The sequence below is a fragment of the Hakea prostrata genome, chromosome 5, assembly GCF_041222555.1.
Source record: "Hakea prostrata isolate BN-2017 chromosome 5, UWA_Hpros_2, whole genome shotgun sequence".
Classification (NCBI taxonomy): Eukaryota; Viridiplantae; Streptophyta; class Magnoliopsida; order Proteales; family Proteaceae; genus Hakea; species Hakea prostrata.
In genome coordinates, this window is record NC_142604.1 from 5,795,169 (window position 1) to 5,926,520 (window position 131,352).

General features: G+C 37.6%; 12 protein-coding genes and 1 pseudogene across 19 annotated transcripts; 3 read left to right on the top strand and 10 right to left on the bottom strand.

The window, feature by feature from the left end:
- Positions 1–15,608: 15,608 nt before the first annotated feature.
- LOC149014647 (uncharacterized) lies at positions 15,609–19,136 on the bottom strand. Its single transcript, XM_089157270.1, has 5 exons — positions 18,977–19,136; positions 18,639–18,708; positions 18,477–18,521; positions 16,173–16,205; positions 15,609–16,056 (listed from the first exon to the last, which is right to left on the bottom strand). The coding sequence occupies exons 2-5, from the start codon at positions 18,676–18,678 to the stop codon at positions 15,914–15,916; spliced, it is 261 nt and encodes an 86-aa protein (XP_089013396.1). The 5' UTR covers positions 18,679–18,708; positions 18,977–19,136; the 3' UTR covers positions 15,609–15,913.
- A 3,391-nt stretch (positions 19,137–22,527) lies between these two features.
- Positions 22,528–24,182, bottom strand: LOC149014648 ((S)-8-oxocitronellyl enol synthase ISY1-like; annotated as a pseudogene). Its single transcript, XR_016173441.1, has 2 exons — positions 24,019–24,182; positions 22,528–23,866 (listed from the first exon to the last, which is right to left on the bottom strand). The product of XR_016173441.1 is annotated as a (S)-8-oxocitronellyl enol synthase ISY1-like (transcript).
- A 5,227-nt stretch (positions 24,183–29,409) lies between these two features.
- LOC149014649 ((S)-8-oxocitronellyl enol synthase ISY1-like) lies at positions 29,410–31,280 on the bottom strand. The gene is made up of 2 exons (XM_089156884.1): positions 31,107–31,280; positions 29,410–30,945 (listed from the first exon to the last, which is right to left on the bottom strand). The coding sequence occupies exons 1-2, from the start codon at positions 31,143–31,145 to the stop codon at positions 29,800–29,802; spliced, it is 1,185 nt and encodes a 394-aa protein (XP_089013010.1). The 5' UTR covers positions 31,146–31,280; the 3' UTR covers positions 29,410–29,799.
- A 3,994-nt stretch (positions 31,281–35,274) lies between these two features.
- On the bottom strand, positions 35,275–37,668 carry LOC149014650 ((S)-8-oxocitronellyl enol synthase ISY1-like). 2 transcript variants are annotated; one of them, XM_089156951.1, is made up of 3 exons: positions 36,975–37,668; positions 35,704–36,837; positions 35,275–35,594 (listed from the first exon to the last, which is right to left on the bottom strand). In XM_089156951.1, exons 1-3 carry the CDS (start codon positions 37,011–37,013, stop codon positions 35,565–35,567), a joined length of 1,203 nt encoding a protein of 400 aa, XP_089013077.1. In that variant the 5' UTR covers positions 37,014–37,668; the 3' UTR covers positions 35,275–35,564. The 2 variants fall into 2 exon arrangements, with proteins under 2 accessions (XP_089013077.1, XP_089013076.1); XM_089156950.1 differs by having other exon boundaries at positions 35,277–35,594; positions 35,704–36,840; positions 36,975–37,666.
- A 7,900-nt stretch (positions 37,669–45,568) lies between these two features.
- LOC149014651 (uncharacterized) lies at positions 45,569–48,009 on the bottom strand. The gene is made up of 3 exons (XM_089155300.1): positions 47,950–48,009; positions 46,544–46,881; positions 45,569–46,112 (listed from the first exon to the last, which is right to left on the bottom strand). The coding sequence occupies exons 1-3, from the start codon at positions 48,007–48,009 to the stop codon at positions 45,569–45,571; spliced, it is 942 nt and encodes a 313-aa protein (XP_089011426.1).
- A 3,773-nt stretch (positions 48,010–51,782) lies between these two features.
- Positions 51,783–53,623, top strand: LOC149014652 ((S)-8-oxocitronellyl enol synthase ISY1-like). The gene is made up of 2 exons (XM_089155497.1): positions 51,783–52,000; positions 52,128–53,623. The coding sequence occupies exons 1-2, from the start codon at positions 51,962–51,964 to the stop codon at positions 53,271–53,273; spliced, it is 1,185 nt and encodes a 394-aa protein (XP_089011623.1). The 5' UTR covers positions 51,783–51,961; the 3' UTR covers positions 53,274–53,623.
- A 5,033-nt stretch (positions 53,624–58,656) lies between these two features.
- Positions 58,657–60,323, top strand: LOC149014653 ((S)-8-oxocitronellyl enol synthase ISY1-like). The gene is made up of 2 exons (XM_089155703.1): positions 58,657–58,791; positions 58,935–60,323. The coding sequence occupies exons 1-2, from the start codon at positions 58,753–58,755 to the stop codon at positions 60,081–60,083; spliced, it is 1,188 nt and encodes a 395-aa protein (XP_089011829.1). The 5' UTR covers positions 58,657–58,752; the 3' UTR covers positions 60,084–60,323.
- A 2,878-nt stretch (positions 60,324–63,201) lies between these two features.
- Positions 63,202–67,148, bottom strand: LOC149014654 (uncharacterized). Its single transcript, XM_089157080.1, has 2 exons — positions 66,664–67,148; positions 63,202–63,915 (listed from the first exon to the last, which is right to left on the bottom strand). Exons 1-2 carry the CDS (start codon positions 66,964–66,966, stop codon positions 63,796–63,798), a joined length of 423 nt encoding a protein of 140 aa, XP_089013206.1. The 5' UTR covers positions 66,967–67,148; the 3' UTR covers positions 63,202–63,795.
- A 4,749-nt stretch (positions 67,149–71,897) lies between these two features.
- AGP9 (arabinogalactan protein 9) lies at positions 71,898–73,906 on the top strand. The gene is made up of 2 exons (XM_089157070.1): positions 71,898–72,591; positions 73,144–73,906. Exons 1-2 carry the CDS (start codon positions 72,007–72,009, stop codon positions 73,219–73,221), a joined length of 663 nt encoding a protein of 220 aa, XP_089013196.1. The 5' UTR covers positions 71,898–72,006; the 3' UTR covers positions 73,222–73,906.
- A 2,671-nt stretch (positions 73,907–76,577) lies between these two features.
- Positions 76,578–79,748, bottom strand: LOC149014656 (uncharacterized). The gene is made up of 3 exons (XM_089157086.1): positions 78,979–79,748; positions 78,187–78,534; positions 76,578–78,079 (listed from the first exon to the last, which is right to left on the bottom strand). The coding sequence occupies exons 1-3, from the start codon at positions 79,417–79,419 to the stop codon at positions 77,456–77,458; spliced, it is 1,413 nt and encodes a 470-aa protein (XP_089013212.1). The 5' UTR covers positions 79,420–79,748; the 3' UTR covers positions 76,578–77,455.
- A 6,782-nt stretch (positions 79,749–86,530) lies between these two features.
- On the bottom strand, positions 86,531–91,823 carry LOC149014657 (thioredoxin domain-containing protein 9 homolog). The gene is made up of 4 exons (XM_089156402.1): positions 91,661–91,823; positions 91,265–91,540; positions 87,723–87,881; positions 86,531–87,647 (listed from the first exon to the last, which is right to left on the bottom strand). The coding sequence occupies exons 1-4, from the start codon at positions 91,682–91,684 to the stop codon at positions 87,474–87,476; spliced, it is 633 nt and encodes a 210-aa protein (XP_089012528.1). The 5' UTR covers positions 91,685–91,823; the 3' UTR covers positions 86,531–87,473.
- A 7,612-nt stretch (positions 91,824–99,435) lies between these two features.
- LOC149014658 (transducin family protein / WD-40 repeat family protein) lies at positions 99,436–113,981 on the bottom strand. 4 transcript variants are annotated; one of them, XM_089155698.1, is made up of 10 exons: positions 113,670–113,981; positions 111,051–111,117; positions 107,772–108,025; positions 105,020–105,620; positions 104,248–104,925; positions 103,483–103,923; positions 102,977–103,171; positions 101,806–101,862; positions 100,341–100,400; positions 99,436–100,268 (listed from the first exon to the last, which is right to left on the bottom strand). In XM_089155698.1, exons 1-10 carry the CDS (start codon positions 113,699–113,701, stop codon positions 100,185–100,187), a joined length of 2,469 nt encoding a protein of 822 aa, XP_089011824.1. In that variant the 5' UTR covers positions 113,702–113,981; the 3' UTR covers positions 99,436–100,184. The 4 variants fall into 4 exon arrangements, with proteins under 4 accessions (XP_089011824.1, XP_089011827.1, XP_089011828.1 ...); XM_089155701.1 differs by having other exon boundaries at positions 111,876–113,981; XM_089155699.1 differs by having other exon boundaries at positions 99,437–100,268; positions 104,248–104,922.
- A 1,618-nt stretch (positions 113,982–115,599) lies between these two features.
- Positions 115,600–130,838, bottom strand: LOC149014659 (aspartic proteinase 36-like). 3 transcript variants are annotated; one of them, XM_089155056.1, is made up of 13 exons: positions 130,661–130,835; positions 130,265–130,556; positions 130,017–130,137; positions 128,916–129,343; positions 128,653–128,809; positions 125,102–125,184; positions 124,887–124,983; positions 124,667–124,739; positions 124,226–124,456; positions 120,750–120,874; positions 120,475–120,576; positions 120,247–120,341; positions 115,602–116,474 (listed from the first exon to the last, which is right to left on the bottom strand). In XM_089155056.1, the coding sequence occupies exons 2-13, from the start codon at positions 130,510–130,512 to the stop codon at positions 116,288–116,290; spliced, it is 1,947 nt and encodes a 648-aa protein (XP_089011182.1). In that variant the 5' UTR covers positions 130,513–130,556; positions 130,661–130,835; the 3' UTR covers positions 115,602–116,287. The 3 variants fall into 3 exon arrangements, with proteins under 3 accessions (XP_089011183.1, XP_089011182.1, XP_089011181.1); XM_089155057.1 differs by having other exon boundaries at positions 115,600–116,474; positions 124,298–124,456; positions 130,265–130,838; XM_089155055.1 differs by having other exon boundaries at positions 115,603–116,474; positions 130,265–130,835.
- Positions 130,839–131,352: the final 514 nt, after the last annotated feature.

A 131,352-nucleotide genomic window follows, 5' to 3' on the forward strand; every position in this document is an offset into this window, starting at 1 on the left:
ATGAGAGTTTTTTATTATTTTAAATTATTTAACATCTAATATTATTTTTATTTAAAATAATAAAAAAATCCTCCAAAATTCAGAATAGATTTTTTTGTCTATTACGGATTATGATGAGAATTTTATTCTCTTCATTTATGTAGTTTACTTAAAATTTTATAGTTAAGATGATGGTAAAATAGGGATTCACATCCTCTATAATTCCTTTCCCTAGAACTCCCTCTCAAAATTGTATCATGTGGCATTTAAATAATCCAACCGTTATTCAATTTATGGGTGAGCATAAATAAAATTTAAATTTAGTTTAAATTGTGTAACCATTGAATTAATTAAATGCCACATGGCACAATCCTGTGAGAGAATTGTAAGGAAATGAATTACAGAAGATGTGAATCCCTAAAATAGAACCCAATGACAAAATACAGCTTCAAGTAATAACTTAAAATGGAAAACATAGAAAGCAATGCTCTTCAACGTCTTCACAGAATAACAGATACAGAATTTACAAGATGCTTGTAATTTTTTGGAGTTTATTTATTTACTTGATTTTGTATTTGGATGACAATGTTTCCTATGTTAGTTTAAATGCAAAATTATTCTTTAGCACCCTAAGTATGTGCATGTTACACATTTTTTGAGCTATTTGAAAAAGGAGGCTTATCCTTCGGTTGGCAGATGGAGTGCTTAGTGACAGTCATGTAACATTTTAGTTATTAGGTAATTGTCGAGTGTGAATTATCTCTTCTGATGGATGTGCTCTCTTGATGGCATTACAACCACAGACTATGTGAGACATACAAGTACAAAATAATAAATATATTAAATAAATTAATTTAAAAATAAAAATTAAAAAAAAATTTAAAAAAAAAAAAAAAAAAAAAAACTCATCATCACCCTAATCCCGTAGGCCCTTGTAATTCGTGGTCAACACCTATCGGGGGACACAATTCGAACTTGTAGTTTGCGAACAAGATTAAATCGTTATTGATTAGTTGTTTTAAACTCCTTTGTTTTTATGCTAAAGTCCTGTAATTTAATGCATTCTTCTTGTTGACCTGGGGGACACATTCCGAACTTGTAGTTTGCGAACAAGATTAAATCGTTATTGATTAGTTGCTTTAAACTCCTTTGTTTTTATGCTAAAGTCCTGTAATTTAATGCATTCTTCTTGTTGACCTGGGGGACACATTCCGGACTTGTAGTTTGCCAACAAGATTAAATCATTATTGATTAGTTGCTTTAAACTCCTTTGTTTTTATGCTAAAGTTCTGTAATTTAATGCATACTTCTTGTTGACCTGGAGGACACATTCCGGACTTGTAGTTTGCCAACAAGATTAAATCATTATTGATTAGTTGCTTTAAACTCCTTTGTTTTTATGCTAAAGTTCTGTAATTTAATGCATTCTTCTTGTTGACTTGGGGGACACATTCTGGACTTGTAGTTTGCCAACAAGATTAAATCATTATTAAATCTTCTGTAAGAAATTTTGCGTATTTTGACCAATTTAAGGTGAAAAATGGGGTTGCTCTCTCAGAAAATCTAGGATAAAGTTGAGCCAAAAGATCTCGATTCAAGATAAAGTCATGAGGAAGTGGGATTTCTTTAGAATCTACTCCTACGTCTAAAAATTGTTGGTTGATCGGTAAACATGGGCAGAATCAGGATTCAATAGTCGGGGGACCGAATAATAAAAGTTCAGATTGGAGAAGCACCAATGTTTTTTCGCCACACATATTGTGTGGGCCCTTATAAGACCCATTAGGGTCCCACCTATGAATTATTTTATTATATTAAGAAATAAGCCTACATATATTTTGTAGGGCCCACATATATTTGACAAAAATAGATAAATTATTAATAATGATATTTTTTTTCAACAAAATAAATTAAAGCATCAGTTAAAAAAATACACGTGATTTTAACCCTAAAAAATTTGCAAACAAAAATTTTTTTTTTAAGTAAGAAATGCAAACCAATGATAGTTATTTACCTTACAATACATTTTATTTACAATATAAAATCAAATAATAAAAATTGCAAAAGAAATATAAAAACAAAGAACATAAAATCAAATAAAGAATAACATAAAAAATAAGTAAAAAAGAAAAAATAAATAAATTGAAAAAGAGAAAGAGAACCTAATTGTGCAAAAGAATTTTTCCCAAATTTTCCTTAATCCGCACTTATAGAATAAATAAAAAGAAAGAAACCGAAGAGAATAAATATGAAGAAAAGAGGAGAGAGAAAAGAAGAGATATGAGAGAATAAATAGGGATTGAGGAGTTAATTTCCATTAGAAATGACATTTTAAATATTTAATAATATATTGTTTTCAAAATTTTCCCTTAACCCATGTTTATAGAAGGAAAATATATAGGAATAAAAGATGTGAGAGAGAAGAGAGATGAGAATTAATAGGAATTGAGGAGTTAGTTTCCATTAAAAATGGTTTTTTCAAAAATTTCTCTTAAACGAGAATAAATAGGACGAAAAGATGTGAGAGAGAAGAGAGGCGAGAATAAATATGGATTGAGGATTTATTTTTTAAATAGAGATGACATTTATATCCATTATTTTACCTTTAAAATTTGTTTTCAAATTTAGGGGAAATAGTGATATTTCACATGTGATAAGAGAAAAAAGGTGAAAAAATTATGAAAATTAATATAAAAAATAAAAAAGCTAAGAAAATGATAAAATATTTAAAAATATGGGGGACTATGGCCTCGGAAAAAAATCGTCTACTGCACAAGGTTCTGGTAGTGCACAGTAGTACATAAGCCATATTGTGCCACGTAGCATTTTAAAATCCAATGGTTATTTGGGTGTTTTTTGTTACATTCGTTTTCGGGTTGAGATCTCTCACCCGCCCTGTTTCCTGTCAGAGATCCTTTTAGATGAAGTGGAAAGCATCGTTTCCATCCATGGGTTACCTCCTGTTTACCATCTATATCCCAAAGCTAAAACCAAGCCTTAATCTTTTGCTCTTCTTTATCTTTCTGCCACCCAAATATTGGAAAATCTGAATCCTCAAGGGCCACAGTGGTGGCGATCAGGTCCAGGTGAGTAATTTATTGAAGTTGCAGAGAAGGGTTTTTTTTTGCTGTTTGAGAAGATAAATCTGTTGAGATCAGATGGTGGAGAAGGTGACTAGAAATTGAATCAATTATGATTAAGAAAGAAGGGGATTTTGTTAAGAGAGATGCGTGCTTAGTAAAAATAAAGATGGAAAATCCGGATGATTAAAAACTCTAAAATCCCATCTCTAAAGTCGTCTTCTTACTTTTTCCATCCTTGGCTTTTACAACTCCCTTTTTCCATCCTTGGCTTTTACAACTCCCTGATTTCTTTTTCTTTTTCTCTCATCATTTTCTCTGCAAAATATAGTGTAGAAACCTTGAAATGTGAGATGAATGGGTAAAAGGATGAGTGAAAGAGAAGAAGTTATCACGATTTTTCCCCCTCAATTTCTGGTTTGGGTTTTCCGTTAATGGATCATACTGTCCACTGGTACTGTAGGCTCTCTCAATTTCAGTTTCAGCCTCACCTCATCCTCTCTCTGTCAGAGTCTCCCATCTTCTTTTATTCTTCATTGTTGTCTCTTGAGATCACGAAGTAAGAAAGAAGTCAGGAACAGAACAACTGGGAGTTTTGAGATTTGAGAGTAAGCAGCATTGAAGAGGAAGAAGACGATCACTAAGAAACGAAGGGGAAGTTGGGGTTTTCAGAGTTGTTAATCAATCGGCTTTTTTCATATGCAGCGTGTGTAGGTTAAATGGATATTTTTTTAAGGGTTTTACATTTAAAAATTACCATTTTGATCTCAACCATTAAACTGACATTTTACATGTGTCACAATTTAGTGGTGCACTGCTGCGCACAGTAGAGAGACGTGCACAGAAGACAATTTTTTCCCCATGGCCCCCGGCCCCTTAGTGACCGCCCTTGTCGATAAAGATACATGGACTCTTGATCGGCCAGTCAATGAATAAACCTTCTTTTTCGAACAACTCAAAATAATATATGGAATGCCCATATTCAAGACGCTCAAAAATAGTTATGCATTAAATTAACATGAGAAACATCATCATCCAAATATAACAAGAAAAATTTAGTGGATGACTTATTACTGGTAAGATGTTTTTTCATGGGAGCAGTGCCTGCAAGCAACGAATGGCTAGATTAAAAGATTCTCTAAATAGTTGAATCTGATCATTAAATACCCACATGCAAAATTCATCTATTTAAGTGAATCTAACCCAAACATATGAAATGAAATTCATCCTCTTCATTCCAATCCATTTTGTCTCCTGTAACGATCGCCGCTGTCGTGATTTATTTGAATCTTACACTACCTAGGTAACACCAGTTGCCATTTGCAGTTGATCATCGAAGATTCACATCCTCTGTAATTTCTTTCCCTCCTGCAATTCCCTATAATTCCCTCCTAAGATTGTGCCATGTGGCATTTAGGTCACCCAACAAACTAGAGTTTAAATAAAATTCCAATTTATGGATGGGTTTAAATAAAATTCAAATTTAATTTGAATTGAGTAACTGATGGATTACTTAAATGCCACATGGTACAATCCTAGGAGGGAATTGTAAGGAAATGAATTACAGAGAATTACAGAGGATGTAGAGAATTACAGAGGATGTAGATCCATTGATCGATCATATTTCTCACCATCACCCCCACAATGCATAAGCTTCTTCTCCGTGGACGGCGTCGTCTCTGATCAATAGTTGTTCGTCCGTCATCCAAAAATGGGATAAATATCTTGATCACTATGCATATGATAGATGTAACCACCACATTCCAACCTATGATGAACAGAGCTCCAACAATCTGTTTGCCCACTTGAATTCCTCTTGTTTTCCATCATAGACTAAACCTTTGCTGTTGGTGACTGGTAAGAACATGGAACAGTGCACTGGCTCGGCGAAGATGCCGGTGAGAATTCCTCACAGACTTCCGGCAACTACGTGCTTGTGGAAGACACCCAGAGTGTCATCTACCTTCTGCAGCAAGTTTGATCTCTTGTGGATCACCATCATGGTGAACTATGGAACACTCCAAATTGCAAAGGCTTGTAAGGGAAAAAAACCCAAACAGTTGGTTAGCATTGGTGTGTGTGTCGATGCAACCTATGAGGGAATGGTGAAGAGAAATCTAGCACTAATAGGAAATTTCCTTACTAAAATAAACGAAGTTTACTTTACAAAGGAACTAAAGCTTATCCATTCATGAACCCAATAACAAACTGCGAAGACCCAGATGAAGAGTTTAAGAAAACAAATAACACACAAATGATGCCTTAAGACGTCTTCAATCCTTGCTCAAGAATTCTCTTTCGATTACGTAGTGGAAGCAACAACGACAGCTTCAGAAGATTCATCCGCAGGGACGAAATTCTTATCGGGAGGAAGAGAAGGGAGAGGTGGGTAAACAGAGGGCTTACGGTTAATTGACATCCCAAGGCTGAGTTTTCTTGGGTCTCGTCTTCTGGTAGTGCGCCGTCGCCTTCTTCTATGGCCTAGTCGAGCATTCTATCACCAAACCTGATCTTCTTCTTGTGCTAGTTGGAGTCGTCTCATTGTCAGACCTGTGGAGGATGCCAAGGAATCACGCAAGCGACGATTGTGGTTACTGAAGACAAAAGGGATTGGAATGAAAAGGAAAACCGATTTGGTTCGGTTCATATGTTAAGATAAGATTCACTTAAGTAGATAAATTTTGCATGTGGAGTATTTAACAATCAAGATTCAACTATTAAAATAATTTTTTAATCTAGTCATTAGCTGCTTGAAGCAGTGCCACGTAAGCACTGCTCCCAAGCAAAATCCCAAAAAAAAATTATGTACACGCACTGCACTGTTTTTTATAACCCAGGATTAACTGCTTCAGGGGAAACCCGTTGCTTCAAAGCTTACAACTAGTTAACCAAAGGTGGCCTTCAACCTCCACTGAACTCGACCAAAAATGCCAGGACCACACCGGGAGTAATCGATGTATAACTTAAAATTATCCATATATGATATCATCTATTGTTCACCTAATTCATGTGGCCCATCAAATCAAATCCAGACATTGATCAAGAAACCTTGTTACTGTTCTCTAGTCAGTCAAGAAGAGTTCTCACCAGATCTGTCTTTTTGAAAGTTCTGCTATTAAGCCTGGGCATTTAATGAAATATTGAAATAATCGCAGATAAAAGTGATACCAACCGATTAACCAAAACAAAAACTCAATACTCTTAACTCCACCACTTTCTGTCGTTGTCATGGCATAATGAGCACCGCTAGCTTAAAAACTGTAGCTAAATTCAACCGTATGGTTTCAAAAAGATCATTAAAATTCAACCTCTGTGTTAAGCATCACCTCAGGAGAATGATGAACTAAAACTTCAGTCAACAGATACAATGAGATGCAGCATCCAAAGATCATTTACTATTTTCTGCAAGAAGATCAAGGAAGGAAAGTCCAACTTGGAGCAGCTAGAAGAGTACGTAGTTTTGAAACTCAAACCTCCAGGATGTTCTTCACTAATCCTTCCATTGCTTTCCAACACTTGGACTCTAATCAGTTCTTCTTCTCAGTTATAGACATAGCACACATGGCAGAGTTGTGTTGGGTCTGGGAAGGCTCTATGGTACTCTTTTTATGTGTGATGTATTAGTACTTCCCCCAAACTTTTTTAAATTTCTTTTTTTTTTTTTTTGTGAAAAACTTTTTTAAAATTCTTACGACCTCTCTACTGAGAAGTGTTGATTTTACCAACCGGCCAACCTTACAATATTGATACTTTTGTAAAACAAGAACTGCATCAGATCAACCTTATTAACAATTGCCTCTGCATCTTTTGTAATGGGGCAATTGTTAGTTTATGATCTGCATGTAAAAGATAGAATTTCATTATTTTTTTGGTACAAATGAAAACTTCATTATTGTTTATTTTTTATTTTTGGATAAATCAAACTTCATTCATAGAGGATAGAATAATTAAAATTTATAACTTAAAAATTCAAGTAGTGGAAATACGCCAATCAGTCCTATTTAGAAAGGAGACTACATTTCTAGCCAGTGAGTCAACATAGCTACTAATCTCCCTTGGTTAATTAAAAAAACTTACCATCAATAAACGAGATGTTCAATGTTTAATATCCCATGAAAACTTCATTCTTAATTCTATAAAAATTGGAATGACAGCCATTCGTTCAAATTTTGTATTATTTTAAATTAAAGTATCATTTTCTCCTTACTTATTCTAACAATTTTATTTCAGTATCATTAGACAATCTCAAGAAGAAAAAAATTAATTAAACATATACAATTTCAAGTGCACATGATTCCCTCACAAGTCACCGACATATTGTTTACCAAAAAAAAAAAAGTCACCGACACATTGATATTTATCTACTCTTTTCAACATACCATTAATAGTTTTTGACTAAACAACTAACTGATTTATTTCTGAGAGATTTTTACTAGTGCTTGTCATTAGGTCTCTTATTATATATATATGTTTTTTTTTTTTTTACAATTATCTTATTATATTGATTAAGTCACATGTCACTAAAGCTTAGATTAAAAATTAATAATTTTATATTAAGGAATAGGGACTATTACACATATCACATAAAGCATCAAATTCGTAAAAGTTTCGCTAATAAATGTCAATTGTCGCTAAAGCTCAAGCTCAAGCTCAAACTTTGACTGATGTAACTTGAAAAAACAATTACATCAACCATTAAATTTGGATTATATTTGAGCAAACCCAAAGGAAAAAAAATTTGGATTATTAGATCCGTTTTTCTTATGATTTCCATCTTTATTTGACCTCTCATAATTAAATCGATGAGTTTTCATTATTAAATATGTTTTTCACACGTTAGTATTAAATTGGCATGTAAACTGCAAACATACAAGCCAATGGAAGAAAAAAAACTATTTGTCACGGTAAAAACCTACCGTAGCGTATACCCTATGAGATATTCTAAACCTTGTTACTTGGAACTGAGTACATGCCATGGTAAAAAACTACCATAGCATACTACATATTCACTATCATAGAAAACTGTTTGCTACGGTGATGTATTGTAGGATATAGTATTATAGAAAACTATATGCTACGGTAAATTAGTGTAGTATATATTCTATTTATATGCTAAGATAAATTTTGCACAACACTATATGCGACAGTAATTAACCGGTAGCATATAGTCTAATTAACTATATCATCAGAATACTATATGCTACGATAACTTACCGTAGCATGTGGAATTGATTATTTGCCACGGTAATTTACTACCTTGGCATATAGTCTTAATGTTATGGTGGAAATTGTAACTAAGTATTTGCCATGATAATTGCTACCGTGGCATATAGTCTTATATGTTATTAGTAATCTTCGTGTTTTCTGTTTGTTTTTCTTTTAACATCTTCACTCCTCATAGAGCTTCTTCTCTCGTTCCACCCACTAAGATTCTTAAAATTAAGCAAAAAAAATCTCAATTTACAATGTAACCACTGTATGAAATAAATAAACAAAAATTCAAAAAGCTTGAACTCCCATTCGATCAAATCTTCTTTATTTTTTTTTCACCCATCCATCATCTTCAAAAAAAAAATTCTTTCTTCACCGATCAAAGCATAAGAAAAAAAAAATTTATTATTGTACATTTGATCAAAGAAGTCTTCTCAGTTCTCTTACCACCAATCTTCTCATTTCTATATTTAAATATTAACAAGAAATATCCCAATCAATTTATTTCTGGGGTATTTCATTATCTAGAATAAAATAAAAGTTTCACAATAAATTAAATTCAAATAAACTTTATTATAAAAAAAGAATTTTACAAAAATTTAAATTCTAATATGAATCCGACCTAAAACTCTTATTCGTACACAAACCATCAGCACATTTGTAGATCGGTGTACACAAAACATCATCACATTTGTCGGATTGTGAAAATTTGTAACAAAACGGGAAGCCATTTCTGGAGGGTAACCCTCTGATCACAAAGAAAACCAAGAAAATACAGAGAACGGGGAAGAAGAAGAAGCCAACTATCGTAAAGGCCACCCAGAGAGCAACGGAGGAAGCTAACACTGCGATGGTGCCTGAAATGAATGCTACTACCATTCCAACAAGGCCCACAGAAGTAAGAAATAGAGCAAACAAAAGTAAAACTGCACGGTTTCTATCACGATGCTCGATTATCATTAAGAAGTGGGTTGCAATTGAGGCGGCTGAAAAACAGAAAGCAAGAGAATTTGAGACCAGGAATGCTTGGAAAGCTGTCTTCTTTGTCAAGGTCACCATTCCTTGATGTGGGGCATCAGATCTGTATCCACCAGGCATGTTCAAACCAGCTGCAAAGCTTACTGTGGCAATAAGTGTCGCCACAATCAAATGGATATTTGCTTTGTCCCTTATGCGCCGTGATACATCATTATTCTTACTTGTTTCTCCAGCCTCAGTATCTTCGAATGGTAATTGCACAACCTGAGTTGCTACTTCTTCTACTATGGCTTTTCTCGAATCTTTAATTTTCGGTGGAGTCCCCCATGAAGTAGACATCTGCAATGCAAAACATAAGCTCGATTGTTTGTATGGAGTACTCACCGTTTTTACATTTCAGCAAATCCTTCAAATACGCCAGCAGGGGAACCATTTAAGTAGCTAGGGAGTGTACGTAGAATGCATACCTCATCACTGTGCTCCGACTCGGATTCAGTCGGAAGCTTGTCAGTCACCTCTTGAAGGAGAGTTATGTTCCCATCAACTGCAGCACCATCTACTCTGGGATCATCCATGATTGTGCTACTCGATGCGTTTTCTCTGCTTTGGAGGAATTCACCAGCCCGTGGCGATGCATCGGAAAATCCCAATGTGGTCTTAGGAGAGAACGACATCGTGTGATCGACTCTAACCCCACTCCACAACCTGGAACACAGTTGAGTCTGCTGAGACTCGTGCACTTAGAGAGAAGGTGGAGAAGTTAGAGAGCGCCCTCAAGAATTGCTCGACAGGAGGGAAAGATGAACCAATAAGAAAAGCACCTCAAATGCAGGAGATAGATATAGAGGTTGTACGTTGGAATCAAGTCAACGACGACAATAAGGTAGCATGTGTAATAGCTGGTTCACAGCTCATTCTTTCCCATACCCCACTGTGAGAGGAGGCCGGATCAGCTACCCGTGGGTAGCAATCTGTGCTCCCCGGTTTGGATTTTGGTTAGCAGCAGTGCCAAGTAGCAAAAGTCAGATTTAAATTTGGGATTTTTCATTAAATCATCACCGTAGAATTACCCATGATGTGCAACAAAAATGCTTTTTAAGTGTTATTCACTCGGTTTACTTGCTTTAACCCGGGGGATCAGGAAGGTTCAACCAAACTAAACTAAATGTTAACATCTTCTTCTTTTCTGTGCAAAATCCAGATAGAACGTTCCTGTGTTCTGGGCTGTAAGTCAAGGAGATTTTGTTTCCCTCTTTCCAAAACGTTGAATAGAGAATTCTGGTTTTGGATTATTAGTATTGAAAATCAGTATTTTGGATTACATTAATCACCAGATCCACCCATCATTTTTCTATAATTTCCAGACAGCAAGGAATTATAGAAAAAATGGCAACTTGAAACTTCGAAAATCATGAAACTGCCAGAACGTTTGTTTATTGATATATTGATTAATGTGACTAGTCAAACTCAGTCTTTCTTTAAATTGGTTGGATTCAGATGAACTCAAAACCCATCTGTAATTCTTTCTTCTAACCCATTTGATCGGATCCGGCTAACTAAACTCGTTCGGGAGCACTACAAACTGGATTTTGCTTGGTAACCGTGCCTAGTGGCACTACTCCAAACAGCCAACAGTTATGATGAAAAATTGGCTCTTAGATTATATCATCATCGTAGATTTTTTCCATATGTTAAAAAACGAAATTTAAGTGGGAACAAGATCCGTTCACACGGTTCAAAACGAACAATTACAAAACCAAAATCTTAATTGTAAAAGAAGGGGGAAAAAAAAACACCGTCTTCTTCTTTCTTTCATGCTTCAGATCTTGTTCTTGATAACCAAACGCTAATACATTTTTATGAGAAAAATAAGATTCTAGAATCTCATCACTTATTATTTACTATTAAATCATCAAGTAAAGTACCATCCTTAATATTATTATTTTTTTTGGCACGATGTACCATCCTTAATATTGGACCATTGTAGATTAATAATCACTTTGTAATGTGACTTTTGTTAGTTCTTTTTTTTATATTTTTTAGAGTTTTTAGTTTTGGATATTTTTACTAGGTCATAAATTAATGTTAGGTCCATTAATACATATATTATGTATGGGTCCCAACTATACTTAATATTGTTAGTCTGTCCTTCAATATATTCAAATTTTAAACCTACATTGACCAAAATACCTTTAGGTTATTAAATACATTTGTTATGACTAAAATACCCTTAATATATTATATTTATTAACTCTTTTGTTTGATAACAAAAATATACTTTTTTTAATCATATAATTCACGATTTAATGATCAATTATTTATTGTTAAAAAATATATTTTTAATTGGCTTAATCCTAAACGTTCTTCTCTAACGTTATTTTAATTCCACCACCCACTCTTGCACCAATACCCATTCACCTTCGCACCTGCATATTTTATTAGTTCATTAATTAATTAAACAACTAAGCTGGTGAGGACTTATGAGTGAGGACCATACCCTACTTATTCGCACGGTATCGTGTGTCGGCGATATTTTGAGGTGTCGCTAGGGGTGACATGAAACCCTCCAGTGACACGATAAAATGGTTTTATCGTCGGAAAATCGTCGATTCTCCAACGAAACGAGCGAAAGTCGCCGAAACTTCACGATATCTCCCTCTCAGTAAAGAAGATGAAGTGCAGACCTCCCGGCGACTTGATTCTGCTTCACTTTGCTTGTTTTTTAGAGTTATTCAAACTTTTCTTCAGACCTCCCGGCGACAACCGTGATTTGGAGATGAAGCACAAGGGAAGGGAAGAAGATGAAGTGCAGAGGTGTTCTAATTTCTAAAATAACTGACTTGGGCTGCGTGTGCGTGGGCGGTGGGCGGATTTTTATTTGCAGCAGCTGCAGCTGGCAGCAGCCAACGATCGAGATTCAACCACATCATCAAATTTATATTTAATGGTCCAGATTAAAAGTTCAAAAGTATAAAATGAAAATATAATTATTTTTATTACATTTTAAGGTTTTAGAGTTTATAAATTTACAAACTTAATCCTTGTTAACTAACCGAATCTAAGCCCTCGTGGTTGAATCTCTGCCCCGCAGCTGATATCCGACAACATTCTCCGGCGAGGATTTCTCCGGTTTTGCATCTGGTCGTTTTCCTTTTCTCACAAATTCGGTTTCATGATGGTTAACAACAAAAGCAAACAGAACCGAAGATGCCCAAGTTCCGCATGAATCCTTCACAGATCTATTTGGTTTTGCCATGGTTTCTCATGCTCTTCTATCTCTCCATCAAAGGCATCAAAAGTTCCACCAAACTCAATCTATCTACAATTCTTTTATAACCTCAACCGTCGTTCACAGATTTCTCTCAGCATGCAATGAAACAGAGCTCCATTACAGATCATTAAGGTCTAAGGAAACAAACCCAAAACCAGTAGCCATTTAAAATGTGGAGTTAGATTATGATTGCTTCCATTACAGATCATTAAGGCCTAAGGAAACAAACCCAAAACTAGTACCCATTCAAAATGTGGAGTTAGATTAGGAAACAAACCCAAAACCAGTATCCATTCAAACTGTGGAGTTTGATTAAGATTGCTTCCATTTGAAACCAGAGAGTAAAGTAAATCTAAGATTGTGAGATCGAATGAGATTGAGAGAGATAAAGAGACAAACCTTGGGTGGAGTACCATTGTTGGAATCTCTGGGGCTGTTTTGAACGGCTGCAACTCGTCTGGCCCTTTTTACTCTGCGCCAATCCTCATCTCGCTCCAGCTCTCTCTCTTCTCTCTTGACGCAAAACGACGAAGGAGGAGAGGATGCAAGACCGGAGAAGTCCTCACCGGAGAACATTGTCAGGTATTAGCTGCCGGCAGAGATTCCGACTGCGAGAATCAGTCTTTCGTTGGGTTTAGATTCGGCTATCTACCAGGGACTGAATTTGTAAATTTATAAACTTTAAAACCCTTAAAATGCAAGAAAAAAAAATTATATTTTCATATCATACCCTTGAGCTTTTAATCTAAACCGTTAAGCATGAAACTGATGACGTGGTCAGATCTCAGCCGTTGGCTGCTGGCAGCAGCAGCTGCTGCAAATAAAAATCCGCGGTGGGCATGGGTTTTAAATTTTTAATGTTTTATGAAAAATTAAATTTTGTAAATCCGTGAAAGTTAAAGTCACCTTCCTTTCTTTTCTTGTCTTTATATTGCATTAATTAAAGGTAAAATCGTAAAAATAAAATACCTATTCAATTACACATTAATTACCTGCTGTCTCCTACTCTCCCTCGTGTTTTACATTTGTAAAAGGTCGGGCATGTCGGACACGAGACACCAGGCGACATGTGGGACAATGCTAGTTATTCGGTACTTCCGCTTCCTTATTAAGGGTTATGGGTCCGGCCTCACCTTGTTGGGGACCATCTGTGTAGAAAATGAAACAAAGAAAATCGCAAACACAATAATAAAATACTACTATACATAGAAAACCACATTTCATTTCAACATGGTTTTCTTGCCTAATTAAACACGTGTAATAATTTGTTGCAGCTGCTAGCCTGTTACCTGGTATGTGTACCGTGTATTCTAATTCAAGGGAAAAATAAAGTGAATTACGACAATTATGGCATTGCCAAATCTATCTATCAAAGCCTTTTTATTTAGAAAAAGGAAAAATCTGTCTACCAAACATGTAGGAGACTTAGGTAAAAAGCAGAGTGGAGCCGGATTCACGTCCACTGTAATTCCTTTCCTTATAATTCCTTGCAATTCTCTCATAGGATTGTGCCATGTGGTATTTAAGTAATCCAAAAGTTATCAAACAAACTAAAGTTTAAACAAATTCAAATTTATAGGTAGATTTAAATAAAATTTAAATTTAGTTTAAATTGGATAACCATTGGATTACTTAAATGCCACATGGCACAATCCTATGAAGGAATTATAGGGAAATGAATTACAGAGGATGTTAATCCAGTAGAGCCACCTCACATCCTCTGTAATTCCTTTTCCTACAATTCCCTCCTAGTTTTGTTTTCACTTTTTGGTTGATCAGAATCATTTCTTTTTCATTTTAAAAGAAAACAAGTTGTCAAGGGCTAATCTCTAACTAGGATATGCGAATTGAGGGTGTAGAATCAAGTAGAACAAGACACTATTTCAAAATTTTACCAAATACTAAAAATATTTGAATGTAAAAATAAAATACTCATATTATTAACCCCAAACCATTTTAATTTGAGAAAATTGCATAATTAGCTACTTATAGGTTTTTTTTTTACAAAAGTAGTTACTCAATGTTTCAATTAATAAAACTAAATACAACTACAGTTAAATTTACAAAACTAACCAAAACAATGATTTTTCATACCTTCAAACATTTTTTACCCCTAAAGGCTAAAACTATCTACATTGGAGGAAAAAATCACTATTTTTTCATACCCTTTGGACATTTTCACCCTTATATCAGTATAGTCCATTTTAGAGATAAAAATGTCCAAAAAGACAAAAAAAATCACTACTTTAATTAGTTTTGTCAATGCTAAGTCAATTTTAGTTAGTTTTGTTAAATAAAATATTGAGTGACTATTTTTGTAAAAGAAAACCTAAAGCATACTAATCACGTAATCATTCTTTTTAAGTTTAACAGTTGAATATAATATCGATGTCTTGGTGCAAATCTAAATACGTGTAGTGGAATCTCACCGTTGGATTTTGGCCATGCCAACAAAGATGGGTCACTATGAAATCGTATGCCATGAATTTCATGTTGATTGATCTTACAGCAATGTGAAGATCATTACACAGTACATCAGGGATCCATAATCACCCTCCCGGTGCAAGGTGGACCTTGTATCAAGTCCCACTCTTGGGGGTTAAGAAGCTAGAGAATTCCTTGTAGTACCAACCCAAAAAAGGGAACTGTTTTCATTGTCCTCTTTTATGCAAGGTCTGATGCATCAATACTGTACATCCAACACCCAAAAAAAATGTACCTGCTATGCAACTGTTTTTTGTAACTCAGGATTGAGCTGCTTCAGAGGAAACCCATTGCTTCAAACCTTACGACTAGTTAACCAAAGGGTGAACTTCAACACCCACTGAACTCGACCAAAAATCCCAGGACCTCACCGGTAGTAATCAATGTATAACATAAAATTATCCACATATGATATCATCTATTGTTCACCTAATTCATTTGGCCCATCAAATCAAATCCAGACATTGATCCAGAACCTTGTGACTGTTCATGGTCAGTCAAGAAGAGTTCTCACCAGATCTGTCTTTTAGAAAGTTCTGCTATTAAGCCTGGGCATTTGATGAAATATTGAAATAATCGCAGATTAAAAGTGACACCAACCAATTAACCAAAACAAAAACTCAATACTCTGAACTCCACCACTTTCAGTCATTGTCATGGCATAATGAGCACCGCATAAAAACTGTAGCTAAACTCAACCGTATGGTTTCAGCAAGATCATTAAAATTCAACCTCTGTGTTAGGCATCACCTCAGGAGAATGATGAACTAAAACTTCAGTCAACAGATACAATGAGATGCAGCATCCAAAGATCATTTACTATTTTCTGCAAGAAAATCAAGGAAGGAAAGTCCAACTTGGAGCAGCTAGAAGAGTAGTTTTGAAACTCAAACCTCCAGGATGTTCTTCACTAATCCTTCCATTGCTTTCCATCACTTGGACCCTTATCAGTGAAATCAATACCCTGGAATTTGATCTTGTTTGTGCGATATTGACTACCAAAAGCAGTTCCAAAGCCCCATCCTAGGCCAAGTCCTACCCCACAACCTCCACCTTCAGACAAACATAAGGAATAAAATGAGATATCCAATACACAATCCTACAGCAAGTTAAAAAAAACATTTAACCTATCCCACCAAAAAAAAAAAAAAAACATTTTCAGCATTTACCTATGCCAAGACCCAATATTTGCAATGGAATGCCTGAAGGAGATGAAATCTACAGTTAGTAATGCGCATTTTGGCACAGGAAAGTTTTCAAGATACCAGGAAAAGTAATATGCATTAGCAAGAAAAGTAATTGTTCTCTTCTAAAACCCATTCCACATATCCAGGTTCAACAAAAGGTTACTAAGACTGAATTTAACAATTCACCGCAAATTCAAAGACCTGAGACATCAAGAAGAAGATTGTAAGCAAACCCTTCCACAGAATCTCATTAGTGTAACAGAAACAACTTTGAAATTGAAATATGAAACATCACAAGATGAATGCAATACAATATACTTGGACTAAAAAACTAAATTTGATTTTAACTGGATATAACAATTATACCTATATTTGACATTGGTGTGGTGAGCAATTTGTCCTAGGCCTTGTCACTGCCAGGTTGGTTCTGATCAAATTCAACATTGTCTTACCAGATGCCTTTATCAGCCCTCCCCAGTCATCCCAGTTAAGGGTGTCAATTGGTTAAGGTATGCAGCACATCAACCTCATAGTGATACTGTACCAATCAGTACAGGTATCTCATACTGAATCTATTCAGTATTGTTTGGTACAGTGTGGCACATTTCCACCACTTTGTCCATATTGGTACCATTCCGTAAATCAACTCAGTACAGGTATCTCATACTGAATCTATTCAATATTGTTTGGTACAGTGTGGTACATTTTCGCCACTTCGTCCATACCGGTACCATTCCGTAAATCAACTCAGTACAGGTATCTCATATGAATACAATACCAAATTTAATCAGTATGATATGGTATTGGCACCCTATGCAGTATAGGTTGGCACCCTTGATCCTAGTGCATGCAAGTTTCACCAAACGTTCCAAACCCCCCCCCCCCCCCCAAGGCCAACAACTCCAACAGGGGGAAAAAGAAAGCCAAAAGAATTGCAATTTCTTGGTTGCATGGTTGGGCCCTGAAAGAACTCCAGCAATGCCTGTTTGTAAGAGTTCTGCAAAGACTGTTAACCAAGATAGTAGCCAATGCCCCCTGGCTCCACAACCTAGGCACCTATCAAGTTTGTACGAAGCAGCGCTCTTTATTTTTGGTTCATGGTGATCAGGTGCATAGAACCAATTATAAGTTTGATCTCTGCTAGTTTCTCTTCAAATGATGGACAATCATGAAATTTGTTGAGTGAAAAAGAGACCAGCACTTTTTTATCTGTACCTGCAGCAACTATTGCTGGAGATCATTCAACCAGATGATCTACCATAGGTTAAGCCATGAAACTACAAATCTACAATCAAGGTTTTTGCCTAGCCAGATATTCACCTATTTTTTCATGCATAAACTTGACAAGATAATCCCCTGTGGCAAAAATTACCACACTGGTTAAACTAATAAACTATCACAGATATCACATTTAAGAGAATGGACAATCACAGGTGGTGCAACCATAACAGCTCAACATTCTGTGCCCAACCTAGAAATCGCTTCTTTCATCATACTGAAAACAAATAACAGATCACTTCTGGAAGACATACAGCACTCCATTCAGGCATCCCATGCAATCAGCTAAGTCAGTGTTACTTTTGGGAGGAGGCAGGGAGAAGGGCAGTCTGAATATGATAAGTAGTCATTTTTTTGAACCATGGAATGAGAATCTACTGATCACCATCCATGAAGCAGGCTCGGGAGCCCCAAATCATAATTTCCATGTTAAGAAACCCTAAACTTGTCCTGAAGAATAAACTGTGATCTCATGAAAGTAAGCCAATTACCACCCCCATGATGGGATTTTCTCAGTTTGATTTGCAGCAAGTTGCACATAATTTATTATTAATTACTCAACAAACTTAATTATCACAAGAACAGAAGTTCTTTTTTCTTGTCAACCTATTAGCCAATCAAGAGGCCACCAGCAACGTATGAATTTTCTTGTCTAGCTGCATCTGATAGGGTATTCTGAACTACAACCATGAAAAGGATCTTAGATGAATGCAAATGTCTTAACACCCCCCCCCCCCCAAAAAAAAAAAAAAAAAAAAACAAACAAAAAAGAGCCTCCCCAAAAGGTTCAGAAGAATATCTATATCCCATAAAGTGTTGATCCTTCAAAACACAAATTACGTTTCTTAACAATATTCCCATTCACCTAACTTAATATCTTGAACAATGAGAAATAAGAAAGCCAAGGAAATGATATATACAGCAAATCAGAAGGGATACATTTTCTAATGTAGAAGCAAATAAGTATAAACACTATAAATCATGGGCAGATATAAAAAATAAACAGACCTCCAAAACCCCATCCAACACCAAAACCACAACCAGCGCCGAAACCTGTATAGATAACACAAAGAAGACAGCAGCCTAGGTTAGCCAAAGCTAATTTGAAGCCCAAAGGCCAAAGCTTACAAAGAAATGTCACAAGGCAAAGTTGCCAGCAGCAATACTAACCAAATCCCACACCAGTGCCAGTAAAGTTTGTAAGCACCATTCCTTTTGATCGTAGACAAAGATTATTTAACTGGCATGGATATAAAAGAAATTTTAGGGCATCAAATTAAAATTAAATAACATGAGAAACTTCAAATCCAACTGAAGATTAAGCTCTGGTAGGTTTTCATCTCCCACTCCAGGGACCAAATCCCGCCTTCAATCTGCACCTGACCCAGATTCAATCGGTTTATATCTGAAATTCAGAATTTCCTCCAAAAGAATTTTCCAGTGAACTCACCCATAAAGGATCCATCGAAAGAGACAGGTAAAAACATTGAGGAAGTGAAGATACTTACATATATCAAGAATTTGAACTGCAGCTCAGCTTTGAAGTTTCGATAAAGGGAAGGAAACGACTAAGAGTGATTCCACTAGTAATCGATTAGCTTTCGCTATTTAGAACAACCATCCATGAAAGGAAGAGTGTGATTCAACCTTTAAAATGAAACCCGAGAGAGAGAGAGAGAGAGAGAGAGAGAGAGAGAGAGAGGAACCAAAAAAAAAGGGTAAAAAAATAACAATTGTTCTGTTCCATCTGTGCCCCCAAGATATTCCATTTCTGCCCTCGCCAAACCGGTCAGGAGCTATTAGGCTATTATTGGTAATGAAATAAACTTTTATTCTTTGGTATATAAATACAAATAGACGTGTTTGGCGATTTTTATTAGGTCCATTTTTCAGAAATAGATTATTTATTTTTTTCACATCAATCCCATTCAAGAATTGATGTAAGATTTAGAAGATAAAAATTCTTTTCCTTAAAGTTAATTATTTGCCAGTATTGAACGTGATAAATTTTCGCTTGTTCATCATTTAAAAAAAAAAATTTGTCGAAATTTATTATAAATTGATATAAGCATTAATTCATAAGTAGTTAAAAGTTAGTTTTTATGTTTGATTTCAATTAAATCAGGGTAATTATTATTTAAGCAAGGAATAATGGGTAAGATTAAAAAATTTTGGAACAATTTAACTTTAATTTATTTCTTTTGTCATGTTTTTTTGTTTTTAGATCATAGGTTAATTCGAGCAAATTTAGTCATCCAGCAAATACATTCTCAATGGAATGTTTAATTAATATAAGATGGCCCTGGCCACAAAGGGATTCGAACTCTTGCCTTTTATATAGAAACATTGAGTTTTTTTTTAGGCAACTCAATGCATAAAGCAAAATCCGTGGTTATGGTGATGTTGTTCGGAACGAGGGTGGTGATGTGATGTTTGCATTATCGAGCTTTCATCGTGAGTAGAACATTACTTGCATGGATGGCCATTCATAGGGTTTTAATTGTGGCTTTGGAGAACTGGGGCATTCCATGTTGATGGACCAAGTCAAATCAAATTCGTTGGAAACTATTGATAGAATCATGGGTTGAAATAGTTTACCTTCATATTTGACAGATCTTGTTTGCAACATCAGAGATTTGGCAAGACAGTTTTGCCAATGCAATTTTCATCATATGGTGAGAGAACTCAATGAGTGTGTTGACTTCCTAGTAGGATTACAATGCCGGGAAGGGGGGTTTTTCTCCCCCCCCCCCGGAAGACCGCCCCCAAATTGGTGGGGGGGGGGTGGATGGGAGAAAATTTTTTCCCTTTTTTTTTTTATAAAATATTTTTTTTAACAAAAAAAAAAAACACATTCCATCAAATTTTTTTTTTTGTTGTGCTTTTAAAATATATATATATATATATATTTACAAGATAAACTAAAACCAACTAGAAGCGTAATATATAATATATTTTTAATTCCAATAAAAGGGACCCCCCCCCCCCCCCCCCCCCCCCCCACAGTCCCTTAGAGGCTTCATAGTCCATCTTATGAGGGTTTTTTACTAACCTCACCCAAATTGTTGGGGAGATGCTAATGGAAGGACTTATTTCTTAATGTAATTCTTCTTTTCCATTGTAATACGTCAAATGCCTTTATTTTTAAAACTTTTTTAATTTACAATCAACCACCCTTTATTAAAATCAATTCATGAAAAGTCCATTTTGGGAAAACATATTTTTTTATTTGTGAAACTACACATTTCGATGAAATCTATACTCAAAAAAGGTTGCAGAATCCTTTTATATATATATATATACCCAATAAATATAAACATAGAAACCATCCAGATATCTAGCTCTACCTAAATATGTGTTTCTTCACTGTGAAACAACTGGAAACCAAGATTGATGCAATGGGATGAAAAAAGAGGAGGACGTTTGTTAGTCAAGCTTAGGAATCCAAACACAAATTTGAGAAACGGAGGAAAAGATGAGACAATATATATAGGTTTACAAGATAAACTCAAACCAACTAGAAGAGTAATATATAATATATTATTTATTCAATTATACTAAATCTTGTTACTAAATTTTAATCTATTATGTCATGTAACTAAATTAAAATATTTATAAATTTACTATATGAAAGTAACTTTTATATAAAATTAAAATATACCATTAAGGAGAGTTCAACTTCACCAAAATGCATTGTTTATTGTCAACGACAACCTTTGATGGTAATTATAATTAAAGTTTAACCTAAATAATTATTTTGTCACTCACTCTTGACTCCAAACAAACAAAATCTTCTCCCACCCTTCTAGAACTTGTGGGTCGGCAACATTTGTTTTGAATGAGAAATTGATTCCTTCTCATGTAAAGCATATCTTTGGACTCCTCCATGGCATCGGATGGCTCAATTGTTTCTAGCACATACAAGTTTTTATCCGGACACGATTTAAGAAATCTTGAACTCTTATTCTCATATTTTGAGATGTTCATAGTTGATCTTTACCAATTTAACAATTCCATGAAACTCGGGTTCAAATCTTCCTGCAGCGCCTACGAGAGCGGTACTAGTGGACGCAATATATCCCTAATTTCTAACTCTTGAATTATGATATTTTCAAACAGGTCTACCTTATCAATCAGGCGGGGAGAGGTTATCAACGAGACTAATGTACATGGAGAAGTTAGGTGGAAAGCGCCACCTCAATTGTGGGTTAAGATCAATGTGGATGCTTCTTTGGACTTGAATGGCAATTCAGGCATTGGATTTCTAATTAGAAACTCCGATGGTTCTCTCTTAGGTGTTGCAGAGGTGGCGGTGGGAGACGCGTTCTTGCAATCCGTGTAGATGTAATGGAGGGGATCAAAAGAGGTCTACAGTTTCCCATCATCTAATCTGATTGTAAACCTGTTGTAAGTCACTTAAATAATAGGTCCCCTAGTGCTAGAGGATGTTAGGATGTTATCCCCCTTGATATGTTGGTTGTTTTTGAGTTTATTTCTAAAGAAACTAACTCTGTGGCAAACTCTCTAACTCAAGAGGCCCGGTCTATTGAGGGTGAGACTGTTTGACCGTTATCCACTACTTGGCTCCAGGAAGCCTATTCCTGTGAGGCCTTGTGTCCTTCCCTTCAAGAAATGGCTTTCTATCAAAAAAAAAAAATCAAATGATTTGAAAGGCACAAGAAACCCATGGCGGAAGAAATACTCTTCTTTGAAGTTCTTATTGACGGATCTTAGAATAACTTATAATACCTAAATCAAGAAATACTCATCTTGATTTGTCTTACATGCTATCCACAAGAAGTAAATATTCTTCCTTTCTCTAGGAAAGACTTCCAAGAACTGCAAAAATAGCAACAACAATCTATTACAGAGCCAATGAGGGGTTAGTCTTAGCGGTAAAAGACCCGCACTCCCACAAGGAGGTCGTGGGTTCGCACCCACTTTGGCGGCATATATAAGTAAACATTTAATTTCCGCATTAATATAAAAAGCTAACTGAAGATGTAATTGTGGTGCTCAAGCTAGCACAATGAACCTCAGATAATACAACCCCAAAAAAAAAAAAAAAAAAAACTATAACAGATAATACTAATAAAATTACAACAACATCCAAGCTTCACTACTCTATCTCTCGCATTTTTATTCTTATTGCCTTTCCCCCAAACCCAATCAAGCAACACTGTGAATAATAGTTGAAGCTTTGAAAAACCCAACCAGAAAAGAAAGATCTTACATCATGTCAAGTTCAGACTCAAGGAACAAGCTTGAAGGCCTTCATCTTGTCTATCCAAGAAACAAAAGATTTGGTCGAGTTCCTGAAACCCACAAAGCCATGTTCTTTGCTCTTGTTCATGGAGCTCAAAAGCGATTCTTGAGCCCCAAGAATAAAATCTGCGAACCACCATAGTCCTACATCTTCCAACCTTAGTGGGTACTAGATCGTTCTCCTTCACGATGTTATCCCATAGAGTTCCTTTATCCTTCATCAACTCCTTAAAGGAGGGAACCCCCTCTTCGTATTCGGAAGGGCAATCCATCTCGAATTGCTCTGCAAGAACTTTCCAGAGATGCTTCCACTTGAAGACATCGCCGTTGACGCAATTGAAAGCTTCATTCTTCGCATAAGGATCTACTGATGCCCAAATGTGATGCTCCGCGATCAGATCCGCATCGGAAGCCTCAGAGTAATCGTTCCAAGCAGCTCGAGTGCCTGGGAATCTGAGGGGCTTACCCTCGTATTTGCAGATAGTGGCGTAAACGCAGAGAGTTCCGATGATGTTCATCAAACTGAAAGGTGAGAAGCCAAAGATGGTACCAGGGCGAAGAACAGACCAAGTCAAGCTGTCCTTCTTCTCGACTTCCTGCAAGAGAATATCTTCTAATGTATAGTAAAAATTGGGGGGAGGAAGGCGAGGAAGATCGTCATCAAAGGGTGGATCGTGAGGACGAGCCCTGCCTGAGATGAGATCATCGAAGGAACCCAGATAGTGTCTGGTCCCTGTTTGCAAGCAAACGTGTTGGAGATGGGGCGCGTTGGGAATCACAGCTCTGAGAACGTTGTGAAACATGGCGCCATTGATCTCACAGTTTGCAGATTCGCTTCCTTTATCAGCCCAGGTGACATAGAAGATGTGGGTAACATCGGTGAGAGGAGAAAGCTTAGCTAGGGTTTCTTGGGCGTCGGAGATATCGCATTGGATGTATTCGACTGGGTGATCGGCGTTCCAGGAGGGACGAGGACGACGAGCGACACCATAGACCTTCCAAGGACCGCCGGGGGTGTCGGGAAGAGGAAGAATCTCGGCTAAACTGTTGCCCACGATTCCGGTGACTCCGATTACTAGCCCTACGCTCTCTTGCTTCTCCTTTGAATGACCTTCATCTCCATCTAATTTCTTCTGCTCAAACACAAACCCATTTGAAATTCAATCCAATAATCAGTAAAAAGAAGAAGAAGAAGATGATGATGATGATAGTAAATAAAATCAGTCAATCAATAGAACAAATGATCAAAGAAAGCGAAGGAAAAGGTAAGAGGAAATATTATTGCCTTAGCAGCTCCGATTGCTCCTGCCCACCACCAACTCATTTCCGATTTCTTGTGCAGACGAAACTGGAAGAAGACGAAGAGACAAGCAAATACAGAAGCTTACTGTTGCAAAGCTGATCTTCTGGTTTTGGTTTGTTCTCATCAATCAAGCTCTCCATCTCTATTTTATAGAAAGCTTATGGATGTGGATGTAGCCAGGGATGTCTTGGGCTGACGCAAGGTGAGAAGACACCGACGAAAAAATAAAAAAACGTGCGTTATTTTCTTCGTAGTTGGTAAATTTTGAGCGTCACTCATGAGGCTACCTCTCAAATTAATCTGAACCTTATTCAATTTATCAATTAAATCTCGGGAAAAATATATCAATGAAACCTCATATTGTTTTTTTTTTTTAATCCAAACTCCATTCAGAAACAGAGTAGGAACAAAAACACAATGTCTCAGAATTACATAGATCTGAAAATTATGGAGTGGAATTTGTCCAGTCAATCCTCCCGGCTTAGGTGACTAATCTCCTGATAAGGAATGAGCTATGAAGTTACATTCCCTAGAACTAAAAGTAAAACAATAAAAAACAAAAACAGAGGAAGAGATGGATAATATCTTCAATTATATTTTGAAACTCAAAATATAAATAAATGTTAAAATTAATAAATTAAATTTTTCAAAAAAACAAAAATATTTTTGGGTAATTTTCATCTAGACCCCTAGGATTTGGTTGAGGTCACTTTTAGTCCAAAAAAGTTCTTCTTTTCATAATTTTGATAACCAAAATACCCTTATGGTGCAATGGTCAAGATTGTACATGTATGCTAGTTGGATCTAACAGTTTATATAAAAAGACAAATTTTAATTTTAATCTTTTTATTTTATATTCAAGAGTCTTAAGATTTCAAATTTACAAAATTATATCATTGATTGAAACTCAATGAAATCCAATTTCCATTACCCAAGAAAATCCTACAAGAATAACCGTCCAGCCAAAGGAAGATCTATGCAAAATTGTGAAGAAAAACCCATCTGGACGTTGGCTTCATTACGGCCTGCAATCGAAAATTTCACTGGGGGCTCTAATTTTACATCACCTTCTGTAATATGCACATCTACACAACCAATTGTCGTTCAAAAATCAAATTCAAATAATACTCTAAAAAAATGATATTTCGGGCTCAATTGCGAATGCCCTCACAATCATTGTCGTCAAAGATCAAATTCAAATAATACTCTAAAAAAATGAATATCACGGATAGGAAGAAAAAATTGAACCTGTCATTATTATTACTTTCAGTCTGGATACGGTGAAGGAGAGCAGTAGTTTTACCAACAAACATTGGGCCAACAATGACATGTATCTCGCCATAACAAAGCTGAGGCTCCTCAATTTGCAAGCTTGGGCCTTCTACGGAGGTTGGAATCAACAAATTGAAAGAAGAGAAGGGTTTCAGGTGCGAAAAGGTAGGGTTTTGAACAGATGAGGACCTGGCAGAGAGGGTTTAAAGCATCTAAACAGAGAGTGACGATCGTTTTAGTGTTGTGACAAGGGATCGTTGAAAGAGTTGGAGTAAGAAAGAAGAGAGATTTCATTATGCAAAAATATAATTAGCAATTAATGAAAATGGTTGATGTGATTCTTGTAGGTCAAATTTCTCATCATTGCTATAGCAATTGGAGCTGGAAAAGAGATAGAGCTAGATCTTCCACTGGATGATTATTTTTGGAAGTAGGGTTTTCTTGGGTAATGGAAATAGGATTTCATTGACTTTCAGTCAGGACATAATTTTGTAAATTTGAAATCTTAAAATCCTTGAATATAAAATAAAAAAATAAAAATTAAAATTTGTCTTTTTGACATAAAAACGTTAGATCCAAATAACATACATGGTACAATCTTGACCATTGCACCATAAGGGTATTTTGGTCATCAAAATTATAATTTGTCCTTAATTAGTTATTTTTAAAAACCCCTAGAAGCCATATGCAAAAAGGAACTTTTTTCGGACTAAAATGACCTGGACCAAACCTTAGGGGTCCAGATGAAAATTACCCAAAATAATAAAAGTTCCATCTAATATGACTCCCTTTCTTTGTTAATTAGTCTAGTGATATTGATATCGACGGATAACCCAAAGTTTTGTTCCAAAACAAGCAACCATTTTGCTCTTTCTTTCTGATCACAAAGAAAACCAAGAAAATACAGAGAACGGGGGAAGAAGAAGAAGCCAACTATAGTAAAGGCCACCCAGAGAGCAACGGAGGAAGCTAACACTGCGATCGAGCCTGAAATGAATGCTACAACCATTCCAACAAGACCCACAGAAGTGAAATAGAGCAAACGAAAGTAAAACTAACACGACGCTCGATTATTATTATGAAGTGGGTTGCAATTGAGGTGGCAGAGAAACAGAAAGCAAGAGAATTTGACACTACGAATGCTTGGAAAGCTCTCTTCTTTGTCAAGGTCGCTATTCCTTCATGTGGGTCATCAACTCTGAATCCACCAGCCATGTTCAAACCAGCTGCAAAGCTTTGTGACTTTGTCCCTTATGTGCCGTGTGATACATCATTCTTACTTGTTTCTCCAGCCTCAGGAGGATGTTCGTATGTTAATCGCAGAAGCTGAGTTGCTACTTCTTCTACCATGGGATCTTTTGAATCTTCAATTTTTGGTGGTTCTTGGATCTCTGATGGAATAGGCATCTGCAATGCAAAACATAAGGTATATGTGAGAGTGGGTGCAGCTTGATTGTTTGTATGGAGTACTCACCGTTTTTACATTTCAGCAAATCCTTCAAATAAGCCAGCAGGGGAACCATTTAAGTAGGGAGTGTAGAATGCATACCTCATCACTGTGCTCCGGCTAGGATTCAGTCGGAAGCTTGCGAGTCACCTCTTAAGGGAGAGCTATGTTCCCATCAGCTGCAGCACTATTTAGTCTGGGATCCATGATTGAGCTAGCCGATTCGTTTTCTCTGCTTTGGAGGAATTCACTGAGGAGGGAAAGATGAACCAATTAAGAAGAAAAAAGACTTAAAATGCAGGATATATAGAAGTTGCTGGAGTCAAGTCAACGAAGACACAGTAGGCCAGGGTAAGAAAGTTCAGCAGGATTTGCCGGTTCGCCAAGGGATGAAATCTAGCGAATCGGCTATAAAGGATAAGTCTCTGAATTCAAATTTGTTGGGATTTACTAATAATTACTATAATTATATGTCCAAAGGCAAAAATTATAAATTCATTTTTAGGTACAAAATATAAGATTATATATTTTGATAACCACCACATCATTGGAGTAATACATAATTGATACGTGAGATTTCTTGAAAGATGGTTCTCTCTCTCCCTCTCTCCAAGAAACGTAGAAAAGAGAATTGTTCTAGGATCTTTTTCTCATTGATTTGGATCTCAAATCTTATACCATCCATCCACACGGCATTTGGATCTTTTTCTCCTTGCTTTGGATCTCAATCTTATACCATCCATCCACACGGCATTTGGGTTGTGGAATCAAACCGGGAAGCTTTCGTGGAGGAACGAGGACGTGGAATCCAAATTAATTTCCGCTACGTTAATTCTATATTGGGAAAGCGAATCCAGGTAAGGGTATTTCCCCTTCTATTATCGAATTGAGATATATAGAGTTTTACCAACAAAATTCAAATTCAAATCCACCATAACTAACTCTATCATTGATTGATCTCATCTCCAACCAATAAAGAAAAAAAAAAAAAAAAAGAAGAAGCAAAATGGTGATGTTGCTCGGAACGAGGGTGGTGATGTGATGTTTGCATTATCGAGCTTTCATCGTGAGTTGAACATTACTTGGATAGATGGCCATTCATAGGGGCTTAACTATGGCTTTGGAGAACTGGAGCATTCCATGTTGATGGTCCAAGTCAAATCAAATTCGATGGGAGCTATTGATAGACTCCTGGGTCGATGTAGTTTACCTTCATATTTCATAGATCATTGTGTACAACATTAGAGATTTGGCAAGACAGTATTGCCAGTCCAGCTTTCATCATGTGGCAAGAGAATTTGTGCATGTTGACTTCCTAGCAAGATTACAACTCTCTAAAAATTATGTTTTTTTACTTCCAAGTTCCTTAGAAGACCTCACCCAAATTGTCGAGGAGTATGCCAATGGAAGGACCTATTTCAGAATGTTATTCTTCTTCTTGTTAAAATACAAGTTACTTTTTTCTCCCCTAAAAAAAATTAAATCAATGTGAAATTCATTAAACAGATTTTTTTATTTGTGCTTTTAAATATATATATTTACAAGCTAAACTCAAATTGCCAATGAAGGGGTAGTAGGATGGTTAGGAACTTGTGGAAAGGTCTTTGGTTCAGAATGTGTAAGTGTAACATCCCTGTTCTTTATATATAAAAGCACTTTGTACCGAAAAAAAAAAACTCAAACCGACTAGACTAATAATATATAATATATTATTTACCCAATTACACGAAATAAGCAACTCTTTGATGGTACTTATAACTAAAGTTTAACCTAAATAATTCTTTAGTTACTCTTTAACTCCGCGTTTCTGGAACTTTTGTGGGGCAGTAGGATTTGTTTTGAATGAGAAATTTATTAAGTCTCATGTAAAGCATATCTTTGGACTCCTCCATGACATCAGATGAGAATTCATTCTTAAGCTTAAGAAAATTGAACTTTTGGTCTCACATATTTTGAGACGTTGATCGTAGATCTTTACCAATTTAGCAATCCCTTGAAATTCGAGTTCAAATCTTCTTACCGCGCCCACGAGAAAGGTACCAATTTAGCAATTCCTTGAAATTCGGGTTCAAATCTTCTTGCGAGTCAATATGTGACACACGAGAATTAGAACCGATACATTAAGTTATTAAATTTACGCCAATATGTCCGTATAAATTTCTAACTCTTGAATTATGATATCTTCAAACAGGTCTACCTTATCCAATAGTTTGAAATGCATAATGAAATGATTTTCACCTTGGGAGGACACAGAACACTAAAACACCTCTTACTTTAATTGATATTGTATTAAATGGACAATGTGAATTATGGGTTGAAAACGGAAATAGAGAGTCGGTAAATGAAATTCCATATTTCTCTTTTGGTAGAAGGCGAAGAAATATCCAGTTGAATGTTTTCTGGGTAATCATCAATGAACTGAAACACAAGCTCTCCTACTGTCTCCATCTCTAGCTCTAGCTCTTAGCTCTTGAACTCTATCTTTGATTCCCTGCATTATCAATTCATCACTATCAATCTGTTGATCAGTAAAGATGTCATCCAAAATCTAGAGTGCATACAACCTAAGATGATACTCGGGAGATTGAGAGATTAAGCAGCTGACCCGGGACCGTGATTAGACACCCAAAAAAAAACTCTAAAATAACATATAAAACCTAAAAGAATAAATACTCTCTTTGATTTGTCTGCGGTGTGATCCACAAGAAGAAAATATTCTTCCTTTCTTCAGGAAATACTTCCAAGAATCACAACAGTAGCAACAACAATCTATTACAGATAATATTAATAAAATTACAACAACATCCAAGCTACACATTGCACAACTCTCTCAATAAAATTACAAGAACATCCAAGCTACACAACCTCTCTCTCTCCATTACCTAAAATAACAAACTCTCTCTCTCTCTCTCTCTCTCTCTCTCTCATTTTTAGTTCTTATTGCCTTTCCCCCAAACCCAATCAAGCAACACTGTTGAAGGTAGCTGAAGCTTCGAAAAAACCCAACCAGAAAAGAAAGATCTTACATCATGTCAAGTTCGAACTCAAGGAACAAGCTTGAATGCCTTCATCTTGTCTATCCAAGAAACAAAAGATTTGGTGGAGTTCCTGAAACCCACAAAGCCATGTTCTTTGCTCTTGTTCATGGAGCTCAAAAACGATTCTTCAGCCCCAAGGGTAAAATCTGCGAACCACCATAGTCCTACATCTTCCAACTTTGTGGGCACTAGATCGTTCTCCTTCACGATGTTATCCCACACAGGTCCTTTATCCTTCATCAACTCCTTAAAGCAAGGAATCCCCTCTTCGTATTCGGTAGGGCAATCCATCTCGAATTGCTCTGCAAGAACTTTCCAGAGATGCTTCCACTTGAAGACATCGCCGTTGACGCAATTGAAAGCTTCATTCTTCGCATAAGGATCTACTGATGCCCAAATGTGATGCTCGGCGATCAGATCCGCATCAGAAGCCTCAGCGTAATTGTTCCAAGCAGCTCGAGAACCTGGGAATCTAAGGGGCTTACCCTCGTATTTGCAGATAGTGGCGTAGACGCAGAGAGTGCCGATGATGTTCATCAAACTGAAAGGTGAGAAGCCAAAGATGGAACCAGGGCGAAGAACAGACCAAGTCAAGCTGTCCTTCTTCTCGATTTCCTGCAAGAGAATATCTTCTAATGTGTAGTAAAAATTGGGGGTAGGAAGGCGAGGAAGATCGTCATCAAAGGGCGGATCGTGAGGACAAGCCCTGCCTGAGATGAGATCTTCGAAGGAACCCAGATAGTGTTTCGTCCCTGTTTGCAAGCAAACGTGTTGGAGATTGGGCGCGTTGGGAATCACAGCTCTGAGGACGTTGTGAAACATGGCGCCATTGATCTCACAGTTTGCAGATTCGCTTCCTTTATCAGTCCAGGAGACATAGAAGAGGTGGGTAACATCGGTGAGAGGAGAAAGCTTAGCTAGGGTTTCTTGGGCATCGGAGATATCGCATTGGATGTATTCGACTGGGTGATCGGCGTTCCAGGAGGGACGAGGACGACGAGCTACACCATAGACCTTCCAAGGACCGCCGGGGGTGTCGGGAAGAGGAAGAATCTCGGCTAAACTGTTGCCCACGATTCCGGTGACTCCGATTACAAGCCCTACGCTCTCGTGCTTCTCCTTTGAATTACCTTCATCTCCGTCTATTTTCTTCTGCTCAAACACAAACCCATTTGAAATTCAATCCAATAATCAGGAAAAAGTATAAGAAGAAGATGAAGATGATGATGATGATGATAGAAAATAAAATCAGTCAATCAATAGAACAAATGATCAAAGAAAGCTAAGGAAAAGGAAAGGGGAAATATTATTGCCTTAGCAGCTCCGATTGCTCCTGCCCACCACCAACTCATTTCCGATTTCTTGTGCAGACGAAACTGGAAGAAGACGAAGAGACAAGCAAATATAGAAGGAATTGAAGAAGCTTATTATTGCAAAGCCGATCTTCTGGTGTTGGTTTGTTCTCATTAATCAAACTCTCCATTTTTGTGTGATCTTTATTTTATATATATCTTGTGGATGTGGATGTGGCCAGGGATGCCTTGGGCTGACGGAAGGTGAGAAGACACCCAGGAAAAAATCAGAAAAAAAAAAAATCAAAAAACGTGCATTCTTCTTCTGGTAGTTGGGAAATTTTGAACAGTACCTAGAGGTATTTTTAAAATTGGAGCAAATTGCAGTGTTACTTCAAAATGCGACTTTAAAATACTGATATATCATATTTTATGTTTAAAAAATATATTTATTGTTAGAATGATTAGTTATATTATTACAAAGATTATTGTATCCTTTTAAGAAATCTTATTCTCAGATTATTAATTGAATTTTTTTTCTTCTCTATATTGGTAAATGCATTTTTAGAATTAAAAAAATATATATAATAAGTTAATTGTTTCACTAATAAAATTAGAATGCACTAATGTGTGTAGGGCCTATTTGGTTATATGAATAAAGAGATTTGAAGTATCCGAATTCATGAATGCGAGATTTATACCCATTTGGTTGTGAAAATCTCTAAATTCATGAAATCTATAGATTCATCTTTTTACACTAAAAACGTAAATTTGTAGATTTATGGGTATGGGGTGAGATCCGGAGATGAACAATTTCATCCCTACTACAAAATGCTAAACATTTGCATATTCACAAAAATCACATATGAATCCGCATGATTTCATTCCACATATTCGGTTAACCAAACAGTTAATTTTTATAAATTATGACTCTATAGATTTGAAATCTTTAGATATTTGAAATCTTCAGACTCATGTAACCAAATTGACCCTTAATGAATTGAGATGTCTATGTTTTTTAAATATAAAGTGGGGTGTCAGTGCTTTAAAAAGCCTCTATTTTGGAGTGTCAATGCAATTTGCTCTTAAAATTAATTAAACCTAAGTATATCAGTGAAATTTAGTATTGCTAAGAAATCAAAATTAAGTATTAATGTAAGCAAGTTAAATTTATCAAAAAGACAAGAATATTCTTTAACGAAAAACCCTATGCTCAACTCTTTTTCGTTTTCCTCTACCATCTACAACCACTACTCTTATTCCATTCTTGTATCTTCATAATTTTTATTCTCACACGAATATTTTATGTTTTTCTCTCCTTTGTCATCTTCTTTCCTTCGAATGTAGGAGTAACATTCAAAGTAGATAAATAAAATCCTACTTAAATTAGCAGGATTTCAAATGATGAATCCCGTTTGAATGCTTTACATGTAAAAGTTGGATTGAAGTTTTTCTTTTGACCTCTTAAAATGTATCAATTCAAACTTTGATAAATTGTTGTTTTTCGAATTTGAGGTTTATCCAAATCAATTTACATGTACTCTAATTACATTTTTAGAATAACAACTTTTTAGTCGGAGACATTAAGTCATTATCAACTGAGCAATCTTGAATAAATTAAATCATTTAACCTTTAAATTTTAAAAAAAATGTCTTTTACTCAAAAAAACCAAAAATGTTCTGACAATCTATGAGTCTGAATCTATGTCAGGGTTACTCAATTGGTAATACCAACACCTCTTGTTGAAGAGATTATAGATTTGACCATTATTAATGGCCTATGTAATATCCACATCCCCCATATGTAAGAGACACCCTTATACTAAAAATCTATGATTTTGAATCACCCCATGAAGGAGTTTGACCACAAAAATTTACTGAATAAATATTAAAAAAGAATGAAAATGATTTAACCCATAAACTCTATTCCTATAATCAAAATTTGCCGGGGAAAACTCTCAATGTGCTACCAATTTTACTAGGAATAGTGTTGGACCACTTGGATTAATTTTTAGCCTACTGGCCTTGTGTTAGAATAATGATGAATTAATGACTGTTAGACCCAGAGAATTAAGGCTTTCTAGCCAAAAAATAATAATAATAATAAATAAATAAAGAGAAATTAGGGCCAAACCCTAATTCGATGACGCAGCAGCACGTATTTGGAAAACGAACAAGTCATGAGACAACCCAGCAAGGAATGTAATAAAGGCGTGAATATTTTGATCACAAGGTCCCTTCCTTGCCCTTTAATGTTTTGACTATCCATTACCAAATCATAATATATAATTCATGATCTATCCTTTTCATTGAAGATTTTAAAATAATTCGGCAGCAATTGATTGACAAATAGAAGAGAAAGGATTTGCACAACACCGGATCAAAGGAGAAAAAGGCCTTCTAAGTTCTGAGGCATTCTAATATTTTATCTTTTCTTTAGTTTTCTGATAAATGATCATAGAAGATGAGTCTGGATGTTTTATACGTCAACTCATCAAATAGGGGTTTGTAATCTTTCTTGACTTCAGCGTCTTGTATCGAGTATTGTATCGCTCTAACTAATGTATTTTAATATAATTCAATGGAGAGACGTATCGAGATGTATCGTATCGGTTGGGTCAAATATAGATACATATCGGCTAGTATCGTATGGTATCGTGGGATACTTTAAACATTGCCTAAAGGTATGATATTCCACCAAGAATAAGAGAGAAAATAACATGACCTCATAGCAAGAAAATTAACAAAAACATTACTAGTCTTAGGAACAAAATTAAACAAAACCACGTTAAAGTCTATAACAAGGTTAAAAATTTTAGAAACTAAACTAAGACTAGATCAATCAAAAGAAGAGCTAAAACCATAGAGAGTTAAAACGATTGGAGAGTTCATTTGTATGTGAGATACTCCTAAAGAAAGTGCAAGAAGTAGGCCATCTCTCACATCAAGAAGTTCCAAAACCATGGTTGCATTGTGCACACCCCCCCCGGATTTTTTGAAATGAAATATCCTGTTTTCCTTATTCTCTATTTTTAAATGTGAAATACCACTATGCCCCTCCAAAATTTAAGATAAAGATGATGGGTACAAATGTCATTCATAATCTCATCAATGGTTATCATTCAATCCCAGTTTTAAGGAATAAAAGTTAAATTCTAATTAAAACTAACTCACGATCCAGAATTTCTCCTATATATTCTCTCCTATTTTCATTTCTATTTATTCTCTCATGATTTCCTCTTATTCCTATTTTTCTCTTTTTTTCATCACACGCTCACAAATATGAAGTAGTAGCAAACTTGATTTTCCTAAATCTCTCCACATCGGATTCACTTTCTCTTCTCAAATTATTTTTCTCTCTCTCACTCACGAATTTTTTATTAATTTACCTAATTTTTAATGTTGACTCTACATTAAAATATAATAATATATTCTAAGATGGGACCTCCAGTGGGTCCCACATTGGCCCACATACATTCGGCCCCCTTCCATGTTCAATCCTGGCTCCGCCCCTGATTGTGCAGCAATAGAAGTTCTATTAGTGTCTCAGAGAATACAACTCCTTCCTCCCTTTCTAGTGTTGCTCTCGCATGAACTATCTACAAAAAGTTGAAAACATATAACATCTTTCAAGTGATTTGCAACAATGAACTGCTAATGAAGATTTGGGACCTGAGGAATGTTCAAGAAGTTTTGGATATCTGCTAATAAAGAGGAAAAGTGATTCATAGTAATATAGTATAGTGTATGAAAGCATCAATACCACGAAAAATAATTGTATTGTTAGTATTCCAAATGCACCAAATTAATGCATTATAGATTTGGTTAATTCTATCCATATCCCCACAACCCTTAAATTTTGATTGGATAAATTCCTTCCATTCATGAAAATGTTTGCCTTTGAAATCATTCATATTAATGCGAGAGTGGAAAAAATTTCCAACAAAGTCTTATATGGAAACAAAAGAAAAGAGTATGACCAACATTCTCAAGACAATGACCATTCTCATAAAATTAAATTCTAACAAGTTAAAGACTCACCAATCTATAAGAAAAGTGAAAACCAAAAGAAAGGAATCTAATTGGAACACAATAATCCTCCAAACAAGCGGTGCACAATATTCTAATATAAGACAATTTTAAGAGAGTTAGATACTCTTATCATCTTTTTATTTTTTTTTTTATTTTTTACGAAGCTAAAAAAACTTCATTCATAAACTTGAAAGGAAATACAGACACATCAAAAGAAACACAAAAATACGAAAGCTAAATGCATGAAAACACAAGGTTCAATCTGAACTAAGGAATGAAAATTGACAAAATGTCATCACAAGGCTCGACCCATTCCTTAGCTAGGATGACCTTGTGAGCTTGGCTAAGGAATGGGTCGACGCATCCAATCTTCATCATCTTGCAAACCAAGGGCTCTGAATCATTAAATCTCAATAAACTTTGTTTAGCCCTCCAATGGCAAAAAGTTCACTTTCCAGTGAGATTCTTTCTATCCTCCTGAAAAACGAAGAAGCAATACCATTAGGATCAAACACAAAAGGTAAAAAAAAAATTAATAATAATAATAAATAAATAAAATACAGAGCCAAGGGTGGGTTCAAGTTACAGGAATGAGCTTCAGAGCCTTCATCTTGTCGATCCATGAAATGAAGGATTTGGTGGTATTCCTGAAACCCAAGAAACCATGCTCTTTGCTCTTGTTCATGCTCGTCAACAGAGATTGAGACCCACCAAGAACCTTATCTGCAAACCACCAAGCCCCTACTTGATCCAATTTCGTAGGCAAAAGCCCTTTCTCCCTGACGATTTCATCCCACACAGGTCCCTTATCCTTCATCATCTCCTTGAAGCTAGGAACACCCTCTTCATACTCTTCAGGGCATTCCATCCCAAACTGCTCTGCCAAAACTTTCCACAGATGCTTCCACTTAAACACATCTCCATTAACACAATTGAAAGCTTCGTTCTCCGCTTGAGGATCCACAGAAGCCCATATGTGCTGATCAGCTATCAGATCTGCGTCGGAAGCATCTGTGTAACCGTACCAAACTGCTCTGCTTCCTGGAAACCTCAGAGGCATGCCATCATGCTTACATATAGCAGCGTAGACGCAGATAGCCCCAATTATGTTCATCAAAGCAGAAGGTGAGAAACCGAAGATTGTAGTAGGACGAAGCACAGTCCAGGTCAAGTCGTTCTTCTGTTTAACCTCCTCTGCAAGGATGTCTTCAAGGGTATAGTAGAAATTACGGGTCTGCAAGCGTGGGAGACCCTCGTGAAATGGAGGATCATGAGGTCGAGCAACGCCTGTAACGAAATCCTCGAAGGAACCCATGTAATGCTTTGTTCCTGTTTGAAGGCAGATGTGACGGAGATTTGAGGAATTGGGTATCACAGCACGGAGAACGTTTCTGAGCATAGCGCCATTGGCTTCGCAGTTTGCAGATTCAGAGCCTCGATCTGCCCAGGTAACATAAAAGATGTGGGTTATGTCGGTGAGAGGGGAAAGCTTGGTTTTGGCGTCAGCTTCGTCGGAGATATCGCACTGGATGTGGTGAACTGGGTTGTCGGCGTTCCAGGAGGGGCGGTTCCGGCGAGCGACGCCGTAGACCTTCCAAGGACCACCTGGGGTGTCGGAGAGAGGGAGGACCTCGGCGAGGCTGTTGCCGACGATTCCGGTGACGCCGATGACCAAACCTACGCTTTCGTACTCGTCTTTTGGGGTATGATTCTCATCTGTCTTCTGTTCGAATAACGAAATTGATCCAGATTAGCAAGCACACACACAAACAAACATGTTTGCTCAACGAATGAAATCAAAGAGGAACAGAACTTAAAAATAATTACCAAGACGACAAGAAGAGAAAACTAACTTACCGTGGCAGACCCAATTGATCTTGTCCACCACCAACTCATGTCTCACTATCAGAGATTAAAAAAGTTTAGATACGAAAAAAGATGGAGTTCGATCTGCAGCTCTTCTTCTTCTCCTGTTCTTTGAATTGTTCACTTCTCCTTGCTTCTACTCTGGGTATTCCCCTTATACGTTTATTGGGGTTTTGTAGAGCATTTATAGTTGCAAGTAGAGCATTTATGGAAAAAGAGAAGTGGATATGGTTCTCTGGTATTCTAGAGTGGCAAAATCAGACAGACACACAAGCAGATTCAAAGAGGATGAGAAAGATGGTCTACGACGGCAACTTCAACAAAAACAGAAACTCTAAGAAACAAGAATTGTGTGGAAGGCAACGTCAGAGTTCAGACTCGGCCCTCTCTCTCTCTAGTCAATGGGATAAAATACTGATAGAGGGCATCACACTGTGCTCAAATCTTCTTCAATTATAGGATTGTTACAGGTGACAATAAATCTAACAGTGACAATTAAAACTTATATTAGGAAAAAAGGGAAATAATCTATCCTTATCTACAATTTCTTCCTATTCTCTCCTCATTTGTCAAACCTTGAGGGAAAATTTTCCGACATTGCTCTCTTTCCTTTAAATGAGTTCTGCATTACCAAAAGAAAAAAAGAATAGACTTAATGTGTTAGGTAGAGAATGAAGGAACTGAACTACCAAGAGAAGCAGTGATTGTTTTATTTTCCTTTTCTGGTTAAAACTTAAAACAGGACGGTCTTGCTAGAAATCATTTGGACCATACAGAAAAGTGTTGTTAGGAATAACGAAAGCTGCCCCTCATTGCCCTGTTACGAATACTTCTGGGGATGGCTCCTTTAGTGCGGTCGGTACAGGAGAATACAGGAACCCAGGAGTTCCCAGTTGATGCCATTGCTTGCATCCCCACTGTCTTTTGTCGCCGTGCTCATAAAGAGGATGAGCTAGAGAGAGAAGATGTGAACTGACAAGACATCAAATAATTGAAAAAGAGGATGAGCTAGAGAGAGAAGATGTGAACTGACAAGACATCAAATACTTCGATTATATTGCCCTCCATCGACCTCTATTTGGCTGAGACAAATGAGTGTGCTGTCGAAGTTTGAAATGAAAACTTGCGATTGAGACAAAATCTCCATTACAAATTCGGTAATTAAATTTCATCTAAAAATATCACTTGTACGAGAGACAAGGTGAATTGAATGGTCAAGATTTTGTCTTGATTACAAGTTTTGATCTGAATCGTAAGCTGCATTGTATTGTGCCGAAGCTATTTTACTATCTTTACAGGTACACTGCATGTTGTCTTTCTTTTCCCCATCCCATACTCCTATGACTACCTTTTCTCTCGATTACAAACCATTGTCTGTTTTTTTATGTGTGTAATCAAATCATTTATTCAAATGACATAGTCGAAAAAATGAAGCTACAAAGTTAAATGATGAGTTGTAGGGGTATCAATAAAGATTTCAGTAAATCCTTGATCTAAAGACCAAGAGACTGGTACATGTCTTTGATCCCTTCAAGAGATTTCAAACAAGTAGAAACATATAATGACAGTATGGCACGATAAAGGTTAAAAAAAAATGCATAATAAGTAATTGATGTAAGTGATGAACAAAATGTAAAAGAAGAAGAGGAAAGAGAGAAGATCAAAGATGTAGAAGTAAAAGGAGAGAGAGAAACAGTGAAAAAAACTATGAGTCTTGTGGGATAATGTGAGATAAAAGAGAAGAAAAAGTAGGGGAGAAGAAATGGGGGAACCCAACAAGCACTCACTACCACTGAATCCCACAAAAAAAATGATCCATTATTCTTCTCCTGTAAATCCCAACACTTAGTGTTTGGCTTCAGTGTTGTGAATGGTGATGATCAATTATGGGGGTAGAAATTGACCCGTTGTGGTCTTCTTCTTCTTTTTTCCACTTTTTGAATTACACCGACTAACCCAAAAAAAAAAAAGAGAAAAAACAAAACCGACACACTAGAATTGATCCTCACCCTTTGCAGTTCAGTGTTGCACATTAATTGCACAGCAGTGAAGCACAACTCCAACACTGCACATTACCAACCCTACAGGAAGTAGAAATGAAATTAACCATTGCTTCTCTAGCTACGACCCTACAGGAAGTAGAAATGAAATTAACCATTGCTTCTCTAGCTACGTCTTCCTCCACGGCCACCTTTTCCCAATCCTTCCCTACTCGAAGCTCCACCTCAGCCCAACCCTCCCAACATCGGGTTCCTGAACTTTATCTACTTAGCATTTCCTTAACTTTGCCCTTTATAGGATTCCACCAATTATTTGAAAGACTATATGACCATATTTAGTAGTCAAATCTTCCAGAGCAAAATACATTATCTGTTCAATTACAATATATATCCACAAAAACTCATCTTCAACTCAATCAGCTCAGCAGAACACTACATTATTAAGCACAACTCGAAGATTACCTACTGCCATTGCAAAAAGACAGATAGATGATTTCCTCCTCCCAGATCAACATTTTTAGCAAAAGCATGTTCAGTAATAACAAAGCGAATGTTGCATTTCACAAGTTTGTTTCCTAAATGAGGAAATCAATCCTTGCGTAGATTAACAATGCTCAATTTTTTTAACTTAACGAAGACCCAGGAAGTTGCATGAAGAAACTCAGCAAATGTGCTTGATGTATTCCACACAAACTTCCCTTCCATAGTATGTCAACACAAGAGGACTAGGGAAGGAGATATCACTGAAGCACTTTTGTTTGGTTTACACACGAAAATAGATCAAGCCCGACTTTCGAATATCCAACTCTCTGAGATATATATGGTGCAATGAGGAAGACGTGTTTGCTCTACTTTTGCCTCCGAAACACAAAATCTGTCCATTAGTATATGTCTCCCTTTTGGTACAATTAACTGCTTGTATTAAAGATATTAAGGTCAACATGTTTAGATCACCCACACTCCAACAATAGTTCACCTATCTAGCATCTAACTCCACCATAGAATATAAGAAGGAACTGAATGTATTGGACACTATTTTTTTTTTTTTTTTGGGGGTAAAATGCGACTACTAAGCTATGTATCTGCTACTATTAAGTAATATAGATATTCTCTTTGTCATCACAAACGAAAAAAAGAATACCCTTGATAGCTATAAAACACCCTTTAAACCAATAATAATTATAATAATTACTTGATAATTTTTGTTTTAAGTGTTTTTCATGCCTCCCATTTAAGTTGAGCCTAAGTTTTCGACTTCCCACTTAAGTGAGAAATATATCAAATTGAATTTTTGCAAAATATTAAGTTAACCACACCACAGTTACATTTCAGTTAACTTTGAAACTAAAATGATCACTAACCCAAAAATAAAAATAAAAAACTAAAATAAGTTTATGGGGTAAAGGAAAATATAAGTTTGTAATTTTATCAAATCAAACTTTACTTAATTTATAAAAATTTATAAGAAAACTCTCTAGTTCACTCCATTCACCTGGAGCTGGTGAGATTGATGTATGCTAATCCAAATTCCAAATCAGAGAGAAAGGGAAGAGATTTGAATTTATTGCCTGCGGTAAAGTTGTTTTGGATGAGAATGAGAATGCTTTTCAGTCGTTCTTCTTCTTTTGCTCCTACACTTTTGCAGAAGCTTGAGCGACTAACAACGTGGAGATTTTTGTGAAAACCCTAACTAGGAAAACTATCACTTTCGTAGTTTAGAGTAGCGATGCAATTGATAATGTTAGGGCGAAATTCAGGTCTATTTCTTTACGATGTTGCCATAGGGCTTCGCTGAGTTCCTTCTGTCCGTGGTGTTTTTAGCTGTAGATCTGAAAGCTAGTTTTAGTTATGTAATGCTTGTTTCGCTTTTAGATAACAATTTATTTTCTTTTTTTTGCCATTCTCTAGTATGGTTTAAAGTATTCCACGATACCATACGATATTAGCCGATATGTATCTATATTTGACACAACCGACATGATACATCTCGATACGTCTCTCTATTAAATTATACTAAAATACATTTTTCAAAATGATACAATACTTGATATGAAACGATATGTCTCTTAAAATCACATGACCGATACGATACTCGATACCAATACTTTAAACCTTGTTCTCTAGTTTCTTGGTTCAGAATGAAAAGATCAAACTTTAGGGATTACGATGGGATGATTCAGCCATTAATAAGAAATTTAAACACCCTTCCTCATTAGGACATCAACCCCAAAACCACAAATAAGATGCAAGCACTTCAAGAAATCCATATCATACTGATCATAAAAAACTGCAAATCTTCCATCGGGTCTTCTGTCCCATTCAGCCTTTTACCGTCTCAAACCCAATTGCGTTCCCTCTATAGATCCCTGACATTACAACGTTGAAAATCGTCACCTTCTCTAGAAGGTGGTGGATGCTTTGTTTTTTTTTTTTTTGGGGGGAGGGCTTAGCTTTTTCGAGGACACACAGAGAGCGGAGTTTTTGGCATGGATGGTAAGGGTGTCAATTGCGTGTTGAAACCGTTTAACCATACCGAATCGCGCCGTCTAAAACTGCACCGTACCGTACCGTTCAAAATTCGGTACGGTATGTACCGAAACCGAATTTCTTCTGTACGGTTCTGGTTTTAAGTACTCATACCGTTGGTAAATACCGAAACCGTACCAAATTGGTACCATACCAAATTAATATATATATAAATTATAATTTTACAATTAAAACGCTTAACCTTTTCCCTATCCCTAATTCCCTATTTCATTTTTCATTTCATCATTCACTTTTCTTCTTAGATTTACTTGTTTTGTCTCTAATAATTAGTTTTATTTGCTTTATCTATATTAATTTCAAATTATATCGATTGGTTGATCACAATTTCATTAGGATCTTAATGAACTAATAACAAAAGTGGCATAAGTTCATTCGTACAAAAATTGTACTGCACTAGATACCGTGTTTAAACCGTTTTCCCGTACCGATTTAATACAAAAACCCGTGCGGAACTTTTTTTTTAAATCTTGAACGTGGGTTGGATAAGGTTTGATGGGGGGGGGGTGGTTTTAAAATAATAGGGGGGGGGGCGGCGCCGGGGCGGAGGGGGGGGGGCGGGGGGGGGGGGGGGGGGGGGGAAAAATAAAAGAAAAGAAGGGAAAAGGGAAAAAAAAAAAATATTTTTTTTTCTTTTGTAAAATGGTTATTTTAAATTGAAAAAAAAAGAGGGGGAAAGAAAAAGAAAAAAAAAAAAAGGGGGGGGGTGGGTGGGGGGGGTGGGGTTGTGGTGTTGGTGGTGTTGTGGCGGGGGGGTGGGGGGGGGGGGGGGGGGGGGACATCACGTACATTCCACTAGGGCACGTGACAGCTCCTCTTCATTAACACCTCTTTATAATCATTAAAACAAAATGCTAGACAAAACATTCTCAAAAACAAACAACCTGGTTGACAATTTGCCTCATAAACATATATATGTACACAGTCTAAAGTCCGGTTATATTTACATTTGACCTTTCAACAGTGTCTAGATCAATACATGCAGTCTCAAAGAAATATATACATTCACTGTCCAGTTATACAAACATCAAACGTAACGAAATGAATGAGATTACATCTACAACTTTAAAGGCATTGACAGATGGCAACACCTTGCCTTTATCATGAATCTGAGTACCTGTCAACATTTACAATAATGAGCTTTGCGGCCCAGTAAGCAATAAAGACAACCATGTAAGTAAGTCAGGCAATTTATCATGTATCAATCATCACATCACTGTCATCAAAATCATATAACATCATACATTCCAAACTTTCCTTTTCTTTTTCCTTTTCCTGTTCATTTTTCTTTTTCTTTTCTTTTTCCTTTTTCCTTTTTCCTTTTCCCTTTTCTTTTACTTGCATTTCAGTTATCTGACATTATAGTCTTGAGCCTAGGCAAATCCAGAGGATGCACATATCTCTTCACCACCGAAGTGGCTTCTATCTCTTCACCACCGAAGTGGCTTCGTCTCTTCACCACCGAAGTGGCTTCAGTCTCTTCACCACCGAAGTGGCTTCGTCTCTTCACCACCGAAGTGGCTTCGTCTCTTCACCACCGAAGTGGCTTCAGTCTCTTCACCACCGAAGTGGCTTCTGTCTCTTCACCACCGAAGTGGCTTCTAGGCACAAGGCCTTGTACACCTCGTGGATTGCCATCAGCATAGACTCAATCTTTTCACTTTTCAGTCTTGCTTCATGCCTTCCCATTTGGGTACATAAGTACCAGGACTTACAGAAGCCATTACATTTTATTCCTTTTTCTTTTACTCTTTTCATCTTCAATTCCAGTATTGCATTACCATGCTCTGCCCATTTCAATATACATTTTTCATTTCAATCATCATTTAGCATCATATGAGTAAAGCTGGACACAACTCCATACAATTCAATCATTTAAACATTAGAGCATGATATCATTCAATCTCATCTGAACATCATTCAATCTCATGACATTTCCATCATTTACATATGAAAACATGATAATTTACATTTAACATGCATAAACATCCTTGCAAATTCATGATTAAAAGTTCAAGACACACTATCCACATTCCATTTCAACCAATTCAATCTAATCATTGAATCTGTCATCCAATTCCATGCATTTTGTTCAATACACAAATTGCATCATCCATGAATTGCATCAATGAATACATAAATAGCTTTTATGTTATCATGTGCATGCTACATATCTATTAAAGGAAAACACCCACTTATCATACATAGGTTGGTCAATATTACTTACCTGTTCCGTGCGTGTCCTGACCTTGGTTCCATCATAATTCGCTCTCCTTGCATCTCGATCGATCAACGAAAATTACGAAAACGCAGGGGCCAACAGGGAATTTTCCCCCTTTTTATATTATTTTCTTTCTCTCTCTCTCCTCCTTTCTCTCTCCTCCCCACGGTTTTCTTCTCTCTCCTTTCTTGTCTTCCTCTTCTGTCTCCACTCCCTCTCTCTCTCCTCTTCTCCCCACTCCTCTCTCCTCTTCCTTTAATGGCTTCCCTCCACTTTCTCTATTTCTCTCATTTCTCTCCTCTCTCCTCTGCTTCCACTCCTTCTCTCTCCTCTTCTCCACGTTCTCCTCTAAGGCCTTTAATGGCTGCCCTTTATCTCTATTTCCCTCTATGCTTCACTTCACTTCCACTTCTTCTCTCTCCTCTAGCTCACTTTTCTTTCTCTCCTCTTGCACGTTCTGTCTCTTCTCTTCTCTTCTTAATATTCTTTAATGGCTTCTTTCTTCTTCAATTTCTTAAACACTCCACTTATTTTCTCTCTCCTTAACTCTTCTTCTCTGTTCTCTCAACTCAACTCACCCCACGGACAAGTAACAACTCCCATTAATCTTCCAACTCTACCCTCTTTCTCATTTAATGGCCTTATTATTCATTCTTCATTCTTTCTCTCTCCTTCCTGTATACATTCTGCAACTGCAACTGCAAGTACTTCCCTTTCTCTTTCCTTGCTCTTTCCTCCTCTACTTCCTCTCTCTTCTCTACGTTATTCCCTCTGATTTTCTTGCCTTCACTTCCCTTCCACGTACAGGTAAAATTCTTTCTCCTCTTCTGTAACTTCTTTATTCTTCACTCCACTCTTCTCTCTCAACTAACCTTCCTCTGTTTCCACGCATACTGCCTCTCCTTTTCTGCATCTGATTTCTCAATCTTATCCTAAATGCCACCTCCTCCTCTAATCTCTCTTAAGTCGGTCCTCTTAAGTCGGTTAATATATATGATATATAATATATATAATATATATATATATATATATATATAATTATACATATAATATATATTTAATTATAGGACTAATGGGCTTTGTTATGGGCTTGTGGGCCCGCTGTAATATCTTATGCAGGGCCCACTCTGAGGTGCTAATATCAGTAGCTCTAAGTTCCGAAAATCATGCCGATCATTTCCTCGTTTTCAGTTAAGTCTAATTCCATTGTTGTGGGACCCACAAACGATGTCTGACCTCGATCACAATGACACGTTCGCCCACAATAATAAAATAATACTAGAAAAAGATGCGGGGCATTACATCCTCCCCTCCTTACAATAAATTTCGTCCTCGAAATTTGCATACATGATCCATCGAATAACTGGGGACATCGAGTATTTATATCAGATTCAATCTCCCATGAGGCTTTTTGACCTGAGTGACTGATCCACCGTACTTTCATTAATGGTATCGCCCTGTTTCTCAATTCCTTTTCCTTCCGTTTGAGTATCTCAACTGGTTCCTCTTCATAGGGAAGATCTTCTTTCCGTTCCAACGGTTCGTATCGTAGCACATGAGCAGGAACTGCTACATACTTCTTCAGCATAGAAACATGAAACACATCATATATGTTGGACCCATCTGTCTGAGGATGAAGAGCTGTGTAGAAGTTTAATCATGATCTGGAATTACGATCCAACACAATAGACTTGGGTACTCCATGTAACCTCACAATCTCCTTCACATATAGTTTAGTCAGCTTGTCTAGGGAAAAATCAATCTGGATGGGTAGAAAAGGGGATGACTTTGTTAGTCTATTCACAATTACCCAAATTGCATTATAACATTATGGAGTCCTTGGTAATATGTTCCCACTTCCACTCAGGTATGTCTAGGGGCTGTAACAAACCCGAGGGGCGCTGGTGTTCTGCCTTTACCAATTGACAAGTCATGCACTTCTGTACATACTCCGCTATCTCCCTCTTCATATTATTCCACCAGAAATTCTCTTTCAAGTCTTGATACATCTTTGTCCCACCAGGGTGCACTGAATATGGGCTGTTATGTACTTCCCTCATCAGTTCATGCTTCAACTCTTCATCTTGAGGCACACCCAACCTTGATTTATATCTAATGATTCTAGCTGAATCAACATTAAAATCTATCAACTTTTCCTCGTTCATTCTTCCCTTAACCTTCTGTAGAAAAGTATCATCTTTTTGTTTTTCTTTAATCTGATCAAGAATGGAAGGTTTCACAATCAAGTTTGCAACCAACGCTGTAACTTTACCTCCAAGTATAACCTCAATTTCCATCTTCCTTGCATCTTCTATAAGATGAGGCTGATTCGTTATTAGAGCTGCAGAGTATCCTTGTGACTTCCTACTTAAAACATCAGCCACCACATTTGCCTTACCAGGATGGTAGTTAATATTGCAATCATAATCTTTCAATCATTCTAACCATCTTCTCTATCTCAAGTTCAATTCTTTTTGGGTGAAGATGTATTTGAGACTCTTGTGGTCAGTGTATATCTCTCATTTTTCTCCATACAAGTAGTGTCTCCATATCCTCAATGCAAAGATGTCTACTGCCAACTCCGAATCATGAGTTGGGTAGTTTTGTTCATGGGATTTCAATTGTCTTGATGCATATGCGATGATGACCTTTCCATGTTGCATAAGCACACAAGTCAATTCATTTCTTGATGCACCGCTATATATAACAAATCCTCAAGTTCCATATGGCAACTTAAGACAGGTATCGTTACTCATCTTCGCCTCAGCTCTTGCAAATTGCTCACGTTCATCTACCCAACAAAGCTGACTCCTTTTCTAGTGAGTCGAATCAATGGCATTGCAATTTTACAGAATCCTTCAATAAATCTCCTATAATAACCAGTTAGTCCCAGAAAACTCCTTATTTCAGTCATTTCAGTCACATTAGTTGGTCTGGCCCAATCCATGGCGGGGGACCTCGGGTCTTGTCCTGCCACTGTCAAGCCAATTTTAGCATAAAGCTTTTCATTTCTTAGAGTTTGTTGAACTTCTCTCAAATGCTTCTCATGTTCTTCATTAAAAGGCATGACAAGAAATTCATACTGTCCATATCTAGTCTTGAAAGCAATCTTTGACACATCTTCCTCCCTCACCTTCAATTGGTAATAACATAACCTCAAGTCAATCTTAGAGAATACTTTTGTTCCTTGTAGTTGATCAAATGGATCATCAATTCTAGGCAAGGGGTACTTGTTCTTGATAGTAACCTTGTTCAATTCTCTATAATCAATACACAACCTCAACGTCCCATCATTTCTTCTTCTTCTTCTTCTTTTTCACAAATAGGTTTGGGGCTCCCTAAGGAGATACACTAGATCGTAGGAACCCCTTATCCAACAATTCTTGCAGATGTTCTTTCAATTCTTTTAGTTACTTTGGAGCCATTCTATATGAGCTTTAGATTTTGGGGCTATACCAGGGATAAGTTCAATAGCAAATTCCACTTCTCTTTCTGGTGGTAACCCTGACAAGTCTTATGGAAAGACATCAGGAAATTCTTTCCACTGGTACTTTAGGTAAAGCCACCCCAATTATCTCTAAATCTTGCATAGAAGCTAAATACCCTTAGCATCCTGGCTTGAGCAATTTCTTAACTTGGATCGCTGAGATCATTCTTGTTGGGGAAGACTTTATTTTCAATCCTGAGAATTGGATTTCAGGTTCCCCTACAAGTCTTAGTATCATCATCCCCTCATAACATAAAACACTGGCATGATCTACAAGTAGCCAGTCCATTCCAAGAATCACATCAAAATCTTTCACATTTAAAAGACTTCTAATCATCACCTTTCTTTTCCTCTTTCTTTGATCCCTCTGCCTTCTCAATACTTTCATATATTTGAGATCGATGCACCACATCGATATAGGTTCTTAATTGATGAACACCCCTAGCTCTCTGTATATTAACCTAAGCCCTTGCTCAATCTGTTGAGCCTTCATTTCTTTAGTGCTTCTCATATGAGGTGCATATTTAGAGAGCTCCCCAAATTTCTTTTCATAATCGATAACTGACATAAATTCAGATATCTTTCGTAAATACATCATTCATTCATCTTGAGAATGTACACTATCAAAGATACTCATTTTCAAATCCTTTCAATGTCATTTTAGTTTTCGTCATAAGCCTAAGCGAATCATAGAGAATGTACATCTGTCTATACCACCGAAGTGGTTTCAGTCATACCACAGAAGTGGTTTTCAGTCTCAAGGCACAAAGCCATGTACATCTCATTGATTGCTGTTATTGGCTCAAACCCTGTCTTTCCACTTTATAGTCTAACCACAAGGGTTGTGCTTGTCAGCACGATGCCTTTTCATCCATGTTAGTCCAACATTTACACAGTTCTTCATATGAGAAATCATTTGTCATTATGTTTGCAACAAATATACATTTCAAACCAAAATGTAATCATGCATAGACAAAGTAATGTAAACTATTACTCAGCATGCAGTCATAAGCTTAAATACAGAGTTCTTAAACTCATTCAGTTCAATCATACAATCATTCATATCATCATCTCAGTCATTGAAGAACCATTCATCCATAAGATATAATATCTTAGTACATTACTATCATCCATGCAAGTCACACTCCTTACATCATACACTACAGTCATATATATCTATTAGTGAAGATACAAACCTCATATCATACACTACACTCGTATATATGCACGAGTTCAGTCATAATATTCACAATTCGCCTCGGTGTTTCCAGAAATGTCATCACATCACAATTTAATATGACAAACATTCATCCTTCCTAATCACCATACCTTAACTCAACATTTACAAACATCCATTCTTTCCAATTTAGCCATCACAATCTATGACATTATATAGTCAATCCTTTCACTGGCTTTTTCATCTTTCTTTCACTAGTCAAATCCTCAATATTATCAGTCAAACAATTGGTCCTCCGATCAGTCCATTCACTTAATCAAAATTAACTTTCCCCAACTATAAGCCTTCTTCTCTTCATTTCTTATATCATCGGTCTTTCTAGTCTACAGAATCTATTGCTCTGATACCACCTCTGTCACGACCCCAGTTTTCACAGGCTTGGTGGGGCCCACATCACGTACATTCCACTAGGGCACGTGACAGCTCCTCTTCATTAACACCTCTTTATAATCATTAAAACAAAATGCTAGACAAAACATTCTCAAAAACAAACAACCTGGTTGACAATTTGCCTCATAAACATATATATGTACACAGTCTAAAGTCCGGTTATATTTACATTTGACCTTTCAACAGTGTCTAGATCAATACATGCAGTCTCAAAGAAATATATACATTCACTGTCCAGTTATACAAACATCAAACGTAACGAAATGAATGAGATTACATCTACAACTTTAAAGGCATTGACAGATGGCAACACCTTGCCTTTATCATGAATCTGAGTACCTGTCAACATTTACAATAATGAGCTTTGCGCCCGGTAAGCAATAAAGACAACCATGTAAGTAAGTCAGGCAATTTATCATGTATCAATCATCACATCACTGTCATCAAAATCATATAACATCATACATTCCAAACTTTCCTTTCTTTTTCCTTTTCCTGTTCATTTTTCTTTTTCTTTTCTTTTTCCTTTTTCCTTTTTCCTTTTCCCTTTTCTTTTACTTGCATTTCAGTTATCTGACATTATAGTCTTGAGCCTAGGCAAATCCAGAGGATGCACATATCTCTTCACCACCGAAGTGGCTTCTATCTCTTCACCACCGAAGTGGCTTCGTCTCTTCACCACCGAAGTGGCTTCAGTCTCTTCACCACCGAAGTGGCTTCGTCTCTTTCCACCACCAAGTGGCTTCGTCTCTTCACCACCGAAGTGGCTTCAGTCTCTTCACCACCGAAGTGGCTTCTGTCTCTTCACCACCGAAGTGGCTTCTAGGCACAAGGCCTTGTACACCTCGTGGATTGCCATCAGCATAGACTCAATCTTTTCACTTTTCAGTCTTGCTTCATGCCTTCTCATTTGGGTACATAAGTACCAGGACTCTACGAAGCCATTACATTTTATTCCTTTTTCTTTTACTCTTTTCATCTTCAATTCCAGTATTGCATTACCATGCTCGCCCATTTCAATATACATTTTTCATTTCAATCATCATTTAGCATCATATGAGTAAAGTGGACACAACTCCATACAATTCAATCATTTAAACATGAGAGCATGATATCATTCAATCTCATCGAACATCATCAATCTCATGAACAGCCATTCCATCATTTAAATATGAAAACATGATAATTTACATTTAACATGCATAAACATCCTTGCAAATGCATAATTAAAAGTTCAAAACACACTATCAACATTCCATTTCAACCAATTCAATCTAATCATTGAATTGTCATCCAATTCCATGCATTTTGTTCAATACACAACATATATCATGCACTTTCCATGAATTGCATCAATGAATACATAAATAGCTTTTATGTTGCCATGTGCATGTGCTACATATCTATTAAAGGAAAACACCAACTTATCATACATAGGTTGGTCAATATTACTTACCTGTTCCGTGCGTGTCCCGACCTTGGTTCCATCATAATCCGCTCTCCTTGCATCTCGATCGATCAACGAAAATTACAAAACGTAGGGGGCCAACAGGGAATTTTCCCCCTTTTTATATTATTTTCTTTCTCTCTCTCTCCTCCTTTCTCTCTCCTCCCCACGGTTTTCTTCTCTCTCCTTTCTTGTCTTCCTCTTCTGTCTCCACTCCCTCTCTCTCTCCTCTTCTCCCCACTCCTCTCTCCTCTTCCTTTAATGGCTTCCCTCCACTTTCTCCCCTTCCTCCCTCTCCTCTCTCTCCTTCCCTCTCTCTCCTCTTCTCCACGTTCTCCTCTAAGGCCTTTAATGGCTGCCCTTTATCTCTATTTCCCTCTATGCTTCACTTCACTTCCACTTCTTCTCTCTCCTCTAGCTCACTTTTCTTTCTCTCCTCTTGCACGTTCTGTCTCTTCTCTTCTCTTCTTAATATTCTTTAATGGCTTCTTTCTTCTTCAATTTCTTAAACACTCCACTTATTTTCTCTCTCCTTAACTCTTCTTCTCTGTTCTCTCAACTCAACTCACCTCACGGACAAGTAACAACTCCCATTAATCTTCCAACTCTACCATCTTTCTCATTTAATGGCCTTATTATTCATTCTTCATTCTTTCTCTCTCCTTCCTGTATACATTCTGCAACTGCAACTGCAAGTACTTCCCTTTCTCTTTCCTTGCTCTTTCCTCCTCTACTTCCTCTCTCTTCTCTACGTTATTCCCTCTGATTTTCTTGCCTTCACTTCCCTTCCACGTACAGGTAAAATTCTTTCTCCTCTTCTGTAACTTCTTTATTCTTCACTCCACTCTTCTCTCTCAACTAACCTTCCTCTGTTTCCACGCATACTGCCTCTCCTTTTCTGCATCTGATTTCTCAATCTTATCCTAAATGCCACCTCCTCCTCTAATCTCTCTTAAGTCGGTCCTCTTAAGTCGGTTAATATATATGATATATAATATATATAATAATTATAATATATAATATATATATATAATATATATATATATATACATATATAATTATACATATAATATATATTTAATTATAGGACTAATGGGCTTTGTTATGGGCTTGTGGGCCCGCTGTAATATCTTATGCAGGGCCCACTCTGAGGTGCTAATATCAGTAGCTCTAAGTTCCGAAAATCATGCCGACCATTTCCTCGTTTTCAGTTAAGTCTAATTCCACTGTTGTGGACCCACAAACGATGTCTGATCTCGATCACAATGACACGTTCGCCCACAATAATAAAATAATACTAGAAAAAAAAAAAAACCTCAATAGTGTTATATTTACATTATTTAAGAAAAAATTTGGACCGTTTGCCGTAGGTACATCTCATTAATTTCACGTGAAGCAGCCTCGAAGTTTGACATGGACGGTAAAGAATTTATCCTCAAAGTTTGGCATGGACGTATTTTGAATGATCGTTCTGCCCAAAAGTCCCTTGTTTCACATATAAACCTACGACATGGAGCGTTTTGGTTGGTGACGACTGACAACAGTCATAACCAGAGCCTTACAGCTTTGCGATAAGAGTAACCTTCTTCAGTTTATGATTATTTGCGTCTCGCTTCGTCTTCTTCCAGTTTCGTCTGCACAAGAAATTGGAAATGAGTTGGTGGTGGGCAGGAGCAATCGGAGCTGCTAAGGCAATGACGATTTCTCTTACCTTTTGCTTTCTTTAACTCTCTTTGATCTATTGATTTTATTATCTTCTTCTTCTACTACTTTTCATGATAATCGGACTGAATTTGAAATGGGTATGTGTTTGAGCAGAAGAAATTAGCTGGAGATGAAGATCATTCAAAGGAGAAGCACGACAGTGTGGGGCTAGTAATCGGAGTCACCGGAATCGTGGGCAACAGTTTAGCCGAGATTCTTCCTCTACCCGACACCCCTGGCGGTCCTTGGAAGGTCTATGGTGTCGCTCGTCGTCCTCGTCCCTCCTGGAACGCCGATCACCCGATCGAATACATCCAGTGTGATATCTCCGACGCCCAAGAAACCCTAGCTAAGCTTTCTCCTCTCACCGATGTTACCCACATCTTCTATGTCTCCTGGGCTCCTAAAGAAAGCGAATCTGCAAACTGTGAGATCAATGGCGCCATGTTCCACAACGTTCTCAGAGCTGTCATTCCCAACGCGCCCAATCTCCAACACATATGCTTGCAAACAGGGACCAAACACTATCTGGGTTCCTTCGAAGATTTCATCTCAGGCAGGGCTCGTCCTCATGATCCACCCCTTGATGATGATCTTCCTCGCCTTCCTACCCCCAATTTTTACTACACATTAGAAGATATTCTGTTGCAGGAAATCGAGAAGAAGGACAGCTTGACTTGGTCTGTCCTTCGCCCTGGTTGTATCTTTGGCTTCTCACCTTTCAGTTTGATGAACATCATCGGAACTCTCTGCGTTTACGCCACTATCTGCAAATACGAGGGTAAGCCCCTCAGATTCCCAGGCACTCGAGCTGCTTGGAACAATTACGCTGAGGCTTCTGATGCGGATCTGATTGCCGAGCATCACATTTGGGCATCAGTAGATCCTTATGCGAAGAATGAAGCTTTCAATTGCGTCAACGGTGATGTCTTCAAGTGGAAGCATCTCTGGAAAGTTCTTGCAGAGCAATTCGAGATAGATTGCCCTTCCGAATACGAAGAGGGGGTTCCTTCCTTGAAGGAGTTGATGAAGGATAAAGGACCTCTGTGGGATAAGATCGTGAAGGAGAACGATCTAGTACCCACTAAGTTGGAAGATGTAGGATTATGGTGGTTCGCAGATTTTATTCTTGGGGCTCAAGAATCGTTTTTGAGCTCTATGAACAAGAGCAAAGAACATGGCTTTGTGGGTTTCAGGAACTCCACCAAATCTTTTGTTTCTTGGATAGACAAGATGAAGACCTTCAAGCTTGTTCCTTGAGTCTGAACTTGACATGATGTAAGATCTTTCTTTTCTGGTTGGGTTTTTCAAAGCTTCAGCTATGACTCAACAATATCGATTAGTGGAGGAAAGGCGACTTGATTTGGGGTAAGCACTAAGCAATAAGAACTAAAACACAGAGAAGGGAAGGATTGTGTTAGCTTTGATGTTGTTGTAAATTGTAATATGATTAGTATCGTTGTGAATTGTAATGTAATTAGGGTTGTGTTAGCTTTATTCCTTCTTGTGGATTACGCAGCAGACAAATATACAAGCATTTGTAATGCACCAACTTGAGGCATTTTTGGATTTTTGTTCACGGCTGCGAAGATCGTCAAAATCCGACGGAATATTATTCTTCATTTTTTAAAGTTTAAAAGTTTCCAAATTACAATTTTACTTCCCTAGAAGTATTAATTTTACAAAATAACGGCAAGAAACAAATAAAAAAAAAGTCGAGACTTTGTTCTAAACATAACCCAGCCATTGTTCTTACCGCCTTTGTCTCCGGCTACTCAATCGAGAGTTGATGTTGATTGAGTTGATGCTGTGTTTGATCTCTTTCGTGATGGTGTCTCTGTAGAAACAGTGATGGTGGGTCATGACTCATGACCTATTGTTCTTTAGACAAGCATCGCTTTTCAATACTTTGGGTTGTTTGCCTACCTCTGCGTCTCTGTTTTTGCACTCCATTTTTATTAGTTTTTCAAGTAATTTCTATTAGTTTTTGACTAATTTGTTAATAACCATCATCCATTACCTCATGCCCGTATAGCCATTTCTTCGCTCATTTTCCACAGAACCTATCTTCAACTCTGGTTTCATTTTTGACTAGTTGTCAATCAACACCTACAGCTCCAACTCTAATTTTATTACAATAATGGTGTTAATTGTATAATCAATATAAAATCAATGAAGAAGATGTAAGATCTAAAAGAAACAAGAGGAGATTACGTGGTTCGGCCAGAGACCTACGTCCACAAGAGAAATGAGGCTATTGTCTTCAAGTTTTAGGGTTTTACAATGATCCACAATTTATAGGCTTATTTCCACCGCCTTACCCTCTCTATCTGGATACGGGTTATAACCCGACCCAATACAATTTAACAAATGGCGACCCCATCCTCCAATCTGCTAGGGATTTTTTTGTTTTTTTTTTTCTTTTTTTTTGTGGAAAATTGAATAAAAATCGCCTCTGTTCTAGAGAATATATATTAAAATACTTTGAAGAGTTCTTTTCACTCTCCTAAACCCTGAAACAGTTCATAGTGATCTTCCAAGGACCACCTGGGGTATCAGAGAGGGGAAGTACCTCGGCAAGGGTGTGTTGCCCACGATTCCAGTAATGCCGATGATAAAACCCACATTTTCGTACTTGTCTTTTGGAGTATGAATCTCGTATGTCTTTCTGTTCGAATAATGAATTTGATTCAGGTTAGTAAGCAACCAAAGAAACAGACAGGTTTGCTTAGACAATAATTACACAGGGGACGACAAGAAAAGAAAACCAAGTAAGAAAAGAATAAGAAAAAACAAAGGAATTACTGTGTCAGACCCAATTGATCTTGTCCACCACTAGCTAACTCATCTCTCACTATCAGAGATGAACAGTTTAGATACTATAAAAGATGGAGTTTGATCTATAGCTCTTCTTCTTCTCCTGCTCTTGAAGTTGTTAACTCCTCTTCCTTCTACTATGGGTCTTTCCTTTACATTCTTTTCAGTTAGTGGAGCATTCACGGTCCCCTTTCCATTTAGCTAGGTTGGGTGCCAAGTAGAGCATTTATGGAAAAAGAGAAGTGGAGATTGTTCCCTGGTATTCTAGAGTGACAGACAAACACAGGCAAATTCAAAGAATAAGAGAAGTGTTAAAGATTACAGTGATCAATTACACACAATCAAATAGAAAACGAGAAAGACGGAGACACGAATTTTAACTGCTACAACATTAGGTTTTTCACTATATTCTTCTGAAAAACAACAACAACGTTTAATATTTTGTTACAAGAGAATATATATATATATATATATATATATATATATATATATATATATATATATATATATATATATATATAGAAATCCTACGCCACAGTTATTCATGGGCACAAGTCCAACCTGTAAAGAAACTCTAAGGCCCACAGAAACATGGACCTCCTACACGCTATGGGGTGTTGCCCGCATACCCTCGCTCGCTCAGTGAGGAGCAGGACCCACGTATTCCTCGGTAACACAATGAAAAACATGAGCCATACTCAACAAGAAGGATGGTTGACGGAATGAAAAACATGAGCCATACTCAACAAGAAGGATGGTTGACGGTGGCAACTTCAACACAAATAGAAATGAGAAAAGCAAATGCATTAAAAACTATCCCACTGTGCTGACATGGTATTCTTGCAATTTCCTACAATTCACTAAGTAAGAATGTGACAAATGACAATAAGTTATCCAATGAACACAATTATATAAGGGAGAATTTTTTTTTCTTCCTAAAAAATAATCTTTTATTAGCAGTTATGAAAACAGGGGAGAAGGATTTGAAATTTGAGAGTAATTTTGGGGATTTATTAGAGGTAGTTTTTATATGAATTTAATTTTGATTGTTGAATAATTTATTACATCGATATCATCCTATAATTCTTTGATTGGATCCAAGTCGGTTCAATTTGGGTTTTCATTGGATTGATTGTTGTAAATATGTTTAAAACTTTAGGTTTATTATTTTATATAAATATATGTTTTAATACTATTTTTATCCTATGGTTTTTATAATAGAAACTTTAGTCCCACATAGAGCTAATTATCTAGTTTATGTATGGTAAGAACCTATATAATATTACTTTGGGGTTAGTGATCAAACCCTGTGCAACTAATCTGGAAAGCCCATTACTGGGTGAAAATGTAGAGATGCCATTAGAGAGGCATTTTCCTTTAAGAAAGTTAGTTGAATAGGTACCCTCACAAAGAGAAGTGACCTTACCCTTTCACACCCACTCCCTTTGGGGCTCTATATAAACCTATTTTTGAGTTCATTTTTTATATTGAATTTTCTCCTCCTCTTTCTCTCTCTCCCCCGGTTGTTATTCTGTTAAGCATTGAACATACTCTGATTACACCTTAAGGTTTGGGCTGATTGATCTTGGGGTGAAGACACAATTGGTATCCATATTGCACAAATTGGGGTATCTAAATACGTTAAAGAAAATACCTATAGTATGCTCCAGCTCTGACAAAGTGTTGTGACTACAATAACCTTTCAAAGGTTCATATAGATTCCTCCTCAACAAATTTCAACATTGGTCTCCATCAGTTAAATATTGGAGAGAACTGAACTACCAGCAGAAGAAGTGTATGTTACTACAAACTTCTTTTGGTGATGGCACTAGAACCGTATATAAAGGAAACGGAACTGTGTTGTTAGAAATCACTTGTACCACACAGAAAAAGTCTTGCTAGGAATAATGAAAGATGTACTTCATTGCCTTGTTAGGAATAATTGTGGGCATGGCAACTCGGACCAATATCAATTCATTTCATTTCCTTGTAGATGTGTGACATGTGTTTTAACATCACATCAAATGGTGGCAATAAATGTCACACATCTACAAGAAAATGGATATGGATGATCCATTTCTGAAAATGAAATGAACCTGATAAATTTCCATGGCAACCCCCCAAACCGATCTTTTGTCACAGTGATCACGTACAAAGAAGAAAAGTAGAGAGAGATGATGTGAAATTCACACTTTTAAAAAACAAATCCCAAAATTCTTTCTTATTCTTCCACCCAACTACTAGTAGGCCTCAACCTTTTCATTCTTCTCCTGCTATCTGCAACACCTCACGTTGGGTGGCTTAGGCCATACCCAACCTTAGCCTGGAGAGCTAAATACCCCAAACCAAACCCCATTGATTTACTCTAATACGGTAGAGTTAGCCATGTTTTACTCTTATCTTGAGATTTTAACCCTCAAAAAACGAATTGCATAAGATAGTGGCACCAAGAAGATTTGAATTCTTGACCTCTTATTATTAGTTGTGAAAACTTAGTTGGAGAAATTTTAACGTTGCCAACTAGGTTAACCCTCTGAGAAACTTACTTGAATGCTCGATTGAATAATTATCAAGGCCTAATATATGAACAATTCTAATTTGGCTAAACCAACACAGGATTAGATAGGGCCAAATTGGATTGGCCCAAGGGTAAATCCGAACCCTACTAGACCCCGCAAGGACCAATTACTTTGTAATCCAAATCCCAAACCCACCCTTCGGATTAAAAAAGAACTTAGGTTGGGTTCAAGGCAGGTTTGGACTGATTCAAACCAATAGGGTTTTATTGACCCCCTGTAACAAACACTACATCTTCCTCCACGACCAGCATTTCCCAACCCATGCAAAGCCGAACCCACCGAATAGTGGGTTCCTGAACTTTTCTACTTAAGTTGGTGGAAAAATAATTTGATATTTTTTGGTTTGAGTTATTTTCATGCCTCCCACTTAAGTTGAGCCTAAGTTCCGACCGCCCACTTAAGTGGGAAATATATCAAATTGCCCACTTTTTGCAAAATATCGAATTATCCACAATTACTTTTCTGCTAACTTTGAAACTGAAATGATCATTTTGTTTATGGGGGTGAAGGAAAATATAAATTTGTATTTTTATCAAATCAAATTTCACTTAATTTTTGAAAATTTATAAGAAAACTGTCTGGTTCACTCGATTCACTTGAACATGGTGAGATCGATTTATGTCAAAACTAATCAATAATAATCCATGAATTGATAGTGCCGCTGTAATTGTGGATGATCATCATTCAGTTAAAAGCTAACTGATCAAGATACCATTGAAAATCTGGGCAAGGATTGTTTATATTCATTCATATGAACCATCAATTACCTCTACAGCGAGTAGGCTTTCCTTCGCCTTTGGGCTGCTGTTCCTTCTCCATGTTCGTGCTCATCTCTCTCTCTCTCGGTGTGTCTCAGAGTGCTTAAAGAAAGAACTGAGAAACCAGCATTTTATTTGAAATTCGCACCAACTGGGTGACGAAACCTGTTCGTGGGGTTTGTTAATTTTAGTCAATCCGTAGTCCAGTGATGGCCTGATGGGTTTACTCAAGATTTTCAAACCATTAATTTGTTAATGGTCAACATCGAAATCCATTAATTTGTTAATGGTCAACATCAAAATCTCGACCGTCTGGTTTACAAAAGTGAAAAACTTTTACATTTTTCAAAAATGAACACTTATTAGACAATAATTTAGGCCCAATGGCGCCATGAATAATTCGTTCGGCACAAAGATCCCATGTTCACATATAAATCAACAACATGGAGGGTTTTGATTGGTGACAACTGACAACAATCAAAACCAGAACCTTACAGCTTTGCTATAAGAATAACCTTCTTCAGTTCCTTTATTATTTGCGTCTCTCTTCGTGTTCTTTCAGTTTCGTAGACACAAGAAATTGAAATGAGTTGGTGGCGGGCAGGAGCAATCGGAGCTGCTAAGGCAATGATAGTTCCTCCTACCTTTTGCTTTCTTTTGCTCTCTTTGATCTATTGATTTTATTATCTTCTTCTTCTTCTTCTTCTTCTTCTACTACTTTTTCCTGATAATCTGATTGAATTTGAAATGGGTTTGTGTTTGAGCAGAAAAAATTAGCTGGAGATGAAGATCATTCAAAGGAGAAGCAGCACGACAGTGTAGGGCTAGTAATCGGAGTCACCGGAATCGTGGGCAACAGTTTAGCCGAGATTCTTCCTCTGCCCGACACCCCCGGCGGTCCTTGGAAGGTCTATGGTGTCGCTCGTCGTCCTCGTCCCTCCTGGAACGCCGATCACCCGATCGAATACATCCAGTGTGATATCTCCGACGCCCAAGAAACCCTAGCTAAGCTTTCTCCTCTCACCGATGTTACCCACATCTTCTATGTCTCCTGGGCTGATAAAGGAAGCGAGTCTGCAAACTGTGAGATCAATGGCGCCATGTTCCACAACGTTCTCAGAGCTGTGATTCCCAACGCGCCCCATCTCCAACACATATGCCTGCAAACAGGGACCAAACACTATGTGGGTTCCACCGAAGAAATCATGTCAGGCAGGGCTCGTCCTCACGATCCACCCTTTGACGATGATCTCCCTCGCCTTCCTACACCTAATTTTTACTACACATTGGAAGATATTCTGTTGCAGGAGGTCGAGAAGAAGGAGAGCTTGACTTGGTCTGTCATTCGCCCTGATTTTATCTTTGGCTTCTCACCTTTCAGTTTGATGAACATCATAGGCACTCTCTGCGTCTACGCCACTATCTGCAAACACGAGGGTAAGCCCCTCAGATACCCAGGCTCTCGAATTGCTTGGAACAATTACGCTGAGGCTTCTGATGCGGATCTTATCGCCGAGCATCACATTTGGGCATCAGTAGATCCTTATGCGAAGAATGAAGCTTTCAATTGCGTCAACGGCGATGTCTTCAAGTGGAAGCATCTCTGGAAAGTTCTTGCAGAGCAATTCGATATGGATTGCCCTTCCGAGTACGAAGAGGGTGTTCCTTCCTTTCAGGAGTTGATGAAGGATAAGGGACCTGTGTGGGACAAGATCGTGAAGGAGAACGATCTAGTTCCCACAAAGTTGGAAGATGTTGGAATGTGGTGGTTTGCAGATGCTTGTTTTGGGCTTCCAGAAATGTTTATGAGCTCCATGAACAAGAGCAAAGAACATGGCTTTGTGGGTTTCAGGAATTCTACCAAATCCCTTGTTTCTTGGATAGACAAGATGAAGGCCTTCAAGCTCGTTCCTTGAGTCTGAACTTGACAGGATGTAAGATCTTTCTTTTCTGGTTAGGTTTTTCAAAGCAGGTTCAGCTATTATTCAACAGTGTCGATCAGTGGAGGAAAGGTGATTGGATTTGAGGGAGATAGAGAGTTGTTGTTGAAAATTGTAATGTGATTAGCATCGTCCGTAATGGATTGTTGTCGCTACTGTTGTGGTGCTTGAAGTTTTTTCTGAAAAACAATAAGACTTTATTTCTTCTTGTGGATTACGTTGTATAAGCATCAGTTGTAATGCACCAAGTGGAGGCACGAGTGGGATTTTTACTTGCAGCAGCCATTGCTGAGTGCTGGCTGTTGGTAACGGTGGTGATTGCACCAAGTTATCAAAATTTAATTCGAATGGTTGAAAATCAAATTACATGAATTTATATATAAATATTATTTTTTATTGCCAATGGAGGAGTAGTAGGATGATTAGGAACCTGCTTGCTCCTGTGGAGAGATTTGTGTTCAATCCTTATGGCGGATATGTAATATCCTCATCCTCAATTTCCCTAACTTTGTTACAGAAAAAAAATAAAAAATTGTACTTTAAAGTTTAAAGTTTTCTAATTTACAAAATCAGATCCTTCTGTTTCCCTGGTCTCACGGCTTCTTTGCCTGTGTAGTTATGAAGATTCTGCATTCCAAATCCAAACCTACAAATCAAAATCTGAGATTAGAAAAATGGATTCTATCAGTTTTAAAGAGAACAAAAGATATAACTCAACTCAACTCACCTGCTTTATTGGCGGCAGCAACAAAATTGGTTTAGCCAGAATCCATCGGTGGTTAGGGCGGAGATAGTTGAATTGCTTTTAAGGCATGCTTTGATTGGATGAAAACCGAACAAATAGCAGCTTTGAACAAATAAATGCTTTGATATTTTAAAGCTTCGTAGGCGCTTGTAGAGATAAATTCTTGAATAGGATTCGAACGCCTGTGTCATAGTTTGCGAATACCTGGTTCGAATTTTAATGGAATCCTAAATCAGACGGAGAGGGATTTAGGGTTTGCTGCGAGAGATAACATCTGATCGTGGTGAAGCCCCACCGATGCATTCCGGCGAAACCAATTTTGTTGAATCCATTTTTCTAATCTCAGATTTTGATTTGCAAGTTTGGATTTAGAATGCTAAATCTTCATGACTACACACGCACGGAGGAAGCCCTGAGAACAGGGAAACAGAAGAACCTGATTTGTATTTAAATTAGAACACTTTAAAAGTTAAAATATAAAAATATAAACCCATATTATTTGATTTTGAATCGTTGGATCTTATTTTGATGACGTGGTGCAATCCCCACCGTTAGCAGCAGCCAGCAGCGGCTGCTGCAAATAAAAATCCGCACGTCTGGCTTGCGGTCTTGTTTGGATTGGATTTTTGTTTGAACGGTGTGTGGTCCGCATGGTTTGAATACAATGGCGTATTATTCTTCATTTTTAAAAATTTAAAAGTTTCTGAAATTACAATTTTACATCCCTAGGAAATATTTAATTTACAAAATAAAGGCAAGACTTGTACCTTTGTCTCCGGAGTCTGGACTCCTGAGATGGTTACTTGAATCCTCGATTAAATAAATCAACACAGGATCAAGTAGGGCTCGCCCTGACTGGATTAGCCAAGGGACAAAACCAAACCCTACCAGACCCGCCAAGACCAATTATTTTGTAATACATACACACCCTTTGATTAACAAAGTAGGATTGAACTTAAGTGGGGTTCACGGCAGCTTTGGACCGATTCGAGCCAATAGGGTTTTATTGACACCCCTACTGTAACCAATGCTACTTCTTCCTCAAATGGGTGAAATCCAATCCATTTATACGTCACATCAAGTATAAATAGATTTCATCCATTTGATGTGGTGTTGGGACACATGTCACACATCTATTAGGAAATGAATAATCCGTTTCTGACAAGGAAATGGACTAGATAAATTTCCCAGGTATTTAGTAATCAAACCTTCCTGAGCAAAAATACATTATCTGTTCAATTACAATATATATCCACAAAAAAAACTCATCTTCAACTCAATCAGCTCAACAGAAGACTAGATTATCAAGCACAATTCGAAGATTAGGTTATCAAGCACAACTCGAAGATTACCCACTGCCATTGCAATAACACAGATAGATGATTTCCTTCCAGATAAATATTTTTAGCAAAAAGCATGTCCAGTGATGAAAGTTTGTTCCCTAAAGAGCATTGAGGAACAATATTCAACATACTATCAATCCTCGCGTAGATTAACAATGCTCAATTTTTTTTTCACTTATAGAAGACCCAAGAAGTTGCATGAAGAAACCCAGCAGATGTGCTTGACGCATTGAACACAAATTTCCCCTGTACAAAACAGTTCAGTGGATGGCTTTCGTGTTCTTGAATCCATCTGTTCCCCCCTTGAAGATGATTCTCCCATTTTCTTCCCAGAGAAAATAGTCTCACTTGATGAAGTGAAGATTAATCAACCCAAAAACCTCAAGAAACCCAACACGCTCCCTTTTGTCACAGTGTTCTTGAGAGAGTTGATGATGCAATATGAGTCAATATGTATCCAACGTATCCATATTGGATACAACCAATTCTATACATATCCATCTATCTCTCTAATAAATTGCACTAAAACGCATTAAATATGCTCCACTCGTGGAGCGTATGTATATATATTCCATATTTTCCCTAACAAATACCTCATTTCCTTTCTTAATCCTCCACCCGAGACTCTACCAATGGATCCTACATTTCCACCTTTCCCACCCCTTCAGAGTACTCTAAATTAAGCTAATTTCATACAAGATTGAATAGAGGACTTGACTCAATTCATTCCATCAGCGTTGTTAATTCACTAATCAAGTACCTAACACTTTCCCAACTCGAAACTCCATTGCAAACCAACCTGGAATTTTATCAACTCCATTTTTGACAAAGAAATGGATCATTCATTTTATCTCTAAATGAAAAACACATCCATCAATTACATCCAAAAATTGAGGTAAGATTTATAAGATAAAAATATCTTTTATTTTAATTTAATCTCAACTTCTGATGTACATTCATCAGGTTCAACTGAGCATTCCTTTGCCTTTCTACAAATTTTCTTACCCTTTTCTTTTCTCTTTTCCCTAGAAGCAAGTCTTCTTCACCATCGCCCAGCAAGTCCCACAAGTCACAGCCCGGGACTTATACAGAATTCCACCAATTATATAGCAGACCATATGACCATATTTTATAATAAAATCTTCCTCAGCAAAATGCAGCTCTGTTTGTTACAATATATCCACAAAAAATCATTTTGAACTCAATAAGCTCAGCAACAGTAAATTATTAAGCATGAGTTGAAGATTATCTACTGGCTACTGCCATTGGAAATTAAAGACAGATACTTGATTTTTAACAAAAAAACGTAATTAGTAATAAAAAAGCAAATGTTGCATTTCACAAGTTTGTTCCCTAAAGAGCATCGACAAACAACATTCGACATACTATCAATCCTTACGAAGATTAAAAATGCTCAATCTTTCTACTTACTGAAGACCTAAGAAGTTGCATAAAGAAACCCTGCACGTATGTCTGATGCATTAAACACAAATTTCCCATGTACAAAACAGTTCAGTGGATGGCTTTCCTGCTCCTGAATCCATCTGTTCCCCTCGTGAATTTGAGTCTCCCGTTTGCTTTCCAGACAAACAAATAAGACTTACTTGATGAAGTGCGGATTGATCAACCCAGAGACCTCAAGAAACCCAACGCGCTCCCTTCCTCCAAATATGTTCTTCAGCTTCTCATCACACACTATAATCTTCTTGTTCTCTGGATCCTAGATATACAGAAAGAGCAAGAGGGGAGAGAACGAAAGGTTGATCAGTGAATTATACCACAAACTCATCGACAGGGTCAACTGTGATATAGTTCAGTTTCATTATATAAAAATAAAATTTCAGATCATCCATTGCAGCAATAACTAGAATCTGTACATCACATCAAAATCTGTAAGAAATGAAAAATAAAAATATAGATTCATCTGCAATTACACTACATGGTTCAAAAGGTCCTTATTGGGAGGGAAAAAGATTAAAGAGAAACTAACATTCCCACCTCCTGAGTTAGCCCCTAATGTTAATACCACCCCAAAACAAATAAAAAATCAGCAAGACCCCTACAAATAAGATAGTTTTTTAAAAGACAGAAATACCCATCTGATGTAAAGTATCTAGCATACTCATTTAACCAAAAGAACAAATTACTTGAACCAAGAAAAGAATAAAAATGTAAATAGCATTATCCCTAAAACAAAAGTAAAATTATGGCAATGATTCCCCGACAAATCTCTCTACAAAATGATTTCATCTTTGTCTGATTGGTTCTTTTAATTAAAAGGGTATAATAGATACTCAACATCCTTGAAGGGGTATTTTTGTCCTTTCAACAAATAACATGTTGGTTGGGGTCTGTCGGGCGGCATTAATATCAGGGGTAACTCAAGGAGTGGCACCTATAATTTCCCAAAAACTCAAGAGGTTAAAAGCAATTTTGTCCAAGCTTTCAAAGGCCCAATTGTGAGGCCAAGTGACTAAAGTAAACCAATATCTGAGGATGATGAGTTAGAAGTGCATTAAACAAACTACTGACATACCAAGGAATGATAAAATGCCTTGCTATGTTACTGTGAATTCTACTTCCCTAAAAACTGAGTTCAAACACTGAATAGGAAGAGATTTTATCAAAATTTTCAGGTATGATATTGCAGCTAACATCCAAAGGAGAAGAACTGGGAGATTCACTGTTGCAACTAAAATCAGAGCCCAGATCAACTCATGAATGGTCAAGTGCATTATACCCAATCTTCTGCTCTTCCATTCCAATCCAAATATGGGTGCAAATGTCTCAGCCAGGTCCACTCAGGATTGGCAGACTCCAATCCTGCCACTGATCCCACGTTTTAAATCCTCAGGTGGGAATGCATTGTTTGTTTTGGTTATAAACCAAATCAACTTGAGAAGTTCAACTCCTTGAAAGAATATCTGCAACCCTGAAGGCAGGGCTACCTTCACTTCATCCTTCACTCTTCTTCTTCTTCTTCTCCTCCTCCCTTAGCACCTGCAAATCAATTCTTCTTTCCTGCAGCATTACTTTTTTAGTTTTGCACCCTAAAAACCTAAGATAAGTACAGAATCTTCAAATCCTACATCCACTGGTTTAAAAATCCAAACATATTGCAGAACACAGAGTTGCAGCTGCTGTGAACTCACACCATAAACCATCATTAAACTCTGTGAACTGCAGCATAAACTAAGAGAAAGGTTGACAGAATACAAAGGTAGCAACACAGCCGCTTTCCAAGAGAATAAAAAAGACAGACTGAGTTTTTCTTCTTCCTTTTCGCATGAACCAGGTTCCATGAAATTTACATCACACTGCTAGTTAATCTTTTCTTTCAATTAATAAATATAGAGAGTACAGCACAAAGCTATGATGATGTGGACTATAAAACAGTTCAGATGTCTAGAATTAAAGCAACACTTTCATTGTTTCTTGGATCATTGAAACGTGATATGCACCAACACTCTTACTCAAGGTGGTTTAGGGCAACAAAATTGAAGAAAAGAAGGGCATGAAAGATGATTGCCTGCATTCACAATTAGGGATTACTAAATGACTCGAGCACATCTTATACTTCAATAACTACAAGAAGTAATTCCTCACCTCTTCTTGATCTACCAGATCACAAACCTCTACCCAGAAAGATGCGCTCAAGTTACTGCACATTCTTGTGGTGGGGTTGATAACAAAAGTTGAAACAGGTTACTCCAGTCCTTGTCCAAGTAAAATCTTCCCGGCTTTAACCTAGGTTGTATTGGAAAGTTTAGTAGCTCTAGGGAGGCACGACTTACTCCCTTCATTGCCAAGTTTATTTGGGAATGAAGATTCATAATTGCAGGCTAGTCTGTCGGTCACTCATATATTATCTGGCACAACACAAGGATTTGAGACTAATGGAAAGAACTAGTTTGTGTACAGAAACTAACAATATTGAAGTTGACTAAGCACCAATCCTGGACAGATAAACAGCACATAATATCATGAAAAATCTCACCAAAATATTCAAATATCACATCCATTAAATGTATTCGAGAGAGTAAAGTTTATATCCCCCTACCCAAAAAGCAGTGTTGGCGCAAAAAAGCATATTATGGTAAATAAGAGGTAACATAAGAGAGCAAATGACAAAAACGAGAAAATAGAGTTTCAACAAGAAACTAAGTCCCAGCACTTCAAATGTAGTTTTGCAGAAGAAAACCAGAGAATACACTGATATTGTTAAGCAGATAATCGGACAAAAATGAACCTTATCCAGTCATACCAAGACTCATAGCATAAAACACACAAAGCAAATCAAGCCAATGAGTTGAATACACACCAAATAACAGATATGCAATGACAGTCTTATACAAGCAGATAATAACGCACAGATTCACCGGTATTTCCAATGGAAGCTTTGGGGTTTCATTCAGTACTATCACTTTAGAAACATTTATCTAATAGAGAGGAGAGAAATGGATTGAACCTGAAGATTGTGCTGCTTGATGTAAGCCCAAATCTGCTTAAGGGCTTGGGTGCGAGGGATTTCAGAAACACCGAGAAACTCTTGCATCATAGGAGAAACTGGTTTGGGCTTAGTGATGCCCCTGGGCGGTCGGTTCCCTGTTGTGGAAGAAGCAGGCTTATCAGAGCAGGTGACAAGACGGAGCATAGGCAGCTTAGCCGCAGGAGAGGAAGCGGCGGCGAAGCGGAGAGTCGATGCAGAGGTGGCTGCAAACGCCTCGCCTGCAACAAAACCCGAGCAACTACATCCTAACGACATTGCCATTCTTCCTCTGAAGAGTGTTTCTCCGTCTAAAATCGATTTGCAGAGTACCCCCAGTTTAGGGTTTAACGATATCGTTTGAAAGAGTGGGAGTGGATAGAATCCTCAGAGACCCTCAGATCATTTTCTCTACTCTTGACGACGCTGGTGTGGCACAGTATGGTTGGACATGTTCGTGATAGAATCTGAGCTTTCGATTTTCGAAAACCTGGCCAACCTCGCTTTTCGAGCGCCTTTGGCCGCTTTGGCAAATAATCAAATGAAACGGTCAGTGACTCAGTGACTTGACTCAGTGCCAGTGGTGGGGTCGCGGATACGAGTTGGGACTTGCAGACTTTCGTCGAACCTCAGCGCCTTTTACAACACCAAGCCCAGCCCAGCCCAGCCCAGCCCATGCAAGTCCAAATCTTATTGGAGTCCAATTTCCCAGCCCAATCCATTCATCCTCAGGATCCAGAGAACAATCTATTTAAATATTTCTTTTGAAGACAATGCTGGTATTTCCACTTCCAACTTGTAAATCAATATTCCTTTCAACCCAAAAAAAAATGATTAAATATATTTTTATCCCTATTCTTATCACATGTGTTGTCTTAAGTTGAATATTTTTTTCTCTGGGATGCATAAATAAGGCCAGAGATCCAAGAGAAGCTGACAGAAACTTGGGGTAATTGTCTGCACAATCACCTCGACACCCAGAGGTAGATCCAAAAAAATATCAAAGACTCCCTCAAAAATTAAGGGTATTTTCGACAGCAACAACATTGACATCTCAAGAGATCTTACAGAAAGAATTTTAAGATATATTTATGTCACCTAATGATCTAGCAAACAAACCACCCAAATCCTTACTAGTGGAGAGGCAAGTAATCACCTCTAGGGAATTAGATTCAACGAATAAGGATTGGAAACCCCTCGTGATAAACATCATCAAGCCTTCGTTGAGCATTGAAAAGTCTACTTCAAGTATTTTGTTGAATATTTAAAATGCATTACATGATATTAAAACAAAGTTATTGAATATAAGCTCATGCTTCACATTGTGTTGCCCACAGACACAAAAGTCGAAGTTCCACATTTCCTTGTGACCTCAAAGTTTTCTTACAATTTGGGTTTTTGCCGATGAATAACTGTGGCTTAGGATTTCTAAGCACATATATATATTCTCTTATAACAAAACATCTGATGTAGTTGTTTTGAGAAGATTATAATAAAAAACCTAATGTTAGACGTAATTTTATATTAAAGTAAATCAAGGTAAAATTCATCTCTTTTTTTCTTGTTTTCTGTTTGATTGTGTGTGATCGATCCTTCTAATCCTAACAAACGTATGGTCTAGTATTATCTATACGTACACATCCGTATCTGTTCCCATTCTTCATATAATCTAAACTAATTGTGATCTCAAATCTTAATACCTATAAACAAGTTAAGATCGACTTCTCAACACCTTACTTGCATAAGCAGAAGAAGAAAGGGGAGGATACCATCACCTTCACTTTTAAGTAGGACACTCTACTTACCGGCAGTTGGTTTGTTTTTAGTTTTCTTTGGTTGTCTTAGGAAGTCATGTATACACTCAACTCGGATTTGAGAAGTTGAGTTGAGAAGACGACCAAGTAAAGGAAAAAGGAGAAGCAATGGGCCAACGGTCGGATGTTAGAATGTTAAGATCACACCATTAAAACCGTTAGTACAAATTTGACCCGACCATCAAGCATCAGATCTTCTCTCACTTTCTGGGCCCCACGCGAAAAGCAAAAATACACTATTATATCTATCTATCTCCATCTAGAATCCCAGATCCAGCAAAAATTGATGGACGAATTCCAAAAAACCTAAGAAAAGAAAACTGAAGCTGAGTTGACCCACCACCACCCTCTCCGAGCTGTAAAATATAATCTTTTCCTTTCCATTGCCATCAATTCTCAATTTAAAAGAATTCTCAATTTCCCAAGTCACCTCATCATTAACATTCTACTTCGTAATGATGCTATATAAATAAAATGGAATTCAATGTTCAACCCACGACTACAACGGCAAAAAGTGATGTATGTGTCTCAGCAACTGTAACACCTTGCTCTTTTTTTTTTTTTCTTTGTTTTTCAAAAAATCGTTCTATGTCACCGTGTCGGTAGTGTTGGTCACTGTCACAATGACATATCTCAATATGTCGGGCAACATTTGAAGGGGTGTCGATATCGATGAAAAATCAACATATAGTTTCGAGGGGTATTTGTGGTCATTTTAATTTGAATTTTGTTGTGTAGCCTAACTTAAAACGAATAAACACATTACGGGGTTATTTTGACCTCAAACATCACTTAAACTAATTTTCATAATCGACACATGCCCAGCTGTATGTAGACAAAATCAAAAGTCTGAAAAACTCGTGAATTTGTATAAAATCTTGCTTGAACGACACAAATAATGTAGTAACAGTGATAACGAAGCAAGATGTACTCGTAAATGTTGAAAATCATAGCAAAATAAAGTTAAAATGTAAAAAATATGAGAATGAAGTAACATTGATGACATATCGACGATGTATTGTCGACCTCCATATCGGAGGAGGGTGTCGTATCGCCCCACTCTGACATGGCGATATGTCACCGACACTGCGAACTATGGTTATAACTTAATAGTAAAAATTAACATAATATTATTTCATATCTTTTTCACTCGTGTGATTGGGCTAGTTTGTAATGTTCTTACCAGGTAAATAAACTATGAAGGCATGAATGAAAGTGACTTGGAATTTGAACGACCATGAGAAACTTAATGGTGATGCTTCCTTGGTCATGACTCGCCTGGAAAAGTAAAAGCAAATTTTGTCTATGGGTACGATGATTGGAAGTTAAGAATGACTCCATGAGAATCATCGATGCTTTGAAGCAAAGAAATTCAAACGCCATCAAACCTATTACTTTCTTATAGAAAATTTCAATATCTAACTAGTTTACTTCATATTCACCAAAAAAAAAAAACTAGTTTACTTCAACATCTTTTTCCTTTTGGTGATGGAGCAGCAAACTTTATTGTTTTGTCTACTTCTTCAACGAAATGTGAGCCCTACACTCCTAACTGGTTGGTAGAAATTTTGAAATTTGATCAAACTTGAATGGAGATTCTTGTTTATCTAAGTGTACTCATGAGTACCAATTCATATATTATGTTGTTTATGGAGATTGAAATGATAGGTTTTATACCATATCATATCCTACCAAATGAAAATGGTATAGAATTGTTATGATGTAGATGTACCACAATATGATATAATATAGAATAAAATAATACAAATGAATCATACTACATTGATATTATATCCAACATCATGATTTTGTTTGTACCAAATAAATATGATAATATGACATGCAAATACCATTTAGTATTTAATATGATATGATACTTTTCTTCTTCTTTTTTTTGTAAGAGAAAAAAACTCATTCATTAAACTTGAAAGAAATACAAAAAATATATATACAATAGACAGGGTTGTCCAAGCCAAGGTATGAGCCAATCCTAATAAAACCTTAGAAATAAAGCTGTAAATACAACAGCAACCAATAAGCTCAAAAGATGTGAAATGTGCATCATCTATCATAAATGCCTAAAAAGGCGAAAACACTTAACAAAGGCTGAGGTTAATACGCCAAGTAGGCAAAGAGAGAACATGCCACAACGGTACTCGGTTTAGTGGGAAGTCGGACGTGTAGGGAAGTTCTGCCGTTTGACTTGTGATCCGGTAGCGGTCACTTTTCCTTCGCCAAATTTGTGACCGGATGATGTTGAGGTAAGGGCTTTGACTAAGGAAGTTGCACAGGTTGCAATGGTAGCTGCTAGCAATGTACAAAGGCTACAACATGGATACGCATCATCAGAACTTCTAGATCCAAGGGAGTATCTTCGAAACCTAGCATCTACAATAAATGAGGGAAAATAAAAGAAAAATGGTGGAGAAAGAAAATAAAAAAATTTATAAGAAGTGAAGAAGAGATAAGAGTAATGAGGAAGATGAAGAAGAAAAGGTGAAGAGAGGAGGAAGAAGAAAAAGAAGCAGAGAGACAGAGGCTCTTCGCTTCAGAAAGTTGCTTGGACCTTAGAGTTTCTCTAAGCGGTTAAAGTTTCTCGTACACAATTTCCTCAATTTCTGTAGGCGATACGATACTTTATCTATACCATATCAAATGTCGGTTTCGTACCATTGATACCCTAGTTGTTCCTTTTCCATTTTGGGTATAAGGGTTAATTATTTCCCTTTAATTTTGAGTTAAAACGATGGAAAGAAAAGAACTTGAAGTGGGGGTAAGGTAGCGATGTAAAAACTTGAAAAGAAAAGAAATAAATCTCATGAAAAGCGACCAATTTGGAAATAAATTGAGAGAATGCCCTTCCCGTGCTTCATAAATATACTTCAAATTCCTAAAAAAAAAAAAAAAAAAAAAAAAAGTAAAATATATATTTTAGATTCCGATTTCTGATTTCCGACAAAAATAAAGTACTTTTAAAAGAAAATAGTTTCAAGATTCCAAATCATTGTCGAGTATTGGATGAGCAGCAACACACGTAGGGCCAGATTTTGTCCTCTCATCTTATCATAGCGTGATTGGAAAGATAGGAATGGAATGCTAATCCTACGCACGAGTAGATAATAAAACACATCAACACACCATATAAAGTAAAACTTTGTTCGGAGTTTGCTTGCGTTGAGGTTCACATGGATCACTGGGTCCCACCCTCCCTCCCCCGTAAACACCTTGACAGTCTGGCGTAACGACGGCGTTAAGTGTTAACGGCGCCTTACAGCTCCAAATGCTCGCTCATCTCATGGTCATCTTCTGGTTGTTAACCCGTGTGGGACCCATAGTCCTCACCTTCCTCAGAGACTCACTGCTCTTCTCTCTCTCTCTATGAGTGACGTTCTCTATTAAAGCTCACTCTCGCTGCTTCCATCTTCGTTCTCACTCTCAGTCTCTCTCTAGATTCTTGCATTTGCTAACTTGTCTCTTTCTGCCCGGAGATCAGAGCTTCAGTTTGAGAAAGATGGATCGGAGCAGGGTTTGCACTCTGATCTTCGTATGCATTGCCGTGGTCGGCGTCGGCGGTCAATCTCCGGCAGCAGCGCCCACTACCACGCCAGCACCACCCACCACCCCTACCGCACCAGTTTCCTCACCCGCTGCTGCCACCGCGCCTACCACCCCCACTACACCTGCTCCAGTGGCAACAACACCCACAGCAGCACCACCAACAGTAGTTTCAGCTCCTCCAGTACAAGCTCCCAAGGTTGCTCCAGCTACGCCACCACCGGTGGCGACCCCACCTCCAACCCCAGTTCCGGTTAGCTCTCCTCCACCTGCATTACCTCCTCCAGTGGTAGCTCCAACCACCCCTCCCGCCGCTCCACCACCTGCAGTTCCCCCACCTGCAGTTCCTCCACCAGCACCCTTGGCATCACCACCTGCATCTGTACCTGCACCAGCACCAAGCAAGAAGAAGAAGAAGAAGACGAAACACGCACCTGCCCCAGCTCCCTTAGCTTTGAGTCCTCCAGCACCACCCACCGCCGCTCCTGGCCCGAGTACTGATACATCCGCCGCCCCTGGACCTGCCGCCGATGTTAACGCGGTAATTTTTTTTCCTTGCTCTCTGAATTTATTTTAATTTAATTAATTTTCAGGATCTTTGATAGATCACATTGGATCTTTAACCAATGGGGCTGGATTCGATGTGTGTACATTAGATTGGGTCACCCTATATCAAGAGTGAGATCTCGGAGCTGAAAACCCTTGAGGCCTTGACCCTGTAGAGCCAAATGCATTTAATGAGTTCACAAAAAAAAGAAAACAGAAAATGTCTCAAAATAATAAATTACTAAATTACCCATCCTATTTTTTCAAAAGAAGAAAAAATCCTCACGGATCTCGGGGTCGTACGGAGGTTCAGGCGTAAGCCAGACACTGTTCTCACTGACCAACCTCTTCGTACAGTTGCTGTGCTGTATAACCCAGGCGCATGATAGTATTGAATGGCATCTTTTTTTGTTTATTCATAAAATCAAAATTTCCAACGGTCACATCCGATTCTGAATCCAAATCGACCGAGTCCGATCCGATCCGATCCGATCCGATTCTGCTCATTTGTTATTGATTTGTTTCTTTGGTATAATGTTTAATGCAGAATGGCGTAGAGAAGATGTGGGGGTTACAGAGTATTTTGATACTGGGAGGAGCTCTCCTCTCTGGTTTCGTATTTTAGAAAGAAGCAGGATCAGCAGCAGGAACAGCAACAAGAGCAGCATTAGATCAGCAGCCCAGATCTTCTTGTCTGAGCATTTTCATTTTGGGAATTTTCTTCTCTTCTGTTCCGGTGCTGTTCATCCATCATAAACCCTGTTGACCACAGAATCCAGATTTTTCAGGGAAGTATCAGTAGTTGGTTGTTGGAGAAATCGGTGGATGATTACACATTTATATTGGATTCTTTCTTCAGATCATAGTGTTGGTGTTATAATTTTTTTTTCCCAGAGCAGAGAGGTGTGAGCATTCAGATTGTTTCATGGTTTTGTGTAAGGACTAGAACATTGTTATAATATATATCCAGGGCTTTATGGTGGATTTATATGATTTTTTTTTCTCTCTCTCTCTCTCTCTCAACCATTATTCTCTCCATCCATCTGTTGTGTGGTTGGCGAATTTGGACAAATAATGAAGTGGGTAATGATAATGAAAGTAATTAGTGGCAACCACTGGAACCTTTACTTCAATGGGAAGTAAATTTGTTGGAAGGAACCCATGACCATTCATGATATGCTTTTACATCATTTCTTCAATCTCTCTGGGGAATTGGGAATGGAATGAAAATTGTGTTTTGGGATCTGAGATTTATCAGGACCAATTTTAGTGTATTTGACTACATTTTGAGGGGAATTTTTACATAATTAATGTAGGTGGTTTTGCGACTCTTGCCCAGAATGGAATTCTCCTAAAACAATTTTTTTCCCCAAAAAGAATTTTACTTCAACCATTTGCTCTTTTTCAATGTTTGGAATACCTAAGTTTCCCTACTTTTGTTTTTTGAGTAGAATACTTGTTGGAGGGGAAAGCAAAAGAAAGATCAAGAGAACTAAATGATGATTCACTTTTGGAAAAGAGAATAAATGGAAAAACAAGTATTGCCTCTGTTAATATTTCTACTACTGGGGATCTGTTTTTGTCTAGTACTAAGGTTGTATGTTTTTTTGGTGGAGAGGTTGGCTTTTGTAGGAAAATATGTTTTTTCGTCTGATCTTTTGTTGGAAAATAAGTGTTTGATAAAGGGCACAGGATAGGAGAGTAAGGTGAAGGGCTCTGTAAGTAAGGGTAGTGGAAATGGTTTCGAGAGACTTTCACTGTCATTTGTGGGAACAGTTTTATCAAATATCTATTTTACCGTTAGATCATGTCTTACATTTCTGCAAAAATTCACTATTTTTAATTGATTCTTTTTTTAAGAATAGAAAACGAATCATTTTAACAAACATCACCAGTTATTCTTCCAGAACAAAAGAACAATAGAACTGTCCTCCAAGACTGTTATGAAATGTATTCAAGAAGTTCACCAAAATTTTCTTGTCAAGGCTATTTGGGCCAAAGGATTCCAATCCTACAGACCCCTTTGTGCACTTCGAGTCCATCAGTGTGGTAGTCTAAACTATAACCCATATTATTATCAAGGCCCAGTGGGCTATGATCCAGATATTGCCCAAGAACCTGCTTAGAACTATTGATGGGCCAAGCTAGGCCCAAGTCCATTTCCCCAATACAAGTTAAGTGTGAGGAAATCATTTGATCAAAGTTGGGATCCTCTACATGTAGGGGGTAAGGGATAATGCTTTTTTTCACACTTCATCACATATTTAGGAGATGGGCTACCTCTAATTTACTTTGTCAGAGCTCGAAACTGTGCCCACCTCCTACATGAGAGGTGGAGGGACGTAAGGGAAGCACAATTTTCTAGCCGGTAGAGGATCCGAACTCCCATTGACCACCGGTCCTATTTTTACAATTGTGATTTTGCAGTTATATAATTTTGAGCAAATTGCTCCCTAACCTCAAATTGAGGCCTTTAAACAATGACACCCCATTTTAAGTGTGGAAAGCATATGGCGCCAGTTCGATTAGGATGGTTAGTGGTATGGTTGTAAAGACTATTATACCTGTACCAACAATGAAGGTGAAAGGACCATTATAATAACTAACTGCCCCTTCTTGAAATAATAACTACCTAAGCCTATGACCACTTGGCCTCTTCATATGGTATCTATGTTGTTAGAGGTGGAGTCACTATTCATTAGTATTTAGTCTTTGCCACACAAAAAATATGTAATGTTATTAGCTTTCATTAGTGTTTAGTCTTTTTTGTTTTTTTTTGGTTTGTCAATCTCAGTTTTCAAGGCTTTGCCCTGAATAATCCGGTGTTCGTTCCGGGTCGCACACCTGGCTGTGGTGGGTGAGTCTCCCAGCGGAGATTTTTTGCATGCACAAGATTTCGATACCAGAATCTTGTTTAAGCGGACTGCTTACCACTTGGACCAACCCCGTTGTTAGCAAGTCTACTTCTAATGTAAGATTAAGAAATATAAAAGTATAATCTCCACCTGTCATGGTAAAGATTTGAATTCGTTTCTTTTGGTGTTTTAAAAAAAAGGAGTCTAACAAGTTATTAATGCAACTGCTTGGAATCTAGCAATGCTAGACTCTAGGACCCATTTAAAGAAAAATATTTGAAGATTTTTCAAATCAACTCTCATAGATGTAAATAATTATTTAATCTTAAACACCTCATGTTGGAATTTGGAACTACATAAGAACTGAAAAACTAGATATGTTCTAGTCTAGGGTAGCCTTACAGTGAGAATCTTTAAAAGAATCAATTCATTATTCATACAAAGGAAAAAGATCTCCATTGGCTTCTCACACATGCCCTCATTGGTATGATGTGAGACAAGTTCTCATTACACCAGAAATTTGAGGAATCTTACTACCTATGATTCCATATATTTAGTAGATTTTCTATCTAAAAGATCAGTTAGGACTAATAAGCAAAGAGTAAGAAGGATTGGGCTCCCCTTTTAGAAACCCTCTCACCCTACAAGCTGCAACCACACAAACTGCGCATGAGAAGGTTTTTCATTTTCTTTTATAAAAGTTCACTCATGCCTGTGTTGGTTGGTGTGTGGCTAAAGCTAAAAACTTTCACCCAGAAATATGAATAGACGATCATGAATGTATATAATGCAGGAAACCCAGGATTCATGGACTCCGAGTCAGGAAACTTCTTGTACGATAGATTAATAGATTAACAAATAAAAAGAGAAACCCCAGTGGAACCATGAGAGAGATTAAGACAATCTCTGCAAAAGCACTGTATGTATAAACACGCCTGGTCCTACCAGCTTTTACCTCGTGGCTCCTGAAATGATAATTCTCACACAACCCTCTCCCCCAAACGATGCATCTTTCTCTCCCAGTGCAGTGCATTGCAGAGATAGACTATTCCAAATTGGTCTTGTGCCTCCCTAGGGGAAAGGAAAGAATGGTGGGAAAGATAAAGCATAGAGTTCCACTTTCATTGAGCTTCCCCAAAAAATTCCAACACCACAAAAGACCAAATAGAAAAAAGTTTTCCTTCAAGAGCATTTCTTCTTTTCTGTTCCTTTTCTTAGGCATTTTAAGATTCAATGAAGTTGGAATGAACGAAATGGCAAATGATCCAAAGAAAGGCAGAGAAGATAAATGGTATATCCATATAATATGAGCATTTAATATCTGATGGAAAAGAAGTTATGTTTACAGTTACATCCTTCTTCCAAATCCATAACCAACAAGGCCTGATCAGACACAACATCCCAATTACAGCAAGAAAAATTGGGTAGTTATCTCACAAGTCACAAGTCAGAACAGTCCCTTCCCCAACACCTAAAAACTATTACATCAACCAAACACTCCAACACTAGACACAAATCCAATCAAAGAACAAACCTTAAGACCCAATGAACAACATCAGTATCAAGCGCATGACAGCAAGTAGCTGAATTTTTCATTACCACCGTCATCAGTTACACTTAGGCATGAAATTTAGTAGACTTTTCGAAGGTTAGTGATTCTTCCCAGCAATAACGTGATGCTTCTTGCCTGGAAGGTAAGGTGAGAAAACAAACCCCTTGTCTGTTCAATCCCCACTAGTAAAAAACAAAGGACCCCGAACTCCTACTCTGTATAGAGAGTATAAAAATTCACTCAGGACTTATTTTTCTAATAAGACCAGTGAATGTGTGAATAATTATGCTCTATTTACAGCTATAAGCATCCCCCAACTCCAAAAATTTTGGTTCAGCTTAGTTCCTACTATACTATGTTACCACAACCACCACCTGCTCCTAAAATCAGTCAGATCTGTTAAAACTCAGTATCTTATGAACAAACTTGCCTTGATCAGCTCCTATGCCCCGTTAGAGAACTTCAGTCTTCCACCCAAGGTTGTCATGGTTGCTAGCATGGGATTTCTCCAAAGCAGCAATTTTTGCCCGATGAGCAGCTGCGGCCAAGGCCTTTCCCCTCTCACTCTTAGGGAGCTCACTCGTCTCACTTATAGATCCGCCTCTTAAATCTGCAGGTGGAATGAAACAGTCTATTGATAGGCCAGGAACATTGAATGCTACTTCCTCAATACTCCATGCTTCTTCCATTCTAGTCTTACTATGACTCATTGCCGTCTCCCCAAACCTAAACAAAGTTACCACAGAACGACCCGAGTGGGCAATCATGATCCCTTCAATGGGTCTATAATCATCAAGGAAGGTATTGAAGGTCGTTTCCCAGTACACGGTGTCACCTCCATTGGACTGGATGCGAGTGAGATGAGAGTCTTCCATGTGTATAAGAAGGCCTGTTTTTTGGCTGAAGTAGCCAAACAAGACATGCCTAATGATCTCTGCTGGACCTTCACTCCTCGCTTTTAATGTCTGAGGATCTGCAGATAGCTTGAGGATGAAGCAATCCTCTCCATTAATCCTCTTCTCTCCGATGCACCGAGCATCTGCAAACATGCTAGCAGTGGTTCTCGGATCAAGACCCTGCAAAATATTCAACAGTTAGTTAAGGGAAAATGATGGAGTGGTGAACAACAAAATCAAACTACTCTTAATGCAGAAGAGATGAACCGACATAGCCCCAACTTCACCTGTAGGGCACGACGTAGAGGTCTAACAGGCCCTTTTGCAGCATGAGCACCAAGCCAGGGGGTATGCCTCCAAACAAGCTTGCCGTTGCAGCCAGCATGCACCTTGCTGCCACCAACAGCAAGCTCCACATACCACATGTCAGGATTCATTTGCCACAAGACAAATCCACCCGACTCAGCTGCTCTGGATACATTCCGATTCTTCACAACCTTGGTGGCTGTCTCAAATTCTGAGGCTACCATCTTCAACTTCCCCATGGCATAGGCATTACGGATAGAGCTCTGAAGCTTTTGCCCCCCAGATGCAGCCATGTACTGCTGCAGTATATACTGGGCAGACGAAGTTTCCTACAATACCAGAAAGCCGGAGCGCCTAATCAAATAAATGGGATTGCTATAAATTACAGGACAATAGAGAGAACCCCATAAGATGAAAAAGCAAAGCGATTCTTAAATTCCACTAAAATCGTTCCCCAGATAAACCTAACTTGAAATGAAACTACCCATATATGAGAAAGAAAGACAAATAAAAATACTTGCAACTAAAGAACAATCGCAAGCGAAAATTAGAAGAAGTATCAAAGAAAGCCCAAAACCCTGAAATGCTGAACGATCAAACTCATTAGCAGCACACTCACCTGGGAACCCAAACAACCATTTCATCGATTAAATAAAGTTAGCAGCAAATAACAATAGTCCATTAACTACAGTTTCTCTCTGTAAATCATAACCAACCCAGAAGAAAGAAAAAGGGGGGGGGGGGGGGGAAGAAGCAGAGTGGGAAGGACTCACAATGGGAGTGTCTTTGATGCTTAGGTGAGGCAAGGGTTCTGTAGAGCAAACGTGCACCGGTGCAAGAGGAGCGCCCATGACACCAAGCAGGAGCCTAAGATCTGAGCGATTGTAAGGAGAAGAAGAAACGGAAGGGGCGCGAGAGAGTTGGCCAATCATCCAATGTCCCCATCCTTCCCTCCTGGAATTTCCTCCGCCATCGCCGCCGTCAGGATCAGGACCCTCCACCAAAGGCGTCAGCGTCTCCCCTGGAGGCCTCAGGCTACCAGATCTTGGAATCAGCGTATCTGGAGGACGCGACAAGTGTTGCTTCCTCCGCCGGAGCAAGCCGGACATAGGAGAGCTATTCCTGGCTGGGCTGCTCGTCCTGGACCTCGCCGGTGACAACCCTCTCACTACCTCGTTCTTTAGCGCCGTGAAGAAACCTTGCTTCTTCTCCATCTCTCCCTAACTATACCCAAAACCCAGAAAAGCCCAACCCCTCTTCTCCCCAGGCTTCCAAAACAAGAAAGGAACCCAGAAAAACCCAGAAGCAGGATACAACCTAAAACGGATGCCAAACAAATCCTAACGAAAACATAGCAGAACAGAGCAAAATTAGAAGTTTAGAAGAAAAGAGTGAAACAGTGAGAAGAGTAGGGTGTAGCAGAGGAGAGAGAGAGAAGAAGAAGAAGAAGAAGAAGCCTAGCAGTCTCAATGAAAAGCAATTGCAGGGTCACACTCACCCACTAAAGACTAGAAGGTGAAGAGCGAGAGAAGGAAGGAAAAAAGAGGGAAAGAAAACTGATTTGGAAACGAAATAGCGTTAGATTACATTAAAAAGCTAGGGACCTAGCACCTTAGCCACGTGGCCGAATCAAAATACTGTTTTAAAATTTGATTTTTGTTTATTTCTAAAAATTCTAAAATCTAACTGTCTAATGATAAAACATAAAACAAAAAAAGAAATAATAATTTTTTCTTTTCTGGGGTGTAAAAAAGAAAGAAATAATAACAAGTAGATGAAAAGGCAAAAATGGGAATCTGAGGTAGTTCTGACTAATTATACCCTTGAAAACGGTTTTTGACTAACGGAAGCGGAAGTCATTCACATCTCGCGCACATGGGATTGGTCGGAGGACCAGAAAATGGGTCCCACTGAATCACATGTGTCGATCTGCAATTACAGGATGGACATATATGAAAAGACCAAATTACAAGTAAACTTTCCCGAATTTACAGTTAATTACATTTAATATAACTAAATTAATTACAAATACCTCCTTACTTTTAATATCATTTTAACAGGCTTTTATAACTAATATTTTTGAGTAAATTGCACTGACACACTAATGGAGAGGCTTTAAAACACTAATACTTCACTTATATTTAAAAAACACATAGGTCCTATTCTGTTAGAATGGTTGGTTATATTATCGTAAAAATTATTATATTCTTCCAATATATCTTATTCTCATTTACCCAAAAAAAAAAGAAAAAGAAAAAAAGACATTCTTTTGTCTACAAAGCTTATTTAATGAAGATATTGTTTTTGGCTTTTTTTTTTCTTTTCTCTTCAGATTTTGATAAGGGTGTTGTTAGAATTAAATAAAAATAAATAGTGGGTAACTATTTCACTAATAGAATAAACCAATGTGTTTAATTAATGGAGTGTCCGTGTTTTTAAATATAAAGTGGGGGGTGTAGATGCTTTAAAGTTTATATTTTGGGGTACTAATGCAATTTGTTCAATTTTTTTTTCCAGGAATAAATAGATGTAATTGATTGTAGATCTAGAAGGTCTATATGTAATTTGGCCTATATTCGATGCTTCTTATAGAACTATAGAAACCCCAGATTTCTCTCTCTGAGTTTACTCAAAAAAATTTATTCTCTCTCCTACAATAAAAACTTTATTTATTTATGATCAGTCAAGTAGGACCCATTTCTTAACTTTGATTGGATTTTTAACTAATTAATTAAGATATTATTGTTTCCTTTCAAGGTTAAGGAAAGTTTTTTTTTTCTTCTTACCCCCTTCCCAACCTTCTTTTTGTAGAAAAAGAAAGCTTCATCATATGTGGAGCCCACCATGTCACTTAAAATTTAAAAATAATTAATAAATCCCAACTGATTTTAGATTCTAAAATTTTTACAAGGTAACAAGGATAAAAGAATTTTAGTCATGTTTAGAATGCTTTAACAAGAGTCAGGTTCTCACCTAACAATAAGATTTTCCCATATTTTGTGCTCTTCACTCCATACTTTGTGGCTATAAAAATGACACATTTAAATAAAAAAAAATGAAAAAAAAAAAAAAAAAGGACCACTTCATTAGTTTTATTTTGATGACTTGTTCTATTCAAGTAAAGTTCCTAACTAATTAATAAATTACAGTCACATAAAAACATTTTTTTGGTGAATCATATTTGCATTATAATGTTAAAAGTTAGGTTAAGTTGGTATCTCAACATGATATGATTGGTTGGATCTTAAGATTAACATGACCTATCACTTAGAAATGTCATATTCAAGCACCAACCTATTAATGATTGAGTATTTTTGGTTGATGGTTTGACAATCACTTGACTAATAACACCACCAAAATACTGAGATCATTTCATAACTTGATTAGCTTATTCAAAACTTCAGCTTTTTTGCATTTAAGGATCATTTATAGCTTACTTGAAATTTTGAGCAATTGAAAACCATTATATCTTCAAGTGGAATAGCTTGATTTTGGGTTAGTAGTTGTAATTGATAGAATAGAAACTTGTCCGCTTGACTCACAAAACATGATTAGCTGTATGATTGGTACATTGTCGGACATTTGATTCCACGAAACATATCAGAAATAACTGAGCCAATCAAGTTAAGGATCATTTATAGCTTACTTGAAATTTTGAGCAATTGAAAACCATTAAATATTCGGCCGAAATTTGCCTTGGCCTCACAGAATCTGAGATCCTATCGCCAATATCTTCGTTGGAATCACTGAATCTGTTGCTACTTGATCCTCTTCTTATCATTCTCTATCTTCTATCTCTCTGGTGGTGGTGGAAACTTCTTCTCTTCCTCCTCATTTTTCTTCCTTGGTCGTGGGTTATCATAGAGTTGGTTCAAATTCCAACGAACCCAAGAGAAGCCCAAAACCTTCTTCTTCTCCGACAGTAGTTGGTTACCAGTACAGATATCAAAAGACCAAAACCTCATCTAAAGATTCGACGAAAAGTCAACAAGTGAACACGCGAAATTTGCCGAAATATCGCAGGCTGGTTGAGACATTCCATTTCATATCCCCATTTGCACCCCTTGCATGTTTTTATTTTTATTTTGAATGATCAAGGTAAGTGGTTTATTTGATTTGATTTCAAATCTCAACAACTTTAAAAAAAATTGGTGGGTCAAGTTCATGGTGTATATTTATATACATGGATAGATAGATGGAACAATACATGAGACAGATCACAGAAGATGTTCCTTGAAGATGAAGACACCTTCAATCTTCTAATCAAATAATTTAGAAAGGAAGGTGACCCAAGAAAAGATGTTTTCTTTTGGCGTTACTATGTTCTTTCTTCTGCCCAATCTTTGTATGTGTTAGTCTGCATACACACACATGAGGGAATCCAGCATAAATAATTATATATAAAGGCAAGTTGGGCTTTTGACTGGGCCTTCAATGATGATGGTCCATCAATGGCTATGGCCCACTATACCCAAAAAAAAAAATAAAAAAAAAAAAATCTGTATGAGCTGAAAACAGAAAACAAGATCAGATCAGCACTTGGGTATTGGGTAGTTGTTGGATAAGAATATTTGATTCTTGTGTGTTGCTGAAGAAAGAAAAAAGAAGAAAGAACCCTATAAAGATTTACAATAAAGAGGAAAGAAACAGAAAAGGTAATGAAGAGAGAAAATTTGAGAATGCTCGGCTGGAATGCTGGATTGGTTTTGTTATTCCTTTGTGGTAAGTCTCTGTTGTTTGTTGTGTGAGAAAACTAATAAAATTTTCCCTTGGTTTGACTAGTCCATGTGTTTGGGTTCAGGGCCCACAGAGGAAAGTGTAAATCTCAACTGATGGTAGATGTGGATCCCACTTGGCCAAAATCAGATTCTATCTATCTCTGACCAGCTAAGCTTTTCAGCTGGGGATTAAATTAACTTACTGATTACGTATTACTCAAGCAAGTCAAAACAAGTAGTAGTATTTTATTGTCTTGAGCTGGAGAAATTAGTATCTCATCCAACATGTAAAAGAAGAACTATGTGCCTTCTATCATTTCCCTTGAAGGGCACTCCAAAAGACTAGTATAGGACTTGTGTCCTTCCTATCTCTCTAGCTTCTTTATATGTTTAGGCTGTGGAGGACTCTGTTCATTTTTTTATTTTTCATCCAAATACAGAAAAAGAGATTCATAAAAAGAAACAGGTCTGAGAAAACCCTCCCAGCAAGAGCAGAATACAAAGGATCAAGGTCTCATGGTGGTTGCATCCACCAAACTTTAGACATACCAAAACAACAAGCATCTCTAGCTAACAAACCGGTAGAAACATTGTCTTCTCTCGAAATATATAATATTATACAAGTGTCAAATCCCAACAAAAAAAATCTTAATGAGCTGAACTAATTTCATCTCTAGTCCTTATTGTATGTGCTCAAAGTGGGTCATTTATCTTAAATGTATGATGGAAAACCCAAAAGGAAACAATAATATTTTAGAGTCTATATAAGGGGTAGAGGACGGTACTCTCTTCACACTTTTTCATTATATATAATATAATAATGATGTAGCTCACTTTTTAATATTAAGAAAATAAATTAAAAGTAATACCGTGGGATCTCAAATGAGTCTCATAGTTAATATGTGATAAAAAAATATGAGGAGTCCGGATCGTCTCCCCCAACGGAGAGGGGGGCAATAGGGTTAGGATGATGGAGTATATTTTTTTTGATGTTTTACTATTTTTTACTTGTAAATTTCACATAATATGTAGTTATAAGGCTATCGGGAGAGCACAGAGTGCTCATTGTCAGAGAAAACGATCTACATTTGAAAGTTTTGTATTAAATAGATAAGAAATTCAGACTCCTCATTTCAAAGGTAACAATTTTACACCTAGAAAAAAGGAGAGAAGAAACCCATAACCCGAACCAATTGGTTGAGATTAAATGGTGGAAACTCACTAGTGGTTATTAATTTTGTCCACAAGCATATTAGATTTAACTGATGATGGGCATCACAGAATTTTCAGTACAAGTCAAATTCAAGGTCAAAACTTATCTACCTCCAACGGTCAAAAGATTTCAAAGTCCAAAGCCCACAAACCCCACTGGTTTCAAGTTAATAAGTAAATTTATAGAGTTAATGGTTTGAGTGTCACCATTATTAATTATTAAGTATGATGAATAAGTCAACATCACCAGAAGCACAAACATCCGAGACAAAGCTAGGTAACCAAGAAGGGACCTGGCACAGCGAGTCTCCCTGGAGAAAACAAACACACAATCTAAGAATTTGGAGTTATGTTTCCCACTCTCTTGGGTAATGTTCCTGGTTCACTTTCATGTCATCTTATATTATTCTATCTTTTCAAACTGATTCTTATGGCCGTTAAGGAAAATTCCATTATTTCCATCCCCCTAGATGGTCTTCCCAAATTTCAAATTCCCATGGATTAAATTTTAGGTTAATCAGACAAAGACAAAAGGACAGAAAATAGAAAACTATTATTTCAAATTCTCTCTATTTTCTTGAAATTGTGGGAGAAATTCCATTCTATCCTATGTTCAGTTGTAGGGAATGTGCATTGCATGAGAAAACTAACATTTTGAAAGATGAGGTGAGAGAAGGAAGGAATGATAATATAGATAAACAAAATGGGAAAGTTGAAATATCAATAAAAATTTTGAAAATAATTCAAATGTGAGGAGAGAGAGATAAACACAAAACAATCATTGAATTCTTATGCTATTTTTATTTGCTCTTGTTTTTTTTTTTTTTTTTTTTTGCATCCAAACATGTCAAGGTCTCAGGAAAAACAAAAACTCTCGACAAATAATTATACAAACAAGAACATAGGACAAATGAAAATTATATATAACAAACACTTGCCACAAATAAAAGATAAGTTTAAATAGTACAAACAAGAACCTAGGACAAATGAAAATTACATATAATAAACACTTGCGCACAAATTTTTATGGTTCTCAATTTGTGGAGTTGGATTTTCTCCACCTATCTTCCACCTTCTATCTAACTTTATGTCTCACACACATCTAACACAGGCCTCTGCGTCTAGCTATTGTCAGGTGGGCTGTGAGACAAAATTTTATGTGCAAGATGTATCCAAGTGGAGAGGACGTCTCTCTCTCTCTCTCTCTCTCTGATTGTCTCTTGACATATAGGTGAGTTAATCCTTATTTGTAATAAGTTGATATGCTTGAGTCTAGATCCTCTATCTTGACGGGTAGAGAATTGTGCTTTTATTACCTGCCTCCAGTGCATAATTAGAAGGAGAACTATTTATGAATTATGATCCACTTTATTGGTGCTCAAAATCAAACTCAACTCTTAAATGTGTGATGGAGAAGTGTGAGAAAACACAATGAAAATCCCAACTTGATATGCTCTCATGAGTCGTGGATCACAACCATGTGTGTGGAAAAGGACATGTAGTACTGAAGAGAGGGAGAGAGAATCAACTAGTATTGCAGCGAGGGTATATGGATGGAATTAGATTGACAAGTTTGCAGCTCCAGCTAGTCTCCAAAGTATCTTTCTTTGTACAAGTTAGACTAGTAGACAGAGAACAAATATATTTGGAGCTAGTCATTGTAAACCAAGCATAAAATCCATCACATCTATTGGCACTATCCCCACAAAATTTTATCAGGTCCACAAAATTTTCCGGTAGATGAATGACACATGTCCATCAATCACATATAAAGATTGAGGTAAGATATAATAAATAGATTTTTAAAAAAATTTAATTTAATAAAATTTTGAATGTTAATAGACATGTGTACATCTAGAGGAAAATAAATGGTCCATTACTGACAAAGAAATGCACTTATAGAATTCCCTATCCCCACCCCCCCCCCTGCACCCACTACAATTCTCTGGCATTTTGTTTTCAAGGTATGTGCTCCCCCGACGGTTTCTGACCACACAAAGCAGTGGGGCCACGGTGAAAAATACTTTTTGAAAAAACACAAAAAAAAAAAATTTACCCGTGGGCCCCACGTTTTGTGTGGTCAGGAACCCGTCGGGGAGCACTTTGTGCTACCCCGACGGGGTGGAATCCGGATCTTCTCCCCCATGGCTTCCTGACCACAAATACCAGTGGGTCCCAATGGTGAAAAAAAAACTTTTTTTTTTATTTTTTCCAAAAAGTATTTTTCACTGTAGGCCCCACTGATATTTGTGGTCAGGAAGCGTAGGGAGAGCTGATCCCGACTCGACGGGGTGAGGATCCAGATTCTGCAAGAGAATAGCAAAGACAAAGCAGCAGAAGAAAATAAATTAAAGGACAAGAATTCTTTAGTCTGCCAGCGCAGCCAAGGAGCCTCATAGGGTTTAAGGGTCGGCAGGGCTGAAATGCGAACTGAAGCGAAGTTGCTTTCACAAATCAATACATCTCGTGTCATTTTGATGATGTTGGTGATTAAGGAAAGTACTGGTGCAAGACTGAAGACTCCAGCAGTCACTGGGTCTCCACTCAGCTCTTCGAGGGAAAAGCAAAAGACAGTTTCCTGTACGAATCTTTCTTTTGACCTTTCAGGGTGAGCTGTAGAGCTCTTTTTTGCTACTTTTCTACTTTAGAACTACTTTCTCCAACCTCATGGAAACACATTAAAAAGCAATATGAACCCACCACCGCTACCATTAGAATTGAAATTACCAAAGATACTGTAGTTTTTTTTTTTTGGTAAACACCAAAGATACTGTAGTTACTTACCTGATTTAAGAAAAACAAAAATACTTTAACATGAAGCTGATGCACCTATGAATCTTGGTCACCCAAAAGATCTTCTATGGCGCATGGAGGAAATGTATTTTGAGACCAACACCATATTCTTGAAAACCAGTAGGTTGATATAAAAAGTGACCACAGTTACCTACTTCCACTCATACAAAGGATAGCTGAAAAAATTACTCCCAAGCTTGAAAGCTCAATTCAAGTTCACTTCAAATCTGACACCAAGTGCATCAGAGATGGTCAAGGTGACCATTTCAACCCACTTGAAGAGAAAATACTTTACCATAAATTCATTAGAGCCTGACAAACGGATCTCATATCCTTGTTCTAACTCCCTCTATAATGAAGAAGATTAACAGTCTATATTATAGATCTTGTTAGAAGGGGAAATATCTGATCTATCTCCAACCAGCACCATATCGATGATGCCATCAGTGGGGAGAAAAAACACACCAAGCAAACAAAGCGAGAGGAGATGGAACCGCAATCTCCATCCACTGCAGGGTATGAAGTTACTGATAAACAACCAACAGCTATTCGGAGTCTGATGAGTTTGCACTTTGCCGTACACTCCTCCGCGCTGATCCACTTGACTTGGATGGAATTATCGATGATTCATCCTGAATGATGACTTGAGACTTTGCTAGCCTCTCTTCCAGATCTTCTGTGCTGAATTCATCTGTCCCACCAAGCTCATCGAAACCCACCTAGTGCACAACCAACCATGTCATTTAGCAAGTCATTTTGATGGTAAATTGATTTTGCAAATAAATCTCACTTACCACATAATCATCTACTTTGGTATTTTTTATAAGTGCAAGGGTTGGAAGAACAACAATCTTAAGCCTTTCAGCCAAAAAGGGGCTTTTCTCAGCCTGAATTTTTACAAAACGTGTCTCTAGATGCTGCTTTGCCAGAATGTTCAGGTGCTTATCAACTACCTGCAAAAGGATCCAAAACATGGCTCATATATAAATAAAATCAACTGCAAAGTCAATTATCAATAACAAAAGACAGATTCAATTGTCATAGATAAGCTGTAACTGGATAGTTCAACAAGGTTAAATTCTTCAAGATATCTTTAACAAGAACACACGAACCTCATAAAGCAAGTATATATACAGAGTCAAATAGATTACTTCCCAGCTTTAGAAAGCTCTTTGCTCTTATCAGCAACAGCTAGAATAATACGGAGTTTATTTTTAGGTACATGCTGAGACCAGGAAAAGTAAGGAAATTGCTGCTTCTATAAGCCTGTTCAGGAAGTCTTTAGGTATGAAAGTGCGTCTCTAGAGAGGATGGTACTATAGTATGGAAATGAAGAAATGACAGCATTCTTTACTATAGATGCTTTCCTTGTGGCACTCATTGGGGCAGTTTAGTCAGTATGATACCCTACCTTGCATGAACTAATGCTTGCTGAAATGTAAAATTCAGGATCCTCAGATGATTAATAAGGTAGTATTGGTTGAGTTTGATAATGCTCAAGAGCATCCCAATGAATAAGGTTCCCACTACTGCAGGGTCTGGGAGAGGCAAATGTATGCAGCCTTGTCTCACAAATTCTATAGTTCCATGTTTCAAACCTGCAACCTGATGGTCGCAATAATGTAACTTTAACCGTTGCACCAAGGCTCACCAGTAGTTTAAAAATGCTCAACAATATACTAGAATTATCTTGAAAGGTTGAAAGATGTTTCCGATCAATTTGTTCATCTTGTTGCCATTCCAATCAAATGATGAATTGGCAGACTACTGCTGCAGCATTTCCTTTTTGCAAAAGAAGTAGCAACAGGCCTTCACACTTAGTTCTTATGTAGATGATCCCAACGGATTGGCAATCACACAATATGAAGTTGGCATTATTAAGCCTTAAAAGCTAGGAGTTTGTTTATAAATGAAGACTAGCATTAGCGTCTATTGGTTCACTGTAAGGACCACCGTGGGAGAATATTTCAAAGTAGAAAACCAACTTCTCTAATGAAGTGGTAGTGTACTTTATTTATCTAATTTTTTTTCCTTCAATGGATATGCTTTAACCACTACAAGTTAGAACTATAATTCAAAATGCTTCAAGGTCTGGTGCATTCTCCATGGTGGGCTCCCATAGCCATGACCTATAAGTTATGCTCACTTACTAAGCTTGTATGAATTTGTTCTGTACCTAATGAATTGCAATCACTTAACCAAGAATGAATATCTAAATAAAACTGAAGGGTTCACAATAAAAAGATTAAATTAAAGCAACAGCTCTAGAACAGCTAGATCAAAAAATATTCTATCCTGCCCCTTCAATCAGGCATTGATAGTAGCCAAAAATGTCAGATTCAGTTTTATTCATAGCTGGCACAACAAAAAGGCAAAATAACTACAAAAAAAGGCTTCAGCAAGATCCAACCAAAACACCAGCTTTAGAACAAGCTTAAGTCAACAAGTTCAATAAAAGTTAGAATAATGAAAGCCCAACATGTCATTTCAGACAGAAAAATTGCCGGACAATTGTTCGTTATTGGCCGGCCAATTCCTCAGAAAAAATGGTGTCTTCCACAATGGAATCTGATAAGTGTACAAGGTAAGGGAATGGGCTTAGTCAGAGGCTGTTTCGATGCCCTGACCTCAGACTACAGCTGTGGTCCACCGACCATTGCTCCAAGGCCAGTCCCTTAGTGAATGAGCTCTAATACCATCAAATAATACCAAAGACAGTGATCAGAACTAGAGAGAGGAGAAGAGATGAAGAAGAAGAAAATGAAGCAAATGAGATTGAGAAGAAAGTTATGCAATAGTTTATGTTCTATTGCACCAGGCATACTTCTTTATATGGATCGCAATAGCTTCATAGTCAAATACCTCTTACATACTAGAAAATTAGAGATAAAACTTAACTTCCCCAAGCCAAAAGTCTAAAAGCAATAGGAAAGACAGATAAAACATATAGCTAGAAAACTTCAAGATGGTAAACACTTCACCATACCCTAATTTATCAAATCTTCTATTGCCTAACATGTTAACTAACAGCTACAAACAACACCTGCTTCAACCTACCAGATAAAATTGAGAAGAATTCTGATTGTCCCCATGTTGCTAGTCCTAAAACCATTTCAACAGAATAATCCTTAATGTACAAGGATGATCTCTAGTTCCTAAAGATTCCAAGTCATGGTTCAAGAATTCACTAGAAGTGAAATTCATGCCACCTAATATAAATCATTAGAAAACAGATGAAAAATTTTCAAGGATTGGTTGGCGCCAAACTCAAAGATTCACCATTGCATGATACTAACAGTAAGGACGCTCAGGGGAGTTTTAGCTGTACATGTTTTAAGCATGAGCACAAGCAACAGTGAACACTGCATATCCTGGGTGAGATAAAAAAAATATCTCGATCATCTACGTACATCAACATCTTATGGGAACACAATATGTTATGGGAAGAAGAATGAAGGTATGATCTCCTCATCTAGGGTTCCTTTGAAGAACTGTTGTATGGTGTTAATCCAGTACTATCAACTGGGCTTCCTTGAAGTGATGGCAAATAAGAATTGATACCATATACATCTAGCTAGTGATAAGGATAATTTGAAGAGTTCAAACACCTCGGCATGAAAAATTATAATTGGGGGATTCAAAGTTCTCACCAGAGAACTTTGCAGCCTGGAGAAACTAATGTGGTTCAGTTCTCTCATGAGAAGAATTTTCTAGAAAATTTTCGACTTCCAGTAGCTTTATGAGCAGACAAACTTTTATTCAAGTTGGGGCATTTTTGGGTTAACTGAACAGATTTCCAAATCCAACTGACTGAAGCTGAAATATCCAAGGCCTATGAAAAAGCATTATCAAAAACAGCTTTTGGATTCAAATTCTAATATAATGTACCTTGAGAAACGTGGTCACAAAATTCCCCCTTTGTTATGAGATTAAATGATTATATAGAGTAATTTTATGGGGAACTCAGTCCGGAACTCTTGGGCTTCAAATTACAGGGAATAATGTCAGCTGCAACACGCTTACATACGAGTTAAACTCCTGTGGTCATGATTTCAGTTCAAGCAAATGCTCGCGCATAACCAACCCAAGATTAATCCAGATTCTAACTCCAATGCTAATATTCTACAATTTTGACATATCTACATCGTTTAACAAAGTAACGAAGACTCACCGACATTTCTGCTAGGGTTTATTTCTGCCGCCACCGCCGGGCCGGCGGATCCCAACTCAGGGGGAAAAAAGAAAAGAAGAAGGAAACAAACGCTAAAGGAAGAACCAAAGACAAGGCAGTAAATAAATGTAATGAGAGCAAGATAAAGAGATCCATATAGCATGCCTTGCAGGGCCAATTCTCACGATAGAAGTGGCAAACGACGCGTTCGCTGGCCTTGACGGCGGCGAAGAAATCCTTCTCGGATTGGAGCTCGGTGTATTCACCGTGGCCGAGGGAGATCCAACGACTCCTCCTTTCAGCCATCTTCTTCATCTGCTGAAGCCTACGCTCTCTTAATGCTTCGAGATCGTCATTGTCTATACGATCTAAGGCGGCGATCTCGTCGTCGATCTTGTCTTCTACAGCCTTGGCGACCGTCAAGAGTTGCTTCTCCAAGATCTGCATTAGTCAGTAACCCAAACACGAAATCGAAAAAAATTCAATCTGAGGATCTCAGTAAGGGTAAAAGAGCGGGAAACTAACCACATTGAAGTGAAGAATCATAAACATATGCTTTACCTCTTTAACTTGTGGATTCTCCATTTCGATCGAAAACCCTACTCTTCTCTCAAACGCTCAACAGATTTGGAATTCAAAAGAACAAAGAAAACTGTTTAATCTGAAAAGAAAGAAAGAAAAAAAAATACAGAGAACAGATTTCGCACGGGAGAGACGACTCGGCCTCAAGGGTCCAAATTGAAAGTACATAGATGGGCTGGGCTTTGTAATATACAATATATGGGCTTGTAGTGATAGTTGTTAAGAAATATGAGTATTTCTACCCCAAAAAAAATATATTATATATTATCATACACTTAATTTATGTTATGTTTTGACTTAAATTTTTGTACCTGATTAGGAGATAGATCTGTACCGACATATTTTGGTGGGAGAACCTAAATGACCTGTTTGCGGAGATCTGTGGTCAAAGCGGAGGGCTTGTGCCCACTAGTGATCTTGGTCTGTGGAGGGGGTGCAGGGGCAGAGCCCCGTGGTACAGTATGACCCAACCCAATGGGTTGACCAGTTTACCCAATTGGAATATATAGATATGTATCTTATGCTCACATACCACATTTTGAGAGATTTGAGATTTTTCGATTAGGGTTTTGGGTGAGAGCTCTTGCGATGTCGTTCTTGGCCTGTGAACGTAACATACCGCATTGGTGTGTAAATCATGTTAAATATTTGTGTGTTTCCATTTTTATTTATCTTTTGATTTCTTATTTTGTGATATTTGTTTTTACAATTCACAACCTTTGTAATTCACTTATTTTTTTGGGGGTACAAGAGCAATTTTTGTATATAGGGGATGGATATATTACGTATGCCCGAACCCACTACCTCTTCACCAAGAGGTGTTGGTCTAACGTACCAATCGAGTAACCTGGCATTAGCGTTTGTAATTCATTTTTCTCCAATCCTTGCAATACATTGCTCCGATTATGATACCTAGCATAGTATTATTGACTTAAAGAAAATTTCATTTGGATTCCCTGACGTTTGACCAAGTCAATTTCAACCCATGAAAAATGACGTTTTGTATTGACTCCCTATGGTATCTAAATAAACCAATTAAAGATACATGATCTTGAGCAATGTTTGAAGGAATGGAAGTTTGAACCCATGCAAAAACTCCTTGGTTGATCTTATTGCCTCTACATAGGAAGCTGGCACTCGAATGTGAGAAGTATATCCATACGAAATGTTTATTCAGTTCCATTAGCTTCCTATACTTTGTACCTCTTATAATATTGTTTGTCACTTTTGTAATCTAATCTTGACTCCAATTTCAAGTTCTTCTCTTTATTGCTTTAATGCAAGACATCCATATCAGAAGGTATATAATGTAACTACACTAGCTTTCCAGCCATGTTAAGCAATCCATAAAGCTATAGATTGATGATATTTCAACCTTGCTCTCAATTAGGATTAATTGATACTGAAAACGGCATGGAACATGTTATATATATGAATGCAAGCTGCTTTGTCCTCTCGAATAAGTTATAAGATCTAGCTAGATAGAGCAATATATTGCTTTTCTTGTGATATAGTTACGGTAGATACTACATTGTGAATTATTCTATGAACTTATAACAAAAGGAGAGACATTTGATCTTATCTCTGCACTTATTCAGTTAAGGGATTTGTATATATCAAGGGCAGTCTCCATTGCATTCGCAGTATGGCTCGTCGAAGCAGATGCACTTAGCTCTGCAGCAGTCTGCACAGATCCTCTCGCAACTCTTTTCTGGATCAAAGCTGCTGCACTTCTTCATGCAGTTTGAATTGCACATCGGATCTCCCCAGGTGGATCTCTTTAACAAACAAACAAACAAACAAACCAATTAATTAAAACAACTAACTATAGAACCAACATACAAAAAAGAAGAGAGATATCAAATGGGTTGACTAAATAAAAGTAGTACTTACTTTCTTCAGCTCCAATATTAACCTTGGCTGATGCCTGAAGAAAGGAGGAGGTGGTGAGAAGTGCCATGAGCAGGAAAGTTGCAAACACATTAAACTTCATCTTCTTCCTTCTGGTAATTGAGGTTTGGCTTGTTATATGGAACTGGGTTGATAGATGATGATGAGAGTCAAGAGGGACTGAGTAGGCTATTTATAGTGAGCTCGGATCACCTTCTCATTAGGAGAGAGACATGCATGTCCTTCCCTCATCTTTCTTCACCACATAATAAGGGAGGAATCCACATAAAACCCACCAAAAGTTCCACATTTGATTCATTTTGTCAATACTCAGAGGTTGACTCCACTCTACTACTTGGTGGAGAAACATGACATAATATTATACTCGAATTCATTGAGATATATCATAAATGTGAGGTTGTAATTGTGATCTGGGAGAGATCATATAGATTGGATTGAATTAGAAAAAAATTGTAATGATTGGATCTAATTATCCTATTAGACAAAAGAGGGACCAATATATTAAATGAGGGGAACCATGCATGAAACTAGAATGGTTGGCCATTGTTGTTGTTACATGAACTGTCGGTCTAGCTCTTGCTAATTACTTCAGTTTAGACTTGTTGCACTTCCATTACACATGCATTGTTCAGGACTAACAGATGCTATTTCCTATTCTGAAGTTAGGAAAGAAATTAGAGAAGACTAACAGAGAATGAAGAGGAAGAAATTAAGACCCACTTTTTAATTGGTTATAAGAAATTAGTCATTGGATTTGTCATAGATACTTGAGAAATATAATCGAAAAAGATAGGTGAAGAATGAACCTCTTCACTTGTTCCATCATTTGAATTATTTACAGAGTTTACCAACCCTTTTTTCCATTTTAAAATTAGTTCAGTGTGTGATTAGCAAACGGTAGTTTTATCAGATTTTAGCCGACTGTTAAATAATCAGTTAAGCAGCTTTGATGTGGGCTGCTATAGCCTACTGCAGTGGGTCGGGTCAACCTACTCCAAATTAACTTGACCCATGAGCCAAATGATGCAGCGGATAGATTGCTTTTCAAATATCTATCAGGTGATTTTAAGAGATATATCATTTTGTATACGATACTGTATTGTATTGACCAGTACATTTTGGTGAAACTCAAAACTTATTTTTTAAAAGAGAAGAGAGATGTATTGATATGTATCGTACCAGTTGTTTCTAGTATGTATATATATATTTTTGTTAGTATTGTATTGTATTATAGGCGGTAATAATTAATAACACATAATCCTCATGGACATATAGTAACATTAGTAGTTACATGCTGCCACTTAACAAATATGATTAGTTGGAGAGGAAGAAGAGGTCATTAATGGTGGTGTCAACTATCAACATGAGTTAGAATCACCTTTCCGTCAAGGGAAAGGTATGTGTTCCGTTGACGTTTCTCCACCACAGTAGGGGTGAGACCTACACGGGATCGACCCAGCTTAGATTCATTTTATTAGTATTTAGAGGTAGATTTCACCTGATAGATAAGCTTAAGTGGAGCACATACCTTATTTTTTTGGGTAACCCACAGATCGACCATGGCTTAATTATTCACTTACATAAGCATATTAATTAGTTCCAAATATATAAAAATGGTTGATCGATGAAGCTGGGCTTGCATGTATATATTAATCCAGTTTGGTGAAATTCAAGGCACGCATTTGGAACAAGGAACGCGATACGAAATTATGCTACTGGAAGGACCATGGAACTTAGTGCAGCGGCAATTACAAGACATCGAGCAAATCTTCTTCATCTGTCCTCGCTTATCAGTGCAACTCATCGTACGCTCAACAATGCAGTCTTTCGTCGCTTTTAAATTATTAGTTATCAAACATAACAAACAATGGCCAACAAAGAAACCAACCCTTATCAGATTCATCACAAGAAGCTAGTAGCTCAACAAAAGAAGGAAGGTAGGAAAAAAAAAGCAGTGAAAATGGTTTAGATGAAGCCCTCACCTTTGAGTTTAATGCCTAAGTTCAACTCATTTGCCATGGAAGCACAAAGAAAGGACGAGGAGATGAGGAGAAGTGCCATGAGCAGGAAAGTTGCAGATGCGAACTTCTTCATCTTCCCTACCAGTAAGATGCAGAAGATGGGCTGAATGATGATGATGAGGGTTGGGAGGGGCTAGCTCACTGGGGTATTTATGGGGGATTAACTGCAAGAAAATGGCAATGGGGACTTGGGGAAGATCATGGCGGCTCCTTTGCTGGAGACAATTAAAGCAGCCACGCATACTATTTTCTTTCTATAATTGCCCTTACGATAACTGGGTCTAGATCTGTTTGCTCTCCATTCACACTTCTCCACTACGCATTAAGGTTTTTACTAAAAAAATTCATACATTAACGGAGGGACCATGTGGGACACAGTAAGAGTCCCGACACTAATACATTTTATTAGCATTCAAAGGCAGACTCTATCTAGGGGAAGAAGGCGGAGAAACAACAACGACAAACCGAAGGCGACACAGAAGCCAAAGAGCAAACCAGCATTACAGAAACACCGCAAGAGGAGCAAAGTACGGCCAAGGAAGGAATCACAAACAGCACCAAAGAGAGGGAGGGACCAATGAATTGGATGGGAAGCCAGCATTGGTGTCACATGAGCTGTTGGATGATGAAGTGTGGACTGTTAAAATTGCAACAGTTGGATGGGAATGCCGAAACAGAATCAGTCCATTTAGAAATAACTAAAACAAAATCAGCATGTTTCAATAAACGTGATTCCTCTCTATCTAGTAATTGCAATTTTTCAGTACATTCATCACCCATCCAATTGTCGGACAGACAAAGTAAAAGAGGCTATTGAGGTATTTGAGTTATATTCAAATATGATTTTTATACCCAACATATGTTTCAATATAGGCCATTGGATTAGTTAGATCCTATAATGGGCCTTTGTGGGAGAATCCAACTAACTATAAAATCTAGTGTTGTTCAAAATGGAAACAGTATTACAAACTAGATACTCAGGGTATAATGCTTTAAGCAACCTTTTGTTTAAACCTGAAACCTAACAAAAGCAACACCGAATAGAGAGGTTTTGGATCTAGAGTACAGACATCAATGATTGTAAAAGACGATATTTTGGGATTATCTCGGTTGATTTTAAAATCTATATTAATATCCTCCAGTTTTGACAAATAAAAATTGATATGCTTAGAACCTTTTTATTTCTTCTTGTTCCCAATAATCTATGAAATCAAGGTGAGAGACATTCTCCTCTCATCTTGATTGTTTCACAACTCACTCGTAATTTTATAGTATTTCAAACACAAGGAGACCATAAAATATGTTGCAGGCTGCATGCATGCATGCCTTTCAGTTTGTAAATTCAAGGGCACATATGATCGCCCTTGGAGTTGTTCTTGTTTATGTAGCAAGGGCAATGTCTCTCCAAAGGCTCTTCGGGAACCCAGGAAGGAACACATTTACATTCCCTGCAACAAATTCCACACTTCTCCAAGCAGCTGCTCACTTCTCTGTCCATCCAACCTACTCTATGAGCACACCTCTTCTCACACTCTAAGTTGCAGACACTCTCTTCGTCTTCAACTTCACAAAACAATCAAACAAAACCAACCCACAAACCCTTATCAGACATACCATCGAGCAAGAACACAACATAATTAAGAAACAAGAAATTACAAAATCAAAATTGATTTATAAAAGAGAGCTTCCATATATTTCTTTTCGATTGAAGAACAATTTTCTGGAAGATATGATTGTCCAATTTAATGCTATGTGGGGAGATGGGGAAGGGAGAGGAATAGCAGGAGGAAGAGATCAAAGAAAATCGAGAAAGGAGGAGGAAATCTCGATCCTCTACTCACTTGCATGGAAAGAAAAAATTTCAACTCACACGATTGGATTCATGACTCGTAGTTAAAATTACCGAAGAAATTACCTAAAGCATTAGTTGCATTGGTTATGAACTCATTAATTTTATCCATGATTACAGAAAAATAAAAGCATTCTATGAATCTGTGGCTGTACGGTTTAGAGCTAAGCCTAATTCTTTTCTTTTGGTAAACAGATCATGAGCTATGCCCAATTAATGCATGTTCTAGGTAAACATAACATACCCTTAATTAAAGCCTTATTCAATATTCTGATTAAGCACTATGAAGCTTAATTAAACCCAAACTGAGACATTATATATAACATTATTGGAGGATTTGAGGATTTGAATTCCTTACACAAACCTTAGTGATATATAGGCATACATATATAAGCATATTAATTCCAAATATATAAAAATTGGTTGATCTCTGAAGCTGGGCTTGCATGTAATAATCCAGTTGGTAAATTCAAGGCAGGCACTGCATGTCCTCTGTGTAGTCAAGGCAGTAGTGCATTTGGCTACTGGATGTCCCTGAAGGACCATAGAACCTAGTGCAGCAGCATCCACAATGCTTTAAGCATTTTCCCATCTTCGTCTGCTCTAGCTTCATGCAATTGTTCTTGCACTTACTATCGCACTCATTCGTTGCTTTTTAGTTTATTAGTTATTGAACAAACAAAACCAACCAAACCAAACCTTATCAGATGCATCACAACAAGCTGGTAGCTCAACAAACAAACAGAAACAAGTAGTGAAAATGGTTCAGATGAAGCTCTCACCTTGGGGTTCAATGCCAAAGTTTAACTTATTTGCCATGGCAGCATGAAGAAAGCACGAGGAGGTCAGGAGAAGCACCGTGAGCAGGAAAGTTGTGAACACAAACTTCATCTTCCCTACCAGTAAGACGCAAAAGATGGGTTTGATAGATGATGATGAAGGTTGGGAGGAGCTCACTGGGGTATTTATGGTGGATTATTTGCAAAGAAATGGCAATAGGGACTTGGGAAGGATCAGCCCAGCTCCTTTGAGTGGAGAAAATGTTAGGTATTTGAGTTATGCCCAACGTTTGTTCTAATATAGGCCATTGGACTAGTTACAATCCAACGGTGTAATGGGTCTTTGTGAAAGAATTCAATTAACTGTAAAACCTACTATTCTATAATTACTAGCTGGAAGCAATGGTCTGAGTATTTCAAACTTGATATTCATAGTGTAATGCTCTAAGCAACCTTGTGCTTAAACCTTAAACATTAACAGAAAATGCAGTCACGTATCTATTTTCTTTCCATGACTGCCATCTCGATAACCCTTATTGGCAAGAACACAAGAAGGCTTTCAGAGAGCTAAGCCAGGTTATTTATGTGAAACACCACCTACAGTAGGAGAAATACTGTGCTAATGGTAAAGGAGATTCACAAACACACAAAAACAGAATTCGGCAACAAAGAGAGGGAGGGACCAATGAATTGGATGGGTGGCCAGTGTTGATTTCACATGAGCTGTTGATCAGGCTGCTAAGCGTTTTCCTAATAGTTAGGTAAGGATTAACACAGAAAGCTTGTTCTAGCTCATCCATATGAGTATTAATTTGTAATATATGCTGAAATCTTTACATGCAAGTTTATTCAGGTTCGGTAAGCATTGTTACTTTGTAAGTCCTGCATTTTTTCTGTAGACAAGCCACCTTCTATGACTCATGACATGCAGATTAAGGGCATGTAGGGCATTGAATGGCAACATATCTGTTCTGTTACTTATTTTCAGGTAAGATTCAAATTTTCCTATTGCTACACAATTTCATTGTTTCTTGGTAGTGATTACACGGAAAAAAACTCATAGAAAAAAAAAAAAAAAAAAAAAAAAAAAAAAAAAAGCAGGCTGGTTTCAAACTAAACTTTTTTTTTTTTTTTTTTTTTATATATATATATATATATATATATATATATATATATAATACGCATACCAATTTAGGCTATTTCTGTTCAAAAAACCGTTAAAAAAACACAAGAAACAAGAACATAGCCATACAACACCTAATTGCATAGACTTTCTGATCATGTTGAGATTATGGGAATGGAAGACTTCAAATTCAGGAGTTACAAATCAAGTGCAAATATCTTACCTGAATTTGAAACCTCTCCACATATCAAGTTCAAGGTGTTAAGTATCTTTGCAAGAGAGACCTGATTTGTGAAGTACTGAAGTCCTCCCGTATCAAGAAACTCAATATGATTTATGCAGTTACCCATATACCCACAATATGAGTTCATCAGATTTGGCATTCAGATGAAGCAGTCTAATCAAGAACATAAAGGGCAAAGTGAAAAAGGAGAAAACAAAAATATATGGATTTCTATATTTCAGTTGGTATTTTCTGTACAAAACCATCTGCCACCCCTTGAAATCTATTTCAAACTTCAAAATTTCATTTGGCAGGGTGGAAATGAGATATGCTTTTCTTGGGCAACACAATCTTTAGGTCAGCCTATGCCTGGGATAAGGGCCTTTGATTTGCCACTCAGGCCAATCCCATCAACTTGCAATCTTGCCAGTAGGCATTTGCACTAGCACCGGTGGTTCACTGAACTAAACCATACAAATATGTACATGAATCCATCCCATCAACCTTACACTACAGACATAATTACCTTAATCTTCCAGAAACTTTCTGCACAAATCATTCTCCTTATCTACACAAATGTAAGTCGAGATAGACAAGTCAACCTCCCATGCTGTGGGAAGGATGAGAATGCTGACCGGCAGTGTGTTCTTTGGCATGATCACAGGATGCCAGCAAGTTGACCTGCAGAAAATTCCTCTTATAACAATCCACAGAGTTGTTTGCAAAAGTTATCACAAAGGGCATGACGAATACCTTAATAATCTCTGACTTTGAAAGACGCAAAGGGACTGCAAGGACACTCATGTTGAAAGCCTGAGTTCCAAAAAGGACGAAAAATGAAGAATTAACATCACTGGAAGATCATTCAACAAGTACATGCTGCATTATCTGAAAGAGAAGCATTTTGTCATAATAGGTGCAAATCTAGCACTTCTAAGTTCTAACCAGTTCCAGGACATTGTAAGGTAACTTGGCCATAAGCATGGTTGTCATCAAGTCCAGCCAACTTGTTTGGTTTTAGCCAATGATCCATTTTACATTGGCATCTGCACTGCTTCCCCACAGTATGATTAAGGTTAAAGTTTTCCCCAAACCTCAATGCGTATGTTGTATTAAGCCACAGCATGAGTCCAGCCACTCCCCTCAACTTGTGAGCAAGCCAAGGGAAAAACCCAACCACCCCACAAGAAAAAGAAACACGAGACAGATATTAAATTGAACAACTTTTTTCTTCTCTCCTCCAGTTTTGGGGCTGAAGTCAAAACACTGTTCCCATGAAAATCTTCCATCATATACAGCATATTCAGCGGCTCCTCTTGACTTGCTAGCAAGCAAAGGGGTCGGTATCCTTCCCCCCCCCCCCAACCCCCAACAAAAAAGAGGCAGGTTTTACCAAGGTGCTTTTTTCCTCATTTAGTTTGGGGAAGCAATGGAATCCAAATGCCATTCCACAAGAATCTTAGACCAATCTTTGGTTAGGGTTCCAACTTCAGCCAAGGGAAATGCAATCTGAACCTCATCAGGCTGAGGATTAACCCTATCCTTAGGTCCTTCTCTAGGGTTACCATCGAGGTCTGGTTCTAACCAAATCCAAACCTTGCTACCAAGTGCTTATTAAAAAGTAAAATGAAGAAGTCAATGTCCTTGCTTGAAGAAGTTAACACATTTCATGATTTGAACAGATATGGGTTTTTATTTTTCAGATTCATGACGACCCTTATCTGTCCAACTTGAAAATGAGAAGCCTTTCTTTCCTCCTTTTATTATTATTATTTTATTATTATTTTTTTTGGGGGGGGGGGGGGTTGGGGGGGCGCACTTTAAGCAAAGACCATAGACAATCATCTCTAAAACTAGCATTTAAAATCACAAGCGAACTATCCAGTCTAAAAGGCTGCATTATGGAAATATGGATAGACTTAGGTTTGAACCCAAGAGATGACACTAGGGGTAGCTGGAACAACACTGGGGCTTTGAATTTCTCCTTTCAACTTGAAGCAGCCTATTTGGATTAGGTTTTTATCTTACAGCATATTTTGAGTCCATTACTAATTAGCTACTATAGATGCAAAATGATGATTGGTTCTTTCAAGTAAATAAGACCATCCTTGCTAGACGAACTTGACACACCAATATATGGACCAACAGAGTTTAAAATATGCTTTGTAAGCAATAAAATTGAATCCATTCATAATTGTCAGTGGCAAAAAGAACTCACCCTGAAAGGATCACCCCTCAAAGACTGCACAAACATAGAATTTCCTGATCCTCTACTCTGGAAAAGGAATAAACAAAATCATTGCATAATTCAATCTCAATAACAGAAGAAACATACTAGATCAGCAGCCAAAAGATTGTAATTTGAATTTCCTATCCCAAAAAAAACAAATCTGCTGATTATAAGCACTACAGCCATCAACTGTCCTCCACAACCACCTCAACCCCAACCCTGCACCTTCTCACCCAAACACCCAAAAATGGGGGGCGGGAAGAAAAAGAAAAACCCAGCTCAACTCCAAGAAAAAAAGAAAGATTTCCCACATGGATCACTGAACATTAAATGGATCCTTCCCACATGGAACCAACCATCATCTATTACAATGACCCAAGCTGACAGCACATTCTTGTCCAGATTTCAGTCTCCAAATTAGAGCTTCCTACCACACTAGATGCAACCAATAAAACTTTGGGAATCCCTTTCTTTCTCAACTGTCCTGTTATGCCTTTATAAGAATCCATCCCCTCAATTTTTTTTCCAGTTCCAAAACCTAAGACCCTCCACTTCACTTTTCCTTTGAAAAGATATCTCAATGCCCAATCTGAAGTGTTCTGGATTCAGTTAACTTGGTTACTTTTATCTACCCAACCCTGTCCTTAATTCTTAGTCATTGATATAAAATTACTAGTGAAGTGTAGCAGGATTACCAGTCCCTCTTACAGGAAGAAACACCAATGGTTCAAAAAGACTGTTGAAGCCTTTTTTGAATATTAACTTGATAAAAAATACACTTTCAACTCTAGCATATTTATTTTTCTTCTTGACTTTCTACTCTTCCCCCCCCCCTCTGGTAGGTTGAGCTGATTTTTGTTGTTCATTAGGTATGTTCTTGTCATTTTTTTCTCTATTTAGGCTCGATGCAATGTGTATGTAAAATACATTGTAAATGATACTATATGGTCTACGAAAAGTATCTTTATAAAGAACCTTTTAGCAACTGCATGCACTTCTCTTTTTGAGAGAATTGGCATAATGTCTTCTATAATTACTTCAATGCCTTTCCATGCACATACATGTTGAGCTGTAAAATAACATGTCCTTCTATGCATCTCATATATCAGATTACTTAAACCCCACACATGGAACATACAAACAGAAAAAACCAAGTTACCTCCAAGGAAATATCCTTAAGCCTTCTTCCAGTTTGAGCACAGCAAACACGGACAACATTTTCATCACTACTCCCACTGATAATGTAGTCCCTTCCATTCATGTAATATGAACGAGTATAATTCTGACTACTTCCAGTTGATGCAATCTCAAATTTCATGTGTAGCCTTCCATCCACTGCCAAAATTTGCCTAACCTACAATTTTAACCAATTACACTCCATCAACTACGAATCAACATTAATATTGCACTACTTTTCATCCCTGATTCCTAGCACACATCCAAAAGGGAAGAAAATGTCCCGGAGGTCATAAAGATAGAGGTTGGTTTACCAATAAAGACACAGAAGGTCACAATGATTCACAAAATAAGGGAAAACTGAAAACATTTAGCCTTGTGACACAAGATCCCAAGGATGGATCCAACATTATACTCAGACTAGCTGGATCACTCTTTATGTCATAGTCTATGCTACTCAGTCCAAATACCAAACTTCCATATAGGTACCTCATTGTCAACAGCTGACGCAAGCAAATAATGGTCATCAGGAGAAAAGCACACCATCACATTTCCTCTTGAGCTTGAAGTCGCATAGCAAGGTTTTATTGGTTTTTGCCTTAAGTCCCACATCTTTATATACTGATCAAATGATGAAGTTGCAAATATTGAGGGGGAATGGTGGGAAAATTTAACAACATTGATATTCTCTTGGTGCATATCAGAGAAGATCTGCAAGCGTTTTCCACTGGCAATATCATAGAGGGCTACATTTTTAGAGTATCCACTTGCAAGAAAATGTTCATCCGATGAATTGACGTGAACAGATGTCAGCTGTTCAAAATAATCAAAGGTAACACTTTCAACACTGCAGTATCTGTCTGTAGCCATCGAAGGCATTTTCTGGACATCGTACAAATGCAAGGAACCATTATCAGACCCTGAAATAAGCTGATATTGAACAAAAAAAAAAAAAGTTAAGTGTTTCCCACATCAGGAATGGTCCAACAAAACTATAAAAAGAACAGAATTGCATTATAATGCTCAGCAATGAGAGTAATTATGTTTCCTAGAAAATACAACAATAGCTCATTTTTTCAGCTTTGATAGACAATAGATAGCAGTTCCCTTTAATCAACAGAAACTACAACCCTAGACACACTGAGATGTAATGATTTCTTTTAATAGCTTGTCCATTTCTGACATTGCAAATTAAGAATTCACAATTAGACAAACATAAATTATCTGATTGAGTAATATGGAGTCATTTCCTACCTTGGAAGGATAACTTTTTAGCCAACATAACCCTAAGATGCTGCTCAATGATCCTCTGGATGGGAGATAACCAACAATTTTCCCATTCTCATGGTTGACAACAACCAGTTCACCATCCAAAGTTCCAAAAACCATTAGACTGGAGTCAGATGGGTGATATTCAAATTGGCGTGGACGAAAACTATTATTTCTTTCTCCAGAGGCACTGCTGAACTTGGAAAGTGGATACAGAAGTGGCCAAGTCGAAGAACTGACTTTAGCAGCACAAATTGACCTGGAGAAGTAATACTGACTCTTCACAGAAGGATACAGTTGCTTTGACGAGGGTGATTTTCTCAACAGAGGAGCACCTAGTCCCATTTCACGGTTCTGCAAAATACTAACTACACTCTCCTTATATTGTCGGTTGTAGGGTAGAAACTCATAGTATCTGGAGAATATTTTCTTGGCCACTGTCCTCTCTGTGTCTGTAATAGACAAATTATCTAATACTCTCAGACGGGGTAGTAAAGTTATCATGTACTCTCGGTAAAGCTTTTCAAAGCAAATTGGTGACGGATGATGCGAAATGTACTTCTTCAAGGAAACATCAGCAGCACCTGATCCACATCTCAAATTAAGGGCATCTACAAAAGACTCCTCTTCCTCCTCAGTCAACAGAGTACCAAATGAGACCTGCTAAGCAGACAAAACAAATCCCTCATCAGATTTATACAACCATTATATATTCCCTTTCTTGAATCAACCAATTTCATGCACAATGGGCATTCACCTCATTCTCCAGATTGGCCTGTCCGTGCAATGCAGGAAGAACACCAGATAATAGCTCCACCAAGCTTATTCTCTGCCGATGAGTTGAAAAGTCCAGCTCACTGTCATCTGATGATTCCTCGGTTGTGCTCTCATGAGTCATAATCAGATCATTTAAAGAGAATAAGTTCCTAAAACTGCTGACAATGCTAGAATCATCCCCAATGCATGGTTCTCCAGCTCCAATATAATTACCACAGTTCAAATAAGGAAAGCTAGTTCTGTCACAGTCAAGGATATTTACTTTCTCACTGGGTGATGCAGGACACGGACCAGTGTCATTGCAACATAAACAATTTTGAAAGCGGAGTTCCACCAAAGATGGGAGTTTTGCTAGTGCAGCACAAGTTGTCCAGAGATTAGCAACTCTTGTTTCACACATCGAAAGACGCATCAGATTTGGCATATAGGTAAAACAATCTGCTTGGAAACCATTGAGTGAAGTACTAAAATCAAGATAAAGGGTATGTAATTGCATAAACTCTCCAATCATGTTGAGTTTCCGGATGTGGGAAGACCTCAAGTTCAAGACTTGACAAGTCAAGCCTCTCCTGCAAAGATCCCTATCATAAAGACATTGATGAGAGCAATAAGTACGGAAGCTGACAGCCCCAGAAAAAATGTCTGAACTATAAATTGAAGGAAATTCACTGAAGTGGATAAAAATTCTATGTAAAAGAGCCTCAGCACATATTTCTGATAAATACAGTGGAAATTTATTGAGGAAGAAAATTCAGAAAACATTTTATAAGTACTTGAATAAGGACAGATGGATGAGGGGAAAACAATTTCCGCCTTTATCCTAGCTACTGGGGGCTGGCTGCACAATTCCTTTCTGCCATTCAACTATATTGAAGAACCATGAACATTTTTTAGTGGCAAGTGAAAATTTATTATGACAGGAAGCAAGTAAATCACTAATCATAGAGGCTATATTGAAGAGGGAAAATAAGCTCATGAATACCCAAATATACAAATGTTCATCCACACCACAGAATGGAGACCAATATTGTGCACTAACAGTAACAAAAAAACAGTGAAGCATGGCTTCACAAACCTTAACGGTTGACAAACAGAGATACAAGTTCTAAAATCCTCCTTCAAGGTTTTTTTAGATTCTCTTATACAAAAGGATACTTAATTGAAATAACAAAAGCAAGCAGAAAATGTACAAAAATGTATCAAATTGGTCCTCCATTACACCAACCTCCAAGAGTGATTCTATAACTGTATATGTTCATTATACCTTCCAGTAGAAGGCACCGATTCATAAGTTGAACTTAAATCTGCTCAAAATTCTGCATGCTTTTCTTTATGCAGCAGGAGAGTCCTGAAAAATGTTCTCAAATACTGCCCCTGTAAGCTTTGTTTCCTTCAAGACACTCCTATAATTCGTCCTTCCACAATGCCCAACATGCCTCAAAAACTAGGCTCCCAACATCATCTCTCCGTAGACCAACTAGATCAATCAGATCAAAGCAGCATCATAAATCAGTTAACAAGAGTTCACTATGGCTTCAACCACTACCCAGTTGTAACTTGACAAACATGGTATCATGAATCCTGCAGTAGAGATGGTATTGCTCTTTATATCATGATCTAGCTAGTATGAAACAAGCTTCAAATTTGAGGAGAAATACTATTTCCACTCTCTGTGGATATTATTTAACTTCATCATATTGCCCCTTCTCATTAACTTCTTATCAGTGCACAAGGGCTCCGTAGCATTGCAGAAATAATCGCAATGGTGCTACTTTAGTCTAGTGGTATTTTTATATAAAAAAGATACCAAATGGATGCCTTCAATAGAATCTTCTTGCAGAGACACCTGAGTCTGCCACATGCAAACATGAGGAGGTATGCTGACAGTTGGATATAGAGAATGTCAATTTCAGACTGAAACTCAATGATACGACCTCCCAAGAATGTGCATGACTCCTCAGCCATCCTGTGAACCCCCTCTATAGTCTTATATTTTTCAATGGTTTGTTTGCCATGTGACCAACTCCTTTGGCTGAACTTGACATGTGAGTGGTGGACCTACGTCGACCCGTTCACAAAATTCCGTCCAATTTGACTGGCCAGTTGGGAGAACAAGGTGCCCGTCAAGAGGTTCCCGTCCTAGTACTTATTATTGAGCTACTAAATTAGTATGGAGTGCAAGATAGAGTTCATGTCTTAGAGTTCATGTCTTTTCTTTCTCTTACAGTAGTTTTCTTCTACTCCTAGATGAAACCAGTTATACCAGTCAACAACAAGCTAGCACTTTGTCCCTTGGCAACACAAAACAACCAGCCCAGAAATTACAATATCCTGAAGAGCTACTAAATGGGACCTTTGAGAGGAAGTGACTAAATGAATCAAATAAGTGTTAACAAAAGCTCTTTATCATCAGGAGTTTTTTCTCTCATGATGCTCCTGCCTCCTAGGTCTGTGGCTACCCATTTTGCCTTACAACAACCAGATCTGAGCTTGTAAGATAGTAAAAACTTGGGTATATTTACATGAAAGAAGCTTGAAAAAGTAAAACGTATTCCTGTTTCCATGTATTTCAATCCATTGACATTTATGTCGATTCCTATGGTTCAACATTAGTTTTCAAAAAGAAAAAGCAATCAAAAAAAAAAAAAAAAGTAAAAGAATTTACACAATGGACAAAATCAGCAAAATATAAGAAATTCAAGGAGAACAAGAGTGTAAGCACTACTAAATACCGCAAGAAGTCCTTTCCAAATGACAAGTCCTGAAGATCAACAACCCGTAGTTTCTGATTGAATCTACGAATCAAAGACAAGACAGATTCTCCATCCAAGACACAAGGAGATTCATGGAGTATGTCTACCGCATCAATTTCAGAGACATCAATAAATGAGAAGACTTCAGTAAGCAGAGGAAAATCAGCATCTTTCAGATGGTCCAAGTAAACTTCAAGGCAGCACGTCTCTTGACGAGATTTTTGAAGCTTGGCCTGAATATGAGAAGAAAGTAACCCGTTAAAAGACACCTCCGGATTTCTTCAACAAATTTTTACCTAGGACTACTAGAAACACAAGGAATCTATCCATATCATATTTGTTGGCTGACTCATAACAACATACCACAATAGTAATATCAAAGTAACAAATTCTTTTGCCAGTTTGATAAGATTGAGAACAGATGTCAATGTCTAAATACAACAGCATCATAATACTCTATGATTTAAAAAAAATAGCTGTTAAGGGAGATAGCTGACAAAAGGACAATTGCAAAACCAGCTAGCCCGATTTCAGGATTCAAGAAACTTCAGAACAGCGGAGATATTTCATCTTAACAATAGATGTTTGATGTAGTTCGACAGAACAAGAAGGATAACGGCAAGTCAGACCATCATACTGGACCAAGAACGGACTACTATGAGAAATTTTGAGAGTCCAATGGGTTGTATGCACAATGGCCATTAATCTTTTTGGTTTTGGTTTTGTCTTACTGGACCAAGAACAGACTACTATGAGAAATTTTGAGAGTCCAATGGGTTGTATGCACAATGGCCATTATTCTTTTTGGTTTTGGTTTTGGTTTTGGTTTTGGTTTTGTCTTACTGCATCAATGGACCATATGTTATCTTCCCTGTTTTCTCTTTCCTTTGGTAATGACTTATTTATTCACCTAGACAAAGACATGCTTGATATTAAAGGGCTTTTTTTTTTGGGAGGGGGGGGGGGAGGTTGGGGGAGGGGGCATTGAAGAAATAAATTAGGAATTTTGTTGAGCCTTTTAGAGTGCGACTATGAGTCCTTCTATGAGTCAGATTAGGAATTTTAGAAGGTCTGTCAAATTGATGATTTCCAAAAAGAATATAAGATGTTTCTTGGAGTTTCAGGGCTGTTGGGCAATCCATACGGGGTTCACATTGCAAGCCTGACTTCTTCTCTCTTCTTATTCCCAAGAAGATTGATCTCATCTCTCTCCCCTCCCATCAATCTGATTTATCCCTTTACGACACAATAATTGCCCTTTCTGACAATTAGAAACCAAGTATTCTTTTGTCTTCTTTCCAGAAACCGGGAAATCTAATCCTAATTTGCTCAATTCCTACTCCATCATCAAAACGTACTCAAACCTTCACTGTTAGAGTCCCCTGAACTTACTTGATATGATTCCATACCAAACCTTAACCCCAATTTGACCTAAAAAGATTTACTAGTTCTCAGATCCTGGAGTTTGGCTTCTAGTTGGAACCTTCCGATTTAGAACACCATTAATACTCAATATAGCTGAGTTTTCAAACAACAATGCAATTAATTTCACTAAGGGTCACAGTCCATTCAAGATATTAATTGGCATTCAGCCCAAAAGGCTGATTTGACTTCGTTCCTCTCCCATATCATGCATGAGTCAGTGCTGAAGCGGATGAGTTTATTGGGCATATCACCAAAGTGCATGCCTGTGCTCGCTCTTAGTCTTAACAGGAATAGCTATAAGGCTACAGCTGATCATCTCGGTCATTTTGTAGAGTCCTAACCCAGAATTTTTAGCTCCTGGACCAATACTAAGTTGCATTAACAGGAGATGGGTCCATATAAAGTGCTAAACAAGATAGGTCTTAATGCATATGTTCTTGAGCAGCCACCAGATATGACCATCAGTAATGTCTTCAATGTAGTAGATTTGGCTGTGGGTCGCCATTCAGATGAGGATGACACGGACCCCTTCGGTCTCCTCAGTTTGCTGCACCAGTCAAGGATGGATATTGAAATGCTGTCAACAATAGATACACTATGTAATTGCTACCCTAATTAATAGAATTTTTGTTCAGCATAAAAATAAATAAATAAATAAAACAAAAAAACAAAAAAACAAAAAAAAACAGATACACTATGAAACTGAATGGTGTCGATCTTCATTCCTTCTCATCAAATGGAATGGACAACCAAAGACGTTGAGGATGGATCCACGTGGACGATTTCGATCGGCCCCATCCATACCTCTACAAGCAGGACATGGCACTTGTACATTCGTCAAGGACCAATGCTTTCAATCAGGGAGAGTTGATGCGTGGAGGAATTACCTCACATGCAGCTGCAAGACAATCAAGAAATAGGGCCCTTACATGACCATGTTTCTTCATTAGGGCATTTGGTTTGACAGGACAGTCCTGGCAAAATAGTGGCTTATATTGTATCTAGTAGTTCTTATTTTACATAGATTAAAGAATAAAAGAGTGTTATTGTTGTTAACTAAGATGCTGTTTAGTTAACTCCTTTACCTTGTGTAGGATGTTCCTTTAAGATCATATTTCCAAGTTACTGTTATTAGCAAGTAGGAATCCCTATTCTATTAGTTGGACAGCTCACTAAATTAAAATGGAATGCTTACTAGTTTTCATTAATAAAACAGTCTGTAAGGGCTTTGCCCCACTAGTTTTTATTTACTAAAATAGGCTGTAAGGGCTTTGCCCCACAATTTGATGATCGATTAACACATTGGCTTCCCTGCCTTAACGCAGACAGAACATGTGATGTGAGAGATAGTGAGAGCCTGAGAGGATGAGAAACTGTGATTTGATTAGAGGGTATCCAAGCCAGCCCTTTGATTAAAATCAAGGTCATAACCTAATTGTTACTGCTCTGCTTCGTACAAGGGAACATTTTCTGAGCCCTTGTGTTTTAGCATTCCAATCCCCTTCACTGTATTTAGGTTGATGTTGTTGCTTTCTAAATTTTTATCTTGTTTTTCCTAACTTCACCGAGTTCATATCTAATATCCTCCTAGTAAATTTCAAGCATAAGGTTCAGACCATTTTCTTGGGAGGGGAGAGGACAGGGATTGTGCGACAAGGTTCAGACCTGAGGCTTAACATCAAGCAAAGGTCTGAATCCATCAATATGAGAACACCTTCTTTAAAGCCAAATTGGTTATTTTATAATTGGTCTAGCTACAAAGAGCGTTAATAACTAGTCAGTACATGGTCCAACAATTGAATTAAAGATGAACAGAATTTTATCAATATCAACCTTAATGAAGCCACAAAGAATTGAATGATTGGGTTCCATGCCTTCTCTCTTGCAAGAATCAAGATACCTAAAGAAAACAGAAGGAATTTGAAGTTACAAAAGGAAAAAAATGACATTGTGAAAATATCTATAAGAACAAGTTCCCACTAAAAAGAAAGACTAAGATCACCAAGTAAACAATGGTGCTCTTTTCTATTAGTTCTTTGAAACAATCCAATCTTCACCAAAATAAAACCAAGAATAATATCTGAAAATTTTCATTCTAAATGATCAGCACAATTGCATAAAAACTTCTGCAGTCAAGAATAACAGTCTTTACTCAACCAAAAAGGATATAACATATAGCATAAACCTGGTGGCTGTAATATCTTCTAATTGTAAAGAAAACCAAAAATACTCTTTAAAAGAATATTTCCTAACCTGAAAAAAAAAATGGAAACTTAAATACTCCAAAGGAGTATATACCAAGGAAGATTCACAAGATAAACCAGATAATCAAAGTCAATAATCAATAATTGTCATAAAAAAGGTGATATTTTGAAAGAGGAAAAGGATCACCTCACCCACATAATTCACTCGATCAATTTACATCAGCAGAAAACTACATAGAGGTATTTCAGTAATAGTATTCACACAAGAACCTTTAGATACTTCTCTTTTCCATGTAACATGAACATAGCTCACCCATTGTCCTTTGAACAGTAATTTCCATACAGTGAGTGTCCGTGAGTAAATCTACATTAAACTTATCAACAGCTATAGTGATGGCATCAGTAGTGACAATCAGACAGTAGACTCTTGACAGAGAAAGGGCTTTCTACCTACCTTCTTCCGTGGATCCAACCTTACTGTGAAGCTGCCCATGTTTAACCTTTAGAGTCAAGAATTGAAAAAGGAAGGATTCAATCACCTCCCTTTTGGAAAAGACCCACTTGCCTTCTTGTTTGCAGTCCTGTGATCGACGTATGTTATTAGTTAATTGAAAGCTGGTGCACACCCAGCCCGCTCCTAAATTTTCAAAAACCAGAAGATTTGCATATAAACATCAACTAATAAAAATGATACCTTTTCTCTCTCCATAACGATATTGTTAGTTTTTCCAGATGGTGGGTGAGGCTAGGGTTGCAATAGGATCGGGCTGGGCCAGGCTTTTGCAATCCCAAGCCCAGCCCTATATATTCTAATCTAAGCCCATTCCTGCTTTGTCCCTAATTCAGGGCCAAGGATTGTTGTCCCTGCCCTAAACCCTATAGGGCCAAGCCAAGCCCATTCCCGCCTTGATTGGCCCTATCCCAAGCCCTAACTGGCCCTATCTTTGGCCCTATCCCTCCCCTGGCCCTTATTGGCCCTATCCTTGTCCATGTTCCTAGTTCATTGAGATCAAACATCAGGGACAAAATGGGGGCCAAAATCAAGGCCAGGGTTAGGCCAAAAATCAGGGACGGGTCAAGACAGGCCTAGCGGGCCAAAGAGTAATCCAAGCCCGCCCTTGGCCCTAGTCAGGGCCAGAATAGTTTGGCCCTAATCCGCCCTCAAGGCCAAAATTTGGAGCCCAAGCCCTATTCGAGCTCAAGGCGGGTCAGGGCAATCAGGGCCAAACTTGCACCCCAAGGTGAGGCAATGCACCAGATCCATCCACTGTCATGAACCTAATGAGAGTATATTAATCAAACAAAAACATAAAAACTACAAAGAATCTGATACTAAATGCTAACAAATTATGGAGATCTACTGAAAAAGAACTGTGGGTGCTGGAAATGTTTTAACAAGGAAACACCTTGAAGAAATATAAATATGCTTTTCTGAGAGGATTCCTTCACTTGTACATCTTTTTTTCTTTTTGGCCCAAACGTTATTGGTTTCTATCTCTGAGTTGTCACCAACAGTCATCAATGAATACGAATGTCCTAGAAGACTAAAACAACTAACATTTTTGTTCTGCATCTTCATTATTTTAATTCTGGTTTCTGCTTGATCTGGAAAGTCTTGATGTTTTGTATTCTGATGGCTCAGGGATTTGCCCTAATTAATTGGGATTGCATGCAATGAAATCAAAGTTTGTGGAGAAGTAGTATCATAACTGTGTTGCAAATATGTTTTATGAAGCAACAAATGTAGACCCAACTACAATAAATTTAAATCTAGCGAATGAAATCCATCATGTAGTTGAGGCCATAGAAAAGCAGATACATATATTAAAAGGAAAAATCCTCAGCCCAAATCTAAATCCCCTGCTATACATTCTCTTTTTTTTTTTTTCTTCTTGGTGTAGCTCCTAAAATCAACATTGGACCTATAAAGTGAAAATTTTGATAGGTGCAGATCAAATTGCTAACAATTCCCTGCGTTAACACCGTTATGTATATATTATATTCTAGTTACCTCAAACCAGGCTCCATACCGATCTTCTCAAATTTAAGGCCCGGAAGCTGAAATATTGCATGGCGGAAGAAATTCTCTAATAACTCGTTTTCATAAAACCAACATGCAGCAATAAGAACAGAGTTGACAAACGTCACAAGCACAAATTTAAAAAAAAAACAGAAAAAAATTCATAATTGTTACTTATAGTCCACACATAGAGTATAAAAAGAGAGCCAGAGAGACAGATTTCGAAACCTGGCTTCTAAGGTAGAGAGATCGAAAACCATGTTTTCTTCTACGACAAGCGTTTGACAAATTCTGATCAAGTCTCGTTCTTAGCCTCAGAAGGCAGAAACCACGTTTCAGAATTAGAACCTAAGAGCCACTGCATATGTATAGTAAGAAGTAGACACTGGTTTCAGAAACAGAAACGAACAAGTGCGAAGATGTACATTTGTAGGTCAGGGGAAGAAAAAAACGAAAAGCTCCAAATCCATCTTCCATTATTTCGTTCTTTCTGGAATCTGAACAGTTGGGCATGGTGGCTCAAAAATTTTACGCGGCTACAGAAGCTCCCCCAACAAATAAAAAATTAAAAAAAAAAAAAAAAGGACTGCGGGTTTAAAGCTAGGAAATTTTCCCAGTTAACCCGGTTCACTTTCTGGTCGAACCGGAACAAGATTCACGAACCATGTTTCTTGCATGTGCCCTAGTTAATTGCCTTCAATATTGGACTTGGGTCAAGGTAGGGCAATCAAATTCCTAGGTATAAACGGCTTCACGCTTTTTTAGGGTTTGGGGAGGTCATAATGGTCGAATAGGACCTTAGTCCTTGTTTTGCGGGGAGGTCATTTTTAGTTGGAGTATGGAAGATAGAATCCAAATTCTCTAGCTATCCGGCTAGAAGTGTGTGTTCTCGTTACACTTTCTACCAAACATTAGGAGTGAATCCTACCTCAAAACGTTAATAAATAAATCAGGGTGAAATCTAATGGACCTAACATGAACCTCCACTCTAATATTTGGTGAAAAAATCTGAACGGTACTGGCAGAGAATCCAAATTTATGGAAGTCCACGAATTGAGCAACTTCTCATGTTGCAATGGATGGTTTAGTTTGACGGTTTGGGATGGGAATTAGCTTGAGGATCTTATGAACAATTGAGGAAAAGCTAAATAGGGAATTCATGGTGAGAAGAATAGGAGAAGACAGATCCACAGTTGACACATAACCAATTCAAATCCACGCATGTTTTAGGTTAAAGACAAACCAGGAAATTCATCAATAATCAATACAAGAAGGTAAAGAGTCCCCCCCACCCCACCACCACCCCCTTTCCCTGGATTTTTATTTGTACCAATCGCAGGTGGAGATTCTGCCACCTAATCAAAATGAAATTGAACGGTGCATAATCAAGTGGCGGGTTTATTTGTAAATTATTCTATTTTTACATTATAAGGATTTAATAGTTTACTAATTTACAAAATAAAATCCCTCCATTTAGCCTAGTACTCAACTCTCTCTCCTTCTCCTCTACCGGCAACTGCTGTTGCAAATAAAATTCCCCATTCCCTCTCCCTTTTTTGATAGATCACAAGGAGAGTGATGTGTAATATTGTGTAGAACTTCTGAATGTGGTGTTGGATCAAACAAGTTATCAAATATTTTTCCCTTTTGCAAGATGGAAGTTGAAGGGGGTTTTCAGTAACCACAAATTTGTAAGAATTCAGGTGCTCAAATCTCTTCATTAAACTATTTTAAGGGCAAATCTGGTGCCAAAGGCTTCTACACAAGCAAAATCCCCCTTTCCTATATAATCTTACCCCTACATCAAATGATTCAATGGCATCTAATAAGAAACTTATGTATTGTAAAGATACATCACTCAGTCCAAATCCTAATTTAACTGATGTCACTGAATGAAAATTAGCCTTCTGTATGATATAGATCTGAGCATCAGAAAATAACTGGTTAGGGAAAAAGGAAATTTTCTTTTTGTGCTTCTGAAAAAACCCTATAAATCATAGGGCGAAACATGTATGCTGATTGATCAAACCTAACAATTGGCTTTCAAACTCCAAGGGATTGGGCTGACCAACACCTTTTTAGTGAGGACAAGAGTTTGATTAGTCGAGGCATGCATAAACTGGACCAGACACTTCAATTTTCCGAAAAATGACTTCGCAATTCATTTTTTCTCCAAATTAATTGAAGAAGCAAACCCTAGTTTCTGATGGTCGAAGCACCAATTAGAGACGGACTTGGAATCATCTGCTGCTGCATATGTTACTGGTTGTAGAAAGACTTGTTGCTGTTGCCAGCACAGAAACATATCTTGGGGACAGAACATGTTCATCTAAAGCTCCTTAGCCAATTAAAACTTCTATACAAAATTATAAATATTTGGGGCCTGCTTTGTCACATGAATTAATTCGATGTTTCCTTCGGTAAAGTGAAGTGGATGAACATATCATTTTATTTTGCTTGAACGAAAGAACTCTCTCTTTCACATCATATCTACTATATAACAACTTAAAAAGTTCAGTTGTGCTAAAGAAAGGTGGGGACAGAAGAAAAAAAAATGCTACAGTCAACTTAATCTGCCTCAAAACGACAGGCTTTGTTGCAATGAATCTACAATACTTCATACAAGATATGTTACTTCGAAATGAGCTACTTCACAAAATTTATATCCCATATGTTGACAAAATTTTCCAACAGTCAACTTCATGTTAATATCCTGCACAGCTGGACTTACATACTGATCAGCTTAAAGAGCTTCCTTTGCAGAACTCACCCTCCATCCATACCGAGTCAAAATGAATGTTGGGGATTTTTCGGGTATAAATCGTCAAGCAGGAGAAAAGCCTTCATCAGCTTGCATTTGACAGTGGCTGGAGTTCTTGTTCAGGAACAACGGCACCCACAGGCTTGTACATGCCTAGTGCTTGCTGTCGATGCCTCCAAATAAACCATCCACCAACAGCTGATGAAACAATAACAATCAACATACCAATCACTATTGCAACCACTACCACGAGGTGCTGCTGCCACCATGTCCTGCAGTAAGTGTAGAGGGCCAGAGAGATATGAGAACAAAAGAGGATTCATCAAGAATCCCAAGAAAGCAATTTCCTGAACAAGGAGAGCTACCAAAATTGTGAAGCGTCCGTGTGTGCATGTGTGGTCTGCATATAACTGGCCAGCCGCTAAAGTGTGTGCATGTTTGGGATCTGACACCAATTTGCTGACTGCCAATGTCCAAACTCTAATGCAGGGAAGATGCTTTTTAACAGATATATTGGTGTAATCTTCTAGTACGAGTCCCAGATCATATTCAATATTGGAACTTTTCCAATCACTTGAATGTATATTTAGGCATAATCCCCAAGTAAACCATGAAATCAGACACGGCACAAGATATATTGCAACACCAAAGCAGACAAAAAGTAAAATAGCCAGAAGGCCGCATTAAAACCAAACTGGGTGCTTCATTTCTGAAGAAATTCACTGTATATGTAGCTCAAACGCATCACAACACACTGCAATTGTCATGTACTTGTAGTATATGAAATGGAAATTAAAAAAAAAAAAAAAAAAAAATTTGCTGCATGGGTTTCCCACTTCAATGGTGCCAGAACCATTCTGGCACCAATGCTAGTCTGCCATGTAGTTGAAGCATTGTTGGCCCATAGTTGGTCCCCTCATAGCTCTTATCATGCCTTGTTAGGTGTTCCACCCCTAGCTTTCACTCTATTTTTATGAATGTCTTTACATAAGAATCATTATTTGAATTTCATCATCGATAGAAAGTATTCTCCAAGTCTAGAGTTGACCACAATTTTTTATATTCCAAATGAATCAAGTCTAAAACTGTCTACAAATTTCCAATCGTACCTAGGTGAAATGCCTTTGCATCCCCTCCTTTTGTGAAAATATATTCAATACCCTCAAATTCATAGTTCCCTACCCCTAGCTTTCACCCTATTTTTATGAATGTCTTTACATAAGAATCAATATTTGAATTTCTCATCGATAGAAAGTATTCTCCAAGTCTAGAGTTGACCACAATTTTTTATATTCCAAATGAATCAAGTCTAAAACTGTCTACAAATTTCCAATCGTACCTAGGTGAAATGCCTTTGCATCCCTCCTTTTGTGAAAATATATTCAATACCCCCCCCCAAAAAAAATAAAATAAAGAAAGAAAGAACAACTTCTCTTCCATCTCTCAACTTTTGTGTCCATCTCTATTTTCTAAAAAGAAGCTTTAACAAGGACCAAGCCACAGCAAAAGCAGGGAACAATTGAGTGAGAACATGCCAGACAGATGGATTCTGAGTGCAGGGAAATTAGGCTACGATTTTAGGGAAATTGCAACAAGGTTTTTGCTTAAATACCAAGAAGACATTACAGATAAAATTTTAAAAATTGTCAATCAAGCTTTGAGGAAATAAGAAAAGAGCAGAAACAAAGACTTTTGCAACAGTTCTTAAAGGCTGAGATTGTCATCAGGATAAATAACAAGGAACACTAGCATTTGATGTTAGAACAGACCAAAACAGCTCAAAGGACAACAAAGTAGGTGAAATAGATACTGCAATCAAAAGAAATCAATGTTCAAATACTCTTAGGTCTCTTCTCTACCTCGTCTGCGTAGAACAACACCCACTCCCCTTTGGTTCAAAGGCCGCATTCCTAGACAAGCCTTTACCTCTTGGAGAGCCCTCTCTAATTGCCTCCCCACCCAATCCGTCCTCCTCCATTGCCACATCCCCCCCCCCTCCCACCATCTATTCTTTGCCTTTCCCTTCTCCAAGCCCATCTGTTGGCTAGCACTTGCTTCCCTATGGTAGTGGCAACAGTGCGAATGCCTGCAAACCCCTGAATCTTGAAGTCCACTGGCTTTCCTCCACATTCCAAGGCTCCTCTAGATACAGTAGAGAAGCTGGTTTTTAGTGCTTGCATTTCTCATATTTGGCTTGAGTGGAATCTCCGTAAATGAATCTAGATCCCACGACCAAATTTAGAAGGCCATTTGTAAAGAATAAAGATGTCTGCTCTAAGATTTTTTACTCCCCCATACACCACTTTTGGATTCCCCAAAGGAACAGGCATGTTGTTGCTACCTGGGGCCTAGATTTGTCCCTGCTCTCTCAGAGATGTTGTAACCCCCCCCCCCCCCCCTTTTTTTTTTTGCTTCTTTAGTTAATGTATCATTCTATTCACCCAAAAGAAAAAATCAATGTTCAAATCAGAATTTTAAGAATCTAGCGTTCTGGCAAGAGTTGGAAAGAGAGACAGAATTGCCTTCAAGGGTTAGTGGAAGGAGAATTAAATGCAGAGATCCAAAAACGAATGTGGACAAAAACAGTAGAATCATGGTGTTACTAGGCATTCTAGATCTCCTTAAAGAAACTTAAGGCCTAGATCAGGTGGATCCAAGGAGGATTGACCCAGTCACCAGAACCAAAATATCAACCTGAGATGATTCTTAAACACATCGAGAACTACCGATGAACCCCTAACAGATAAATTAGTGCTATTCTAAAATTGAATTCTAGATAAGGCAATAAACTAGACAGATTTACAGCTCTCATTGATTATGCCTGAATAAATCAAGTATCAGTCACTTGATTGGGTTTTGGCTTGCAAAGCTTTTTACTATCTCATTTAGTGTCCACAGAGTTAATTCATCCCTGTGACCTTTGTTTTCTAAATTAATTGTTCAATTTGTGTCAATTAGTCATGTTTTTGTTGGAACATGTGATACAAGTCCTCTCTAACAAAAAAGCATGCCTTATTTGTCGTCAGCTAAAATTTGCAGGCAGATGTATATGTTATTCATCAACTTCTTTTGTTGTTGGGGATATATAATGCCATTTAATGGGATGGTGAAGCAGCAGTTGGATGAGTTTGATACTCCAACAGCAAATCTAATCAAACAATGCATGGTGAGGTAGATTCTCAGTGACAGTGGGAAAATGTATTCTTTCAAGAGAGTGAAACATTTTGTCCGAGGAATTGGATCCCATTCATACTTGCCTTAAAGACAAATCCAGAACAATCACGGGAATCGTCAAGATCTCAAATCTCCCTGTGGTGCCTATGATGGACCATCACCATTTTCCTGCTTTCCACAATCCAAGTTTGTCGCTCTGTTTCTGTTTTCAGGCTTTCAACAACAACAAGAAGCCTTGTCCCAACTAAATGTGGCTGGCTACATGGATTCTTGCCTTCCAATCAGTTCTGTTTGAAGCCATACTAGATATAAAGCCTAAAATATGCATGTCTTTTTTATACTTCTCTTAAGGTCATTTTTGGTCCCTAGATTAGGGGCATTTACAGGCCTCCCCTGAACATGACTGTGCCAACTTTGTTGTCGCTTATCACTTTCAGGCCGTCACCCTCTCTAAATTTTCCCTCATTTATAGTTTCTAGTAAAATCAGTTTCTGACAAAAGAAAGAATAGAATATCAAGTATGAAAAACCTGGGTGTGTGTGGAAAGGAAGAATTATAGAAGTATGAATGCCAATCAAGTAAATTTAATACCTTCACAGTTAATATCTTCTGCCATAAACTAATTTAATTTTGCACAGGATCTGGTTCAATGGCCATCAAGGTTTAGGTGCTCAATTGTATTGAAGTCTATTCATCTAAGCTATGGAGGACCATATGCTTGTCAAAGTATTGATTCAAGAATAAACTCCAAAGTGCATACTCATGGGTTATAACCAGGTTCCAACTCATCGGTTATAACCAGATTCCAACGTTATAAGAATGCTAATCAATGACAAGTAACCAATTGAGACGATGAAGTAGGAGTAACACCTTTTCCTTGGCTCGACTTTCCAGTCAACTAGTTCATAATTTCCAAATGTACCAGGAAGATGTAGACGATGTTCAGTTAATCGGGAAACAATCCTCTGCACATATATGAAAGCATCAGATGGAAATACTAAATAATTATTTTCTCTGCACCCATTAGGTGGAAATACCAGATAACTACTGACTACATTATTCTATGCAGTTGCTTTTCATGCCAGGAAAAGATATTACCATCACTGTTGAATTAGAAATGTAATTTGCTGATCCTGCTGGAAATATGGCCCATCTTATTATGGAATGGTTTCCTTTGCTAGTAGAATTTAGTAAATGAACCTGAACCATTGAGCCAGAGTTAATATGTCAAGATAAAGTTTGAGAGTCACGAATGAAAAAGAAGAAAAAAATACACATATATCGAGCCGCCATAATGTTGCCACCGGAAGCCATGAACATCCATGACAATCAGAAACAGGTAATCACAGAGAATAAGAAATGATTGACTCTACCTGTGAATTATCAATTTCTAACTCCTTGGCAATGAAGCCTCCAAGTTCTGTGAGGTGAGGAACCAGTTCTGAGTAGTTGACACTCAATGACATATTGAACATTATAAGCCCAACTTGGAATTTGTCTGAGAATCAAAATATGGTGAGGAATAAAAGTTAATCAAACTGTTCAATACAACGATGTAATTAGGGATCGAAAGTAATGTCATAATAATGTCAAGACTAACAATGCTGCTGAAATAAATCAGAAAAAGGAACCATTAAAACTAGTTGGAAGGTCAGAAACAATTATGGACAAAGAATATTATAATATATGCTCTTCAAAATTCAAATGATAAGAAGATGTTTCAAAAATCAGATTGGATCGGTGGAATTGGCCCACCCTAATTTGTGCAACCTATTTTGGAAAACAGCAGATAATCATCGGACCTAATCTCCTGTAGAATTATCAACAAGTATTTTAAATAAAAATGTCCAAACAATCACAGATTTGTTAAGAGCTTACGTCTCCTGTTTCCAATTTCTAGGGCTCTGGCTGGTTCCAGTGGATTCTGGGCAAATTCCAGACATTCAAATCAGAATCAATAGAGGCTGATGCCATGTCCAATTATGGGCCTTTTTGACCTTTGATTAGACCATCTTATCTTACTGGTAGCATCACTTAGTATGCCAGCAAAGAAAGGGGGAATAACAATACTAACGTAACTAACGTAACAAAGATATTTCATTTCACCACAACACCCTTCAACTTTTTATGCGTAGGAAACAGTAATCAACACAAGACATGGGAATAGAATCTTCAGAGATTTAGACTCTCTATTCTACCTTGATTAGCAATATTTCTTTTCAAATAATATTAAACAGATGCTACAGACTGGGAGATGAAGTTGCAGTCTAGCAGATGGGTTCATCATAAGAATTAATATCACCATGCCAATCATCTTACTCAATAGCTATATAAAAACGTAGAGACAAAAGATGTCATGGGATAAGCTTGCCTCAAGTATTAAAATGACTTGCTGTAAACCTTAGAATTTTAGCTGTTCATAGGATATTGCATTCATTTTCTACATCAGATACTATGATAAGAAACTTAAGTCCACATGATTGCAGGACTCCTCTGTATATATTTTGCATACAAAACCTGGAATATCACATCAGAGCCTTACATTAATATATGCTTTAGCAACAATAGTGCCATCTAGAATCGAATCAAAGGATTTTCAAGGGTCTTGATTTGCCAGGTACAGGCCGGTGCAGATGATAGCCTACCTTTAAAAGTAGGTACAACTGTATAAGAATAGAAAGTTATGATACCCCCATCTTCCATTGCCTAAGCAGTGCAGAAGATGCATCCCAAAATAAGTAGGTACATTAAAGGGATTAATAGGACAGAAGAACAAATGATAACAACATCACCTTAAACTACTACCTTTATTAACTGGCTAATTCATATTTGTCTCATAGACAGTAGACAGTTCTCTTCCCTTAGCAGTCTAGCAGGACTCCTGTTGAAGTTTCATAAATCCTTCACAACCCAGTAGTGTGGGGAATGGCATATTGAAGGTCATAGGCCCGTCTCCAGCTCTCCAATAAACAATCAGTCCTAGCATACATTTTGTTACACATTTTGTATACCTAAGATTTTAATATGAAGACAAAATTTTAGTGCATGAAGCCACAAAATACTTCAGGTAAATGTTTTCCAGGTGAGGATGTCCACTATGAAAATATATGGGTAGTCAACCTAGTTGTGCCATGTGAACAAGGTGATGTGATAATTCTGACCGTTCATGGAATTTCAGAGCCAAATTCAGTCAAATATACTTCCACACATTCACATTTTCTCCTTGTATCCATTCAGCTAGTTTTATTTTTCCACAGTGGTTTTCACAGCTTCATTCCTATCACTTGGCAAACTCTGTTTTGGCTGTAACCTGAAATGTGAGAAGTGACCACACAGCATACCTCCCCATGGAATTGCAGTCCCATGAAAATATTTTTGCCATCCATAGATTCCATAGTAGGCATGATGTGCAGGAATACCATTCCCAACAGTGTGTGGCTGGTCAAGAAACCCAAGTAATCACTAAATACTGGAATTTACAACACCTTGGGAAGCTATAATTACCAATAACCTCCAAAGCTAGTAAGCAACTATACATAACATCAGTGGCACATTATAATTGCCACAGCAGTGCTCGAAGGGGCCCAGACACAAAGCGCCTGAACATCTAGGCACTGCCTTGACAACTTTGGGACACATATACCCCTATAACAAGATGAGTGTTACATCAGATGTCACAATAGAAGAAAATTCATGCTCCGAGAAGCAACTTGCAGTAGGTGAGGTTAGCTAAGTACATGTGAAATTTGAGATCAACGAAAAAGAACTAAGAAATACAATCCAGTCTATACTTAGTTTCTGTGTTCATTGCAGCTGTGTTGGTGGCTAGGACTTAACTCTTGTGTGTATCTTTATTGCAACTAGCCAATGCTCAGGAGCAGAAAGTAATTCAGGACGGAAGAACAGGATGTGTAATGTTGTATAACTGAACTGAAGAAGTAGGTCAAAGCTTTGCATAACAAACTTAGAAAATCCAATCAGTTAAAAATTATAATTAAGATAGAAACTCCAAAAAATGAACTTATACTTGATTTAGATATCAGAGGTGGTATGAGTGGGGGAGAAAGCTAAAACCAAGAAACATCATTATACTAAAGGAACCTCAAGCAATCATACTCAACCAGGTTATAAAGCAGCACTGCAGGAGCTAAGGAAAAAGAAAATTATCTTACACGCCAAATTGTCCAAGAAATTTATGAATTGGACTATCTAAGTGACGCCTCTATAGGAGCAGTTAGAATTTGAAACCTTCTTCAATTGCCCCTTGTCTTATTCCGAAAAGTTAATGAAACTGAGGGTGTAAAGGGGTTTTCAAAAACACTTAGAAGCTGACTTATTATGTCATATTAAAAGCTACCGGTGACAGATTTTATGAGTACATCCATAAAATGACAATGTTTTTCCATCGCAGAAAAGAAAAAAGAAAAAAAAAAGTTTTATACAAAAAGGGGAAGAAAGTAAGCTACAAATTATTTGACACCTTAAGAAGTGTCAATAAGAAAATCCCTCAATGCAAACATAAGATGTGATTGCGAAACCGTTCTTTATGCAAGTATCTAGTCCTTTTGTTTAAGCTGCCAACTCAATGACCCAATAAGGCAATGCTGTCTCATCTATAATGAAGAATTGTCCAATATGAGAAAAACCTAAAGAAACAATCCCTAAGAAAATTACAGTAAACACTAATGCCTTGTTTGCTTGTAAGCTCGTAATGGTCAACATGGGACTCTAAAATTTTTTTTTGAAACATTATAATACTAATTATTAAGACAAATTAAAACCAACTGACTGAGTGTTTAGTTTTAAAGGGACTAGCTAAAGGGCCTACATGCCTGCAGATAAAACGTACATGGAAAGGTGTGGTTCAATGATCCACTTGGGGCAGTAGAAGGTGGTATTCCTGCATTTGAACTCCCATTACCAGAAGGTGAAGGCGGCGGTGAAGGCGGCGGTGAAGGCGGTGGTGAAGATGAAGGGGGGAGATGAAGCCTTTCCCACAATTCCGAACAATTAGTCTTCCAGAAACCAATCTTTTGATGTTCACGATCATAAGTAACAAGAGTATTTCGGACGATGATTCCTGTTAAAGAAGATATTCCTTCAGAAGAACTAAATAACATATTGAAAATAAGATAAAATTTCCCATCACCATGGTTCCGTATTTTTTTTTTTTTTTTTTTTTGCGTAGTAGGCACCATAGATTACAAGAACTAAGAGACGGATTATTCAGTGTAGACACAAAGAAGCTTCAATCTTGCTTACTGTATTGTGATGGGACTCATGAACATACCTCCCAAAAGAGTTGTTGGATCCTTTCCATTTTGGAAGATTCCCAGGCAATATGCACCATGAACCTTTGAATGCTAATTAATAAGATCGGCAGGGAAAAAAACACAGAGAAAACAACAGAAGAGACATCAAGTCAGCCATAAGACAGACAAAATGTAGGTCTGTTGCATAAAGTAAGTTTCACAACAATCAGAGGCTGAAAACTTGGGTAGTAATGTTACCCGGAACAAGTAGTTTTCTGGAGCCAGGGACAACTTCTGTCCTTTGTCAAAGACAATGTCAACTTCTGGAAAGGTCTTTGAGAGTTTGGAGACATCCCTAAGGTAAAAGTGAAATATAACTATTACTTGAAGTGCAGAGGCCAATGCAAAGAATGATATATTCTTGACATGTTAGTATATCTGTATATGTTATAATATAGGAAATTGTGAAATACCTTCCAGCACCCGAAAAGCAAATATCATTATAAGATGGGTCAGGTCCACGGATTTGTTTGAGGCCCTGAAGGTTCTTCACGATCTGCAAGTATGCAATAGATAACCATAAAAATGATCAGTTAGTAAGAAACCAAGTATCTTTTTTTTTCTTTTTCATTTTTGGTAAAAGGAAAACCGAGTTAATCAAATGGATGCCTGATATGAACCCAAAATCTAGGGTTTATCTTCAGGATCTTATTCAATTGAATCAGCAGATTTTCTAGGGTTTTAATACCCTGAGGTTGTACGTTTAGGGCTGAATAGAGTGGTTCTAGAGTTAGGAATACAGTCTATAGGGTTCAAGAGGGCTAGGGTGTAGCATCTGATGCTCTCCAGATCTGAACCTTAACCATCAAACCTTAGACTTGCATCCCTAAATTCTAGCCCTTTAGTTTGACCAATGCATTAAATTGGACAGGCCATTAGCTCAAAGACAAAATTGTCAAACTGAAATTGCATTGTATTGAAACAAAGGGTTAAGATCAAATAACTAGAGAGAATACAAAGAAATCATCAATTGATCCTTCAGATCTGTGACTGTCCACAAATCTGTATTCATGCTATGTCTCATGCAAATACCGTAACATTACATTCAGATTAATTATGTGAACACTTTGTTTCTCAATCTTGCATGCATCATGGTTCGAGAACTCAGTTTTGGAGGCCAAATTGGTGTCTGAAAAACTGAGTTGGATCTACAACTAGCCGAGTTGATGCATTTTTTCTTTGTTGAAATCAAAGCCAGATTTGTGTGGGAGCATAAGATCACAGTGATTTTCCAAGGTTATAACTAGCCAGACTGATGGGGACATCACATGTCCCCCCATTGTTCATTATTACCAAAGGCGTAGACGACCACCTCGGAACCTTTGGGATTTTGAGGGCATCCAATTGCTACATATGTGTAGATGGTGACCCTTAGGAACATCTTATTGGATTTGTTTTTAGGTTTTAATAATAGGCTTTGAACCATGTACAAGGGCTTAGCGCCTTTAAGTTTAGGGGGTAATTTTGGGACATTATGCAATTTCTCATTAAGGGTATTTTTAGTCCCAGGGTATTTATTTAAAAGAACATGTGGGGCATCAAAGAATGACAATGAATTAGATAAGGAAAAGAGCACAAAAGAGCAGCTGCAGCCCCAGTCTCTCTCTCTCTCTCTCTCTCTCTCTCTCTCTCTTGCTCGTGTGATCATCTCCTCTCTCCCTTCAATAAGTCTTCTCCTCTCTTGTTTCTCTATTTTTTTCCCCTGGGTTCAGCTCCTCTCTAGGGAGAATATCCCCCAGGGAGTGCCCAATGAAGCCTGAGAGGTTGCCACGTGGAATATCCCAATCTAATGGCTAACATAAAACACCTAATTTACCCTATTGAAACCCACCAAATCCGGGTAAGAATTGTAAACCCGATTTGAGATCTGCCTTTCATCTTCCTCTTTGCAAAACCTGCAAGAGTGAATAACACTCTTAATAGCAAAAACGAAATGGGGGAATGAAAAAAAGGCAGAAAAATTCAAGTGCTTTAACAAGAGGTCAATCTTATATGGGAATTGGCTTTAATTTCAGGTTAATCTTATAGTCCAAAGCAACTTTGCGCCTCTGCCATCAGCAACTCCCCCTTCTCAGTCTCACCCCAGGTCCATTTCATGCTACCAATCTTGGCATATATTCCTAGTTTGTTTTTTTCTTTTCTCCTAATCTATCTTGTATAGTGTTGTTTTGCTCGGAAAATCAGATTTCTCTCTTTATATTTCCATTGAGACTCTCATTCTCATCTGCCTGGGAAAAGTAGATATAAAAGATTCAAAACCTGAACTCTCCCATCATTGTTTGCTGTTATTATCCAAAAAAAAAAATGGGTCTTCATCTTCAACTCTTGCAGGTTTTGATGAAGATGAAAACCTATCAGAGACAACGGGAAGATGGGATTTTAATTCGTAAGAGAGTTCTTCACTCTTGCAGGTTTTGCAAAAAGGAAGACGCAAGGCAGATTTCAAATCGGGATTGCACTTCTTACCTGGGTTTGGTGGGTTTTAATAGGGTAAAATTAGGTGTTTTATGTTAGCCATTAGATTGGGATATTCCATGTGACAACTTCTCAGGCTTCACTGGGCACTCCAGCCACTCCCCGCGAGATATTCTCCCTAGAGAGGAGTCGAACCCTTTTCCCCTCCCCTCTGCAGTCCAGAAACTCCCATTGCCTGGTTCCCCTTTTTCCTTCTTTCTTATTCTCTTATTTTCTCCCATATCCCTACGGCAGTACCCCCTTTTCTGCCAATAATTTTCTTTGCTCTTCTTTCCTTGTTTTCTCTTCTCTCCACATCAACTCTTGCAGCAGAATCACTTCTGCCAGTTTCTTTTTTTTCTTCTTTCTTTTTCTCCCCCTTGTGCGTGAACAGCCTCTGCCACCCTCTCCCCTGTTCTTTTCTTTCTTCTTTGCTTCCCCTTCTCCTTGCGGCAGTACTGTCTTCTGCCAATTTTTCTTTTTTTGTTGCCTCCTTTACTGTCTCTTTACCTTCTCCCCTTTACAGTAACCCCCCCCTCCATGCTGTATTGTTGTTCTATTTATTTGAGACTGCTGGCTTGACTACTACATTCATTGTTAATCCTATTGATTTTAGTTTAGGTTTCGGATAGGTCTTAGCATTAATTATATAAATTATTTTATCTCAATTTGAAGGGGACATTGACCCTTATGACTTACTTCTGTGATGCTTTTATTTTAGAATGCAATGCTCCAATCCCCTCACCTAGTGGTGTGGATCCATCATGCTTGAAATCTGATTTTATCTCCTTGGGCTATTAAGTTATTTGCACATTATTTATATTGTTAATTGCTTAAATAACATTTTCCTGTGGTTATTTCTTGCTGTTAGTATGTGTGTCTGTGCAATTCCACATCCCCATACACCCTCCTAGTGTCCTAATTAGGTGGTGATCACATTCACCTTGTAGGATATCAAAGTTCCTACGGTTCTCCTACATCACAAATATCTCATCTTTGAAACCCAAAAAGAACAATATCTGACTGAGACCTCAGAGAATTCTCATGTCATGGTGTGCATTGGTCATGCTAAGGTTAAAACATATGGCACGAGGCATTCATACATATATTAAACATCACAAGTGGAAAATGGTCTGGTTTCAAATTGTGCCATGAATGGAAAAGTGGGGCAGGGTTCATTTACCCCCCCCCCCCCAAAAAAAAACTGTCATCAAACTAAATCTCTGTCTATTTCCAATATTTTGAGCTCATTCTTTAAATTTTTTATTTCAGGCAAGTAAGACAGTGGTTAGCAACATACAACAACAACCATAATCTTATCCCAACTAAATGAGATGAGCTAAATGAACCCTTAAAATAAATAAATAATAAAAATAATAAAGTAAGCAAAAGCAGCATCACAGGAACATCAAGCTTCATTCAATAACAAAGAATATTTATTTATTTATTTTTGTCATGGAGAAAAGAACTAGCAAAATGTACAGAAAGAAAATCCAAGAGAGAATCTTACAGCATCCTTGAATGCTACAAAGGCTGCTTCGGGTAAGTAAGCATATGTAGTGCCACTATCGAGAACAGTTCCGTGCTTTCTATCAAAGACACTTTGGTCTAATTGCAACGACTCTCCCGCCACAAGTATGTGTTTGAGCTGAATATTGTAATATGGACTGTTTCCATCCCGAGACTAGAGTAAATGTGTGAGATGTAACAAATGCATTTGTTAGGGAATCAACAATTATATCTTCCCCAAGATAAAATATAATCAATTTATACCTGCGGACAGGGTCTGACGATGAAAAGACCATGTCTGGTGGAGGAGTAATTCCCCCAAGAACCATAGCACCACCACCAACATCCATTCCGCCATAACATAGTGAAAATGAATCACTGATTACACCCTTTTCAACAAGTTGATCGACAATACTAAGCTCTCCACGGCCCAATCCCATGATGCCATCAGCATGTTGACTGTAAAGATCGCCAGTTTCTATATTTTCACAACCAAAAACAGCACGTTGGGGCACAAGTTCACTTTGGTTGCCAAATGATATCACATCCTCTCCAAGAACACCACTGCTAGAGCTCATCTCAGCATACTGTCTCTCATAAGTGCATTGATTCTTCACCGGGTCACAATTACAACCAGCATTGCACTCTACAGGTTTGTAAGTGCTGGACAAATCTGGTTGGAATTTTGGGTCCTAGATATCCCACCCAAAGGAGGGGAGGGGGAGATAAAAGATAGTGCTTCAAAAGGAGAGGATATAAGCAAATCTTCTCAAAAGCAATAATTCGGAAATACACTATATACAGTATCAGAATTCAACTCAACGAGTTTGGATATGCATGTTTAGGAAAAAAGAGAAGAATAAGACACCAAAGGCAAGTCTTTTACATCAGTTCTGCTTAATTAATATTTTTGGATTTATCTGTTCAGTGAAAGTTCTCCATGCTTCGAATTATGCCAATATCCCTTAACAGAGGATGATGGAGATAAACAAGTCCAAATGCAATCTTTAAAGTCTGAATGCTGAATATGTTTGATAAATAAGAACAGACTTCATGTATCTCATTTCTCCAAAACATTATGTTTTCTTATCAACAAGTCAACAAAAATAAAGGCTTGGGGATTCAAATGTACCAAAATAAGCTGGTTGAAATGCATACCAAATGCAGATTTAGAAAGAATGTGTCAAGAAAGTTAACAATGACTAAGAGGTTCCCCAACTAAGCTCAGCTACTTTGGTTGAACTTATTCATAAGAAAAGGATTAAAGACGATGATAGCGATCATCCATTACAATGTCAAAATATCCAAGATTCAAGATTGGAGGTCACTCAAAGGGATAAATGTTACTCTCTAGACAGAAGTTACCTGATGTTTGCCACACTGTTCGCAAGTAGAGCACGGAACATACGTAACAGTACTCCCCGAATCAACAATAAGAGCAAATTCCTGAGGCGGTGTTCCGATCAAAAGGCGAGTGGTATAATAGCTGCTCAGGTAAAGACCAACCAAGCAAATGGATTCATTGTAGACGCAAAAGAATCAAAACTTGAGCTCAAGAATAATAAAGATTAGAAAAGAAGCTAAAGAAATTGAAAGAAGCAGTAAAAGTCAACCCATTCAGAAGGAGATCATCATAAAGCCGCATCCGAGCATTAGGGTTCTGATTCTTAGCTTTCTGCAGCTGTCGATGGAAATTTCCTTCCACAGATTGCCGAGACAAATTGGGGGAGGAAAGGAAGAGCGGCAAAATCATTGGCTGCCCACCACGGCTGTTGGGATCTGCAAGAACGATGAAGGGATCGATTCCAATGGGCGCCACGGTGAGGAACCCAAAGAGGACCCAAAACCATGCCGATTTCATGGCCGTTGGCTCAGGGTAACCCCTCAGAGAGAGCAAAACTGGAACTGCAATTGAACAAGATCTACTGATCAAATGATAATCATAGCCTGAAACTCTGAAACGTCAAATACGATTAGGGTCAATGACGAATAAAGCGAAGCTTTTTTGCCTTGAATTGGTGGGAAGAGAGAAACGTAAAACGAAAGTCGCTGCTTTCAAATGAAATGATTCAACTTTTCTAACTTTCGTCGCCAAATAAGCATTTGCAGTTGCTTCAGATCCACATAAGGATGGTGTCATTTCTGAATTGGAAGTTTTGAGCCGATACAAACCGATTCGAATTATTAAATCCAAAAGAACCAAACCATTAAAGCGCCGTTTGTTTCAGAGTAAAACTTTGCTTGGAAATTTTTTGTTGCTAAAATTTTACTTGTACATCATCAGAAAAACATATATATATCCAACATATAGTGAAATTATTTTCAGGTAAAATTTTGAAAAAAAAAAAACTTATTAAAACCACCTTTTTCTACAATGAAGGTATTCTTATAACAAGGTTCTCCAATCCATTCCATTATACTGAAGATGGAGTCTTTATGGTAATCCAACAACAATTAATGCAAGTCGTACGCCATTGGGTATGAGATGCTATATTCAGAAATCGAATTATTTCCGGTGCAGATTAGACGACTGGATGGGTAGGATGCACCTCTAAAGACGCTCCTAATTGTATGATTTACATTGTCCATTGGATGATGCTACTTTGGGGACCGAATCCTATCCAGTATGCATCCAACGGCCAAACAAGTAGCACGGTCCCCAAAAACATTCCCTGCCTATATAATGCCATAGGATCAAATT

What these genes read in the sequence shown, in the direction of transcription:
- LOC149014647 (XM_089157270.1), bottom strand. Translation starts at nt 18,678, where the DNA reads ATGGTGCTTACAAACTTTACTGGCACTGGTGTGGGATTTG. An exon ending in TGGCACTGGTGTGGGATTTG is followed by an intron (nt 18,522 to 18,638) that starts GTTAGTATTGCT and finishes TTATCTATACAG; the next exon opens with GTTTCGGCGCTGGTTGTGGT. An exon ending in TGTTGGATGGGGTTTTGGAG is followed by an intron (nt 16,206 to 18,476) that starts GTCTGTTTATTT and finishes CATCTCCTTCAG; the next exon opens with GCATTCCATTGCAAATATTG.
- LOC149014649 (XM_089156884.1), bottom strand. Translation starts at nt 31,145, where the DNA reads ATGAGTTGGTGGTGGGCAGGAGCAATCGGAGCTGCTAAG. An exon ending in GAGCAATCGGAGCTGCTAAG is followed by an intron (nt 30,946 to 31,106) that starts GCAATAATATTT and finishes GTGTTTGAGCAG; the next exon opens with AAGAAAATAGACGGAGATGA.
- LOC149014650 (XM_089156950.1), bottom strand. Translation starts at nt 37,013, where the DNA reads ATGAGTTGGTGGTGGACAAGATCAATTGGGTCTGCCACG. An exon ending in GATCAATTGGGTCTGCCACG is followed by an intron (nt 36,841 to 36,974) that starts GTAAGTTAGTTT and finishes TTATTCGAACAG; the next exon opens with AAGACAGATGAGAATCATAC. An exon ending in AGGCTCTGAAGCTCATTCCT is followed by an intron (nt 35,595 to 35,703) that starts GTAACTTGAACC and finishes TTCGTTTTTCAG; the next exon opens with GAGGATAGAAAGAATCTCAC.
- LOC149014651 (XM_089155300.1), bottom strand. Translation starts at nt 48,009, where the DNA reads ATGGCTTTGTGCCTTGAGACTGAAAACCACTTCTGTGGTATGACTGAA. An exon ending in TGACTGAAACCACTTCGGTG is followed by an intron (nt 46,882 to 47,949) that starts GTATAGACAGAT and finishes TACCAATTGAAG; the next exon opens with GTGAGGGAGGAAGATGTGTC. An exon ending in AAAGGAGTCAGCTTTGTTGG is followed by an intron (nt 46,113 to 46,543) that starts GTAGATGAACGT and finishes TGTTTTAAGTAG; the next exon opens with GAAGTCACAAGGATACTCTG.
- LOC149014652 (XM_089155497.1), top strand. Translation starts at nt 51,962, where the DNA reads ATGAGTTGGTGGTGGGCAGGAGCAATCGGAGCTGCTAAG. An exon ending in GAGCAATCGGAGCTGCTAAG is followed by an intron (nt 52,001 to 52,127) that starts GCAATGACGATT and finishes GTGTTTGAGCAG; the next exon opens with AAGAAATTAGCTGGAGATGA.
- LOC149014653 (XM_089155703.1), top strand. Translation starts at nt 58,753, where the DNA reads ATGAGTTGGTGGCGGGCAGGAGCAATCGGAGCTGCTAAG. An exon ending in GAGCAATCGGAGCTGCTAAG is followed by an intron (nt 58,792 to 58,934) that starts GCAATGATAGTT and finishes GTGTTTGAGCAG; the next exon opens with AAAAAATTAGCTGGAGATGA.
- LOC149014654 (XM_089157080.1), bottom strand. Translation starts at nt 66,966, where the DNA reads ATGGCAATGTCGTTAGGATGTAGTTGCTCGGGTTTTGTTGCAGGCGAG. An exon ending in TCAAGCAGCACAATCTTCAG is followed by an intron (nt 63,916 to 66,663) that starts GTTCAATCCATT and finishes CTGTATATCTAG; the next exon opens with GATCCAGAGAACAAGAAGAT.
- AGP9 (XM_089157070.1), top strand. Translation starts at nt 72,007, where the DNA reads ATGGATCGGAGCAGGGTTTGCACTCTGATCTTCGTATGCATTGCCGTG. An exon ending in CTGCCGCCGATGTTAACGCG is followed by an intron (nt 72,592 to 73,143) that starts GTAATTTTTTTT and finishes TGTTTAATGCAG; the next exon opens with AATGGCGTAGAGAAGATGTG.
- LOC149014656 (XM_089157086.1), bottom strand. Translation starts at nt 79,419, where the DNA reads ATGGAGAAGAAGCAAGGTTTCTTCACGGCGCTAAAGAACGAGGTAGTG. An exon ending in GCATCAAAGACACTCCCATT is followed by an intron (nt 78,535 to 78,978) that starts GTGAGTCCTTCC and finishes CTGGTATTGTAG; the next exon opens with GAAACTTCGTCTGCCCAGTA. An exon ending in CTCTACGTCGTGCCCTACAG is followed by an intron (nt 78,080 to 78,186) that starts GTGAAGTTGGGG and finishes AATATTTTGCAG; the next exon opens with GGTCTTGATCCGAGAACCAC.
- LOC149014657 (XM_089156402.1), bottom strand. Translation starts at nt 91,684, where the DNA reads ATGGAGAATCCACAAGTTAAAGAG. An exon ending in AGAATCCACAAGTTAAAGAG is followed by an intron (nt 91,541 to 91,660) that starts GTAAAGCATATG and finishes TGACTAATGCAG; the next exon opens with ATCTTGGAGAAGCAACTCTT. An exon ending in GTGAGAATTGGCCCTGCAAG is followed by an intron (nt 87,882 to 91,264) that starts GCATGCTATATG and finishes ATCCTTTTGCAG; the next exon opens with GTAGTTGATAAGCACCTGAA.
- LOC149014658 (XM_089155698.1), bottom strand. Translation starts at nt 113,701, where the DNA reads ATGGTTTTCGATCTCTCTACCTTAGAAGCCAG. An exon ending in TTTGGAAAGGACTTCTTGCG is followed by an intron (nt 105,621 to 107,771) that starts GTATTTAGTAGT and finishes TCTTTATGATAG; the next exon opens with GGATCTTTGCAGGAGAGGCT. An exon ending in AGGCCAATCTGGAGAATGAG is followed by an intron (nt 104,926 to 105,019) that starts GTGAATGCCCAT and finishes TTGTCTGCTTAG; the next exon opens with CAGGTCTCATTTGGTACTCT.
- LOC149014659 (XM_089155056.1), bottom strand. Translation starts at nt 130,512, where the DNA reads ATGAAATCGGCATGGTTTTGGGTCCTCTTTGGGTTCCTCACCGTGGCG. An exon ending in TCGTCAGACCCTGTCCGCAG is followed by an intron (nt 128,810 to 128,915) that starts GTATAAATTGAT and finishes GGATGGAAACAG; the next exon opens with TCCATATTACAATATTCAGC. An exon ending in AAAGTCGAGCCAAGGAAAAG is followed by an intron (nt 116,475 to 120,246) that starts GTGTTACTCCTA and finishes CACTTACTGCAG; the next exon opens with GACATGGTGGCAGCAGCACC.